This window comes from Perognathus longimembris, chromosome 1, assembly GCF_023159225.1.
Source record: "Perognathus longimembris pacificus isolate PPM17 chromosome 1, ASM2315922v1, whole genome shotgun sequence".
Lineage (NCBI taxonomy): Eukaryota > Metazoa > Chordata > Mammalia > Rodentia > Heteromyidae > Perognathus > Perognathus longimembris.
This window is the reverse complement of record NC_063161.1, coordinates 160,507,043-160,646,659: the sequence shown is the minus strand read 5'-3', so window position 1 is coordinate 160,646,659 and position 139,617 is coordinate 160,507,043. Positions and strand designations below refer to the sequence as shown.

Sequence of the window (139,617 nt, the reverse complement as noted above, 5' to 3'; positions counted from 1 at the left end):
TGCACACACATCAGTAGCAAGACCTAAAACCAAGAGAAAGGAACCCACCCAGACTTCAGGGGAAACTGAGACGGGGAGGCCACGGCTCCGCCCGGGCCCACAGCTGCAAGGCGGAGGTGGCGTTGGTGGGGGTGCTAGGGGGGGCCCCACCCTCTGTCCAACCTGCAGCTTCGGATGCCTCCGCCGCACCTCCCCAAGGTCCCGGGGCTGTCACCCCGCACAGAGGGCCAGGCCACACCCGGAGCCTCGTCCCCAAAGCCGGGACAGCCGTCTTTAATTCCTCGCCCGGGGAAGGCGGCTTGGGCCCAGAGGACTTGCCGTCGCGGCCCGCCTTGGTGTGTGTAACTACTTGCACACGCGTTGCAAGGCCGACGACTGTCCTGGTCCGCGAGGGCGGTTAGGATTCCCGGCACGCCAGCTAGCGACGGAGAAAGGCGAAGCTGCGCGTGCGATTCCGGCCTGCGGTTCTCAGGACGGCCTGAGATGGACTTGGATTCCTCGAGGAAAACATCCGAGACCCTGCCGCAAGCCATGGAGAGTCACTCCACGCACACGCTCTGGACACGCCCTGAGCTGGGGTAACTCTCCTGCGGGGAGCCGGGCCTGCCTGGATTCAGACAGCCGGAGATGAGCGCACTCAGAGTCAGCTCGGTGGGACGGGAGGCCGGCGCCCCGTGGAAAGAGCAGGGCCTGGTCCTCGCCCCGCTGCTGGCTGGGGCCACCCGGGGTCCAGGGAGGAGCCTCAGGGAATGGGCCCGCCTGGGGGGAGGGGGGGCGCAGGCTCCCCAAAGACCCGGGCAGCCCCCTCTGGCTGTCCCCCCTCCCCCCGACCCGATGTCCGGTGACCACGGGGCCCTGGTGTTCAGGGCGTGCCGGCACACCATCCACCCTCGAACCCGCGTCCTCCGGGGGCCCAGGGCGGCCGGGAACCCAGACGGCGGCTCCCGGGGAGCCACGTGTGGGCCCGGCTCCGCGGCGGCACCGCCGGGGGGGGGGGGGGGGGGAGGGGGCGGGAGCCATGGCAACCCTCCAGCCCTCCGCCGGCCATTCCTCCCGCCGCCGCGCACAATCGCTGTGTTTATAGGAAGAATGCTGAGCGCAGATTCTGGTTTTCCAGGCACAATACTTCACTCGGAAAGAATGCGGAGCCCACCAGAAGGCGCGCACGCTGCAGTGCGCGCCCCGCGCTGGAGCACTTCCTGCCGCTTCCCGGGGAGAGCCTGGCCGCCGTGCAGGAGGGGGCCGAGGGCGGCTGGGGGGGGGCGTCCCCATGAGCACCGGCTCGGCCCCTCCCCGGCCTGGCGTCTGTCCTCGGGCCAAACCACCGCGGCCCTCCTCTGTCAGAGCGAAGCTTCGGGCCAGGCTGGACGGGGGGGGGGGGGGGGGGGGGGGGGGGGGAGGGGGGGAGGCCCTGCCTCTCACGGGGGGGGGGCACCGGCGCGCTCGGGGACTCGGGTTTGGGGGGGAAGGGGGCCGCCGGGGAAGGAGAGCCCCCACATCGGTTTCCTCGCGAAACCCGAAGGTCACGTTCAGGAGAGGGGCGATGCATTTCAGACGCTAAAAATAATCTTCACGCGCTTCTCAGAAGGAAAAGAGATGGTCCCCGTGCCCGGCGGCCTGGGCAGCCATGTTCCCGCCCCGCCCCGCACCCCCTCTGTGCTGGATGTAGCCGAGCTGTGTGCTGCGGTCGGTACCCCAACGCGGCCTGTAATTTCCTGAGACCCAGACGGCCAGATGTTTCCCTGCTGGCAGCTACGAGCCCGAAGGATGCCGTTCAGTAAAACACACACGGAACATTCAGGAAATCTTTACCGAGCAGGGGAAGCAAGCAATCCAACGAGACACCGCCGCGTGAAGACCCGGGCGCGTGCCCGCCACCCCAGCCCACGGGGGACGGTGGCCGCCCCACTCCGGTCCCCTCGGCCCCCTCCGCCAGCGTCCCTGGGCTCATCTCCTGGGAGGCCACGGCCATCTTTGGGGAGGGAAAGCCAAGGACTGAGCTGGACCAGAGGTAGCACTGGGGGACGGGAAACAAGCAGGACCGGCCCCTCCTGAGGACTGGGCTCCCCCAGACTCTGGGCTCTGCCCGTCGGGCCCCTCAGGGACGCCGCCTCCCGGCTCAGCCGCCCCCAGGCAGAGGGCCCGGCCACCTCGAGGGACCAAGGCCTCCTTTCGCTGTCCCCTCCCCGTGAATGGCGCCGTGTGTGATTCACCGCACCGATATTTTTAGGCTGACGGCAATGTGCCGTGGAGGAATCTTCGTTATTACAGGCCGTGCTAATTACACGCCGCCGCCTTCTTCCGGCTGGACCAGGCCGGAGCACCGGGTGGGAGGGGCAGAGCACCCCGCCCTCTGCCCCAGGCCCCCTTTGGGCATGTCTCCTGATAATCCAGAGACAACGCTGGTGGAAGAAGCGGAGTCGGAGCCCAACCCCGCTTCAAGCTCTGTCCTTGGTGTCAGCACCCCCCCACCCCACAAGTCCCTTCTCACTGGGACGGAGCCTGCCCCCCCCCCACACACACCCAGGGTCCTGCCTCAGATTCAACATACACCAGTCATCTGCTCTGCAGCAATGAGAGCATGGGGAGGAAGGCTAGAGCCCATTTGTAAGACGCCAAGAGCACCAAACAGCGAGCAGGAAGTGGGCCTGATCTACAGTTGAAACCACGTGACGAAGCACAAGGCCCAACCAAAGCAGCTCTTCGCGGGGAGGAGCGAGCGCGAGGGTAAAGCTCACCTCCTCTTCACGTGACCTGCTAAACTCAACCACATCCTGCTGATGACAATTCCAAGCGTGCTCTCCGTGGCAGCGGACGGGGCTGGAAAAGATTTCCGTCATCTTTCTTCTACTTTTTTGTTCCTCTAGAAACGGCCAGACAGGCCTGGGGGCTCATTCCAAGCTCTCCCGGAAGATGAGATCGGAATCTCAAGGTCTGAAGCCAGACGGTGCAGACAAATCCTCACGGCTTTTTTTTTTTTATCTCCAGTCAACCAGCAAAGAGCCAGAAGGGGAGGCGTGGCTCAAGTAGTCAAGTGCCAGCCTTGATTGAAAAAGCCAAGCGAAAGCCCTGCCTGGAGTTCAAGCCTTAGCACACATACACACACACACACACACACACACACACACACGTGTGCATTTTTAATTCAGCCTCAGAGTAAGAAAAACTATTCTCAGAAAGTTAGACCAGTGGGAAGGCTCTGCACAGCCTACCTTCACACACGTGTGTCTGCGTGTGTGCGTGAGTGTGCGTTCACACACGGGCTGTGTGGGGGCACATGGACCTTCACCGCCATGTAATCTGGTCATGAGACCCGCTTTTAAAACACTCGGACCAGCTATGGACGCCCGATTGGCTCACTCCCGTCATCCTAGCTATTCAGGGGGCAGAGATCTGAAGATTGTGGTTCAAAGCCAGCCTGGGCCGATACATTCTTAACTCCAAGTGAGCAGCCAAAGACTGGAAGTGGAGCTATTGGCCAAGTGGCAGAGCACTAGGCTTGAGCAAGAAAGCCACCTGAGTTCAAGGGCCAGTACCATTGATCTCTTTCTCTCTCACACACACACACACACATACATACACACACATGCACACAAACACAGACACACACACAGAGACAGACACACATACACACAGACACAGACACACACACGCACACATATACACAGAGACACAGACACACATACACACAGAGACACACATGCACACAAACACAGACACACAGAGACAGACACACATACACACAGACACAGACACACACACGCATACATATACACAGAGACACAGACACACATACACACAGAGACACACACACACACACACACATACACGCACGCACGCACACACACCCCTCACTCAAAGAGAGCTGAGGCCCTGAATTTACCCATTTCCCTGGAAGGACCACCACACCCGAGAAGAGGTTCGGTCACTGGGAGGAAATGGCTGCAAACCCCGTGATGCTCTGCGGGGACTCGGTGCTAGCAATGAACCCACTCCCACCGGTCTCAGGACACCGAGCAGCAACAGAGGCACACAAAGGCTGGGTGACCGCCCGCTGTCACACAGCAGGAGCTGGCCGAGCGCGGTCACCACGTCGGGAAGTGGGCGACCCAGCGTGGGGCTGGAGCGCCGGGCCCCGCAGCTGGCACTGGGACCCTCGCGGCCGGCCCGAGGCGCCCTGGTTAGCAGTCTACCTCTTGAAGCGGCCAGCGCCACCCTCCCGGCCGTCCGAGGCTGGCTAGGCTGGGCCTGGAGCTGGCCCCTGCTGTCTGGAGGCTGCTCGGGGGGCCGGGGCTCGGCTGGCTTTCCCGGGCCTTTCCCGCCCCTTCGACGCCCGAGTCCTCCTGCCCGGAGCAGCGGCGGCCTTCCGTACGGGGCTTCCTCGCCTTGGTGCCACCTGCCCTCTCCCAACCTTGGTTTCCTCTTCGGGAAACAGTGGACCCCGCTTCACAGGTGCTTGCAAGCCCGGAAGAAAACAACGGAGCATTCCTGGAACGCTCCACCCGCCGCCCGGCAGCTCCCGCGGAGCCTGCCGTCCGCCCTCCGAGGCTCACCGGGGCCCAGCCCGCCGGGGGGGTGGGTTTCCCCCCAGCGCCGGACGCAGCAGGGGCCCCTCCCACCTCTGCCGGAACAGAGGCCCCTTGGGCCCCTCTTCCTGAGGGGGATCCACCCAAGCGACTCGGGCCCGTCCCGGGCCCTGCTTGAAGCTGCGCTTTTGACCGCCGCCGAGGGGCTCTGCGCTCTCTCTGGACCCTCCGGTGCGTCAGGAACATTCGCGTCCCGGAACGGCTGCCTCATAAACGCTATCCGTATCGATTTCCATAGGATTGGCCATGGGGGCTGGGGAAGGGCCCGGGGTGCAGAACTGGCCCCGAAGCCCCCTGCTTCCATAGATTCCCAGGCTCCCCGTTGGCCTCCAGCCTCACCCTCTGGCCCCCAGGAGAACGGGAGTGGGCCAGTGGCCGTGTCCAATCCGCTCCTGGAACATCTGCAGCTCTTCATTCTCCCACGAGATCCTCCAGGACCCTCCAACTCGCAGAAACCACGGCCCATCTCCAAACCCCACCCTCTCCTGAACGTCCAGCCCCAAAGGGAGGCGTGCAGTCCAGAGGCTAACATAGCGAGAGGGGTCTCTGTGTGTGTATGCGTGCACATGCATGTGCATACACACACACACACACACGTCTTGGAATTTGAACTCAGAGCCTGGGCGCTGTCGCTGAACATTTTTACTCAAGGCTGACACTCTACGTCTTGAGCCACAGCTCCCCTTCTGACTTTTTGTGGCTAATTGGAGATAAGAGTCTCACAGACTTTCGTACCTGGGCAGACTTTGAGCTACCATCCTCAGATCTCAGCCTCTTGAGTAGCTAGGGTTACAGGCGTGAGCCACCGGCGCCTGGCTTCAAAGGAAGAATCTCTTTTGTGTGTGTGGTTGTGGGACTTGAACTCAGGGCCTGGGCTCTATCTCTGAGCTCTTCTGCTCAAGGCTAGCACTCTACCATTTTAAGCCGCAGCTCCACTTCCAGTTTTTGAGTAGTTAATTGGAAATAAGGGGCTCATGGGAAATTTTCTGCCTGGGTTTGATCTGGCTAAGATCTGACCTTAGCCTCCCGAGCTAGGATTACAGGCTAGCCACTAGCATCCATCCGGCTAAGAATCTTCAACTCTGCGGCAATCGTGCTGTTTGGTTGGAGACTAATTGTATCCATTTCTCAATGTTAATAGCTTTCCTTTTCCTCGGGCTTCCACAAAACTCCTTGTCAATGATGGGACAGTCCAGGTACTTTCAGGGCAAGGCCAGGGCACGGATGGAATCAAGCCATGCGTCCTGGGTGGCTGGGACTTCTGCACACACACTTCAATCCTCAGATCTCAGCCTTCAGAGTCGCTAGGGCTACCCTGGCCCCCGGCAGGCCACCCCTTAAGGGCATCGCCATTCGGGCAGCTGAGTTCCAGCAGAAAGCTGCACCCAGGCCACAGGAGTGCGCACAGTGGGGAGGAGGCTAGTCAGCCAGGGAGCGGGAACCGACCAGAGGAGAGACTGCGGCGTGAGGGTGAGGGACGGGACCACGGGCCGAGGAGGGCAGCTGCCTCCAGGAGCCGGGAAAGGGAGGGACACCAGAGCAGCCGTGGCACCACCGCCTCCGGCCCCAGGGGAAGAGGAGGCTGCAGAGAGCCTCCCCATCTCCCAGACGCACGGCCAGCCCGAGGCACCCTCTTCCCCCGCCAGGGGCTCCCCGAGAAGCTAACGGTAGAGCCGGGTGCAGGCTGTAAGCGCGGTGGGTCCTTGAAGGCCATTGGTTGAGGGTTTGATTGGCAGCCTGTGGCATTAGGAGGTGGGGCCTAGGGGGAGGAAGTGACCTCACAGGAGGCGTGCCTTTGAAGGTAACGCTGAGACCCTCGCCTGCGTCTTCATCTCTCTCCACTCTACCCCGAGCCACGGGCTACCGGCCACGGGGCTGAGGGAAGGGCGAGGGAACCAAGGGCTGAACCAGCGCACGCGTGGGCCAAGATGCCAAGAGCACGGCGATGGCTGGCAGAGCTTTCGTAGGGGCGGAGTTGCGGAGTCACCGCCTCTCACGCGCGTGTTCGCGGGGCACACGCGGCCCGCGGCCCGCGGGGTGGCTCGTCTGGGCGTCGGCCGCGCCTCGTGGCTGGGGTGTCGGTCGTCGCTGGCTTGAGATTTCCTTGTGTGACCCCTCACGTGAGCCCCTCAGACGGGGCTGAATCCGGTCCCGCGGCACCGCTCGAGGGGCGGCGGGGCTCCCCACTTCCCCCCCCCCACCCCCAGGGACCGCCCCGGCCCTGCCAAGCGGATGTGAGCGTCGCCCGGCCGACGGGCCGCGGGTAGAGCTGGCGGCCATCGGGGGAGAGCTCCGGCGATGGGGAAGCGTGGGCTCCGCTCCGCCCCCTTCCTCTCCGCCCGCTGGGGGCTTCTCCTTGGCTCTTGGGAGGCACTGACGTTCCGTGTCCACGTGCCACGGGCTGGTGACCCCCAGCCTGCCCTGCTCAGCGTGGCCCCTCCCCCGGCACGGTGCCCGGATCCGGGCTGACCCCGCCCACCCAGCTTCTGCCTCTCCCCTCTTGACCCCCGTCCCAGAGTCCAGCCGGGCCCTGCCGGTCGGAGCCATTGTGCTGGGGCCACTGTCAGACTTGAGTCCCCAGTGCAGGCCCAGTTCACACAGTCCGTCCGTCCGTCCGTGGCTGGCCTCCCCCCTCCCCCTCCCCCCGCGGTGCGCATGGGGGAACAGCCTTCCCTTCCTCCTTCTCCGGGCCTCCCGGCCTGGGCGGGGTCCCTTGCGGCTGCTGTTTCCTCTCTCCTTTTAACTGTAGTAAAATGCATATGTCTTTTTACCGTTTTCACCACTTTAAAGTGTTCCAGTGCAGAGCCGGCTGCAGGTGGCTCACACCTGCAACCTTAGCTGCTCAGAAAACTCAAATCTGAGGCTCAGAGTTCAAAACCAGCCTGGGAAGAACAGCTGGTAAGACTCGCATCTCCCGTTCACCACCCCAAAGACAGGAAGTGGAGGTGTGGCGCAAGTGGTAGAGCACCAGCCTTGTGCAAAAAGCCGAGCAAGGATGCAAGGCCCTGAGTTCAAGTCCCAGCATAGTACACACCAACAATAAAGATGAAGTGTGCCATGTGGGGTGTTGAACAAATGCCAGGTGCCGGGCGACCGTCACAGAGCCGCCGCCGCCCTGTAGCCTTCTCAGAACACCCGGCCCACTTTCTGTGTGGTTTATCCTCTGGGATCTGGCTGTAGTTCTCGGAGCTGCGAGCTGTCTCGGAGCCACAGGGACCGAAGCCAGCGCATACCTGAGTCTGAATGATTCAATGTGAACATCAAGGATTGACTCTGGCTGCTGAACATGGAATAAACGGAGAACATGGGGCTGATGTTGGGGGGCGCGGAGCGGAGGCTCTTTGGCAGCCTCGGCCCACAGTCCTCCCCCGGGTCTGGATCCTGGCAACCGGGCCTCTCTTTCCATCCACGCCCGGACCTTCCAGGCTCCTGTTCTTGGCCCCCTGTGGCGGCCACGGGCTGCAGATGCTCCGTTTCCCTGGGTTACGCGCTAAACTTTGTCCCCTTGGCTCTGCAGACAGGCGCTGTGTAACACAGACCGGCCCCGGCCAAAAGAGCAGGCCAGGAGCCCGGAGCCAGCGGTGGGGAGAGGTCTGAGGGTCACTCCGAGCCCAGGGCCCGGCCCTGTCCAGCGTGCCACAGGCTGAGGACAGGCCGGGGGGGGGGAAGTGCCCGGACCCCCCCCCCCCCACCTCTCCAGGCTAGGGGGTGCGGCCAGTAGCCCTCGGCCAGTGCCTCCGGCTGCCGATTCCTGGGAGACTGTGGATCCATGGAGAAGACCAGCGTGGCCACAGCCCATGGACCAAACGTGGAGGAGGGGCGGGGGGTGGAGCTGTCCGAAGGGTAAAGAGGAAGCCACCTCTGGGCTCCGAAGAGGACAGCTCTTCCTCCACGAACCACCAAACCAGTCCTCCCCGGGAGGGAGGCAGAACAAGCCTGCTGAACCCTCTGTCGAATCGAGACGGCGGCTGAGTGGGTGGCCCTGTTTTGTTTTGTTTTTCCTCACCTTTCGTATGAAATGGTGAAGCTGGACACCGTGGCTCACACCTGTCGTCCTGGCTATTCAGGATGCTGAGATCCGGAGGACTGGGGTTCGAAGCCAACCCAGACCGACAGAAAAGCCCAGAAGACTCCATCTCCAAAATAGCTAACAGAAGACAGAGTCGAGGCACGGCGCAGGGGGCGGGCAGAGGGCCGGCCGAGCAAGCCGAGCAAGGGCCGGGCCCCGAGCTCAAACCCTGACGAAGGACGAGCACCGAAGGCAGGCGGAGACCGTGAGCGCCGACCCGCGCTGCCCCTCCGAGGAAGGCCCCGCGCGGGGCAGCCACGCAGGCCGGCGCCCGCAGCTCCGAGGACAGCGAGGGAAATCAGAGGCCGGGAGCACAGGCTGTGCAGACGCGGCACCCGGGCTGCAGCCCCGCGAGACCCGAGGCTGTCACCCAACCACGAGGGGGCGGGCGGGCGGGCGGGCACGCACGGCGGCAGGGCGTGGCCGAGCAGAGCTGCTTACCTCGTGGCAGCCGGGGAGCAGAGAGAGAGACGGGAAGGGGGCGGGCGGCCGCGGACCTTACATCGGGAAGGCCGAAAGCAGAAGGTGATATTTGCCACCACATGCCCCGGTGTGGGGGGGTGGGGGGGCCGACCCTGGGGCCAGAGTGGGGGATCCCGTCCTGCTCGGGTTTCTCTAGGCCACGGACCCCTCTCCGGGGCTCTGACGGCTCTGACCACCAGGTCCCTGTGGGTCTCAGGCTGTGTGCAGGACACAAGCCCCTCAGCTGTGCATATATATATATATATATATATATATATATATATATATATACCTGGCACTAAACAAAAGCGTGTCCCCTAGCCAGGCAGGCGGCAAGAGGGTGACGGACGGGGCGCAGGGCCGGGCCACTGGGGCCCAGGCAAAGACCTCGCCTTTCGCAAGGACAGCAGTGCGGCCTGGAGGCCCGTCAAAGCCCCTGGCGCTTACGCGAGCTTTCCTCCCTGGACTGGGTAAAGAAGCAGCCCCTGGGCCTTCTGAGCGTCCTCCGCCTCCCTCCCCGGCAGGGGCCGCGTCCCCTCCACCCTCTGGGCCAGAGCGGCTCCCCCTGCAGGTCAGCCTGGGACTCGGGGCCCCGGGCCCCTGCTCTGGGATGAGGCTACAGGCCCCTCCTCGTGAGCCCTGCGTTCTTGGTGGAGCCGGTGGCCCAGTGCCAGCGCCCGCCGGGCCCGCGCTGCGGTGACATCATCCTGGCCCCGGAGGCCGCTAAGTAGAAACAGACGGCGGCCTCCGTCCAGGGCCAAGGTCCCTCCGGAGGCTGCGTGAGCACAGCCCGCCACCGGGGTCCAAAGTGACCGGAGGCACAAGAGCAGCTACCCCGCCCCGCCCTCCCGCCCTGACGCCCGCCCCACCTCTCTCACCAGCTCCGGCAAAGGCTCGGCTCGTGCACCGGCGTTTCCCGGCCCAGGTCTGGCACCTGGCGTCTCCTGGGCGTCCAGTGAGTGCCAAGCCAGAGGCCGCCAGGCTGTCCCCAAGGACTTGGTAGGATTCTGTGGTCCCCTCCCCCGGGAGTCCTCCCCGGCAGGAGCCCTGCTGCCTGTCCCCGGCTCCCCGAAGCCCCCACTGGGCGCCAACTCCAGGGAGAAAAGCCCGCGGAACTCTTATCTCCAATGAACCAGCAAAAAGCCAGACATGAAGCTGTGGATCAAATAGCAGAGAACCAGCCAAGCGAGAGCTCAAGGTCCTGAGTTCCAGCCCCAGTACACACACACACACACACGCACACGCACACACACATGCACGCACACACGCACGCACACACACGCACACACACATGCACACACACACACACACACACACAATGCGAAACAAGCCAGGTCGTCAAAGCCCTCCAGATCCCATCTCCAAATAGCCAGCAGGAAGCCAGGTGGAGCGCCAGCCTAGAAAGTGCCAGGAGAGGAAGGAACGAAGGCTCCCCGAGAATGGCCAGGAGTTTCTCTCGGTGTCCATGGCTCTCATCTCCGCCTGACACGCGGGGCCGTGGGTGGTCACGACTGCTGATGCAGGAAGTGACTACGAAGTCAAGTAATGTCCTGTGGACCACAAGTGGAGAAAGGGGATAAACTGAAGAATGACTCAGATCCCACCCGCTGTGAGGAGCCGGGGGTGGGGGGAGGGGGGAGGGGGGCGGTCCTTCGGGAGGGTCGCAGCATCAGGGGCATCTGTGAGCCGCCCATGGGATACCGACCGGCTGATTCGCATGCAGGCTGAGGCTGGGGGTGGCTTAAGTTTGGGGGGCAGGGGGGCTTCTGCTTCCCCACCCCAGGTAGGGCGGCCGGAAGGCTGCTGGCCGCTGGCCGGCTAAGCGACACCTGCCCGGTCCCCAGGACCCAGCCCCGGTCTGAGTGGGCAGCGCAGGCCGGACGCGGGGAGCCGCCCCACATTGCCTTTCCCAGGCTCGCCAGGCCGGAGCGCTGCCTCCGGTACCTTCCACCCCACGGCTCTGTTTACAATAAGCCAGGGGCCTCCCCCCCCCGCCCTCCCCCCGCTCCAAACAGCTGGGCCCTTCTGTTCACCTCTGGGCTCCCAGCTCTGCGTGAGTCAGCCGGTCGGGCCTCCCACGGGTGAGGCCGGCCCCGCCACGTTCCCACCTCAGCCTGCCCCTCCCCCGCCCCGACAGGCCCAGAGGTCCCCAGTGACATCAGGAGCCAGGCTGGGCGCAGAGCCACGTGGCCACGTCCACAGACGGCAGCCCCCACCCTTGTGTGCACACGTCCCTCACCCCACGTGAGACCGGGCACCGCGGGCCGCCCTCACCCCGGCCGCCGTGTCTGCTCTCCCCTCGGAGGAGACCCCCCAGTCGTGGAGAGAGGGGACACACTCACGGCAGGCCCAGAGTAATCATCCTCCCGTCCCCTACAACCCGCAACTCCTCCTCCGTCGTCTCCAGAGCCGAGGTGGAAGGCGGGCGAAGGGCAGAGATGGAGTCGCGCCAGAGAGCGGGGGACCACGGCCCAGGGAGCCTGCCTGGTGTTCAGGCAGACGGGAGGCTGTGCTGGTCCCGGGTCCGGGAGACCTGGCCTGCGTGTGGACGGACATGGGCGCCGTGCCCAAGACCCTTGGCTACAGGCCAGACTTTAAGACCCTGCTTGGCCCTGGGCCTTGACAGAGCCTTCCGATACCCTCAGAACGGCGCAGGGGCCCGCCGCGGGGTGGTTCTGCAGAGCAGTAGCGGGGAGGCTATGATGCCCAGGTGCCCAGCTGGAGGGGACGGAGCTGGGAGTGTGGAAGAACCCACAAGTCACTCCTGCACGAGGCCGCCCTCCTCGGGAGGCTCGGGCAGGTGACGGAGAGAGAAGCATGCGAGGACCCTCAGCGAGAACCCAGACCCCTCGCCCAGCTTCCTCCTAAAGACAAGAAGCCAAGGACACAGCCCCCCCGACCCCAACACCCCAACTCCGCCATCTCTGGCACCAAGTTCTTTTTCTTTTTTAATTTAATGTATTTATTAATTGAACACAAAATTTTTTGACAAGGTGTTGTGCAAAAAGGGTACAGTTACATAGTAGGGCAGTGTGTACATTTCTTGTGATATCTTACGCCCTGTTTTTCTTTCCCTTCTCTAGGTCAGGTAGACATATATACAATATACAATTTATCAAGAACATATACAGTAGCCACATAGCCACGCCCAAGAAAGTTTGCCTAGGGCTTTAAATGTAATGTCGATATTAGACCATATGTCGACAGTAGTCTTATATGAACGTATATACATAGCTTTTGAACTATTGTGAGAGGTCAATTTTTGACCTTTATATGTTGAGTAATTGTTTGGTTTTAGTTACATACTGTTGGGTCGCTGCCCCAATCCTGTGGGGAATACTATTTGACAAGCAGTTTTTGGTTTCACACACTTGGTCTCTACTGTCTCTCCGTCTCCCTTTCTTAACAGTCATATATCAGGGAGATCATGCCCCTTTGTTTTCTGTGTTCTAGGCTTGTCTCGCTCAACATTATTTGTTCGAGTTCTGACCATTTCCCTGTGAATAACAATATTTCACCATTCCTAATCGCTATGTAGTATTCCATTGTGTACAGGTACCATATTTTTTGGATCCATTCGTCTGTGGAGGGGCATCTGGGTTGTTTCCATATTTTGGCTATCTGGCACCAAGTTCTATCTCCCCGTGCCCAGCCCCTTGCCATCGCCTTGGTGTGGGGAGAAGGGCAGGAAGTCGAAGCTGGAGAGGAGAGAGGGGGGGAGCGCTCAAAGTTTTAGTTTAGGTTAGACCTGGCTTCTAAATGCTTGGCAGCAGGTGTGCCTAGGTGCCTCCCATGTGCCCAAAGGCTCATGGGATCGGATCACACGCTCCCAGGGGCAGGAAGGTGAACCAGCAGGTGGTCCAGGGGGATGGGGGGGGCGACAAGGGCCGTCTCTGTACAGGATTGGGGTAAATGGCCAACTCCATTCCAGCCACTCAGCATAAAAACACCGACAGTCCGTTCTTTCAAGGGAAGGACAAGTTGGCCCAGCAGCCTGTCTATGAATGCCCTTCCGCTCGCATTTGCCCCGCCCCGCCCTCCTGCTGCTGCGGTAGGGGTGGGCTTCGCTCCCTGGAGGCACCTGCACAAGCTGTATCCCAAGGGTCAAAGTAAAAGCGAGTCAAAAACCCCTAGGGCTCTGCCATGGCTGGGCCAGGGGGTTGAATTCAAATGATCTGCCCTTTAAATGACTCATTTTCACGCATGTGTCATCCCATTGTAGAGCAGGTGTGCAGCGTTACAATCCTGCAAGGAGCTCTGACCCGGGACACAGAAGAAAGGCACCTGCTTCCTCCCCGGCTCAAGGCCTCCTCCTTCCACTCACCCATCACAGCCTCAGCAAATTGGGTAGACCAGTTACCCCATGAGCATGCAGAAATAACTGTACCTTCCCTTTCTATTGGTCAACATCGAGCCTGTTTCAATGCAATGGGGAGTTTTAATCTACCACCCTTCCCAATACTCATTCTGGGCTTCCGAATTTGATCCAAAAACCAAACACCATAGGGTATTTTTTTCTTTCTGCCCTGATGTCAGATCCTCTCAATTTTGTCTCTCTTATCACAATCCAAACAAGCAAAGATTCAGCGCTGACATTTCCTTATTGAGTTTGCAGCCCTAAAGGAATTTCTCTACGCTCTGCTGTTTCCTGTAGCCTTATGGGCATGAGCATCTCCCACATTCTTGGAGACCTGTTATCTGATTCCTGCTTGTTACCCCTGACACCTGCCAATCAAGCAAGGGTCGCAGATTGGCTTACAGAGGTCATCTGATACTCAGGCACTGGAAGACCCCGGATAGGAAGCAAGTGACACTAATCTACACGAAGAAACATTTAATGCAGACAAAAGCAGAGTCTGTCCAGAGTCCCCAGGAAGCCTTCTTGAAGTGGATGGCTGGGATCACAAGGGCGCTTCACCCCTCAGGATCTTCGACACTGAGATAGTCACTGTTGCAGGGCTGGGTGACTAACTAAGGTCAGCATCTGGTGTTAACTAATCCTCACCAACTTTCTCAGACTTAAAAATTCAATGTTGCTACACTGTGTGGGTTGTGAGAGATGGAGGAGGATGACCAAGATTCACTGTTCCCACAAAACGACATATTGAATTGAAATCACTTTGTACAACTCCTTGTGGATAATAGAAAAGAAAGAGGAGGAGACTGGGATAGAATGAGAGAACAGAAGACCCTAGGTGGAAGGAAGTGTACTCATTGCTTGACTCATATGGTCATAATTCCTCTGTACATCCCTTCTATAAAAATAATAAATAGGGCTGGGGATATAGCCTAGTGGCAAGAGTGCCTGCCTCGGATACATGAGGCCCTAGGTTCGATTCCCCAGCACCACATATACAGAAAATGGCCAGAAGCGGCGCTGTGGCTCAAGTGGCAGAGTGCTAGCCTTGAGCGGGAAGAAGCCAGGGACAGTGCTCAGGCCCTGAGTCCAAGGCCCAGGACTGGCCAAAAAATAAATAAATAAATAATAATAATAATAAATAAAATGAATGAATAAAAATTCCCAAAGGGTAACAAAATTTAAAAAAAAAAGAAATTTGCTTGGTGAGCTAGAAAGAAAGAGAAAGAGAGGGAGAGAGAAAGAAAGGAAGGAAGGAAGAAGAAAGGAAGAAGGAAAGAAGAAAGGAAGAAGGAAGGAAAGAAGGAAGGAAGGAAGGAAGGAAGAAGAAAGGAAGGAAAGAAGAAAGGAAGAAGAAAGGAAAGAAGGAAAGAAGAAAGGAAGAAGGAAGGAAGGAAGGAAGAAAGAAAGAAAGAAGAAAGGAAGAAGGAAAGAAGAAAGGAAGAAGGAAGGAAGGAAGGAAGAAAGAAAGAAGAAAGGAAGAAGGAAAGAAGAAAGGAAGAAGGAAGGAAGGAAGGAAGGAAGGAAGGAAGGAAGGAAGGAAGGAAGCAGGCAGGCAGGCAAGCAGGCAAGGAGGCAGGCTTTTTCCCCCCTGCTGTTACTACTAAATGGGTTTATTGCAAAATGTAAGAAGCCTTACCAAGCACAAAAATAGCTGTGGGTTTACACCATTCGAGAAATGACAAAGCCACAGACTGCCCTGCGCTCCCGACTCCATTTCCCAAAGCCTTCCCTGTTCCCTGGCAGTGTGCACCCCGGCTGCCCGGCCCAGCGTCTCCTCGGTGGGTCAGAGGCCCCTTCACGGCCCAGCGCCACCCGCCCTGCTGGCCCAGGCCCCAAGGGACGGAGCTCTGGACAGGGCGCTGGCCAGAAACCCCAGTGCGCCAGGGCCACCGGAGCTGTCCCGGCGCTGGAAGGGTGAGAAGGGATTTCAGGGACTCAGATGTGCAGGGTTGAAAAGTGAGAGACGGGAGGACTGAGGAGAAAGTGAGAGACGGGAGGACTGAGGAGAAAGTGAGAGATGGGAGGACTGAGGAGAAAGTGAGAGACGGGAGGACTGAGGAGCAAGAGACGGGAGGCCTGAGGAGGAAGAGATGGGAGGACTGAGGAGGAGGAGGCGGGAGGACTGAGGAGGAGGAGGCGGGAGGACTGAGGAGGAGGCGAGAGGACTGAGGAGGAGGAGGCGGGAGGCCTGAGGAGGAGGAGGCGGGAGGAGGCGGGAGGACTGAGGAGGAGGAGGCGGGAGGCCTGAGGAGGACGGGCTGAGGGTCCTGCGCTGGGATCCGTGTCGGGGCCTCCAGGGAGCACTCACTCAGGTGGAAGTGGCCGGGAAGCAGAGCGCTGGGCCCCAGCGGGCGGCAGCCTCCCTCCCCTGCCCCGAGCGTCCCCGGGGGGGGGTGCGGGGGGGCGGGCCGCTCTGGGGCTCTGCCCCCAGCAGGGAGCCCTTCCTCCGCACCCAGAGTCGGCTTCTCGGAGGTGGAGGGCATCGGGTCCACCCCGGCCTGGCCGCCCTGGGGACCGGCCCTCTTGCCCCGGCTGCCCTCCCTGTCCACAGCCTTCGCCCCTCACGCCCCGGGGGCTCCCAGAGCCTCCCGTTTCCCGACACCAGCTCCCCAGTCGTGGGGCCCCGGGCCGAGGGGCCCCGGGGGGACGGGGGGCTGTGCCACCGTGGCCTCGCCCTACGCCCCGTCACCCGAAGCACAGCGGGCACCGGGACCGGCCCCACGCTGCTCAGCGGAGCCCACGTTCCGACGCAGAGCGCAAGCTGCGCGCCCCGCTTCCGTGAACAGACGAGGCCGAGGCCTGGGGGAGCCCCGGCGGGACGGCTGTGTAGCCCCCCAGTGCTCCTCGGGGGGGAGGGGCTGGAGCCAGAGGGAGGGGCGGGCACACTCGGTGCCGGGGTTGCACGTCTGGAGGTGGACGGATGCGTGTTTCATTTCACGGTGCTCCCAGCTGGGCGCGGGCGGCTCTCACCTGAGACTTTCAGACCTCAGTTCAAAGCCGGGGCAGGAAAGTCCCTGAGACGCTCATCTCCAAGTGGACACCAAAAAGCCAGAAGCAGAGCTGCGGCTCAAGCGGTAGAGGGCCAGCCTCGAGTAAAGAAGCCGGAAGGTAACCCCCAGGCCCTGAGTGCAAGCTCTAGCACTGAACAAAGCAAAAAAGCGAGGCACCCGTGGCTCACGCTTATAATCCCAGCTACTCGGGAGGCTGAGATCTGAGGATCGCGGTTCAAAGCCAGCCTGGACAGGAAAGCCTGTGAGACTGTCATCTCCAATGAACCACCAGAAAACCGCAAGTGGCGCTGTGGCTCAAGCGGTAGAGCGCCAGCCTTGAGCACAAAGGCTCTGAGACAGCGCCCGGGCCCTGAGTTCAAGCCCCACGGCCGACAGAAAAAAAGAAAAAAGAAAAAGAAAGAGAGGAAGAAGAAAAGAAGGGAGAGAGGGAGGGAGGGAGGGAGGGAGGGAGGGAGGGAGGGAGGGAGGGAAGGAGGGAGGGAGGGATCTCATGAGAGGGAGCATACACAACATATATTCTGATCCATTGTTCCTTGAGTCAGTGCTCAGTGCTCAGTGCTCAGTGCTGAGTACTGAGTCCTTAGTCCCAGGAGCCAAGGGTGAGGGCTCCTCTCATCACTCGGGAGTGACCCCGAAGCATGTGGGCGTCTCCCCCCGCTGTACCACCTTCCACCAGGCAGGACGGGGCCGGTCTCCCGGCAGGCCGTGTCCCCAGGGCTTAGGGACCTGCCTGACCCCCCGCGGGGCCTCGCAGCCGATCGCCCGCCAGGAGGTGGCGCTCTCCCCTGCCCCGCTCCGGCCCCGCCCGGCCAGGCCGCGGCCCTGCGGGACTCCCTCAGCGGGCGCCCCGTCCCCTGGCACTCGGTCCTGCAGCCCGGCAAGCGCGCGGAAGGACCCCGAGCCCTGGGGGGAGACGTCTCCGTGACTCCTGGGGAAGGCCTGGTGCCCGCCGGCACCCTGCTAACCCCCCACCCTCCCTCCCAGACCCTCGAGGAAGGGGCCCCGCCCCCGCCACGCCGTCAGCACCTCCAGGGCCCTTCTGCCGCCCGACTGCTCCTGCGGGTGCCGGGTGCCCTCGCGTCTGCGACCCCCTCCCGTGCCCGCTCGGCGACCACGATTCTACCCCCGCCCCGTGGGTGCCCGGCGACCACGCTTCTCCCCTCCCCCATGCCTGCTCTGTGACCACGCTTCTCCCCTCCCCCCTGCATGCTGGGTGACCATGCTTCTCCCCTCCCCCATGCGTGCTGGGTGACCGCGCTTCTCCCCTCCCCCATGCGGTTTGGGTGACCACGCTTCTCCCCTCCCCCATGCGGTTTGGGTGACCACGCTTCTCCCCTCCCCCATGCGGTTTGGGTGGCCACGCTTCTCCCCTCCCCCATGCGGTTTGGGTGGCCACGCTTCTCCCCTCCCCCATGTGTGCTCCGTGGCCACGCTTCTCCCCTCCCCCCATGCGGTTTGGGTGGCCACGCTTCTCCCCTCCCCCATGCGGTTTGGGTGACCACGCTTCTCCCCTCCCCCATGTGGTTTGGGTGACCACGCTTCTCCCGCGTGCTCAGTGGCCAGGCTTCTCCCCATGCGTGCCCGGTGCCCACATTTGAGGCCCGGGTCCTCTGGCTCCCGCCTGCTGCGCCCACTCGGGGTGACTCGTGTCACTGTCCTTTCCCGCTCCATCTGCTCAGCACTGCACCGGTGCCCAGGGCGGGGCCTAGGAGCTGTGGGCCAGGCAGGTGAGTGAGTGAGTGAATGAGTGAATGAATGAATGCTGTGCCGCCTGGTACCGGCTCCTTGGTGGGCCGACCCCCCCCCCCCGAGGCAGGACAAGCAGCTGCCAGCCGCGCAGCTCTGGACTCGGGAATGCCCACATCCTGCTCACCCCGCGCAGGGCTGCGGATCAGAGAGGATTGCGCAAACCCTGCCTGGCCGCTGCAGAATTCACGCACGCCAGAGACTGGGGCCGGGGCGGGGCGGGGACCCCTCCCCCCTCCCGGTGGGTACCCCTCCCTCGCCACCGGGCGCCGGGAACCGCCGAGCCGGCTTTCCTGAGCCCGACAGCACCCAGAGAAGGCCCCAGAAGCCCCGCAGAGCTGGCTGGCCTCAGAGACCGCCCGGGGGAGCCCCTCCGTCGGGGGGCCGGGGCTCCTCTCCTCTTGGGCCTCTGCCTCACTGATGGGGGTCCCGGAGAGGAGAGCGGAGGCGGTGCTCCCCGGGTGGGCTGGCTGAGGGGCAGCTCCATCAGCTCCGCGGCTCCAGCACCTTTGGTGACAGGCACCCAACGCGGCCCGTTTTCCCAACTCAGGATGACCTCGCGTGGCTTGATACAATTCAGCACGATTGTGTACAACTTAGCGTGGCTTTTACACCACCACTTAGCACAATTTTACGCAACTTAGCATCCTTGTACGCAGCTTAGCACGGTTTTATTCAGCTTAGCACGGTTTTATGCAACTTAGCATGGTTTTATACAGCAACCTAGCACGGTTGTTCTCCAACAGGACGACTGGCGGGGGCTGACGCGGCTCTGCCGGGGCAGGAGAGGCAAGGGGAGGTACGGGGGTGGCCTCACTGTCTCGGAGGGGTCGTGATGGCCCTGGAGAAAGAAGGGGGTGCAAACCGTAGCCCCTCCCTTAGGCCCTCGTGGCCTTCCATTTACTGTTGTCTGATCCCTGCATCCCGGCTTCCTGGTCTCCAGATCGGGGCAGAGCCAACTCGGCATGGCCGTCCACGGAGGCCCTCGAGATTCCCAGATGGCTTCATCTGCATGATGAAGGGAAATCCTCACACCTGCCAAAGTGTCAAAACTTGGCACCATGTCTTTAGTAGGAATTGGACAGTATTGCCGGAGAAAGGCCACGCTCGGGTGTGTGTGTGTGTGTGTGCGCACGCGTGCTCACGCGTGTGCGTGGAGGGGCTGTAGCCCAGAGGCTGCGGCCGGAGCCTCGTTGGAGGTGGCGAGGTGGCCGGGCGTGGCCCCGGAGTCCCGGTCTTGCTGTAGAGGGGGGGTCCTCCGGGGCAAGACAGGGGTGTCACCGCGAACGCCTGCCGCGGCCCGGCGCCCCCCTCCACGCCCACACCGGGCCCCCCCAACCCCAGCACGTGGCTGCCACGCGCGCTCTCCCGGCCCCGCGGCCCCGCGGAGGGGGCAGGAGGCCCGGGGCGAGGCCTCGGTGGCGGCGGCCGCTGGGGCGGCTCCGTGTGGGGGCGCGCCCTCCCCTCCCCGCCACCGTCTCCACCGCTGCCCAGCGGGGCCCCGCCCAGCCCCAGGAATCCGCTGACTTCACGAGCTGGGGTTATTATCCCTGAATCAACTCTCCAGCCCCCGGCTCCACCACCAAGAGGTGACTTCCAGAACCCAGGAGGTCCGCGGAGACGGGGTGCACACACCCCCCGTGCCGGCCGGGCCGGCCCGGGCGGAGGCCATGCGGGACCCATTAGGCTCTGAGCTCGGGGTCTGAGCGGCGTGGTGAAGCCTGAGGCAGCTCGTTTATTCCCGAAGCCATGGCAGGGCTCCCGGCTGTGAGGAGCAAGGCCCCGGCCCGCGTGGTTGAAATGTCTCTGTCTGGGACGCCAGGCCCTCCCTGCTCCTTGTGACCAGCCCAGGCTCCCCCCGCCCCCCCGGACCGGCAGGACCCCACCGAGGCCAGCAAACGCAGACATGCTCTGTGGAGCCGGAGCTGGCCAGCCCAGAATCACCCCAGTCACCTCTCCCTGCGAGCACAGCCGGGCACCCGCAAGCTCCACGGGCCTCGGGGTCCTGCCGGGGGTAGGCGGCTGTCTGCCCCTTGGCCCCGACTGTTCCGGGGGCCTAGGGTGGGTTCCCTCCTCACGCTGCTCCAGGCAGAGTCAAGCCCGCCCTGCCATTCAGAGAAAGCCGGAAGATCCGAGCAGCCAGGAGCAGCCTGCGGCCAGGGGAGCAGAACGGGGGGAAACACCCCAGCTCCCTCTCCCGTGGACAGACACCCCCAAGGGTTTGCCATCGCCATCCACCTGCTTGTCAGGATGCCCTCTCCCCCCACCCCAAGGACTTCCCAGCCAGCCCCAGGCGAGCCACGCAACCTCGTGGCCCCACCACGGCGCCAAGCGAACCACGCATCCTCGTGGCCCCGCCACGGCGCCAAGTGAACCACGCAACCTCGTGGCCCCGCCACGGCACCAAGCGAACCACGCATCCTCGTGGCCCCGCCACGGCGCCAAGTGAACCACGCATCCAGGCCCCTCAGGACACACGGCACGGGTTCAAGCGCACCCCTCCCCGAGCTCAAATGGCACGGGAACGGGCGCAGGGCAGCTGCAGCTCCTGGGCCGCCACGTGGCAGCCTCCGCTGTCCGGTGCGAAGCCGCAGCTCAGTGGGCGCAGAAATGAAACGTTCGCGTGGGGGCTGGGAGGATGGGATCCGAACCGGGTTCAGAGGTTCCCACGTGGGGTTCCCGAGGCCACCCTGAGCACCCAGGCCTGCCCAGCCCGCCCTGGCGGTGTCAGCGGGGCAGGTGTGGCGCTGTGGGCGGGGGCCCCGTGGGGCGTGCGTGGCTGGGGTGCCACTGGCGGTGACTTGGGGGGCCAGGAGAGGCTAGCTAGGATGAGGGGCGCGAGCCCCGGCGCCAGCTCGTCTGAGTGTCGGTGTTAACGTGCATTTGCGACGGCCTTGGAGCCTCCACGCCGCTAGCTCCGTCCTCCCGCTTTCTCCATCGTCCACAGAAGTCTCCCCGAGGGCCTGGGACGTGTTTCCCGTCCCGAGCGGGCTCCAGTGCGCACGGGCGAGGGCGGGGCGAGCCCGGCGGGCGGGGGGGAGGGGCAGTGCGGCAGAGCGCGCGAGCACGCGCCCACTTCCCCCGGAGGACAGAGCCAGCGCTCCGGCCGATTCCATCGGCTGCGCCGCCCCCACCTCCCCCTCCAGGGCACCCCAGCCCTGCCGGGAGCGTGGAGGCGCAGCCCCCTCCCCGGGCTCCCTCCACTGAGTCGGCCGAGGCGGAAGCCACGGCGGGGCCCACAGCCGGTCTCCCGCGACACCCGAGACGCCGCGTGGGCACCTGCGGGGTGTGGGGAGGTGGGGGAGGTGGCCCTGTCCTTCCCCCACTCGGGAAGCGTCGTCTAGAACCCCGCAGACAGGCCCCGCAGGGCTGGACGACGCGGCCGCGCCCCAGCCCTCGAGGCTGGGCTGACGCCGGCTCTCACCCTCCCGTGGGGCCGGCCGGGAGGCGGGCGGGCGGCGGGGCCGCGGGTTCAAGGCTAGGAGCCGCAGGGGTGTGCACCACCGGACCGCCGGCCACGCAGCCCGGGAGGGTGCGCGGGGGGCCGGGGGCCCCGCAGACATGGGGCGTGTGGGCTGAAGGGGGCTCTTCTCTTCCTTCACACACGCTAGCCCGCAGGGGCAGCACGGGGGGGGGGGGCATCTGCGCAGGCTGGAGTCTGGGGATAAGACAACGAGGGCAGATGGAGACAGGGGTGCAAGGAGGGCTCCCCACTCTGCCCGGGACCCAAGACAGGAGACCCAGGGCCCCGCAGCTCCCCCCCCACCTCCTGCAGCTGGCCGGGGCTGGCCTCCGCCCAGGCGAGGAGGAGGAGGGAGGCTCGCTTCCTGGACGCTCAGAGACAGAGGGAACGCGCGGCCGGGCCACGTGGCAGTGTGGGCAGGGGAGCCCCACGGTCCCCCCCCCTCCCCCTAGGGCCCTGCCCCCCCATCAGGACCCCGGAGATCGCACACACACACACACACACTGCCCTGGAGGGACCCAGAGATCACACACACACACGCACACACACACACTGCCCTGGAGATCTCACACACACACACACACACACTGCCCTGGAGATCACACACACACACACACACACACACTGCCCTGGAGATCACACACACACACACACACACACACTGCCCTGGAGGGACCCGGAGATCTCACACACACACACACACACACACACACTGCCCTGGAGATCTCACACACACGCACATACACACACACTGCCCTGGAGATCACACACACACACACACTGCCCTGGAGGGACCCGGAGATCACACACACACACACACACACTGCCCTGGAGATCTCACACACACGCACATACACACACACTGCCCTGGAGATCACACACACACACTGCCCTGGAGGGACCCGGAGATCTCACACACACACACACACACACACTGCCCTGGAGATCTCACACACACGCACACATACACACACTGCCCGGAGATCACACACACACACACACACACTGCCCTGGAGATCTCACACACACGCACACATACACACACTGCCCGGAGATCACACACACACACATACACACACTGCCCTGGAGATCACACACACACACACACTGCCCTGGAGATCTCACACACACGCACACACACACTGCCCTGGAGATCACACACACACATACACACTGCCCTGGAGATCTCACACACACGCACATACACACACACTGCCCTGGAGATCACACACACACATACACACACACACTGCCCTGGAGATCACACACACACATACCCACACACACTGCCCTGGAGATCACACACACACATACACACTGCCCTGGAGATCACACACACACACATACACACACTGCCCGGAGATCACACACACACACACACTGCCCTGGAGATCTCACACACACACACACACACAGCCCTGGAGGGACCCGGAGATCACACACAGACACACAGACACACAGACACACACACACACACACACACTGCCCGGAGATCTCACACACACACACACACCGCCCTTGAGTGACTCAGAGATCACACTCACACACACACACACATACACAGCCCTGGAGCAATCCTGGAGATCACACACACACACACATAGACACAGACACACACACACACACACACACACACACACACACACACACACACCTCGGAGCGGAACAAGAGGCTACCCGGCCCCTCTACAGGGAAAACACCCCGCGCCCTGGCAGCCGAGGTCCACACCCTGCCTGGACTCCCCATGTGCTCTGCACTCGCCAGGAGCAAAGCCCGACAGGGCTGCTTTGGAGCATCTGCTGGTGAGAGCGAGGAGTGGAGTGGTCACCCCATCCCAAGGGGTCCTGGGAGAGGCAGGCCGCAGGTGGAGCCGGGGCCCCCGTCTCCAGAGGCTCCCAAGCCCGGCAGGGGCGGGGGATGAGGTTTTGGAGAAAGGAGGCCTGCCCGCGGTCGTCCGGGCAGCGTGGACGCGGCCGACCTGCCGAGGTGCACACTGACGGTCAGGGGGAGGGCAGGGGACGCCCTCGGGGGGGACCTCAGAGCCTGGGAACCTCCCGGGGCCCGAAGGAGGCGGGACCAGAGCCAGACCCAAACCTGCCGTGGGACGGGCGCCGTCCTCGAACCCTCCGCCTGTCCCGTGAGGACAAAGATGCTCACGCACGGGGACCGGGCTGGGGTGGCGGGCGCAGGTCACCCTCCCTGAACACACAGTGAGCGCAGCTGCGTGGCTCGAGCTGGGGCTGGCGCGCCACAGGCCCAAGGTCCCCGGGGGGACGGATGGGCCTCCCCCAAGGGCGCCTCGTCGGGGGGTGGGGGGGCAGGGGTCACCAGATTCTTGAAGAGCCTGCAGGTCAGCAGAGACCAAAGATCTGGCCTCTGAGTCCTGCTGTTAGAACTGTGGAAGATCTCCCTAACCAGGGTGGTACCCCAGGAACGAGCACCCATGATGGAGCCGGGGAGGCGGCTCTAGGAGGGGCTGGCATGATGGAGCCGGGGAGGCAGCTCTGGGGGGGGCTAGTATGATGGAGCCGGGGAGGCGGCTCTGGGGGGGCTAGTATGATGGAGCCGGGGAGGCGGCTCTAGCAGGGGCTAGTATGATGGAGCCGGGGAGGCAGCTCTAGGAGAGGCTGGCATGATGGAGCTGGGGAGGCGGCTCTAGCAGGGGCTGGCATCGGGGAGGTGGCTCTAGGAGGGGCTGGCATGATGGAGCCGGGGAGGCGGCTCTAGGGGGGCTAGTATGATGGAGCCGGGGAGGTGGCTCTAGGAGAGGCTGGCATGATGGAGCCGGGGAGGCGGCTCTAGCAGGGGCTGGCATCTGGGAGGTGGCTCTAGGAGGGGCTGGCCTGATGGAGCCGGGGAGGCGGCTCTAGGGGGGCTAGTATGATGGAGCCGGGGAGGTGGCTCTAGGAGAGGCTGGCATGATGGAGCCGGGGAGGCGGCTCTAGCAGGGGCTGGCATCTGGGAGGTGGCTCTAGGAGGGGCTGGCCTGATGGAGCCGGGGAGGTGGCTCTAGGAGGGGCTGGCCTGATGGAGCCGGGGAGGCGGCTCTAGGAGAGGCTGGCATGATGGAGCCGGGGAGGCGGCTCTAGCAGGGGCTGGCATCTGGGAGGTGGCTCTAGGAGGGGCTGGCCTGATGGAGCCGGGGAGGCGGCTCTAGGGGGGCTAGTATGATGGAGCCGGGGAGGTGGCTCTAGGAGAGGCTGGCATGATGGAGCCGGGGAGGCGGCTCTAGCAGGGGCTGGCATCTGGGAGGTGGCTCTAGGAGGGGCTGGCCTGATGGAGCCGGGGAGGTGGCTCTAGGAGGGGCTGGCATCGGGGAGGTGGCTCTAGGAGGGGCTGGCATCGGGGAGGTGGCTCTAGGAGGGGCTGGCATGATGGAGCCGGGGAGGCGGCTCTAGCAGGGGCTGGCATCGGGGAGGCGGCTCTAGCAGGGGCTGGCATCGGGGAGGCGGCTCTAGCAGGGGCTGGCATCGGGGAGGCGGCTCTAGCAGGGGCTGGCATCGGGGAGGTGGCTCTAGGAGGGCTGGCATGATGGAGCCGGGGAGGCGGCTCTAGCAGGGGCTGGCATGATTGCCGGAAGCCTGGCCCAGTGTGTGCAGATGTCTCCATGCGAGGTGAACCGTCAGGGTTCCCGTGTTCAGGACCGGGACACGGTGGACACGGTGTGTGGGGAGCAGAGCCCACTGGGTCCTCAGGACCCCTGGGGACAGCAGGGGCTCCGGTGCCCAGTGCTCATCAACGGGACCCAGAGGTCCCCACTGCCCCCTCCCTGTGGCTCACCGACGTGACAGCAGCCACCGTGGCGGGGCTGGCGTGGGCACCGGTCGCGTCCCGGCCCCCGCCGGTGCCTCCGCTTCTGGTGCCTGAGCCAGCTTCTCCCAAAGCCAGCCCGGCTCCCCAAGCCTGTGGCTCCCCAAGGCAGAGTGCGAAGCGGGGGGGGGGGGCTCCTGGTCCCCACCCGCCCAGCTGGTCCTCCGGTGCCCGCCCATCCCGCAGCGTCTCAGCCAGAACAGTGGGGTCAGGGCGGCTCGGGGCCGGGCCATGGGTGGAGCCCCCAGTCCACGCCAGCAGCTCTGAGCAGAGGCCCAGAGCACGTGGGTTCCTGGGGACACGACGGCTCCTGTCTGCACTTGACTGGGGAGGCGCCCGGTACCCCGGCGTGGGGGAGGGGGACACAGAGGCCACCGGAGGCCGGGTCACGGGTTTGCTCCTCCCGCTCCCCTCTCCAGAGGAGCCTGAGACCCCGGATCTGCCCACTCTGGCCCACGGGGGGGCGGGGGGGAGCGGCTGGGGTGGGCGGGGCGTGTCTGACCCGCACGGCCTGGGTGTCGGAGTGGGCGGAGCCAGGAGCCACACGGAGCCCCCCTCCCCCCCCCAGGCTCGGTGCAGCCGGAGGATCCGCAGCCCCTGCCCCGTGCGCTCTGCCCGGCTCTGCAATGGGTTTGGGGGCCGGTCCCTGGGGGAAGCAGATGGAGCCGGAGCCCTGGAGTCCTGGGGTGTGGGGGGAGGGCGGGGAGCCGGTGAGGAGGGGCCCCGTCCCCCAGGGGGCTCTGGCTCTTCTGGGAGCTTCCTCTCCCCCACCCTCACCCTGGGATTTTCTGGGATGTTCGAAGCCTTGCGTTGGCAACCTGAGTGGGCCCGACAGCCACGCGGGACCCGGCGTCCTGTGGGCCTCTGGACGGGGGGGGGGGGGGGGGGCTTCCTCAGCGCGCTGGGACACCCAGGGGGAGGAATCCCAACACCACGGACAGCGGCCCCACGCAGCCACGCCGCAGGGAAAGCCGCAGCCGCCCAGGGAGTCGCAGACCGTGTGTGTCGCCGGGGGGATGCAAGCTGGAACATTCTGGAAGGATGGGCAGCAAGGAGACCCCGGAAGGGCCAGCTGAGGGGACACTGCCGTCCTGGCCTCTGACACCACACGTGTGTCGTGTAAAGCCAGCGGCCGGCTCTGGGCGAGCTCAGACGCCCTTGCTGGGCACCCCCCACCCAGGAACCAACTGTACCCCAAGCCGCCGTGCTGGGCCGGGTCGGGACTCGGCCACTAACAAGCTGTGTGGCCCTCAGTCCCATCCGTGGCCAGCCAGCCCCTCAAGGGGGGACCCTGGGGGTCCCGCATGCACCCCGCTCCGCCCAGGCTTGCGTGCAGGGCCGTGGACGGGCTGCGGGCCGCTGGGGGCACAGACGGGCCCGTGGGGTCCCGTCCCGCAGTCGGCAGGGGCCAGGCTGGGATCTGCACGCCCTCCAAGGTGGACCACGTCCCACCAGTGCTGGTGGCGGGGGCGGGCAGCGCCGCACACAACCTCCAGACCCCACGCCACGGAGGACGCCAGCCAGGCCCCCGGCACGCGAGGGCAGAGCCGGCCCACGGGCACCGCGGCGGCCAGAGAGCCCGCCAAGCCCCGAGGACCCGCCCGCGGGACGAGAGCAGCACCCCGCAAAGCAGGCCGCCCCCCCCAGCCGGCCGGGGGGGGGGCCTGGGTGACGCCCTGGAAGAGGGGTCACGGGGGGGGGAGGGGTGGCTTTCTCACCGGACACCGCCCGGCCAGCACCAGTTCGAACCTCACGGCTCAGCCGCGGGGTGCGCGGGGCCGCGGGGTCCGTGCCAAGCCCCCCCCCCCCCCCCGTGAACCTCGACCGCCGCTCACCCCCACTGCTGGCTCAGACCCAGCCCTCTGGTCTGGGGGGCCAGCGCTGGCTCCCCGGGATGCGGGTAGCCTTCCAAGCCCCCCGAGGGGCATCCGGGCTCACCCGGGGAAGCCCCGCAGAGGCGGGGGGGGGGGGGCACCGCAGGAGGCGTGGCCGCACCGTGACCGTCGGGACACCCCACGCTCGGGGCGACCTTCTACACCCTGAGGACGGCACGCACCCCACACCGAGCCCCCGGCCCAGCCCTTCCGGGGCAGGCAGCACCCCCAGGGGTCCAAGCCCTGCCATCGCCCCCCCTGCACCCCGCCTGCTGCCCCGCCCCCAGCCCAGGCCAGCGGAAAGGCCTGCAAAGAGAAGAGGCCCCCGGAACGGCCCGAGCCCCCCAGCCAAGGCCCCTGCCGGCCACGGGGGGCGGGGGGCGCTGGGCTCCCGGGTAAGCTTCCCACGGAGAAAGTGCTTCCAGGCCCCCCGAGGAGGCCCCGCCGCCCAGGGCTGCCCCGTCCCCCGCCCGCGCTCTGCCCAGGGCCCCGGGGCCGCTGCCTGACCTCCGCCCTCCCCCTCCCCGCGGCTGGAGCCACCGGGGCCCCAGGAACCCAGCCCCCCGCCCACGGCGTGGGAACGTCGCCTCTGGGTGGCCCCGTGTTCACTGGAGGACGGGGGGGGGGGGGGCTTAGGTCCTGAGCCCCCCAAGAGACTGGGCCCCCAGGGCAGACAGAGCCCGACGTCAGGGCTGAGCAGCAGCCGGTGCGCGCGCACGTCGGGCCCCGAGCTGGGCTGCGTTGGGGTTCTCTCTGGGGACACGTGGGTGACGCGGGCCGGGCCGCCCACCGCGGAGGCGGCCACGTCGGTGCCCGGCGCGGCCCGGCACGTGGCAGGGACGGCCGGAGCCGGGACCTAGGGAGCGCGAGCCCCCCACGTCGCCCCCACAGGCAGACGCGGGGGGGGGGGGGGCCGCTCCCCGGCTCTAGGAAGCGCAGGAAGCCGGGGCGATGCTGTCTGCGGAGCCCTCGGCCCGGCCTCCCACGCGGTGGGGGGGGCGGGCTCGGGGGCCCGGCCTCGCTCTGCCTTCTGGCCTCGGGGGGAAGCCCCCCGTGCCCCCCGTGCCCCCCGGCGGGAGTCCGCGCGCCGGGCCGCATAGCTTCCCGCTGACGTGGGCGGCCTGGGCGGCCTCCTGGCAGCCGTCCCTGCAAAGTGGAGTCAGATGGTTTCTCCGCGCCCCCCCCCGTCCCCCCCCCCGGCCGCTCCTCTTTATTATGTTCCTTGGCCCCCGGCCAGCTGTTCCCTCCACCACGAGCCGCCCGAGCTCCGCGGACAGGGAGCGCGCGGCTTCCTGCCTGGCGGGGGAAGCGGCGACGTGGCGGGGCGGGGGCGGGGGCGGCCACGCCGAGGGCGCAGCCACGTCCCCGGGCCCGCGCGCTCCCGCGCCCTCGGGCCGCGCCCCCCGCCCGGCCCCGCCCCCCCCGCGGCCGGACGCCACGCGCACAGGGCCACGCCCCCCGCCCCGCCCGGCCCCGCCCCCCCCGCGGCCCCGCCCCCCGCGGCCGGACGCCGCGCGCACGGGGCCACGCCCCCCGCCCCGCCCGGCCCCGCCCCCCCCGCGGCCGGACGCCACGCGCACGGGGCCACGCCCCCCGCCCCGCCCGGCCCCGCTCCCCCCCAGCCCGGGGAGGGCTCCGCGGAGACCAGGCCTACACGCGGCCCCCGAGGGCCCCGCGTGCGCGCGAGGGCCGCGGGGACGGGAGGGCGGCCGCGGAGGAGCGGGCGGGCGCTGCTCACCGGGGGGCGGGCGTGCTCCCGACACGGGACGGGGATGGAGAGCCCCCGCCCGGCGCCCCACGGTGACCTCCGCGGCCCCCCGGGAGCGGGAGGGAAGCGGGGAGGCCGAGCGCAGCCTTGGTCCCGGGGTGTGCGGGATGCTGGGGTGGGGGGGGGGCAGGTCAGCACGTGTGGCCACCTCACCATCCTGAGAGGGGGCGCCGGGGCGGCGAGGCCCAAGCCCCGCCATAAATCCCGCCGGCACGGACGGCGGGGCCAAGCCCCCCAGCACACATGCACACACGCGCACACACGCACACACGCACGCACGCGCACACACACGCACACACGCACGCACGCGCACGCACACAGGCACACACATGCACACACGCGCACGCACGCGCACACGCACGCACGCGCACACATGCACACACAGGCACACACATGCACACGCGCGCACACACGCACACACATGCACACCCGCGTGCACACACACGTGCACACACATGCACACACGCGCACACACACATGCACACACACGCACACACGCGCGCACACGCGCGCACACATGCACACACACGCACACACGTGCACACCACGCGCGCACACACACACACCAGGCCAGATGCTGCGTGGGTGGAGGTCAGAGGTCACCTCCCAGAAGCTGGGCCGGGGCGGGCCGAGGCAGGGAGCGGCCGGGTTAACCCCCGGCTGCCCAGGCCGGCGGGAAGCAGTGGGTGGGCAGGATCGTCAGGACGGGGCAGGAGGAGGGGGCAGAGGCGCGGCCAGGCCCCCACGCGTCCACCCCAGGGCGGGGCTGCCTCGACCTCCCGGCCCGGGGGCCTGGTGGGCATTCTGGGAAGGAGACCGGAGCCAATGGCTCCCCCGCCCCACCTCTTCCACCCCACCCACCCCGCCGCTGAGGCCCTGGAGCCGTGGGACCTGCACCCAGGCCTGGACGGCCTACCGCCCCCGCACGGCCCCTCCCGGGAGAGTGGACGGCTCTGCCTCGCTCACGGGGCCGGCAGGGCCGTGACCTTGAGCGGCAAGTGCCCCCCAACGCTGAACCGCGCCGGGAAGGACAGCGGAGCCGGCGGTGCGGAGGAGGACACTGCTCACAGGGGCACCGAACCCTGGAGGCCCAGCCACATCCCGGAGTCAGACTGCCCCGCTGTCCCCACAAGCACGCCACGGGGACCCACAGTCACCCCCTCTTCCACGGGGGCCAGGCCACGCCTCCGGCCACAGCCTCTGCCACGGGCTGCCCTGGGCCAGTGGCGCTCTGCCCACCTGCCCCGGTCGAAGCAACCCCCCAGACCAGCCTGGGGACACGGATCTGGGCGTGGGGGACCCCGCCCCTGGACCCCACCATGGGGAGAAGAAGGGTACGTGGTCAGCAGCGAGAGGGGTTTCCGTTAGACCCAAGGAAGTCTGCCTGAGCCGCAGCCACGTGGTCCTATTCCGTCACGGACGAGTTTCAGGAATCCCCACTGCGCCTCCTCCCCAGAACACATGGGGGAAGCTTCCAGAACAATCTCTGGCCTCACAGGCCCCAGAACATGGAAAGGAAGGGCAGGACTCTCCTACCTGCCACTGGAGAAACCGGCCCCAAGGGGTCTTCAGGGCGCCACCTGCTGGAGAAGGCGGGGGTGTGCAGGAGTGGCATGAACTGCACCTCACGGTGTGCCCTGCCCCACGGTGTGCGTGTGCGTGGGCAGATCCTGCTTGTGGCGTGTGCGCATGTGCATGTGCAAGTGTGTTTGAACTCAGCAGCTCCCAAACAGCGTCTGTGAGAAGCCGGGGTGCAGCCCCCCCCCCCCGCCTGCCGCGGCCGTGTGGACAGCACTGGTGCTGTAGAAGCTGGGGTGCAGCCCCCCCTCCCCCGTGTGGACAGCACTGGTGCTGTAGAAGCTGGGGTGCAGCCCCCCTCCCCCATGTGGACAGCACTGGTGCTGTAGAAGCTGGGGTGCAGCCCCCCCCGTGTGGACAGCACTGGTGCTGTAGAAGCTGGGGTGCAGCCCGCCCCGTGTGGACAGCACTGGTGCTGTAGAAGCTGGGGTGCAGCCCGCCCCGTGTGGACAGCACTGGTGCTGTAGAAGCTGGGGTGCAGCCCGCCCCGTGTGGACAGCACTGGTGCTGTAGAAGCTGGGGTGCAGCCCGCCCCGTGTGGACAGCACTGGTGCTGTAGAAGCTGGGGTGCAGCCCGCCCCGTGTGGACAGCACTGGTGCTGTAGAAGCTGGGGTGCAGCCCCCCTCCCCGTGTGGACAGCACTGGTGCCGCCCCAGGGCACAGGGAAGATGAACCGACACTGGCGGCTCCCGGCTCCTCCCATCCCTGAAGAGAAGGCTCTGGACTCCTCCGCTGACCGAGACCGCGCCGGGAGCCCTCGTCTGCCCTCGCTGTCTGAAGAACTCCTTCCTGCTCACCCCGAGGTGTCCCGCGCCGACGCGCCTCCTCTGGAAAGCCCGGTCCGGCCTCCTCCCTCACGGGCCGCTTCGTCCTCTGTGCTCCACAGCGCCTGGAGATGTCTCCTCCTCCCGGTTCCATCTGTCCCCACGCAGCCCCCAGACAGGCCCCACGCAGTCCAGGAGAAAGTTCCAGACCAGCAGCCACCTGCCATATGGAGTTTTTCAACAGCTTAAAACATGGCTGGAATGATGGGGGTGAGTTCCACGTGGCCTGGTGCATGGAGATGTTCCACGTGGCCTGGATGGAGATGTTCCACGTGGCCTGGTGCATGGAGATGTTCCACGTGGCCCGGATGGAGATGTTCCATGTGGCCTGGTGCATGGAGATGTTCCACGTGGCCCGGATGGAGATGTTCCACGTGGCCTGGTGCATGGAGATGTTCCACGTGGCCCGGATGGAGATGTTCCACGTGGCCTGGTGCATGGAGATGTTCCACGTGGCCCGGATGGAGATGTTCCACGTGGCCTGGTGCATGGAGATGTTCCACGTGGCCCGGATGGAGATGTTCCACGTGGCCTGGTGCATGGAGATGTTCCACGTGGCCTGAATAAACAGCGATGAGTTCAAAGGGCAAACACACCAGCTTTCAACGACTCGCTACCTAGCTATGAGTGCACACCCCTCACTGGCGACTTACACTGGCTGCATGTGGAAACAGCTTTACACGTTGGGTTATGTGAAATAGTAAACGATTTCGTCTGCTTCCAGTGTGGCTACCCGGATTTTAAACTTGTAGTTGTCAGGTGTCCACTGGACAGATTTGGTAATAACGCTCTTCTTCCCTGGAGCCCAGCACTGGGCCTGGCTCCTGGGCCATGTTTGCTGAATGACTAAATGAGTGGATGGATGGATGGAGGGAGGGAGGGTGGGTGGGTGGGTGGATGATGGTGGGTGGGTGGATGATGGAGGGTGGGTGGGTGGGTGGGTGGATGATGGAGGGTGGGTGGGCGGATGGGTGGGCGGGCGGATGGACGGATGCACGCACGCACGCACACGAGTGGATGCATGGCTGAATGCGTGATGGACGCATGAGTGGCTCGGCAGGTGGGTGGCTGACCGGGGGGTGACACGGGAGTGGATGCGTGTCTGCCCGGGCAGATGGCGGGCGGGCTGACCACGCAGGTGGATGAATGGACGTGCCAGTGGGTGCCTGGGACCAGATGCTTCCCTGTGCTGACTCCTGGCCGCCCCGCTGTGACCTCACGGCCCACGGGCAGCCCATCGAGCCATCCCCCGCCCCGCCCCCACGCAGCCAGCCCATCGAGCCATCCCCCGCCCCATCCCCCGCCCCGTCCCCCACCCCGCGTTGAGAGCAGCCCCACCGGGCCCGAAGGAAGGAGTGGGAGCTCCCGACAGAGCGGAGCCACTGAGGTTTGCGATCCCCTCTCACCAAACCTGGAGGCCTGGTGCTGGGGGACGGAGCCGTGCTGGTGCTGTGGTGCCGTCCCGCCCTCCTCCCGCCCTCCCCCCCCCCCCCCCCGCTGCACCCTGCGAAGCCACGCCACCACGTGTGCAAGGAGCTCAGAGGGAGGAATGGCGGGAAGTCCGCCACAGTCCACCCACGGCCAGCACCTCGGCCCCTAGGCCGACAGACGGAGAGCACGCCGGCAAGTCCCGGGACCCAGCCAAGGTGGGGGGGGGAGGGGGGGCGCGGCGGCCACACGGAGCCCCCGGCAGGGACCTGGGCCTGGGTGGACGCGGTACGTTCGGCAGAACGACACTGCCCCCCGGCGGCCGATGCGGATGCCGACAGCCCGGCTCAGACGGCTGCGTCCCGATAGGACGGCGCCCATCTCCAACCCCGTCTGCCCGGGCAGCAGGGGTCGGAAGGCTCCGCGTTTGAGGCCGACCCAGGCACCGCGAGGGAGGCCTCATCTCAATTGGAAGCCCGGGGTGAGGGCGCCCCCTGGCCCCCTGATGGGCAGGAGGCAGAAGTCTGAGGAAGAAAACAACAGCACCAGGCCCTATCTAAGGCAACCCAGTCAGAAAGGCCAGCGGCGGGGCTCGGGGTACATGGTGACCGGAGCCGAGCACCCCCGAGGGCCGCCCCGGCGCAGCCCGCCCCGCCCCGCCCAGGCCGGAGGCTGGACGGCGCGGTCCCTCCTCCCCCGGCATTGTCGGGCTGGGTGTAGTCGCCCCCGGCTGTCACCCTCAGAGCCAAGGAGGCAGAGGTGCACCCTGCCAGGGAAAGGGGCTCCCCAACTGCCTTTTCCCTTGCGCCGACCTGACTCGGGGGGGTCCCAGCAAACGCGGGCTATCTGCGCTTTGAGCCTGGACTAAGTGGAGAGCGCCCCCCACTGCTGGCCCTGCGCATTGCACCCCCGCACGATGGGGCTGTCCTTCTCCAGAGGCCAGGTCTCCGTGCTGGGGGGGGCGGGGGGACCCCTCAGGGACTGGCGGGGTTCCCGGGGCCTTTCAAGGCGTGTCAGAGGCGAGGCTGCGGGCCTCGAGGTTCAGGACGTGTGCCCGGTCCCCTCCGCCGCCCCCCCCCACGGCGTCTTCCGCCGGGACCCCATCCTCACCCCGTGCTCTGGGGTCCTGCGGCCCCCGCGCTCGGCACCTCCGCGGGGCGGACCCCACCCTCCGCGCCCGGGCCCCCCGCAGCCCCGGGGCCCCCGACCTTCCGCTTCCTTCTCCTGCCCTCTGCCCCCGGCGCTCTGGAAGGGCTAAGGCCCGGCGCCCCTTCGCCAGCGCCGCGCCCTGCGGTCTCCCGGCCACCCTCGGCCACCCTCGGGGACTCCGCGACGCGCGCGGCATGGACGTTCCTCACGAGAGCCGGGGTGCCCGGAGCAGCCGTCGACAGCCCCGCGTCCTGAACCCTGGGCCCGCCTCCCACCAGCCTCTCACCTGTACCCGGCACAACCCGGACCTGGTGACCGGGGCCCCGCTCGCATTGGCTGCCACGCCCCCGTGAGGGGAGGCGTCTCGGGCTTCGATGGCTTCTACGGCAACTGAGGAGTTGTGGCTCTGTCTCGTGTCTTCTCGTGATCAGATAGGGTGACGGGGTCTGAGAGCCTTTTTCTTTTTTTTTTTAACCAGTCGTGAGGCTTGAACTCAGGGCCAGGACACTGTCCCTGGGTGTTTTCACTCAAGGCTAGTGCTCAACCGCGTTGAACCACAACACCCCTTCCGGTTTTCTGGTGCTCATTGGGAATGAGAGTCTCACGGACTTTCCTACCTGGCTGGCTTCGAATCACCATCCTCAGATCTCAGCCTGCTGAGCAGCTAGGAGGACAGGCCTGAGCCACCAGTGCTGGGCCATTTATTATCTCTTTTGATTTTACAGGGCCTTACAGTTAAGCCTTTACCTTGAATCCCTATGTCTGAGAGACTTAGACGTGTGTATGTGTGTGTGCGTGTGCACGCGCACGCATGTGTGTTTATGTGTGTATCCTGAGGCTTGAGCTCAGGGTCTGGATGCTGTCCCTGGGTTGTTTGTTCAAGGCTAGTGCCGTAGTGGTACTTGAACCACGGCTCCATCTCTGGCCTTTTCTTTTTTAATGACGGCTAATCAGAGATGAGAATCTCATGGACTTTCCTGCCCAGGCTGGCCTTGAACCGTGATCCTCAGATCTCAGCCTCCTGAGTGGCTAGGATGACAGGCGTGAGCCGCCGCCCATGATGCCGGTCTTGAACTTTGGGGCCCCCCCACACCGCAGAAAGCTCCTCCGCTGAAGGCTTGGTCCTGAGCCCGAGGGGCTCTGGAGAGGTGGCGGGCTGGCGAGGGCGCCGGCCCACCATCCGTCCGTCCGTCCGTCCGTCCAGCGAGGAGGTCACAGCGTGCGCTGATGGGAGGTGTTAGAATCCAGTTACACCTTTATTTGGCTCCAGATCGGACTGGGTCTGTTTTGCACCCCGGGGAGGCTCCCGGTGGGCTCCCGTGTGGTTCCCGCCTGTCCCCGGGGATCCCTGGGTACCGGTGGGGGATTCTGGGAGCACAGACAGAACGAGCAGCCGGGCTCCGGGCCCCAAGCGCTCGGAGCCAGCAAATGCCCCTTGCTGTGTCTCTGAGGGTGACGGTGAGGTGGCCCCAGGCCCCCAGCCCGCGCACACGCGCGTGCGCACACAGATCTGTCCCCGCGTGACCATCGTGACACCTCCCAGCTCCGCTCTGCCTCTGCCTCCCGCCCCGCCAGGGGCTCGCCTGACGTCTCCGTGTTCGGATCCCGCCGGTGGCGGGCCGGGCCGCCCCCTGCGCGGGCCAGCGCCTCCATCCGGCGTCCGTGACGGGCGCCTCGCAGGCCGCTGCCACGGGCTCACTGGCTGTACAGTGAAGCGCGCGTGCGCACGCGCGTGTGTTTCTGGAGGTTGGGCTCGGGGCTTTGCGCGCGCTAGGCAGGCACGCCAGCACTCAGCCACGCCCCCCACAGCCCTCCTGGCTTTTATTTCAGGGTCCTCCAACCTGTACCCCCTGAATAACCGGGTGACAGGTGTAAACCATCACTCTTGGCTTGTTGTTTTGTTGTTGTTTGGTGCCGGTCCGGGGCTTGAACTCAGGGCCTGAACACGGTCCTTGGACTTTTTTTTTCTCAAGGCTCGTGCTTTACTTGAGCCACACGTCCACCGGCAGCTTTTCAGCTGTTACGGATGGGCGTTGCCGCCTCCTGCCCGGGCAGGCTTCACACCGCGCCCTCAGACCTTCCCGGGTAGTTGGGTGTGCCGCGGCGAGTCCCGCACCTCACCGCCTCGGCTTGTGTTTGGAGACGGAAGCTCCACTGTTTGCCCAGCTGCCCTTGAATGGAGATCCTCCTGCTTTCCGCCTCCCGGTCGCCGGGATTACAGACGTGAGCCACCGCGCCCAGCCTGAGGTCTGCAGTTATGGCAACTCCTCCCCCTCCCAACCCCGGAGCGCACAGAACCGCTGCACTGGCTTCAAAGAACACTTCGGCCCCCGGGGTTCATCTACTCCGCCTTCCTTCCGACGGGTCCTGGCAGCCATGCCAGCCGGCCCCCTGCTCAGGACCCTCCGGCCTTCCCAAGCTCGGCAGCCTGCGCCTCGTTCCGTGGTACAGCACTCGGTGATGTGCACGGTCCATCGATGGGACCTCCTCGGCCACCCACTCCTGAGCCACCTGTCACCCCCAGACCTCCTCGGTCACCCCCAGACCTCCTCGGTCACCCCCGGACCTCCTCGGCCACCCACTCCTGAGCCACCTGTCACCCCCAGACCTCCTCGGTCACCCCCGGACCTCCTCGGTCACCCCCGGACCTCCTCGGCCACCCACTCCTGAGCCACCTGTCACCCCCAGACCTCCTCGGTCACCCCCCAGACCTCCTTGGTCACCCTGGTCCTCCTCGGTCACCCCCGGACCTCCTCAGTCACCCCCAGACCTCCTCGGTCACCCCCAGATCTCCTCAATCACCCTCAGACCTCCTCTGTCACCCCCAGACCTCCTAGGTCACCCCCAGACCTCCTCGGTCACCCCCAGACCTCCTTGGTCACCCTCAGACCTCCTCTGTCACCCCCAGACCTCCTAGGTCACCCTTAGACCTCCTCGGTCACCCCCAGACCTCCTCAGTCACCCCCAGACCTTCTCGGTCACCCCAGTCCTCCTAGGTCACTCCCAGACCTCCTCGGTCACCCCCAGACCTCGTTCACCCTGGAGCTCCTCGGTCACCCCCAGACCTCGGTCACCCTGGAGCTCCTCGGTCACACCCCCAAGCCCGGGCACTTAGGGATGGAGTTGCTACCGGCCTTGGCGTGCAGGTTCTGCGTGGACGAGGCCTCCCCCCGGCCGGTGGGGCACCACGATGGACGATGCCTGGCGTCCCACCCCCACGGAGCTGCCCTCCCCCCAGCCCTGGCTTCGTGGCGGCGTGGGCAAGCCTCGGGCTGCAGCAACCTCCTGCTCCCGACCCGGGGGGGGGGGGTCTAGAGTTTGGGCCTCCCGCTGCCCCACCCCCGGGCTCTGACAGCACAGGGCAGGGGAGACCCCCGGGCCGGGAGAGGGCCCACCACGCGGGGTGCCCACGGCCCCCACCCATGCCCCTCACCCGGCCTGAGCCCTCTGCCGCCTCGCCCAGGAGCTGCGGGGCCTGGGGCGGGGCTGCTGCCCAGGCGGCTCCGCTGGCGACCACCGTGCTGGTCTGGGCGGTGGGGCAGCGCCCGGGTGAGGCCCTCAGCCCTCAGGGCACGAGGCTCGCCGAGGCCGGGGTGCCTTCCCCACCCGCCCTGGGAGGGGCGTCCAGACCGTGCCTCCTCTCACACCGGGGCTGGAGAGGGGCGGGCTGTCCCACCGACGGCAGGGTCGGGCGGCGAAGGACGAGGATCCCAGGTCCTGCTGCAGCCGGCGGCTCCCGAGCAGAACACGGCGCTCCCCTTCCCGGCATCCAGCCGGGGCCCGTCGGGGGGGCTTCCCGGCGCGGCTCTCCGTGGCAAAGCAGCCCCTCTCCCGGGAGAACACAACCAGGAAGGAGGACCCGGACCATCAGAGATCCGGGAAGCGGTGCCCAGGATTTCAGCCCCGTCGTGTCTTCCTGCCCTGCTGCGACGGGTTGTCCCCGCTTGGGGAAGGGCCTGGCCCACGGGCGATGGGGAGAGGATGGGTGGGGGATGGATGGACGGATGCACAGGTAGATGGGTGGATGGACAAATGGATAGATGGATAATGGATGGGTAAGGATGGTTAAATGGGTGGATGGATACGGGGGTGACGGACGGATGCCTATAGGTAGGTGGATAGATGGGTGACGGATGGGTGGATGAAGACTAGAAGGAACCACCGTCACCTCTTTCCACACTTCCCAAAGCCTCTCCCAGTTTCACTCCTTCAGACAGCTCTGGCCTGACCTTGGCCCTCAAGGGCCCATGTTCAAGGACACGCTGGTGTCTTCTTCATCGTCACAGCTCTCTCCAATAGGCAAAAGCCACGCTCCCCTCCTAGGACCAGAAACCCCGTCCCTGGCTCTCCAAGTCTAAACCTGGAAGGTTTCTGCTCCAGGGAACATGCGGGCATCCTGCCTCCCCCCCGCCCCCCCCCCGCCACGTCCAGGTAGCAGATGCTGCATGGACAGCATGGCACCGCTGAGCAGACCTTTGTCACAGGCTCCGGTGTGTGCACTCTGTCCTCAGAAACACAGGGAATGGAGCCGGGTGGGGTGGGTGGGGGGCTCCTGCCGGGCAAGTACACCAGGGGTCCCCAGCCCCCCCTGGGGTCCAGCAGCTCCCAGCCCTGCGCCCAGCCCCCCCCTGGGGTCCAGCAGCTCCTAGCCCTGCGCCCAGCCCCCGACCCCCGCCGGCGTCTTGGTAAACACCAAGGGGAAGCTGCAGCTCCTGCCCAAACCTGACATCACCCACCACAAGTCAGAACCCCGGGAGGGCCCAGCTGACTCCGGGGTACAGAAAGTGTGGAGCCCAAGGCCCACAGAAGGAACCAGAAGACCCTGAAGAGAATCTGTGTTGTGCCCACACTTCCAGCAGAGGGCGGTGCTGTCTCACAACTGGAGTCCTGCCATGGAGCCCTGCAATGTCCTGGGGGACTCAGACCCCTCCGTAGCCTCAAACTTCTAAGCAGGCTCCCTTGGTCCCCTTGGCAACCCCGCCCTGAGTGTCCCCTGCCAGCCCCAGGCCTCTGCGGGAGCCTGGGCCCCTTGCTGTCCTTCCATCACCCCCCCCCAGCCACCAGTGCCCCCCCCCGAAGCTGGGCGCCCAGCCGTGCTCAGCAGTGCCTCGCTGCCCCGCTGTCCTCCCGTCCTGCACCCCTGCTCCCCCCCCCCCGCCCTGCCTTTCAGGCCCGCAGCCCCGAGCTGCCCACGGCCACCCTTCCCCATACCACTGATGATGACAAATAGACCAAACCTGTATCTCTGGTCCAGAGGGGCCGCCCTGGGCAGGCGTTGCTATGGCAACCAGAGGCGGCAGGGAGGCCAGGTGGCCGCGCGCTGGGCGGAGCGGCCTGGGGTTCTGCTGTTGGCGGGACACTGGGCGCGCCCTACCCTCCCCCCCCCCCCCAGCCCCACCTGAGGCCCGAGCCCCACCCCGCCCGGCCTGGACTCGGCTGTCTCTTGGCCTCTGGCCCCTCTACTCCCGGGCCACCAACCAGCACCCCGTGTGGTCCTTTTGAAAATACCCAAGGACCATACACCATACTTTCACACGTCACAGGACACAGGACATGAACGCGTGCTCTCCAATTCTGTCCGGCAGTGACTGCCAGCGATAGTGTTGTCTGTATCGTTCCTGGGGGGTTCTTTCTGAAGGGGGGGTAGGGGTAGGAGTATTTAATAAAACGAAACTCTACTGTAAAACAAAACCCAGCACCACAGAGACCCAGGGGCTCCTGGCCTCTGCCTGCTACCCCGGTTGTCACCGCTGGCACCTGCACCCTCCGAGTCCTTCCTGGGTGCGGAGCCCCTGTGGAGCCGTGCTATGTCGCGGGGGGCCGGGGCCGGGCCTGCTTCCCCCAGAGGCGGCCAGTGCGGGCAGCCCCCCGGCGGGTGGGACCCGGTGGGGTCAGCCACGCCCTCTCCCGGCCAGGGGACAGCCCCGTGAGGCTCTGTGACGGAGCGAGTGGGCCGGGCCCCGCAGACCCGGAGGCCGGCAGAGGGGCAGCACTGGCCAGGGACGGTGAGGGCTGCCCTCACTCTTGGAACCCTCAAAAGCCCAGGGGATGACGGCACCGGCCCTGACCAGGCAGCAGGGGCACTCGGAGTGGGCAGCTGAGGTTGGCAGTCCTGAGAGGTCACCGGGGTCACACTGGCACGCATCATCCAGCCGGGGCAGGGCCCAGGAAAGGCTCAGCTCAGGTCACGCCGCCCCCCCAGCAAGGAGGACAGCATCCGTGGGGGAGGGGGGGGTCCTAACCCCACCCCAGGAGCCTGAGCCTTGCCTGCCACTTCCCTACTGTGCTTAGTCCTCTGGGACTGAGTGTGTGGTGTTTACGAGTGTGCAGAAGGGTGTGTGTGCATGAATGTGTTCCCGGGCCTTGACAGCAGGGAGCTTCTGCTTTTGGGTCCTTCCGCCCGGCTCTGCCCACATGCCCAGGACTGGGGCCTGCATACTGCTCCCGGGCTCCGCCCACATGCCCAGGGACCCCGACTCTGCCCCCCGGCTCCGCCCACCTGCGCAGGGACCCCGGCTCTGCCCCCCGGCTCCGCCCACCTGCCCAGGGACCCCAGCTTCTCCCCCGGCTCCGCCCACATGCCCAGGGACCCTGGCTCCGCCCCCCAGCTCCACCCACATGCCCAGGGACCCCGGCTCCGCCCACATGCCCAGGGACCCTGGCTCTGCTCCCCAGGCTCCACCCACATGCCCAGGGACTCCAGCTCCACCCATATGCCCAGGGACCCTGGCTCCACCCACATGCCCAGGGACCCCGGCTCTGCTCCCCAGGCTCCACCCACATGCCCAGGGACCCCGACTCTGCCCCCCGGCTCCACCCACCTGCCCAGGGACCCCAGCTTCTCCCCCGGCTCCGCCCACATGCCCAGGGACCCTGGCTCCGCCCCCCAGCTCCACCCACATGCCCAGGGACCCCAGCTCCACCCATATGCCCAGGGACCCCGGCTCCGCCCACATGCCCAGGGACCCCGGCTCCACCCACATGCCCAGGGACCCCGGCTCCACCCACATGCCCAGGGACCCCGGCTCCGCCCACATGCCCAGGGACCCCGGCTCCACCCACATGCCCAGGGACCCCGGCTCCGCCCACATGCCCAGGGACCTTGGCTCCGCCCGCAGGCTCCACCCACATGCCCAGGGACCCCGGCTCTGCCCACATGCCCAGGACCTGCCCCCCAGTGCTTCTCAAGAGCGTGGCTGGACAGCAGGCGTGAGGGGGCAAGGCACCGACAGCCCAGCCCTCAGACAGCATGGAGACAAAGGGCGTTTATCACACGAGATGGCACAGACAGAGCGCCATTAACCTGCTATTAATCGGGCGGTTAGATGACATCATTTATTTGTGGCCCCCCGTGTGAACTTTCTGCCCACTAAGGCCGGCATGGACACGGGGGGGGGGGGCTGGGCTGTGCAAGTGTCCACACGGCCGGCGCCCGTGAGCGCCCCACAGGGCCAAGGACCCCAGAGAGCCCTGAGGCAGGGCAGACAGTGCAAGAAGCTGACGTCCAGAGCCCAGCTGGGACCCCCCCAACCACACAGACGGAGAGGGGAAGACAAACGGGGCAGAGCAGCCCCTCCCCTCCCGGGCACCCAGCTCCCCCCCCCCACGCTGGTGTCGCCGGGAGGGAGGGCTGACCACGGCCCCCACGCCCAAACAGAAACAGAGGAGAACGGAACGGAAATATATTTTCAAACTCTCATCTTTGTTTCTCCTCTCACGTTTTCTCTTTATCTCTTTCCCACAGTTCCAAGCCCACTGTTCATCGCACCCTGGCGTCTGCCCCACATCTCGGAGGATAATCGCGTGGGGAAGTAATTTCACAGTCACGAGAGTCGCAGGAAGGCCGGCGGGCGGACGAGGACACGGCGAGGTTGTACAACTTGCTCGAAAGGGGAAGAGAACCCTGAAAGCCTCCGGCTGCCCTTCCGCCACCGGGAACGGCGTCCGTGCGCAGCGGCTGGGTCCGGAGGGGCCTCGGCCCCCGGCGCCCCCACGACCGGCGGGGCCTCGGCCACCGGAAGCAGAATCAAAACAGGTCCCGGCCCGCCAGAGCATCCAGTATACACGAGGGATAAAATTACATTTGTACAAAAATAGATTCTTTTACCTTTCCCGACGCGCTAGACATTTTCTCTCAGCTTGACCCTCCGCGGGCGCGGCCACCGCCCCCCGCGCCCCGCGCGCCCCCCGCGCCCCGGCCACAGCCCCGCGCGCGCGGCCGGGCCGGACGCGGCTGGTCCTCGCATCTGAAAATAGATGCAGCTCCTCGGCCCCCGCGGGGCCCTCGGGAAGCGCGTTCCCGGGGGAAAGTCTCCGTGACGAACACGCTCGGAACGTGGGCCGCGGCGACTCCTGCCGGCCGCTGGCGTGGCGCCCCGCACTGTCTCTGCCCGGCACGTGGGTGCACGGCGGCCGACTGCACGCTGGCCGTTGGGGCCGAGGCGCCCCCGGCACTGTCACCAGCCTGGCACCCGGGGGACCGCGACGTGGAGGATCCGGGGCGCGGAGCTGCGTTTCCGCAGGGGCGAGGCGCGCGGCTCTGCGGTCATCTCTGCCTCCCTGCCACGGCGTCCGCCGTGCCGGGCCCGAGCCGGTGGGGAGGCCGGTCCTCGCGGGCAGCCCCTGCGCCCGGCCGGGCCCACGGCAAGGAAGGACGCGAGGCGGCTAACGAGCTGATGTTAGTGCCATCTTTAGAAAATTAAAGATTGTCCCACCAAAATAATATTACAAAAAAAAAAATCACCTTAATTGAGCCAGATTGGTAACACTATTGAAGTCGTGGTTAAATAAACAAGCACCCTACCTCCTCCCCGGGCAATGTGGCGTGCCCCGAGCCAGCACTGCACGACAGCGGTGACGACGGACCGAGGACCGGGGACGGGAAGCCCGTGCGGGCCGGAGGGGCCGGGGACCTGGTCCCAGGGGGCCTCGAGGCCCCGTAACCAGGCAGAGCCAGTTCCTCCAGAGCCGGCCCGGACGCCAGGCGGGGCCGGGGCTGGTGAGGGGCACAGGGCACCGCGGAAGGCACAGGCTGGGTGTGGAACAGAGCCCCTCTGCCGGGCGTAGCCGGAGGCCATGCGGCGTTCTGGGAGAATCTGGCAGGGGCCGGGGTGGGGGGAGGGAGAACAGACACTGGCCCTGGCACTGCAAAGCCCCTGTGCACATCTCCAGAGCCACTGTGTTGACAGGAGGAGCAGGTGGTAGGAAGATGTTTCTGGAATCCTTCACAGCCTCTAGCACCAACTGTCTCCACCCAGGTGCCTCTGCTGGTGGCAGGCGGGGCTCTCAGAAGGAAACGAATGGACCAGTCCTGCCCACCGAGCACTGGGAACCAGTCCCTCCCGAGACCCACCCACACCCGGCTGCAGCCATGGCAGGGAGGGCACCAGCTCCCCCCCCCCGCCCGTGCGGCCGAGAGAGAGCCGCGGCCCTTCCCTGGACCCCCCAGCCCGCCCACCCGGGCCCTCCACTCAGGCGCCTGCTCTGACACCCCTGGGCCCCGGGATCTGAGACACGAGCGTGACGCGTACTGGGGCCAGCGTGAGGCCTACAGTGCAAAAGAGGCTGTTCAACCTGAGAGGGCCCTGCGCGGGGCGGGGCAGGGCGGGGCGGGGCGGCAGGAGGGGCTGAGGCCCAGCCCAGAGCACGGAGATGGAACCCTAGTTCAGGCTCTGGGCAAACGTCACCCGGAGACACCCAAGGCCACTCTGGGGACCCCACGGGCCAGAGAAGAGGCTCACGCAGGACCCCACAGTGCCGGTGGCCACTGGCACCAGGACAGAGCACCTCGACCCCCGCGCGTGTGGTTCATCTACAAGTCCCCGCAAACTGCCCGCGGGCCGGCAGCCTTCTTCCCCTCCCGCGGCCTTCTGGGGGGCCGACATCCACACAGAAGAGGTGAGCAGAGTCTGCAGTGACCGCCGTGTGCTCCTCCCAAGGCCATCTGAGACCGGGCTAGCTCATGCCCACCACACCGGCCACGGGAGGAGACACGGGGTGGGGGGGAGGCCGGGCACTGCTGTCTCACTGCCCTGGGTGGATGGGAAGGTGGGGTGGGGAGAAGCTAAAACCCAGACAATGCTGCAGAGAGGAAACAGAGGCAAAGCGACCGGGTGGCCCCGGCCCCTGAAGCCTACACGGGCCCCAAACCCACGGCCCACTGGGAGCCCCTGTTCTCAGCTCCAGGGGCAAAGTCCCAAATCATCTTTGGAAAAGAGGCGTGTGGCCCTGAACTCTGCGGTGGGTGGTGGGTGGCCCGGTCCCTGCCGGACTGACTCCCAGGGCGAGGTGGCTCTGCGGTGCCTCGCAGCCTTGTCCCCGTCCACCCCTCCTGTCCCCGCGCGGGTGAAGAGCACCAGCCGCAGCAGACGGAGGCGGACGAGCCCCTTCCCAGCTCCCGCGGCCCTGGGCCCCGGAGCCGCCCGGGGGCCTGCTGGGACGCTCTCGCACCAGTCCCAGGAGAGCCCCGACCTGGGCCAGGCACAAGCAGGAATCAAGGTGAACGAGAATGGAAACATCTCTCGGAGCTGCAGTGACAGGCTGCCCCCGAAGGTCCACACGGGCCAGGCGGGGCCGGGCGCGGGGCTCCAGCCCGGCGGGGCGCTAGACGGGGTGGCGCGAGGGCCGGCCCGCGGGCCTAGGTCATCTGGTGCGGGGCCTCTAGCATCTCCATGAGGAAGGTGTCGATGGGCGTGTCCCCGATGAGCTTGAAGAAGAACAGGTGCTCCAGGCACTTGAGCCCGATGGAGCGCAGAGCCGGCAGGCGGAGCAGGAGCTTAGCGAACCTGCGGGAGGGCAGGCCGGTGAGGGGCAGCAGGGGCCGCGCAAGGCCGCCTGCTCCGCCCCGTGCAGAGCCCAGGGAGCCCCGTCTGCAGGAAGAAGGGGGGGGGGGTGCCTCGGAAGAGGAGGAGGGCACGGGGGCGCCCAGACCCCAGGGCGGGCAGAGGCCAGCAGGCGGCGTCTCGGGGACGCCCACCCTGGAGGAGGCGGGGGCGCGAGTGGACCAGCAGGGCGCCCGGTGTGTGACCGGGAAGCCACGGGCTTCGGGGGGGGGGGGTTCCCCGCCTGAGGTGAGCCGGGGGTCCTGCGGCGTCCCGGCCTCCCGGTCTCTCTCAGGAAGAGCTCCGCTGGGCTGGCAGGAAGGCAGGGGGTCCCACGGGGCCCCGCGGGGTAGCGGGGGAGGGAGGAGGAGGGGGCCTGGGGCTCCCGGGGGAGCCACCGCAGACGGGAGGGAGGACGGTGCGGCGTGGACAGAGCGGCCCCCCCTGAGCCCCTTGTCGGCCCCAGGCCTCCTCTGCGCCCTGCCCACCGCTCTCCACACGGGACCCTGGGGCGGGGGGTGGGGGGGCTTTGGGGTACATTAATTATTAACAGCCTCTTTTATTTCCAGGGGAGGAAGTCCTGCGGTTGGCTGCCTCTTAATCCCATCTGAAAGGCCCCAAAGTCCAAAACTGGAAGGCTGGAGCGAGGCCAGAGGACGGGCTGTTTTCTGCTGAGCTGGTGAAATGGGCTGAGGCAGGAAGCCAGGAAAAACAAGCCAGCCCCCCCCCCCACCCCCCATCCCCCCACCCGCCGCCCAAGTTTTACTTTAAACCAAACCAGATGAGGGCTGAGCGGCGGCGCGGACGGTTAACCGTGTGCGCGCCAGGCAGCGCGCGGTGCTGTCCCCCGCCCAGCCTCCCCGGCTCCCCCGCTCCTCGTCTGCAGACCTCCAACGAGGGGGTGCTCTGAGGAGGGGGGAAATGACGGGGAAAACGGGGCCAGGAGTGTGTGTGTGTGTGCGTGCGTGCGTGCGTGCGTGCGTGTGTGTGTGTACCGGGCACCCTGGGCTTCCGAGCGGAACGTGTGTGTGTGTGTGTGTGTGTGCGTGCGTGTACCCGGCACCCTGGGCTTCCGAGCGGAACGTGTGTCTGTGTGTGTGTGTGTGTGCGTGCGTGCGTGTGTGTGTGTGTGTACCCGGCACCCTGGGCTTCCGAGCGGAACGTGTGTGTGCATGTGTGCGTGCGTGCGTGCGTGCGTGTGTGTGTACCCAGCACCCTGGGCTTCCGAGCGGAACGTGTGTGTGCGTGCGTGCGTGCGTGTGTGTGTACCCAGCACCCTGGGCTTCCGAGCAGAACGTGTGTGTGCGTGTGTGCGTGCGTGCGTGCGTGTGTGTGTGTGTACCCGGCACCCTGGGCTTCCGAGCGGAACGTGTGTGTGCGTGTGTGCGTGCGTGCGTGCGTGTGTGTGTACCCGGCACCCTGGGCTTCCGAGCGGAACGTGTGTGTGCGTGTGTGCGTGCGTGCGTGCGTGTGTACCCGGCACCCTGGGCTTCCGAGCGGAACGTGTGTGTGTGTGTGCGTGCGTGCGTGCGTGCGTGTGTACCCGGCACCCTGGGCTTCCGAGCGGAACGTGTGTGTGTGTGTGTGCGTGCGTGCGTGCGTGTGTGCGTGCGTGTGTACCCGGCACCCTGGGCTTCCGAGCGGAACCCCGGCTGGCTGGGCAGCAGGGCGTAGGACGGCCAACCTGCGCTCCAGCCACGACCAAGCACCTCGTAGGCAGGCGCTGGGGTCACGGGGCCTCGCACGGGCCTGCCTCAAGGCGGGGGAGGGTGTGGCTGCACCCCTACGGGCCTGCGCTGGAGGGGCTGCGGCGGGAGGTGCAGGGGGTGGGCGGCGGCGGGCCGCGCCCGCGGGAGCGCCCACCGCGCCCAGGGGCCGTGCCCGGGGCGCACACGCGGGGCAGGGGCCCCCCCAGCAAGCCCTCACCTGCCCGGCTGCTCCGGGTATTTGTGTTTGCAGTAAGCCTCCAGCGACGCGTACACCTTCTCCCTCAGAGCCTCCACCTCGGCCGGGTTCGAGAGCCCCTTGGAGTCTGTGGGCAGAGAAGCCGCAGTCAGAACCCCGGCCCTGGGCCATCCCTGGACCCGCCCTGGGGGACTCGAGCCTGCGGGGAGGTCTCCAGCCCCGCGCTGGGCGGTCAGAGCTGCCGCAGGTGCGGTCTTGCAGGCAGACTGCTCTGGATTCGAGCCTGGGGGTCTGCCGCACAAAAGCCACACCACCTGAGCCGCTTCCTTCATCTCCAGGGACCCAGGGCCACTACCCATAAAGTTTCAGGAACCTGCCTCCGTTGTCATGGTAACCACACAAGGCTACTGCGTCAGAACCGAAGTTGCATGCGCTCCCCCTGGAAATCCCAAGCTCGTGCAGTGCAGAGAGACCCGGAAGCCCCCCCGGGGAGCCCGGGACCTCCATCCACAGCCCAGCACCTCTGCCCAAAGCTCAGGACCCTGGGCCAAAGCTCATTCTGCAGAGCCGCCGTGACCACGGTCAGCAAAACCTCCAGGACACACACACGGTGACCAGTGTGATCACCAGGGGTGGCCTGGGCTTTCTGGAATGTGCCAGGCTCCTCAGGCGGATGCAACTTCTGCCAGTTCCCACCCTCCACCTCCCGTGTACATCCCTGTGCCTGGCCTGGGCCCAGGTCAGCCAACACCTACAGCCCAGCCACGCAGGACGCCGTGGGTCAGAGCCGGGAACAGCTCAAGAGGCCTTCTGGCTGCTCTCCAAGGGCCCCTCCCCCCCAGCAGCCTCCCCCTCCCCCCCACCCGCCCCGACAGACAGCACAACGGGTGTCCACACCGCACCTCTCCTGCTCTGCGCCCCACGGGAGCAGCCCCCCCCCCCCCGCCTCGGCAGCCCCCCGGGGCCCTGCCCAGGCCGTGGCCCTCCCTACCAGGGTTGAAGAGGACGATGGCACGCAGGCAGCCCAGCTCCGTCTTGTCCATCTGCATGTCCCGCATTTTGGACACCAGCTCTGTCAGCACCCTGCGGGGGGAGGAGGCGGTGGTAGGACTCAGATCCAAGTCAGACAGGCTCTCACCAGAGCCCCGCCACACCGGACGGCGAGGGCAGCTGGACGGGCCGGGCGGGCGGGGCTGGAAGAGGACGAGGCAGGCTTCGCCTCCAGGAGGTCACGGGGAGCCTGGGCACGAGGCCGGCCAGGGAGCCCGGGGTGGGACCGCGGCCTCGGGGACCTGTCTGGACCCGCACCAGTCCTGCTCGCTGTGGACCGAGTCCCGGCCACGCTGCTCCCGTTACCCTTGGGGGAAGGCCTTTCCCGGGGCCTGGCCTCCCTGCGTGGGGGCCACGGTGGGAGGGGCCCCTTCTCAGCCTTCACACTGCCTCCTCCCCACAGAGGGCGCCTCCGCGGAGCCCTCTGGGCATCTTCTGCCTCCGTCCACCACGCCCCTTGAGCCCAGAGCAGGCTCCTGTCTCGGCTGGGCTGAGCTGGGGGCGGGGGGGGGTCTCAGATCGCATCAGCCCGGCCCCAGCCCCCTGAACCCCGCCCCCGGCTCCAGAATGGGAGCAGCGAGTCCAAGAAGTGAAAGTGGCCGGCCAGGCCAGGGCGATGGGACCCGGATGGTCCCCCCAGGAACCAGAGCTCTCCCACAGACCATGGGAGGGGGGCTGGGGAGGCCCCGGGGCTCCCTACAGGAACACGAGGGACCTGGGGCTGAGGGGAGAGAGCAGCAGCTCAGGGGCCCGGGCAGGCTCAGGACCGGCGCCCCCCCGAGCAGGGCACAGGGCCGCAGAGGCCGGCGCGGGGCTGGGCACGCAGCCCACTGTGGTCCCACTCTCGCCGCGGGTGGGGAGCAGCTGAGACCCGTCCAGCAGCCACTCCGCGGACCCAGGGAACGGGAGTGCAAGCCGGAGGCCTCGGTCGCTGTCACAGGGCGGGGAGCATGGCCGGCACGTTCCTCACAGGCAGGTCTCAGGAGGGCCGGGCCCTCTCCGATGGCTCCTCCAGCCTGCTCCTCCCCACTCCCCACGCCTCCCTTGCTGCCCAGCCCAGCCCCCCGCCCCTCCTGGCTACAGCTCTGGAGGCGCGGGGGCCGCTGGGTTGCAGGCGGGGCAGGAAGCCGCCGCCCGCTGCCTGGAGTGTAAGCAGGCTGGCGTTCCAAGAGCGCGGCGTGCAGAGCCCGAAGGCCCGGGCCGCGGGCTGCCCCCCGGAGGGCATCCGAGAGGCACACGTCCGTGCCCAACGTGGGCCGAGGCGTGGCGGGCGTGTCTGCCCGCCACGGGGTGCCAGTCGGGGCAGAGGCCCACGAGGGCTGTGACGGCACCCCGGCCGCGCCGCCGGAGACCGCCGCGTGCCAGACCCGTGGGTCCATCTGCCCGCGTGCTGAGAACAGCACGGCCGGGCACTCGCGGGTGAAACGCGCGGGACGCCGGCCGAGAGGCCAGCCCCGGCGGCGCCGCACCGCGCCGGCTCAACGGGGAGACGGGCCGCGGCCCCCCACGCCCGCCCACCTGTCGAAGATGGCGCCCACCCCTGCGCTGTGGGCGCTGCTGCGGTGGACGTGCAGCCCGGTGGCCAGGAGGATCCCGTCCTTCACGGCGATGGACCGGTGCGAGAAGGAGGCGATGAGCAGCTCGTTCCAGCCTGGGAGGAGGAGGGCGGGGTCACTCGGCGGCTTCCACCCCGCCTCCCCCCCCCCCCCAGAAAAAGCAGGTGTCCCAGATCCACCCACCCGGGCCAGAGTTCCCACAGCAGGCTCCACGGAGCCCCGCCCCCTCCCAAAGAGGTCACGCCCGTCCTCCTAGCTGTCAAGAGGCTGAGATCTGAAGCCCCCGGTTCAGAGCCAGCCCGCACGGAAAGGCCCGTGAGCCTCTCCTCTCCAATTAACCACCGAAAAGCCAGGAGCAGAGCTGAGGCTGGAGTAGTAGAGCACCGGCCTCAGGCCCCGGGTTCGGCCCGAGTACAGACACGGCGTTCCTGTGCAGCCCAGGCTGGGGAAGCTCCCCCGCCGACCCGGCAGAGGCGCCCACAAACCCCACCCGGAGCCCCTCCCGCAGCCGGCCCAGGCGCCCGCCGACGGCTCCGCCACAACATGCGGCACGCGGGCCTCGGGAGACGGGAGAACTCGGTGACCCGAGAACGCCGGCGGCCCTGGGGACGCGGGCCCCGTTCCACGTGGAAACCGGACAGCTCGGCACCAGAGGCCCCCGGGGGACATTCTCGGGGGATCGTACTGGTCTTGTTTTGCGCATTTTTGGGGTTTTGGGGGTCTAATATCAGGGCTTGAACTCGGTATCTGAGCCTTGGCTCACTGGCTGGCACGTGACCGCCTGAGCCACGCCCCCACCCTCGGGCTAGCCTCTCAGTGTCGAGTCTGGTCCAGAGTGACAGCGGGCCTCCCAGGGCTGAGAAGGGGTCTGGGAGAGACCTGGGGAAAAGGACTCTGCACAAGCGTTGGGACGGCTCGTGGAGACTGGACGGGCCCAAGCCATCGTTCATGCTAGCGATCACGGTCCCCACAGCTGGCTCTCACGGGAGCCCCACGGCTCCCCGTGAGTGGATCAACCCCCCGGTCCTCCTCCTCGCTGCGATCGCCCGTGGCTCGTGCCGGCCTGCCCGGAGGGGCGCAGGTGACCAGCACAGGGAGCGGGCCTACGTGTCAGGGCTCGCCACCGGTGTACGACCACGCAGCCCGGGCCCTGCCTGCGCTCAACCCCGCACAATCACCGAGAGACATGGCTCCAGAGCCCGGCGCCGGTGGCTCACGCCTGTAATCGCCGTTCAAAGCCAGCCCGGGCAAGGAAGTCCATGAGACTCTGATCTCCATGAGCCACCAGAAAACCCGAAGTGGTGCTGTGGTTCGAGGGGTAGCGCGCCAGCCTTGAGCTGAAGAGCTGAGGGACAGCGCCCAGGCCCAGAGGTCAAGCCCCACGACCCACCAAAGAGCAAAGAAAAGAACCACGGCTCCAGGGACCCCGCGCAGAAGCCAGGAAGCAAGCCTCGCCCCATGCTGGCCGGGCTGCCCACTTCAGATGTGCGGACACGCCCCGTGTCACGTGGACCCCGGAACGCCAGCACGACCCCAGGTGGACTGCCGTCGCTGCCGGGAGGCTGAGCTGCGGCCACCGTGGGGAGGGTGGAGGGAGGAGCTGCATGGCCAGTGCGGGGGACAGCAGCTCGGACGCTGGGCTGGCCCCTCCTCACCGTCCACTGGTCCCCATTCCCGGGTGGGGGCAGGGAGCCCGTTTGAAGGGGGAGTAAAAAGCTAGGGTGCCATAGTCTGGTGAGGCTGGGGAACATGTGTGAAGACTAGAGTTAAGGGCTGCTACCTGAGGGGCTTGCGGCCGTGACCTAGGCTGTCCCCGAGTGGGGACAGAGACAGGACGAGGCAAAGCAGCGGGGGGTGGGGATGGGGGGTCCTGGTGTGCCGCTGACCGGTGGGCCTGGCTGGAGGGGCAAGCGGGGCCTCACGATGCGGCAGCACGTGGTCGTGAGAGGAGGAGGCGGGAGAGCCAGGAGTGGCCCTGGCGCTGCCTTCGTCTATCTGTCCGGCAAACAGAAGACCCGAGGCGCTCCGGTCTGCTACAGAAGAGGCCGGAACCACTGAACACCTCGTCTCTGAGGGCCCCCGGATACCTGCGGTAGGACCTCCCTCGAGGACGGGGCCCTTCTCCGCACAGAGGAGTCCAAGAGGCCCCCCCAAGATGGGCTGAAAGCTCTGCTTGCTGATCACAGCCGGCGGGGCTGCGTGCGGGACCCAGCCTGAAGCCGGGCTGACCGGAGGCCCTCAGGGTGGCGGAACTGACTACAGGGGATACAAGAGGGGACCCCGGCCTCACCGGCACCGGCCACCAGACTTGGGCACGGCACGAACATCTGGACTCGGGCTACCTGGAGCGGAGCCCTAAAAGCCAGGGCAGAGCTGGGCAGACACGCCCCTGGCGGGCCCAACACCCACAGATCCAGTCCAGGCAGTGCAGGCAGTGGAGGCCCACCGGAACCCCAGGAGGGGCAGGCATGGCGGGACCTACGAAGGGCGAAAGGGCGAGCACCCCGACTCACGCGGGCAGCCTGACCCGATCACAAAGCTCCTTCAACGGAGAGGAGGGAGGGGTGGGCCTGTGGGACCCTGGCCCTGGGCAAGCAGCTTCCAGAACGTTCTGTGCCACACAGACAGCTGTCTTTGGCTATTTTCCTCCACCCTCTACCAGGGAACTGCCTTGTACTAGCCGAGGCCCAGGAGGCTGGGCGGAGGCAGGGGACCTGGCGTAAGACAGGCAACCCCGGCGGTGGGGGGCTCAGGCCCCAAGGCTGCGTTGGCTACTGGCCCGTGGTGAGACAGGGCCCAGCACTGCACCCAGGCCGTGAGAGAGACCCCGGGCACACTGTCCCCGTTCCCAAGGGAGGAACTGGATCCCGGCTCACCCACCGGCCGCCTTGTCAGGCAGGACCCAGCCGGCAACGCGCCAGGGCTCCCGCTACAGACCAGATGGCCCAGGGTGGCCAGCCACATCTGCGCGTGCTTACCCCGACCCCTAAACGCTCCTACCACCCGCCTGCCGCATCTGCGCGTGCTTAGCCAGCTCACCCCGACCCCTAAACGCTCCTACCACCCGCCTGCCGCATCTGCGCGTGCTTAGCCAGCTCACCCCGCTCCCCAGAGGCAGCGTTCCTACCCACCGCGCCCCACTCCGAGCCTGCGCACCCCGGCGCTGGCAAGCAGCCCCGCACCTGTCTGCAGGCCAGGGACCCCCCCCCACGCCCACCCCCCGGCTTTCCCCACCGCCCGCCGCGGCCCCAGCCCCCGGCCGCTCACCTGCCCGCAGCAGGATGACCTGGTCGTCCAGCGGAAGCTCAGAGAAGTGCGGGACCCTCTTGGCCCACTCCACGAGGGTGAAGAGCTGCTTGTCTGCGGCTTGGCAGATGTTGGTGACGGGGTCGTTGGGCTGTGGAAGAGGAAGGGGACACTGATGGGGACCGCACCACCGAGGCACCCACAGGAAATGGCTCCAGGCCAGGCCCCGTCCACGTGGAGAACCCCGGAGAGTCCTGCGCCCCGACCTCTGAGGCCAGGCTGTGGCGCTGAGGGGCCCAGAGACTTGGCAGCTGTGGCCACAGGAGGACCCTGGGGATGGGAAATGGTTCTGCATCAGGGGGCCGACAGCACGGTGAGTCCTGGAGGAGGCGTGGCTGAGAGCAGAGGGGCGGGGCACAGGAGCAGAGGCCAGAGCGGGGGAGACGCGGCTGGCTTCGAGACACATGGAGCAGGACCCTCGGGCCACGGAACGTGGCCTCCAGACACGGAGGAGGATGGAAAACGGGTCCTCCCCAGAGCTGCGGGAGGAGCAGGCCTGCAGAGACCCTGGCGACGACCACCGAGACCCAGTCGCGCCGTCTCACCTCCAGATCACGGAGTCAGCTTGTGAGGACCGGCCTGGGAGGCCACAGGAAACCCCCAGAGACCCGGCATGCACTCGGGTCCCGGCCCTGGGGGGCGGGGCCGAGGAACCGAGCCAGGGAGGCCACACAACAGGCAGCCCCTCAACATGGATGCTCACGTCAAGGCGGCTCCCCTGGGGGACGGCACAGGGCGGGAAAACGGTGACATACCAAGGCCCTGGGCAGAGGTGGGAAGCCTTCCAGAAAATTCAGTTAGCGAGGAGACTAGCCAGCCACGCTCATGGAAGGGAAAACAAGGCAGGCTTCTCGGCATGGCAGGAGGGGCCTCCCAACTCCTGCAGGCGGCTGGGCTGGGGAATCGGGGTGTGGGATCCCTCAGGCCCTCGGGGGGCTGGGGAATCGGGGTGTGGGATCCCTCAGGCCCTCGGGGGGCTGGGGAATCGGGGTGTGGGATCCCTCAGGCCCTCGGGGGGCTGGGGAATCGGGGTGTGGGATCCCTCAGGCCCTCGGGGGGCTGGGGAATCGGGGTGTGGGATCCCTCAGGCCCTCGGGAACAGCCGCGGCCAGGGAAGCAGAGCAGAAGAAAGAGCCGCCCGCCAAAGCATCCCGCGGACAGAAACGGCCTGCCCGGCGGTGCCACACCGTCCAGACATCAGCCAGCGAAGGAATCAGGGAGAAGGCTCCGTGACAGAGGGACCCAGGCCTCCTGGCTGGAGGGAAGGAACAGGGGGGCCTGAGCCTCGGGGAGGAAACTGAGTCACGAGGATGGGCAGTCAGTGGATGTCCTTCAGCCCAATGCCCCATACTTGGCTCCTCACTCAATCCTCCACCTGAACTCCTCCCAAGAGCCCAGCCCTGCCCGGGCTGGCCACACCCCTCCACCACCCCACCCCCTACCCCCCACCCCCGACAAAGCAGCCCTGCTCGGGCTGGCCACACCCCTCCATACCCCCCCCACAAAGCAGCCCTGCCCGGGCTGGCCACACCCCTCCACACCCCCGACAGAGCAGCCCCAGCCCCCCACACCCCTCCACACACCCCCGACAGAGCAGCCCCAGCCCCCCACACCCCTCCACACACCCCGACAGAGCAGCCCCAGCCCCCCACACCCCTCCACACACCCCTGACAGAGCAGCCCCAGCCCCCCACACCCCTCCACACACCCCTGACAGAGCAGCCCCAGCCCCCCACACCCCTCCACACACCCCTGACAGAGCAGCCCCAGCCCCCCACACCCCTCCACACCCCCTGACAGAGCAGTCCCAGCCCTGCCCAGGCTGGCCACACACACACACACACACACACACACACACACACACACACACACCTCATTCCTCCATCACGTAGCTCAATCAGTAGCCTCCTAGTTTGCCCATCTGCCTCAGAGAAGCCCTGGAAAGCAAGAGCCCAGGACAGCCGTGGGGACTGAGGGGTGAGGGGCCAGGGCCCGGGACCACAATGGGGACTGAGGGGCGAGGGGCCAGGGCAGCCGTGGGGACTGAGGGGCGAGGGGAAATTCAGCCGTGTCTGGCACCTGAGCAATGGCAGTGGTCTCTCTGGTCACTGGCCGGCTGCCCCTAGGGCGTCCCATGGAGCCTGGACTGTCTCTAGGAGTGGGAAGAGCCCTGAGGACCGTGGGCTGGCCAGGCCCCAGCAGGCGGAAGCACCTGGGTTACCATCCACGACAGACAGGGTCGGGAAGAAGAGGAGCACAGCAGGTGCGAGGCTCAGGCTCCGGGCCGGCAGACTGGGCCTGGAGGGGCCTCCGGGAGAGGAAGGGCTACGCGGGCTTCTGCCTCAGGCAAGGGCTTCACTCTCTGAGCTCATCTACCGGCAGGCATCTAACGAGCTGCCAGCTCCTGCCAAGGAGGCGTGTCAGCAGGACCACCCAGGCGGGGCCCAGGCCCCACCCGGGAGCCCAGGGGGCCAGGCCCAGCCTGGGAGGGGCTGGGGGAAAGGGGCCCCGAGGCCGACACGGGCTGTCGTTCAGCTGCAAGCTGGGCACTGCCAAGCAGGGGCAAGTGGCCCTGGGGGGCACAGCTTCCTCCCCGGGCGCAGGGCCCCGCACCCAGTCCCGAAAGCCCCCACTTTCCGGGAACAGTGGCAAAAGCAAAGGGCGGAGGATTTCCCCAGGTGATGTTCTTACTGACGGCAAGGAGCGCCTGGCCTCCCTCCACCCTCTGCAGATTCTGCTCACCCCCTTCCAGGGCTGGCGGGTGTGGGGTGCGGGACCCCTCCCCTAGGGTCACAGCAGGCAGGGTTTGCGGGGGGCCCTTCGGGGTCCCCGCGGCCTCTCCCCAGCCCCCGATCGGATGCAAGCACGGAGCTCCACAGGAGGAGAGGGTGGGGTGGGAGGGGGGTGACCTGGGCGGGCCTCATGAGCACAGAGGGCGTGCACGCGAGCTGGGGGAGGGGCGGGGGAAGGCTGCTGTCCCTGACAGAGCTGGGCAGGGGGGCCTCGCCCACAGCCACGTGGGAAGACACTAGTCCCGCACGCGATCACCAACGAAGGAAACCAACCAACGGGGCAGGCGGCCCGGCGGCAGCCAGCCACGGGGCCCGCGACCACCCCAGGGCACCCCGGCGCCCCGGACTCTCGAGGAGGAGGAGAGGGAGGAAAGGGGAGAAACGGAGGCAGGTGGGGTTCTCACACCTACCAAGTCTGGGACTCACCGAGCTGGGGTTCAGACCCATATTGGCCTCCACATAGGTCTCGGTCTTGGGCTCGACTGCCAGCTCAGCTTCTAGAATCTTCTCCACGGGCATGTCCTCGTTGGCGCTGCTCGTGGACTCGACCTCGTTCTCATTCCGGTCCTTGCCGCGCTGCCGCTCCTCCTGCACGGCTGCACACGGGAGGCGCCGTCACGGGGGGGAGGGGGCCCCCAGCACCCCCAGGGCCCACCCCCAGGCCTGTGCTCTCCCCGCGAAGCCGCCCGGGGCCAGGGCGAGGCCCCCCACCACGGTCCCTTCACAGGGGCCCCGTGCGCCCACCGGCCCGCCTGCGTTAGAGAAACCCGGGAGGCCTCCCGAAAGGGAGGGGGGGGGGAGGCCACGGCGCTGCAGCGAAGGCCCAGAGCCAGAGCACAACCGCCTTCCGACCAGGAGCGAGCCCGACGGCCCCCGACGGCCGTGCCCATGGCCACACGCCGGGGCGCGTGTGCGTGGGCTCAGAGCCACGCCCGGGGGCACGCGCGGGCGCGAGCCCTGCCCCTGCCCCCCGCAGGCTGGGCTGTGATGGAGGGAGGGACGGGACCACCCCCTCCCCTCCGCCACCCCGACTCTCCCCTCCCGAGGGAAGGCTCCTCTGGCCACCCCCCCTGTAAGCCCCTAATCTTCCCCATCAGTGCCCGGACGCTGACAGAGCTCCGGTCCCCCCTCCGTCGCTCCCCGCCCCGGGCTGGGTGCGGTGACAGGCCCCCCTCCGTCCCGGCCCAGACGCCCCGGTAGCCCTCACGAGCCGCTGTCCACAGCGCTCACTTGGACCGGCACGGGGCCTCCATGGCACCCACAGCAGCGGCTCTGCGACCGCCGGCCATGATGGCCACCTCCCCGCCACAGGAGCTGCCCACCCAGGTCTCCCGGCCCCCGGAGTCCCCAGGGGATGGGCTGGCGTAGATGCCAGGGGTGGCAGGAGGGAGGCGGGCAGGAGGTAAGGACAGGACACGGCGGCAGCCCCCCGGCCCATCCAGGGTGGGCGGCCGCCACCCCTGGGAGCAGCCTTCGCTCTTGGCCGTCCCCCCACTTCTCGCCTCAGGAGGCCAGGCACATGACACTGTCCCCCGGGGCCTCACACCAGGCCCACCAAGCCGGCCGCGGTTCAGCCCGGGCTGGTGAGGGGGCGCTCCCGTCCCGGGCTCCCCTGCCTCCCTCCCGCCCCGGGCTGGGGCCTCTGCCAGAGCAAGGGGCTTCGCAGCCCGGCGAGCCCTGACCGAGGCAGCCCAGCGCCTCCACGGCACACAGCCGGCCGGGCCACGCGGCCCAGGCCCACGGCCAGCATTCCGCAAGCCTCGTTCTTCTGGAAAAACTGACAGCAGGTGGCAGGGGGGGGGGGGAGGAGGGGGGCGAGGGCGGCAGTGGGGGGGGGGGAGGGGGGCCGAGGGCTGCAGGCAGACGGTGCCCAGCACACAGGGGCGGCCGAGGTTGCCAGGCCCCGGCCCTCGCCCGCCGGGCTGCCACGGCTCCACGCGTGTGGGCACTCACGCCGGGCGGAGGCTCCTCGACCCCAGCCGACCACCGTGGGGTGCGGAGAGCCGGGCTGGCTCCCCCACGGGGGGCCCCAGAGGACGCCGCCAGGCAGAACGTGGGAATCTCGGGACCGGGGCACGGCTGGCGAGCGCGGGTGAGCGCCACAGCCCTCTCCAGGGAGGAGACCGCGCTCCCAGAGCCAAGGAGAAGCCGGCCGCCCTTCCGACGGCCGTGCGGCTGCAGGCGGGACGCTCCGCCGCTCTGAGCCTTCGCCTCCTCGCCCGTGGAATGCCAAGGGTGGCCTCTGCCTTCCCGGGGTCCCTAGGGGGGACATCTGCGTGGGACCGGAGGCCTCCCCCACCACACCCCGCCCCGGCCACACCAGCCCAGCCCCAAGGATTTCTCTCCCGCCTCGCGGCAGTCCCGGGCCGGGGAGCTGGGAGGGAGCAAGCGCTAAGCACGGGCCTCCTCCGGCGTCGGGGCCGGGCCGGCGAGGGGGCCCTCGGCACCTGCCCCCCTCTGCGGGGGCAGCGGAGAACTCGTTAGCAGACGTTTGGTGAAGCGCTTTGAAGCTGCGAAGGGCCCCAGCCGCTGCGAGCGGCGTCGTTGTAAATAGTATCGTTTTATTTATAGACGGCGCAGGGGCAGGAGAGAGCCTGCGGATTTATGTTTTGCCAGCTCAATCACCTTTTAGACGCAGTCATGTTTGACTTACGTTCCACTGGCGCCGGGAAGCCTCAGGCGGGAGGCGTCTGTAAATACAGGGCCTCGTTATCCTCCCCGGCCGGCCGGCCTGGGAGCGAGGCGGAGGAGGCCGAGGAGGTGGAGGAGGCGGAGGAGGCCGAGGAGGCGGAGGAGGCCGAGGAGGCCAGAGTCTGAGCCGCTGCCTGACCCGCAGTCCAGGCTTCGCCCCCCACACACACCCAGGGGGAGACCCAGGGTGCTGAGCAGAGTGGCCAGGCCCCTTCCCAGCTCCCGACCAGGGTCGGGAAGCAGGGGAGACCCTCCATCAGAGGGGGGCGCTGTGCAGCAGCTCCCCGGCTCAGGGTGGGGTGGCCGGGCCCAGCAGCGGATGTCCACGCACACACACGGGCACCCAGACCCCGAGGCCTCCGTTCTGGGCTCTGCCAGAGGGGCTGTCCGTGTCCGTGTGCCTGTGTGTATGTAACACACACACACACACACACACACACACACACACAGCAGACACGCCCTGTCCTCAGAAGCCAGGTAAGGCATTGAGAGGAGGAGCCCAGAAAAGAGAGTATATGGGGTGCCCCTCCAGCCCTCCTAGGCCCACGTGCAGGCCCCCCCCCCACAGCCCTGCCCCTGCCTGCCCCGCCAACAGGCCCAGGCCCATCCTGGCAAGGGGCCAGGGCCCCACGGGGGGGGGGGCACTACCCACCCCCTGCCGGGGAATGCGGCTGAACGAGCCCCGGCGGCCTGCAGGGACAGGCCCTGCTACCCAGATGCTATCGCTGCAGCATCCCTCATCAGCCAGCGAGGCGGGGCCCCACCTGCCTGGAGCCAGAGGGCCCCGCCCAGCAGGGCGGCCTCAGCTGTGGTCAGCCAAGCCAAGCTCCACCCTCCCGGCTCTGGGGTGCAGGACGAGGCCAGTGCGGGAGCCTCGGTTTCCAGGGCCACCATCGAGCCCTGCTACCCACGGCAAGGCAGCACTCGGCAGGGCTGCAGGCCTGGGGCTTCTCAGGAGGGCTAGAACCGGCACACTGGGGCCAAGGCCACTGGCCCCACAACTTCTCCAGACTTCCTGACGGATGCAGCCCACAACCGGCTCCCTGCCCCAGGAGCCTTCCTTGCAGGGCTGGCCTGAGAACAGAGGGGAGGAGCTGGGCTCCAGACACAGGTCCAGGCCCTCGTCCAGGGTGCCCAGCTCCCAATGCAGACAGGAGCAGGGCCGTGCTCCCCTCCCCACCCACCTGTCCTGCTGCACTGGGGCTGCGTACCGCTCACTGCAGGCCTCGGGGAATGTGACAGGACCCAGTTGGGCAGGCATGAGGCCAGGCACTAGGGGCAGGGCCCCCTGGACACAGGGACCCCTCTTTCTCCACCCACACTGACGGTCCTCCAGTCCACGGGCTGAGTTTTGGGCCTGTGCTGGATAAGAGGGCATTTACTACACGTCCAGGGCTCATAAACCCTTGACGGGCTCGGGTGTTTATCTAATTGTCCATCCGTCAGGCGGGTCTGGAGGGCTGCATGCTGCCAGGAGACGGGCCCACGCAAAGAGACAGGCCCACGCCAGGGGATGGGCCCACGCAAAGAGACAGGCCCACGCCAGGAGACAGTCCCACGCAAAGAGACAGGCCCACGCCAGGGGACAGGCCCACGCAAAGAGACAGGCCCACGCCAGGAGACAGTCCCACGCAAAGAGACGGGCCCACGCCAGGGGACGGGCCCACACAAAGAGACAGGCCACACCAGGAGACGGGCCCGCGCAAGGAGACGAGCCCATGCAAGGAGACAGATCCACACAAGGAGACAGACCCACACCAGGAGACAGACCCACGCCAGGAGATGGGCCCACGCTGGGAGACGGGCCCACACCGGGGAGACGGGCCCACGCCAGGAGACGGGCTCACACAAGAAAACAGATCCACGCAAGGAGACGGGCCCACACCGGGAGACAGATGCACGCAAGGAGACAGACCCACACAAGGAGACGAGCCCATGCAAGGGGACGGGCCCAGGCAAGGAGACAGGCCCACGCAGCAGGGCCACACGGCCAGTGCAGCTCTGGACCAGGCACATGGGTAGAGCCCGGCCCCAGTCCTTCCCCTGCACCCTGCTCTACCTGTGGAGTGTGGCAGCACCAGGGCGCTGGCACAGCAGGGTAAGCAGAGCGCCCAGGAACCAGATGGGGGGCAGGGGCAGTGGCCCCGCAGAGCAAGTGTGCGACAGCCACTGGGGGGCACGGTGGGGGTGGGGGGCCACGCTGGGCCCCCAGCCCTGAGCTTGCCGCGCTCCACTGGGATGCACGAGGGGGGCACCCACACTCAGGGCAGGGCGGCCGGGGTCTCAGAGCACCAGGCACCCAGCGCGGCCGGGGCGGACTTGCAGACTAGCGAGCTCGAGGGTCCTCTGGGCTCAGAACTGCAAGCTCAGCCGCTCCAGGCACTCCCCTTAGCCGGCACGCCGTGTCAAGCGGGAACCCCTCTACCGCAGCCGTGCCCACCACATCAAGGGCCAGCGCCCACACACTGACCGTGGCCGGGACCGCCCGGCTCTCCGGTGGTCACTTCCGGGGACAGGAGCTCAGGCCCCAGGCAGTGCTCAGTCCCACGCCAGCACCGACAGCAAGCTGACGGAGGGCAGGCTCAGGGTGGAAGCCAAGCTCCTGAGACCTCTGTCCACGCGCCCTGTCCCAAGTCCTCCCGGGCCTGAATTCCCGCCCTGTGGGGACTCGGCGGTACTTGCCCGCCCTGGGGACGTGGGAGCCCTGGAGGGTTGGGTGGCATGCTCTCCCTGCGGGGTCACTCCCTCCATCAACCCCCCTGATGCCAAGAAGAACGGGAGCCAGGGGCCAGGGTCCGAGCCCAGCGTTTGACCTCAGACAAGGCCTGGATCCCTCGAAACCTCAGTTACCCCACCTGCACCGTCAACTGCAGGCCTGCACCCAAACCAAGCGCTCAGCAAAACACATGCGGGGTCAGCAAGGCCTGGCTGCAGCACTGCACCCAGCACGCAGCCCGCCGGCTCAGATCCGCGCCACGGGCCTGCCGAGAGCGGAGCCCGGCCACTGCCCAGACCACCCCACGGGAGCACGGGCCTGCCACGGGGGAGCACGGGCCTGCCACGGGGGAGCACGGGCCTGCCACGGGGGAGCACGGGCCTGCCACGGGGGAGCACGGGCCTGCCACGGGGGAGCACGGGCCTGCCACGGGGGAGCACGGGCCTGCCACGGGGGAGCACGGGCCTGCCACAGGGGAGCACGGGCCTGCCACACGGGAGCTCCGGCTGCCTGCACGCCCGGCCACTGCCCAGACCACCCCACGGGAGCACGGGCCTGCCACGGGGGAGCACGGCCCTGCCACGGGGGAGCACGGGCCTGCCACAGGGGAGCACGGGCCTGCCACACGGGAGCACGGGCCTGCCGAGAGTGGAGCCCGGCTGCCTGCACGCCCGGCCACTGCCCAGACCACCCCACGGGAGCACGGGCCTGCCATGCGGGAAGGGACTGGGATGAACACGCAGGGAGCTGCGGCACCCAGCCTGCTCTCAAGCCGCCCTCTAGGGGAGGCGGCGGCCGGAGGCCCAGCCGCGGTGGGTGGGGGGCGGCAGGACGCGCACTAGAACACAGGGGTCATCCTGTGCGTGGCCACCGCACGGGTCCCGCAGCCCAACGCGCACACACCCGACGCAGAGGCATCGCGCAGGGCGAGGTGCAGCCTGCAGACGGGAACCCCGAGTTCCACCTGGACAACCCGACACGCTTCTGTGACCGCAGGCCAGTGACCCCACGTGAGCGCTGGGCACGGAGCAGTACCACAGCCTCCGGCCACCATGCAGCCCGTGGCCGGCAGGGGCCAGCACGGCCTGGGAAGGTGGCGGAGCCCAGGTGACTCCGGGCATCTGCTCAGCAACCCCTCCCGTGTCCGAAGGTCCACCCGTCACTCCAGCAACAAGGAGCCACCCGGCCAAGGCCCCTGTGGCCTCCCGCTGGGCGGCCCTCCTCCCCCGCCTCGCCACTCCACGCCCTTTCCTTCCCTGCCCCCACCCCCGGGAGCTGCCGCGCCTCAGGAGAGGCGGCTTCGTTCCTGGCGCTCGGCCTGCTGGGGCCCAGGGACAACGCCAGGGGCACCGCCAAGGCACTGACCGCCGGGCCTTCGCGGTGCCTCTGCCCCGAGTGCTTGCTCACCACTGGCCACACCCACAGGCTGGACCCTGGCCTGGCCACTCCCCAGCTCCTGACCACCAGGAAAGAGGCCGCTCTGCTTGGTGCAGAGGCCTGTCCCACAGCAGGCGCTGGGGGAAGATCTGGGAGGGAGGGAGGGAGGGAGGGAGGGAGGGAGGGGAATGGGCCGGCGCTGAGCCAGGCCGTCACACAGCAAGAGGCAAGCTCGTGGGCAGCCGATGTGTGGGGCAGGCCTTGGGGGACCCCCCTGGAGGAAGGGAGGGAGAGAGGGAGGGAGGGAAGGAGGGAGGGCGGCCATGGAGGGGGCCAAGCTGTACCCAAGCCCACACGGAGAGTGCCTGGGAGGGGGGCGCGCGGCAGGCGGGCGGGCCTACCTTCCCGCTTCATGCCCATGGCCAGGCACTTCTGGTAGCGGCAGTACTGGCAGCGGTTCCGCTGGCGCTTGTCGATCAGGCAGTCCTTGTTGTCCCGGCAGGTGTAGGTCAGGTCCTTGCGCACCGTCCTCTTGAAGAAGCCTTTGCAGCCCTCGCAGCTGTACACCCCATAGTGCTTGCCTAGGGGGCGCGCGCAGGGTGAGTGAGCGTCCCGAGGGGCGGGGGGGGGGGTGGCCCAAGGGCCTCCTACTCTCAAGACGCCCAGCCGGGACCCAGACGTGCCCCGGCCCCGCCCTCCCTGCTCCCACAGGACGACGGGTCAGCGCCCGGCTCCACCCACGACGGCTGCAGGTCTCAGCCCACCTGCGCCCCGGAAGAGGGCACGCGCCCTCCTCGCCTGCTGAGCTTCAGGGGCGACGTCGGGGGCCCTGCGCTCAGGCCGGAGGCGCCATCCGCAGAGGCCTCCTCTCCGGAAGTCTCCGGTCCACCCTACGCGCCCTGCCGACCCCGGCCCGGCAGCCCGGTGGCCCCACCTGAGGAGCGGTCTCCACAGATGGCGCAGATGTGCTTAGTGAAGGACGCCATGTTTCCTGAGGGGTGGGCAGGGACCTTGAGGACGCCATTGAGGCCCAGGGGGGGCTTGATGTCCTCGCTGCTGCTGACGGGGTTCATGGGCGAGTTGAGCTGTGGAGAGAGGACAGGGCCGAGTCAGCGTGGGTCGGTGGCGAGGGGGACAGACGCGCGCCGGGCACCCGGGCACAGGTCCCAGCACCCGCCAGGCACCCCTGTGGCGGGGGAGGTACGGCCAAGCCCCCCTTCACAGAGCTTCCTCTGGGGCACGTGGCCAAGGGGCAGCAGGGCCCCTGCCCTCGGGGCGCCCGAGACACCGGAGACACGCCACTACCACATCCACGGCCATCGCCACCCCTGCCCAATCACCCACGGGAGTCAGGCCTGCCGACGGACGGGGGCTGCGGCCCCCAAGCCCACAGAAGAGAGCAGCAGGCCGGGGGGGGGGGGGCGGGGGCTGGGGCGGAGGCTCCCAGTGTCACGCGCGTCCCCACCGCCCTGCGGGACAGTGGTCTCCGGTGCCGGCCTCGGCGGCCGAGGTTCGCTGTGCGCCCCGGCCCCGCCCACCCGCAGCCAGGGCAAGCGTGGGAAACTCACCCGGTCGCCCTGGCAACCGCTGCAGCGTGCAATGACACAGCAGTTTTGGTTCCGCAGCCTCCAGCCCAGCTCTGCAGTCAGCACGGGAGCCGTGCCGGCGGCAGCAGCCCATCTGCTAGGGCGCGGGGGCCCCAGCTGAGCGGTGCCCCCCCCACTTCTGCAAACCCCTGACCCGGGCACGGGACAGGCCGTGCCGCCATCCAGGCTGCACGGCGCCCTGGAGTAGCCCGGGGGGGGGGGGGAGAGGAGCCCGGCAAGGGGAACCTCACTCCCTCCTTCCTCACGGTGGGTCCCCAGCCCCAGAGCCCCTCCTCACGCGACAGGAAGGGGAGAGCTCAAAGCCCAACACAAAGCAGCCAGGCCCCAAGCCCCGTTCACGAGGCCTGGGCCTCCGGGGCTGCAGGATGTGAGAGGCTGCTTCACGTCTCGGGGTGCCTAGGCGGGCTGCAGGGAGCCCACAGGCCTTTTCCAAGTGTTGGGTGCACAGGGTGAAAGGCCCGGGAGTGGGGGGGGGGGGGCAAACATCAGAGAGGGATGAGAACTGGAGTGGGCAGCGCATGGGGAGAGGGGAGGGAGCCGGGGTGGGAGGGGCATCGGGAAAGGGGAGGGAGCAGGGGTGGGCGGGGCATCAGGGGAGGGGAGGTAACTGGGGTGGGTTGGGCATTGGGGGAGGGGAGGGAACTGGGGTGGGCGGAGTGTCGGGGGAGGGGAGGGAATCAGAGTGGGTTGGGTACAGGGGAGGGGAGGGAACTGGGGGCGGGGCATTGGGAGAGGGGAGGGAACTGGGGTGGGCGGGGCATCAGGGGAGGGGAAGGAGCCTGGGTGGGCAGGGCGTTGGGGGAGGGAGGGAGCTAGGGTGGGGCGTCGGGGAAGGGAGGAAGCTGGGGTGGGCGGGCATCAGTGGAGGGGAGAGAACTGGGGGGGGGGTTGGGGCGTCGGGGGAGGGGAGGGAACTGGGGTGGGTGAGGTGTTGGAAGAGGGGAGGGAGACAGGGTGGGCGGGTAGTCTGGGAAGGAGGGAGCTGGGGTGGGCGGGGCATCAGGGGAGGGGAGGGAGCTGGGGTGGGCGGGCATCAGTGGAGGGGAGAGAACTGGGGGGGGGGTTGGGGCGTCGGGGGAGGGGAGGGAACTGGGGTGGGTGAGGTGTTGGAAGAGGGGAGGGAGACAGGGTGGGCGGGTAGTCTGGGAAGGAGGAAGCTGGGGTGGGCGGGACGTGGGGGGGGGAGCCGGGGTGGGCGGGGTGTCGGAGGGGGAGGGAGCAGGGGTGGGCGGGGCGTCGGGAGGGGGCGGGAGCCGGGGTGGGCGGGGCGTCGGGAGGGGGGCGGGAGCTGGGGTGGGCGGGGCGTCGGGAGGGGGCGGGAGCCGGGTGGGCGGGGCGTCGGGAGGGGGGCGGGAGCCGGGGTGGGCGGGGCGTCGGGAGGGGGCGGGAGCCGGGGTGGGCGGGGCGTCGGGAGGGGGCGGGAGCCGGGGTGGGCGGGGCGTCGGGAGGGGGCGGGAGCCGGGATGGGCGTGGCGTCGGGAGGGATCGGGAGCAGGGGTGGGCGGGGCGTCGGGAGGGGGCGGGAGCCGGGGTGGGCGGGGGCGTCGGGAGGGGGCGGGAGCCGGGGTGGGCGGGGCGTCGGGAGGGGGCGGGAGCCGGGGTGGGCGGGGCGTCGGGAGGGGGCGGGAGCCGGGGTGGGCGGGGCGTCGGGAGGGGGAGGGAGCAGGGGTGGGCGGGGCGTCGGGAGGGGGCGGGAGCCGGGATGGGCGGGGCGTCGGGAGGGGGCGGGAGCCGGGGTGGGCGGGGCGTCGGGAGGGGGAGGCAGCCGGGGTGGGCGGGGCGTCGGGAGGGGGCGGCCTGGTGTAACTGGGTGAGCATGCGCAGCAGCCTTGCTGGTGGAAAGGTGTGCAGATGTCCCGCATCCTGGGCTCTGCCGCGAGTCCTAGCCAGCACCACCTCCCCCTTTCCCAGACCAGCACCCCAAGGCTCCAGCAGGGCGCCGGGATCACAAGAAGCGAGCAGCAGGGCGGAGTGACTCTAGGCAGGGAGTCCCTGGGCGGGAGGAAGCCGCGCAAGGCGGAGGCTGGGGTGCAGACTCTTCACGGGGTGCTGTGCGGGCTGGGAGCCCTCGGGAGCGGACCTGCGGCCCCAGCGCGGAAGGGAAGCGCGGGTCACCCTGACACTGAGAATGGCGAGAAGCACACAGGCCCTGGAGGGCACGGACGCGACGCCCCGGGTCGGAATGCTGCCCCCCCCTCCGTCTCCGTGTGGCTCTGGAAGTCACCGAGCGTGCCACGGGTCCTGTGGGTGAACACACACCCACACGATCGCCTTCTAGGGGCTGCTGCACCGAGCACAGTGCGCACGCCAGGTCCCTAGGATGCTGACTCGGCGTGGAAAACAAACCCCAGCTGCAGCCGTCACGGGGCCCCCGAGAGGTGGCCGCTGGAGCTGGCTTCCTGGAGGAAGGGGCACCGGGCAGGGCACGGCCCTCACTGCCCCCCACTGCCCAAAGTGGGGTCCAAGGGCCTCGGGGAGAGAAGAAGCCATGGGCTGCGGCCAGAGCCAGGGGCAGACACTGCCGGGCGCCGGCTCCCTGCATCCTAGCAGACCCCTGGGGCTGGAGCCGGGCCAGAGAATGGCATCAAGACGGAACCAAGGCGGGGCCCAGGGCCACCACGCACCCCTTCGGGCTCCAGCAGAGGCCACCGTGTCACCCTCTGACAGACAGCAGGCGGCAGGGCGCGGAGGCGGGCCGGGAGGAGAGCGTGCCGGGCTGCGAGCTGACCGCGCAGGGCTGGGACTCCAGGAAGCACAGGGAAGCCCGTCCCCCGTGGAACCCGCAGCCCCATCCACCTGGAATTTCTGCACAACCTGTCTCCCAGGAGCCCCAGACGGTGCCCGCCCTTCCCTGGAGCCCGAAGCGTTCGTGCAAGCCAGGGTGAGGGTCGCCCCCTTCCGGGCTGCTGGCATGGGCTTCGGTCCCGACATCATCAGTGCCGGCTCAGGTCCTCTGCTCCTCACCCGCCATGGCCTCTCCCTTCCAGGCCCCAGCACCACAGGGCGTCCAGACCCAGCACACGACAGCAGGGCCTCTTCCTGCCTTAGCCCCACGCCACCCCGTGTGCAGCCAGCTTCGTCTTCCCACAGTGCTATGCCAGCTTCCGTGCCCAGTGCCTCACACCGCAGCCCCGGGGGCCCAGAGGGCTCTGCTGGGTCACGGCACCCCCCCCCCCCCGGCAGCGCTTCCTAGCTGCAGCCAGCCTGACTCCATGGGGCTCACAGGGGGAGACACGGGGAGTGGAGGCCATGGTCTCGCCTGCCCTCTGGGCGCAGAGTGCCACAGACAGCAGGAGCGGACGGGGCGGTGATGCTAAACATAACACCGACAGGCCAAGGGAGGTGGCCGGGCCTCCCTGGTGCCAGCACCTCGGGCCTTCCACCCGTTTCCGGAAGACCAGGCGACACCCAAGGGGACCGAGAAGCTCGTGTTCGTGGGCAGGGCCCCCAGCTCCTCCACACGCTGGGTCCCCAGGGAGCTGGCGTGGGAAACGCCACCGAGCTCGGGCACAAGCTGCGCGGGGCCCTCGGGGGCAGGGCGGGCGGTGTGGCTCGCCGGGCGTCACACGGAAGGGGCTGGCAGCTGAGCAGCCCGGGGCAGGGGCCACCGTGCGGTCCCTCACGGGCATGCCACGACGGGAAGGCTGGCACGCCCGCGTGTCCACCCTAGAGCCGCAGCCCAGACTTAGAAAGTCACAGCAAGGGGCCTGGGAGCGTGGCCTAGGCGCAGGGCTCGCCTAGCACCCATGAAGCCCTGCGTTCCATTCCTCAGCACCACAGACACAGAAAAACCCAGAAGTGACGCCGTGGCTCAAGTGGTAGAGCGCTAGCCTTGAGCAAAAAGCTCAGGGACAGCGCTCAGGCCCTGAGTTCAAGCCCCAGGACTGGCGGGGGAAAAAAAGAAAAGTCAAAGCAAGAAGGAAGGGGGCGGGCAGATGGAGGTCCCGAGGGTGGGCCTGCCACACAGAGGCCACTGGCAGCTACGGGAGCAGGCACCTGGCTCACCCAGGCTCTGACAAGAGGCACTCAGGGCCTGGGGGCGGGGGGGGAACGGGAGATGAGGTCCCCTCAGCCCCTCCGCCCCCCGCAAGGGCTGGGCCCAGCCCCTCCTGCCAGACAACGGCTTCTCAGTCCACGACACCCCCCGAGTCCATCCAGGCCGGAGGACCATCCGTGAGCCCAACGGTGGAAATGGTTTCCACGTCCTGCGGAGGACCAGCAGCCACAGAGCTGCCGGAAGCCCAGGCCGCCACCAGGAGCCTGTGCGGGGCCAAGGCCAGCCGCCTGCACCGAGCCCAGGCACCGCGACCGCCGGGCTAAGCATGGGCGATGCGGGAGGACCCGGCCCACGTGATCAGGGGGCTGCCAGGGAGGCCGCCGAAACCTGAGGAAAAGAAGCAGAGCCCCCCAGAGCGCCCAGGGCAGAGGCAGGGCCGGGCCGGCCTGAGCACCGCAGGGCAGAGAGAGGCAGGGCCGGGCCGGCCTGAGCACCGCAGGGCAGAGAGAGGCAGGGCCGGGCCGGCCTGAGCACCGCAGGGCAGAGAGAGGCAGAGCCGGGCCGGCCGCAGGACCTCTGCAAGGAAGCCGCGCTGATGGGAACCTTCCAGGTAAGGGTTCGGGTCAGTCAGCACTGAGGTCAGCCCGGCGGGCCCAGAGCCTCCTCTGCGGACAAGCGGGAGCGATGGCAGCTCCCTCACCTGGGAAAGCAGCGCCGCCCCAGCCCCATCCTCCCCGAGACCCCACCCGGCACTCACCTGGGGGCTGCCCGTGCCGAAGCCAGGTTGGGCGTGGTGGGCACCGACATGGAGTGCGGGCCCATGGGGAGCTGATGACGGAGAAGGGCGGGCCCATGCCGTTGATGGGCGAGCTGAGGGTGCTGATGGGAGAGTGCAGCTGCCCCGGAGAGCCCAGGGGGGAGCCCAGGCCGGGCCCCAGGGACGGGTGCAGCGAAGGGGCAGCCATGGAGCCTCGGCCCGTCGGGGAGTTGAGGGATGAGGAGTTCACCTGGGTGGAGAAGTCTGTAAGACAGGAACCAGCAGGAGGTTAGGTCAGAGGGGGCCCCCGGGGTCCCGGCCCGCTCACTCGGGGGACCCCCGCCCCCGGCGGTGCCGCCCACTCGAGTCCACTCCGCGGGAGGCCAGAGCTCCCCGCCCAGGCACCGGCCCTCCCGGCGGGCGTGGGGCCCACGCAAGGCAGGAGAAGCGCGAGGACAGCTGCCCGTAGGGGCTCCGCGCAGCTGAGCCGCGGTCCCCGGGCCAGCACCCCGGTCTGCCTACTGGAGAGCGCGGGGCCTCCGGAGCGTCCCCTCCCCCGGGGGCCGGAGGCGAATGCGGGGAGAGCCTGCCGTCCCCCGGGGGCCAGCCATGGCGGGCAGGTCACAGAGGACAGCGGTGCCTTCCGGATGAGGAGGCACTGCACGCGCCGGCCCCTCCACGGCCCGAGTCTCCCAGGGCGGCAGGAACCGGGCCGCTGGGGTCCCCCGCCAGGGGCAGCTCAAACGCCAGGCCCCAGGGGCCCCGGACTCCAGACTCGTCCGGGTCTCACAGGCACCGGGAGCACGAGCAGACCAGAGGAGGAGGGAGCACCAACTCTACCCACCGGGAAGCTCCAGGGCTCCGGGGCGTGAACCCACCGCCCAGAGAGCAGGGAGGCGGGGAGAAGCCCACGCACACCGAGCCCCGGAACCCGGCAGCACGGGTCATGAGCTCTGCCGACAGGCGAGGCGCTCTGGGAAGGTCACTCGCCCTTCTGGACCTCAGTCTTCCTAAGCTGAGAAGAATCGCGGTCCTTCCTACTGCCTCACCACCCTGCACCCGGCTCCGGCGGCGGGAAGCGGCCCCCAGCAGTCGGTCCGGGGACGTGTCACCAGCCTTAGCATGCCACTGTCACCATGGACCTGACACTCGGGGCAGCACAGCCACGGTGTCCCTGGTGACCGCAGCAGTTAGGAAGTCGTGACCCCAGGACCGGCCACTCCGGAGAGCCCGGCCCATCCTATCCTGCAGCCTCCTGACACTTCTTCCTGCTTCTCCCTGCAGGAAAGGGAGCCGGGGCTCCAATTCAGAAGGGACCAGGGCAGTGGGGAAGGAGGGCAGCCCGGCTGCCGCAAGTATCTGGGAGGGAGAGCTCACTGGAAACCTCTTGAACTTCAAAACGTCAACTTAATGAACGTGGAAACAATGGCGGCGGCACCTACTGGCTAAGATGGGTACTGCAGACCAGCCCTATTAGCCATTACACTCTGGGACAAGGAGGTGGACTATACGTATACCAACAACTGTGAACCCGTTAGGCCCGCGTATACAGGGAAGGGGGGGGGGAGCGAGGAAATGAGAGAGGACAGGCAGGAGAGTGGACTCAAGAGGAACACACACAAGCTCAGCAGCTTGTAAGAATCTGAAATTCTTGTACCTGCCAGAGAAGCCATTACTACCACCACCCGTGGCAGATGTGCAAACTGAGGGACCAACAAGACAGAACACGAAAAGGGCCCCAAAGCCTACTTCCTTCCATCGGCAGCCAACCCAAGCAACACTGCCAGATCCGCTAGCACTGGAGAATCACCAAGCCTCCCACCTCACCTGGATGAGGAAACCCAGGCCAGCTATTCAGTTCCCAAGCCTCTGTGTCCCCATCCGTGAAATGCAGACAGGTGTGTAGCTCTGTGGGACAGTTCTGACCACCGAAGAAGGAAAGTGCACCGGAAGGAAAAGCCAGGGCATACCCGTGGGTCAAGGCGAAGGTCAGGGAAACTTGCCGCCCTCCAAGCTGAGCCCTGGCCGGGCTGGGTCCCCTCTCAGTGCAACCAAGAGATGCTCCCCGGTGACTTGGGGCTCAAGTTTGCTCCTGCCCACCTCAGCTCTACAGACTTTCCAGGGACGGGCAGGGCAACCCCATGGGCACGCAGGACAGGACGGAATGGGCAAGCCAGACAGGCCTAGAAAGGCCCAGCTGCACCCACTTTTTTTGTGGCCCTTGAAAACAACACGAGGGCCGGTGGCCAAGGAGGACATTTCTTCCAGTTTCTCCATGCCCCCTGCTCTGTGCCGTATGAGGTGACATGGGACAGTAGACATGGAACTGGAGGAGTGCCAGGGCCCTGGGCCAGCCTACCACAAAACCCGGGGAGCTTCTTCCTAGCGAGCTGTCCCCAGACACCAGGCTGCCCTGCCCGCCGCAAGAGAGAGGGGAGGGGAAGGGACCGGTGCCACCCAGAGGACCGGGACTGGGAGGAGGCCTCTTCAGCAGGGCCTCGTGGCCTGAGCTGCCAGGCTGGTTGTGGGCTTGCTGGCTCCCCCACCCCACCCTAGGCAGGAAGAGGAGGGTGTGGCCACAGAAAGCTTCAGGGGGAGGGAGAGGGAGGGATGGAGGGAGCCAGGCTACTCGACTGCCAGCTACCAGGCTGCACCCTAGGTTTCCCTGCCCCCCTTCCCCCAAGACACCGCCATACCTAGTCCATTTGAAACCACTGAGGAGGGGCACCAATCAGATGGAATAACACACTGGCCAAGAGGAGTGCGGAGACCTCAGGAGGAAGGGGAGGCCACAAGGAGGCAAGCCCGAACCATTTCCTCCACCCCAGACCACCCCCAAGGGCCTACTGCTGCAAGCCCAAGGGTCCCATAATTGTTCCCACCAGGCTGACTGCTCAAGGAGCCCCCGGGGCTCCAGACCCACAAGGGCTGCCACTAGAGCGAGCAGCCGTGGCCTCCTCAGGCCTGCCCGGCCCCCAGGCCCCCACCCCAGGCCTTCCTGTTTACACAGAATGTCCACCGCAGACACCTTCCCGGAGCCAGGGTGACAATGGGCTGGGTGTGTTTTCTGGAGCCTTTCGGAGAGAGACGCTTTCTGGCCAGGAAGGGAACAGGCAAAAAAAATGTCTAAACATCCTCTAGCTGCAGAGCGAGGCCCCCCCCCCCCGGCCATGTGCCTCGTGTGTGCTTGCCCGGCTGCCGCAGCTCCAAAGCCACGCTGCGCCCTAGAAGGGACCTTGGCTGGTGGGACACAGGCCCGGGACTGCAGGGAGCCCCTCGGGAGCCGGTCCAGGAGCGGGCAGTCAGCCCTCCCCACGGGGCCCTCCCGGGGATGGGGCAGGAGAGACAACGCTCACCGCCGGCCCCCACACCCCAGAACCTCACACCCCTGACCACCTCCCTGCAGGACCACCAACCAGCCATGACCCTGGGCAGGAGGGGGTGGCCGGGGAGCCGACCGGAAGCTGGGGACCGAGGGGACCGAGGGGAGAGGAAAGCCAGCCCTGGCCCTGGCTCTGGAGAGAGGCCCCAGCCTCCGAGGCCGCGAGGCCGCGGTCCAGAAAGGTAAGCAAGAGACAATGAAGAATTCCTCCCCCCAAACGTGAGCGCCAAGAGGCAGGGCGAGGCAGAGGAGGACGGGCGGTCCCCGCCAGGACAGCGTGTGATCGCGGCAACCTGGGCAGCTCCGGCTGCCCCCCGCCCCCCACCCCCGTGCGAGCCGGAGTTACCCCCCTCAGGAAGGGGCACCACCCCCAGGGCTCCCGAGCCCTTCCCGAGCCCTTTCCTCGTGGATCTCCACCCGTAGGAGGACCCAGCAGGAATTCCCTTCCGGCCTCGGCCTGGCAGCCAGGGCCAGCACAGCCCCCGGCCCCCCGGCCCCCAGCCCCTCCCGAGGGGGCCCGAAGGCCACCCCCACCGTCGCAAGCACAGCAGGGGCAGCGCAGGCCCAGCGCCCGCGGGACAGAAAGGCGCAGGGCACCCCGGCCCCCTCTGCAGCGGAGCGGGGCGGAGGGCCTGCTCCGGACCCAAAGGAGGCACACGGGAAGGGGAAACCGAGGGCCCCGGGGGGGGGGGGGGGGGGGAGGAGTGCCCGGCGCACACAGCAGGCCAGGAGGCACGCGGTGAGCCCGCACCCAGACAGGAACTGGGTCCTGAGCAGCGTCCCCCCCACCCCTGCCTGGGGACCCCCCCGGAACTGAAACCCCGAGGCAGGCGGTTAGGAGGCCCTCGGAGCTTACTGGGCCCCCAACTTCCGGAAGTACCGCTTCCCTTGCCACGGAGGAGGGAGAAGCGGCCGCCCTGGTAGGGAGTGACGGACACGTGGCAGGGACCGCGGCGACAGGCAAGCCCTTAGCCCTCCGGAGCCTCCTCTTCTGCAGAGGCGGTGGGGACCCTCCCAGCCCTGCAGCAGCCGGCGGAGGGGCGCAGGGTCACCCCCCGCTGCCTCCTGGCCGAGTGTCGGCTTACAGCTCACGTGGCCCGCGCTGAAATTTCAGCTCTCCTGGGGTCAACCTGACCTCTCCCCACCAAGGGGCCCAACTCCCAAATCTCCTGTGAGGCCTCGGGTCAGCTGGATGGTCAAGAGAAGCCTGGACCTGCTCCTCATCCAACCCTGCCCGCCAGAGCTGGGAGGCCCCAAAGCACAGGGCGCGCCACGCCAGGAGGCCCCCGGCGAGAAGCCTCGACGGGCCGGAGGAATTCCCTCCACCACCACCCCACCTCCCGCCCAGGCCCTAGAGCTTGGCCCTGCCCTGGGTCTGCAGGGGTGATGGACGCAGGAGGGCAGGGCCAAGGTCAGACAGGACCCTCCTGAGAAGCAGAGATGTATCTCCGTGCTGGACACCAACCAAGGGAAGTTATTTCTACAATAAAGCTGGAGGCAGGGTAGGGCCCGTGGGGTATGCAGCAAGCACTCGGCAACTAACAGTGCTTACCCCTGTGCTGTCACCCCTCCCAGTCACCACCACCCGCTTTCACACCAGCACCATCGCTACCACCGTAATCACCACACCACCACCGCACTGGCATCACCACTATTACCGTGAGCTCCCTCAACGTGAGTGCCATCATCACCACCGACAAAATTGCCACTACCACCATCACTATCACGAGCACCACCAACTTTAATGTCATCACCACCATTGATATTCCTACCACCACCATCGTGAACACCATCACCACCATCAGAATCACCAGTATCACCACCATCGTGAACACCGTCACCGCCATCAGCATCGCCAGTATCACCATCGTGAACATCATCACCACCATCCGCATCATCAGTATCACCACCACCATCGTGAACACCGTCACCGCCATCAGCTTCACCAGTATCATCACCGTCATGGTGAACACCGTCACCGCCATCAGAATCACCAGTATCACCACCACCATCGTGAACACCGTCACCGCCATCAGCATCACCAGTATCACCACCATCGCGAACACCGTCACCGCCATCAGCATCACCAGTATCATCACCGTCATGGTGAACACCGTCACCACCATCAGAATCACCAGTATCACCACCACCATCGTGAACACCGTCACCGCCATCAGCATCACCAGTATCACCACCATCGTGAACACCGTCACCGCCATCAGCATCACCAGTATCACCACCACCATCATGAACACCGTCACCACCATCAGCATCACCAGTATCATCACCACCGTGAACACTGTCACCACCATCAGCGTCACCAGTATCACCACCATCGTGAACACCGTCACCACCATCAGCATCACCAGTATCACCACCACCATCGTGAACACCGTCACCACCATCAGCATCACCAGTATCACCACCATCGTGAACATCGTCACCGCCATCAGCATCACCACTATCACCACCACCATCACGAACACCGTCACCACCATCAGCATCACCAGTATCATCACCACCGTGAACACCGTCACCACCATCAGCATCACCAGTATCACCACCACCACCATCATGAACACCGTCAACACCATCGTGAACATCTTCACTGTCATCGTGAACATCATCATCTCCATCTCACTATCACCACCGCGTCTCCCTCCCCACTACCATCGTCCCAGCACTCCAATCATTACCCATCACCATTCACCAGCCATCCCTCCCCCTGCACCACTGTGTCGATGGGAAACTACGGCCCACAGAGGCTGATGGGTTTGCAAGTAGCAAAGGGACTGTTTTGGGTTCCCTTGGCCCTACTTGGTGAGTCTGGGGCTGGCCCGGGAGGGAGGGGAAGGGGAACAGGAAGTGGTGTCCAGGCTGGCGGGCCCCTGGCACACAGCCTTGGGGGTACTAGGTTGGCTTCGTGGGGACAGGCTTGGTGGGAGCCCAGCCACGGTGAGGGAAGTGGGCAGTAGAGGCAGGAGGAAGAAGGCGGGAGGAGGGTCTCCCCGTGAGTGGGCGGTGCCGGTGCCCAGGCAGCCTTAGGCAAGGAGCAGAGTGAAGGTGGCACAGACCTGAGCGCCGGGCCCAAGGTCTTTGCACGAAGTTGCCCCTCTGTGCTCCCTCCACCCAAGCCCACAGCCCTGAAGCCCAGGCCCCTAGGGAGACCGCCCAGCAGGTCCAGCCGGGCTCTTGCTGCTCACTGCCGCCACGCCCCCGGGCTGTGAGGTGCTGACAGATGCCCACAGCGGTCACCGTGTGCGGTGCTCAGCTGCCTGCGCCATCGCAACACAGACGGGGAAACCGGGCCTCGGGGCTGCGCTCCCTGTGAAATCCCTCACCGCTTAGACGTGCTGGGAGAGCAGCGTGGGGGTGCAGGGGTGTGTGTGTGTGTGTGTGTGTGTGTGTGTGTGTGTGTGTGTGTGTGTGTGTGTGTGTGTGTGTGTGTGTGTGTCACAGACAGTTCTGGCTTCACCCGAGCAGCATGGGGGTGCACCCTGGCCTCCTCCCTCAGGTGTTTCTCCTCTGCCCCCCCGGGTGGGGGAGGGAGATGGCCTCAGCCGATTGCCACCCCTCGGATGCAGGCTCGTGGCCAGTACCTGGGGTACTGCAGAATGGAATCCTGAACCTCAAATATGAGGTTGGTCCTTTCAGGAGCGCTCCGAGGTGCTGCTCCCGCCGGCCCAGAGATGACCAGAGGGCAACGGGCGCTGAGGTGACCTCGCCGGTCGGCCAGCCTGGCCGGGCCAGCTCCGAAGGCACAGCCAGCCAGCCCAGGGGGCCATGGTGCTCCACCGGTACCCAGCCCCGGCCGGGGGTGCCGGTGGGGTCCCCGCACGGCCTCCCCTCTCCTCGCACTGTCTCGTCGGTGCTATCTGAGCCGCGCCCTGCACCCTGCCAGCGGCGGTCAGAGGCAGGACACAGAGAGCAGCTGGAGTCCCCGTCACAGAGCAGTGTGACCCACCGGCAGTGTCCTCCCAACCCGTGCCCCGCACGAGACCCACGCCGGGCCGGTGACTGTCACCATCCTCGGAAACAGGCTCTGCAGGGTGACAAAGACACATGTCCACGGCAGACCCTGTGGCTCGGCCACCGGCAGGGCTGGCACCGAACGCCGGGAACTCCTGCAAGTGCCCACCGGGGCGGCACAGCTACGCGTCCCACCGAGGGGAGACGAAGGCAGGAACGCCAGCCAGGCCCGAGCCGGGCCCCACCACAGCCACCCTCCCACGCCCTTGGCCACGGGGGTCGGCGGGGCTCGACACACAGCCCTGGCTGCTGGGAGTCGCACGCGCGCACCTAGGGGCGGATGCCCGCTGGCCACCCAGACGGAGGCGCACCTGAGGCCAGGGACGACGGCCTCCCTCCCCAGTCTGTCCCCCACCCTCTGCGGTGCCCGCCCAGGCCTTCGAGGAGGCGGGGCGGGAGGAAAAGAGGGGAACTCTCGGGGAAACCTCAACCGCCCGCTGCTGTCGGGGGGCGCGGGGGCCCTGTGGACGCGCGGGCTGTTTTTCTTCAACAGGAAAAGAAATGATTGTTTCGCTTTGAGCCATGGGGCTCCTGGAGGCTCCGGAGCCCCGCCACCCACCCACGGCTCTGTCGCGGAACCCGCAGGGCCCAGCTCAGCGCTCTGCACTGCCCCAGCCCCCCCTCCCCCGCCCCCCGCCTTCCCGAGCCACCCACTAGGCCCCTCGAAGGCCTGCAGGGCCCTCCCCGGGCCGCGTCCCGCCCACGGGCGTGGAGAGACACGGGACTGTCGGGGCAGACACTGCCCCGGGCCCCCTGCGGGGCTGGCCTCTCCCAGGGACATCCCCAAGCCCGCCCACCGCACGCTCGGCACCACGGATTTCCAGGGGCGGGCAGTGCCGGCAGGGAGGCTGCCGGGGGCCGGGGGGGGGGCTTGGAGGGTAGAGCACTGCCCGCCGGCCCCGCAGTCAGAAGCCAGGCCCTCCGGGGTCTGTCCCCACCACCTCGCCCCTCCTGGCCCGTCCAGCACGAGGCACCTCCCCTTGGCAGGGGCGCCCACACCCTCCTGACTTAGCGGCAGCCACCGTGGGTGCCCATCCTGAGCAGGAGCCTGGCGGGCGGTCTTCCGCAGAGGCAGACTGAGGATGGGACTTCCCCCGTCACCGCCCACAGCCTGGTGCCCTCCCCGCTCCCTGGGGGGTGGGGGGGACAGGGCCCCCCCTGCAGCTAACCACCACCAGAAAACCCCACGTCCCAGCCCACCAGCTGACAGCCCCACCCCCTCCCGCAGCCCTGGAGCCCCAGGCCGGGCTCGGACGCCTCCCCGGTGGCTCGGGTCCCAGCCGTGCCCAGGAGGCCCGTAGGCTCTACTCCCCGGGTGAGGGAGAATCAGCACCCCCCCCCCAAGTCGCCACACGCAGGCCTGGTTGGTCGGTCAGGCTCTGCCACCCTTTCCTCTCCAGGACCCGGGCATTGTGGGAGGGGGGTCCACTCAGTCCCAGGGAGCCGGGCAGGCGGCCACAGCCTCTCTCCAAGGCCTCCATCCTCACGGACGCCCCCGAGAATGGCCCCCGGCCCCTCGGTGTAGATGGGCACACCGTCCACGCCACCGCCCCCTCGCTGGCCACCTGACAGGACGGCCACCGCCGCGCCATCCCCAAGCCCGCCTCCCCACCCCCGCCCCGGCCGGCCCCGCAGGGGTGCAGCGCCCACCGCCCCTGACCTCACCAAGCGCCGGGGGGGGGGGGGCGAGGGCTGGGGACGCAGCCCAGAATGCCCTCCCCTGGCCAGCCTCTGCAAACGGGGCGCGCTCCGGAGCTGCCGGGGGTGGGCTGCGGCCGGCCGGGAGCGCAGCACGGCCCCCCGGGGCTGAGCGGGCTGAGGCGCGCGGGGGACCTGCCCCTCCCCCGGGGGCGGGAGCCCAGTGAGGGGGCCCAGGACGGGGGAGGCCCCGCGCACACTCCAGGGGCCAACATGCACCCCGACCCGGACCGGGTGAAGGACGTGCCCTGGTGCCTAGCAGCGGGGGAGAGGACCCCAGAAACGTGCTCCCCAAGGCCACCTCTGCCCCAACACGGCAGCTCGGCTGCAGCAGGCCCCCTGAGCTCGCAGCCGGGGCACCTGGGGAGCCCCCGGGGGTTCACGCCAACACAGCAGACAGAGGACGGCGAGGGGCCCCGCCAGGTCAGAGGTTAGGGGCACAGGCGCAACCCCCTCACCTACCCAGATGCACAAGGGCAACAGGAGCGGAGAAAGCCTGACACACTTGTCACCCCGTCCACCCGCGTCGCCTCCTTGGGATGCCCTTGCTCAGCGCCCAGTGACTCAACTCTGAGCGCGGTGCCAGAAGACGCCTCATCGGTTTCTCAGAGAGCCGAACGATCAGAAAGGGGTCAACGTGGTGGCAAGAAACAACTGAGCGCAGACGGCGGGCACGACCCGCCACCGAGGAAGGAGCCCAGGCACTGCGGCTCACCTCACCCGAGTGGGGCCGCGGGCAAGGAGACCGGGGCCCGCGGGACACTGAGGACACCTGGCCCGGCCACCCAAGGCCCACAAGAACCCCTGCCCCACGGTTCCCGCGGAAAGCACGCCTCGGCCTCTGCTTCCCGGGACAGGGCCGGGGCCGGGCGGCCAGCGTGCGGCTTTATCCACGCCGTCGTGGAGATGCGAGCACACGGGGACGGGAGCGACCCTGCAACCGTTTTCTGCCTGCATGTGTTTTACAAAGCAGCAAACCAAAGTCTGTCCGCAGCCAGCGGGGACGAAGCCCTGTATGCACATCTTGCCCCCCCTCCCCTCCGCCAGAATCTGCTAGAAGGCTGTGCCCCCAAGTCCTCCGCCCCTCCAAAGCAGGCCCGAGCCCCTCCGCCGGGGGCCCCGGGCGGCACACAGCTAGGCCCCCAGGAAGGCCCCGAGCCCCTCCGCCGGGGGCCCCCAGGACGGCACACAGCTAGGCCCCCAGGAAGGCCCCGAGCCCCTCCGCCGGGGGCCCCCAGGACGGCACACAGCTAGGCCCCCAGGAAGGCCCCGAGCCCCTCCGCCGGGGGCCCCGGACGGCACACAGCTAGGCCCCCAGGAAGGCCCCGAGCCCCTCCGCCGGGGGCCCCGGGCGGCACACAGCTAGGCCCCCAGGACGGCACACAGCTAGGCCCCCAGGAAGGCCCGGCGCGAGGCTTCCCCACCACCGCAAGCTCAGGCGTGGGGCGGGGCGCTGGGCCACAGATACCCGGGACGGGAACGGTGGAAAACAAGTCAGGGCTGCTCCAGGGCGGGCGCGCTCGGCAGGGCACCCGTGCCCAGCACACACCAACCCAGTGAGTGGCCCCTTAGAGGCCCCCGCCCCTCTCGAGACGAGCACCGTTGCCCCCCCCACACACACACACACGTGGCACTCATTTCCAGTGGCTGGTACTGAGGGAGGTGGACTGAGCACCTATTTAAGACCTGGGCGAGCACCCTGGCGGTCCACACCGGGGCTGTCAGCACTCGGGAGGCGTGGGCAGAGGCAGGAGGAGGGTGCGTTCTCTATCCGCCTCTCAGAAAGAAGAAGCGGGGGAGGGGAAGGGCAGACGCGGGTGGCGTGCGCCTCAAGTCCCCGTGACGTGGGAGGCAGAAATCGGGGGGATCAGTCTGAGGCCAGGTAGGACGGGGGGGTTCACAACCCCATCTCAGTCAACGCATCCGTCCGTCCCCTCTCTAGAACCAATACACGAAAGCCTACAGGGAGAAGGGAGGTGAAAAACGGGAGGCCCTGTCCGAAAAACGGCTGACGTACGAGAAGGGCTGGGGGCGTAGCCCAGTGGCGGGGTGCCGCCCCGCAGCAAGGCCCCGGCTCCAAACCCCAGCGCCGCCAGAGCGAGCGAATTCGAGCGCCAGGTCCTGAAGGCTGCAAGGCCTCTGGCTGGCGCCCACAGCTGCGTCCGGAGGGGCTCCTGCCCGCGCCACACGGCGGCCTGGGAGAAGCCACAGCCCTGAGCCTCCGCCTCCCCCAGAGCGTGAGCACCGACGCGTGCGCCCACAGACGTGCAGGGGGGGCGCGCGAGCGCCCGTGGGCCTGGCAGGGAGCGGCGTCCTCTCCCCCCCGGGGCATCCCGACGCCAGGCCCGGAAGGCGGACCCCACGCACTCCATCCCAACACGCCCTCCCCTGTCAAACAGGCCAGCCCCAGCCCCCGGGTCCCACCCAGGGGTCCTCCTCAAGGCAAGGAGACGCTCTCCTGACCGCACCCAGGGTCTGGATCTTCTGGAAGCTTCTCGTCTGAGGGAGGCGGTCTCTGGCTCCGACACACAGGGGGCCAAGGTCCTGGCTCAGGCTGATGGGCCTGGCAGACCCAGGACAACGGGGCAGCCCGCCCGGGAAGCAGAGGCCACGCTCCACGGAGGGTCTCTACCCCCTGCGCCCCACCAGACCCCCTCCCCCGGTCTCCGGGTCTCCTCCCTCCCCCCAGACCTGCAGCCAGACCCTCCCCGGCCGCGCAGCCTGCGCCGGACCTCACCTGCCCGCTGCCCGCGGGCCCCCGCGCGCCAGGCCAGGGCCCCTTGGGAGACGGAGGTGAGCAGGTGCAGCCTCGCGGTCAGGGCGGGGGGGAGGCCCCACCAGGGCAGCAGTCCCCCGGGCCCCCAGCCTGCCGGCTCGGGGCCCCGCGCTCTCCCGCGACGCAGCGTGGCGGCCGGCCGGGCCTCACCGCGGGAGCCAGAGGGGCGGGCAGGGGCAGCACCGGCCTCCGGGCCGCCGGGGCCGCTCGCTCGCTCGCTGGGAGCAAGGGGTACTGGCTCTGCCCTGCAGCCCAGTTCCCCTTTCCCGGGGCCGGCCCGGCCCACCACCCGCACCCAGACACCTGTGGCCACAGGCGGCTCCCCATGGCCGAAACCAAGAGCTTCCTGGGAAAGGACGAGGGCCCTGCCTCGTTTCCTCAAAGCGACACACAACTGTGCAGCCCGCACGTGATGTGGACTGACCCCCCCGCCCCCCCGCCAGGGCCTGGGCACGGGCACACTCAAGTCCAAGCCCAGCCGCACCTCCCGCCGCACGGCTGCAGGGGCCGGGGACGTGGTTCCTGGATGCGTTCCCCCTCTACAGCTGCGTCCTGGCAGCCAGGCCGGCCCCACGCTCTGAAAGCAGGTGCCCGGCCCGCCCGGCCCACGGTCTGCCGTCGGGAGGGCCCTGGGCCCTACCTGCTTCTCAGCAAGGAGGGGGGGCGCAGCGGTGAGCCCGGAGAGCGACGGCGAGTCCTGCCACGGGCGCGCCAGGCCAGAGCCGAGACCAGGGGCCGCCAAGCCCAGGAGGGAGGGGGGGCCTGGGGAAGAGCCCCAGGCAGGGACGGCCCGGCCTCCGGGCAGCGAGGGCACGGCCCCCGCCCGGGAGGAAGCAAGCCTCCCAGCCACACTCTTCCAGGACACAGGCTTCCCTTTTGTGGCCCGCCAGCCAAGGGCCAAGCCCAGGCTGGCGGGAGAAACGAGAAGGCGGAGGGTGCAGCTCGAGCCTTGAACCCCAGGGCCCCGGGCACTCGGGTCAGGATCCCCAATCCCTGCCCCCCCAGGAGGTCCAGGCCGACTACCCCGGCCCCACCAGGCCTCCCTGCGCAGGCCGCCCAGCCACAGGAGCGGGCACTCACCGACAGCCCAGGGTCGGTGCCTACCCCAGGCAGGGCACTCCCGCCGTCCCAGCCGCTGGGGACACGACGGGCCGGGCACGGGCCGCGGAGACGTCCCCAGGGTCCCCGGGAGTCGGGAGCCTCCTGCTTCGGGGAGCGCCCACGGACCTCCCCCTGGGACTCGGGGCGGGGGCCGGGCCGGCCCGACGCAGGAGGTGAGCCTGCCGGGCTGAGCAGGTGGACGCCCCGCGGGTCCCGCAGCCGGGGCCGGGGGAGGCGGGCAGAGCCCTTCTTGCTGGAAGACCGCCATGGAAAAGCGCCAGGGAAGAAGCCTCACACCCCGGCTGACTGGGCCGACGGCCAGCGGCGGCCCGGCCCGGCCCCCCGCATGCCCGGCTCGGCCACGGGCTTCCACTGGCAACGCGGCCGCCCCGCGGGGCCCCACTCCCACAGACGGCCGAGCTCCACGAGCGCCCCCACCCCGCATCGGCACCCGGGGCTCGGGCAGACAGAGCCGCCCCGGCCCCTGGGGGCGGAGCCCATCCCCAGGGTGAGAAGACACAACGTTCCGTGCTGTCACTTGGCTCGAGTTTGTCCCACACGTGTGACTGAGAAATAGCGACCCGACCGCCTCACGGCCTTATCGTAACAAGACGCGGGCCAGACCGGCCCAGACTGCTACCGCCCCTCCAGGCCTCCCCCCCCCCCCACTTTGCCACAGCTCCTCCCTCCTCTGGGTCACAGCCAGAACTGCCTCTCAACGGGCCTGAGAAGACAGGGCAGGGCGGTCCTGCCCGGGGTGAGGATCGCAGCCTAGCACACCTCCCGCCTGTCCAGCCCGGCCAACGGCTTCACTTCCCACCGACGAGCCGTGCCCCACCCCCGGCGGGGGGTGGTCAGCCATGACCCCGGGGCCTCCCAGCTGCCTGCAGGCCAGGCCAGAAGGCCAGAGGCAGGGCTCCTGGGGGGCGGGGGGGGGGTTATGGGCCGGCCCTGCAAGGTCCTCTTGGCCTGGGCCCAGTGCACGGGCCATTTGTACCCAATGAGGCTCATCCTGTCATCTCAGCAGCCAAGGAGGCGTCGGTGCCCGGTGTCACCCTTTCCACCTGCTCCCCGAAGGCTCAACCCCAGCCCAGCTGACAGGCGAGGTCCAGGACTGAGGCACCGCCTCCCTGCCTCAGCAGACCCAGGCCCGGCCCCGGGCGCCCGCGCACGGCTCGTGCCCCTCCCCCACCCCTGCCAGGGCTCCGGAAGGATGAGAGGAGTCAGCCTCCCACAGAGAGCCCTCCCCGCCGGCGGGAGCCCAGGTGTGGCCCTCTCCACGGCCCGCCTGTATGCACCAGCGCGGGGAAGGCGACGGGCAGCACCCAGGTGCGCCCACCTCCCGGGTCTGGCCTTTGTATAGGCACACCCGAGATTCCGTACCACCACGCATCTCCTAGCCAGTGTGGCCCTTCCCGGGGCAGCCCAGACAGACTCGCGCCAACATCTAGCAGGCTCCGAGACGTGATCGGCGCCCAGCTCAGGACGGAGGCAGAGTGGAGCACGGCAGCGGTGGAGGGCGGGCAGAGCAGCAGGGAACCGCCCTCTCGGGGACCAAGCCTCTGCCACCTTCCCAACCCAGTGACAGCAAACTCACAGCAGCAGCTCGGTGTCGGCCAAGCTCGGGGACTGGACGCCGCCACCCACCTCCCTACCCAGTCACCGGAAGGGTCGACCTCACCAGCGCACCGTCCCCCGCGAAACGCAGGGGCCAAGTTCCTGCTTCTGTCTGCCCACAGAGCCAACAGCCAGGACCAGGACCCCCCCCCCGCCCCCGAGCTCCCTCCCAAGCCTGTGGGCCTGGCTGGACGTCCGGGGCCTCCCAGCACCTGGGCACAGCCCCCCCTGCACTCCAGCACCCACCCCTCCCAGACGGACGGCCGAAGACCCGCGGAGCCTCTGAGCCCCAAGCAAACTCCCGCCCGCCACCCAGACCTCAGCCTCCTTCCTACTGGCACCCAGCGCACAGAGAGCACCAGTGAGGGGGCGGAAGGGACGGGGGCAGACAAAGCCCCCTGGAGGTCAACTTCAGCCCCCCGTGGCCACAGCCGTGAGCCCCCCTTCCTCCGCCCCACGTCTCGTATACTTGCTGAAACAGAAGATCGCCAGAGGGTGGGAGAGGCCCAGGGAGGCCCGCTGCCCACCACACCCAATACCACACCCTCCCCCCTCCCCCCGCCGACCAGCACGGGCCAGGTCTCATCACCACCTGAGCAGCACCCTCAGGACATTCAGCTCCTCCTGAAACCCCCCCATCCCAGAAGCCCCCATCCCAGAGATACCCCTATCCCAGAGGGCCCCATCCCAGAGGGCCCCCATCCCAGAGGGCCCCATCCCAGAGGGCCCCCATCCCAGAGGGCCCCATCACAGAGGGCCCCCATCCCAGAGTCCCCCCATCTCAGAGGGCCCCCATCCAGAGTCCCCCCATCCCAAAAGCCCCCATCCCAGAGTCCCCTTATCCCAGAGACCCCCCATCACAGAGGGCCCCCATCCGAGAGTTCCCCCACTCCAGAGGCCCCTCACCCCAGAGGGCTCCCATCCCAGAGTCCGCCCATCCCAGAGTCCCCCTCTTCCCAGAGGCCCCTCACCCCAGAGGCCCCTCATCCCAGAGGGCCCCATCCCAGAGTCCCCCCATCCCACAGGGCCCCATCCCAGAGTCCCCCCATCCCAGAGTCCCCCCACCCCAGAGGCCCCCCACCCCAGATGCTTCCCAGAGCACCTACTGTGGAGGAACCCCCCCACAGAGGATCTAAGGTCAGGACTGATGCAGACCGAGGCCACCCTGGATCCAGGGTGCGAAGGGGTCTCAGGGGGTCAGAGCCCGGCTGGGTCTTCAGACTGAGAGGGGCCGAGAGGGCTTTCCTTGGAGGGGCCCACTCCACACACTCGGGACCAGGCCTGGTGCTGAGAGGGCGTGATGGCAGGCCCACTGGACAGGGCCCACGGCACCCCCACCATGGCCACAGGTCCTCCTGGGCTAGGCACGGACAAATGAGCAAGACCTCGGGGGAGTTTGCAAGGGGCTCCCGGCTCCACCAGCACTCCTCAGCTACCCTGGTCAGGGTTTTCGGGGTGGCATCAGTGTGTACCCCACGACCATTCTGACGCCGCCCGGCTGGGCTGGGCCGCCCCCGGGCCCTGGGAAGCCAACAGCAGGCCCCAGCAGGTAACTTGGGCAGGCCCTGCCCCCTCCAGATCAGCGTGATTCCTGGGCGAGCCAGCAGGCATACCTCCCCTCGTCTGCGCAAACACTTGCCTGCCCGGGCGCCTGCCTGGGCTTGATGCTGGCAGGCGGTGGCAGTGCCAAGGCCAAGCCGGGCAGAGAGATGGGCCCTGGGAACCAGGTGTCCTGAACGCTGTGGGGCTTGCCATGCACCGCGCCATGGAGACTCGAGAGGGCTCTGGAGAGCATGGTCCGGCAGCTGGCCCGGGAAAGACAGTCCTGCGGGGCTGGCCCCCAACCCCAATGGATCGAGGGGCCAGGCAGCCTTCCGACCACCAGGAGAAACAGCTAGAAGGCCAGACCGACCCAGCCTTGGAAGCTGTGGGGCTCGAGGCACAAAGCCAGGTCCCCAACCCCTGCCTGCAGGTTTAGAGCCCTGGGAAGGCAGGCCTTCCTGCTGGGGTGAGTGACCCCCAAAGACTACCAAGCAGGAAGGCCCCGGGCAAGGGCCTCCACGCTCCTCACCCGTAACAAGGGCGTCCAGGCTCTTCTATGAAGAGGAAAGCCAAGGACAGAGGCCATCAGAAAAATAGGACCTCTGGGGACAGCTACAACTGGGCTCAAATCCTGGGGTGCCTCTTCCCCAGAGTCAGGCACCACGTCTCTGGCCACTGGGGCTGGACATCCTGCCCCCCTCCTATAGCCTCTCCCTGTCCCCAGCTCCTCACCTTCACTCTCCCAACCCCCCACAGAGTCCACCTGTCCCCGCCTACATGGACCACCTGGAGATGCCCGGGTAGGGTGGACGGGGCGGGCCGGGCCCCACCCTCAGGGAGGGCCTCTCTGGAGCTGGCAGCCCTCACGTAGGGCCAGTGGAAGGGGACGAGGCAAGACCTGAAAAGGGGTCCGGAGGGTCACATCTGGGGAGGGACAAGCGGGTGTGACGGAGAACGTGTCAGCCTGGCTGCAGAGGCGCGGTGGCGATGGCTGGAGGGACCAGACACGTCCCTGGCTGGCCTTAGCAGCCGGGCCCGGGCCCAGACCAAGAGGGACCGCGTGGAGGCTCTGCTAACGGAGCCACAGACGAGGCAGAGGCTAGCCGGGCACTCTGCTCCCACCCGAGGAGGGAGCGGGGCAAGGACGGAGCGGACGCCCTGATCCAAGTCACCGCCAAGGACGCTGGCCCCCACCCTGCAGCCGGGAAAAGCCTGCTCGGGGGCAGGGGGCGGGAGTCTGTGCGGGCCGCCTCCCCAGGGGGCTCAGCTCCGGCAGCCGGTAGGCGTGGCCAGCCCCGCAAGCGCTATGTGGGGTCAAAGGCCCCGGTGCCACCCTCCCCTCGTCGCTCTGAGCCGCGTCAGGGCCCGAGAGCCACCGTCGTAAGGCGGGCAGGGGTGGCCGGGGCTGCAGCCTAGGCTCTGTGCCCGGAAGGCCCCCCAGGAACAGACGCAGGAAGGGCACGGCCCCCTGGGGGTGGCCGCAGGACAGCCGGACCCCAGTAGAGGGCAGGGCTAGCAGCCCAGGGCCGGGCTCCTGGACGTGCCATACCGCAAGGCTGACCCCCCCCCCCCCCCGGCACGAGTGCGGTGACGCAGAGCACGCCTCCCCTCCCGGGAGGAACGCTACCCAGAGCGGCCGCCACCTCCAGCTCGGCCCGGCTCCGGGCACATCCGCTAAGCCCGCGGGCTCCCGGTCCCCGCGAGGCGGCTGGAGCGGGGCAGCCCTCCTCAGCGCCTGCCCGGCTCCGGGTGGGTACGACAGTCTCCTAGGGACGGGAGAAGGCACGGCTGGCACCCGAGGCCTGCAGAGCATCTGCACCGGGCATCTAAGGTCTCGGTCCTGCGCTGGCCAGTCCAGAGCTCAGTGACCCTGCGGGGACCGGGCGCCCCGCAGGTGTGGCTCACACGGCGTGACCCAGACACCTCCCCCGACGCTGGACACGCGCCTGCGTGGTGACCGCTACCAGGGAGCAGGTGCTCAGAGAGCAGTCACCGCGACGTTAGTCCTAACGGTCCACGGCCAGGAGAAGCTAGAGGGACCAACTGGATACTTCCATGTGAGAGGCCTAAGACCCCAGGCCAGCGAAGCAGCCATCCCCCCTCGGGCCTCAGCCAGGACGCTCGCCTGCGCCTCTGTCCAGCTCTCCACCATGCACGGCAGACCTGATCCCCAAGTCTCACTACCGTTTTGAGGAAGACATCATCATCGGGGTCCCGGCTCTTCTCTGGGCCCAGACCCGAGGCCCGCGGCCACAGGACTGAACTGCCAGGAGGTCCTGGCCTGCGGGGTGGGACACAGCATTGTAGGCTATGCTCAAAGCAGAAGGCTGGGGCCAGGCCGGGCCGACCCATCTCCAGGGGACACCCGCACGGCAGCCAGCGGCCGCGGGGCGGGGACGCCCCCCCCCCATACACACACCTGCATTCCTCTCCTCCCTCCGGAGACCTGCAGCTCACCAGGCCACGCTGCCACTGCGCACCCGTGCTAGGACCCTCCCCACCAACCGGCCGGGCTGCAGCGGCTCGCGCCTGTCGCCCTAGCTCCTCGGGAGGCTGAGACCTGAGGATCGCGGCTCACCCAGGCGGGAACGTCCAGGAGACCCTCACTCCAAGGAGCCACCAGAAGACCGGAAGCGGCTCGCGTGGTAGAGCGCTAGCCTGGAGCCCGAGAGCTCAGGGACAGCGTCCAGGCCCAGAGCTCAAGTCCCATGACCCACAAAAATAAAAAAACCCCAACACCACCTACCAGCCGCTTTCTACACGGGGGCCAAGGATGCTCAGACTCAGTGCAGCCTGCCCGAGGCGCTGGTGGGATCAGGTGCGGATGGGGGGGCTGTGTAAGGGGCAGCAGGCGGGCCAGCTCTGACCGGCAGGGTGCCAGCGGGACTGAGGTCAGGAGCTGGCCCGGGGGACTGGAGACGAGGGTGGGGACAGGACAGACTGAGGGAGGCGGACACGGGCCCCCTGGGGGGCCAGAAGCTCCTAGAACCTCCCCCCCAGAGGGGTCCACCCACCACGCCAGCGGAGACTGCCTTCTACTGAAGCCCCCGCGGTGCAGCCCCCACACCGGAGTGGCGTCTCTGTTCGGATCGCAGGGAGCCGGGGGGGGGGGGGGGGACGGGGAGAGGGCGCTGCCCTCCACGGGGAGGGGTGCGGGGGCCTGGCTGGCCGCTGCTCCGCGGTGTCGGACAGGGCTACGGGAGGCTGGGCTCTGCGGTGTCCCTTTTGTTGTTCACTCCGCAGGGGCGTCCACCACCACCCACCCCGCCCACCGTCAGGGCTTTTCCAGCCCCCCATCTGAGCAGCCTTGCTCCGGGCCAGGGCCTGCCTGCCTGGAACCAGCCTTCCCCAGCCACCCCAGGGGACCAACCCCCGGAAGCGCCGAGGCCCGTCGTGGGCCCCGTCCACCAAGGCCCGGAGGCCGCTGTGGCTCTGGAGCAGGAGGGCGCCCCGGCACCCCACCAGCGTGGCCACGGCCCATCCCCCCACCCCACCCGCATGGACTCCGCGCCCTGCGTCTGCCCTCTCCACCCATCCAGGGCCACCCCTGCGCGCTGCTCCGGACAAACAGCAAGCTCTGGCCCCCACCGCGCGGCCAGCTCCCCACCGGCCTCCCGCACGAAGCCTCCCCGGGCCTCCCTGGCCCCGCAGAGCGTCCTCCACACAGGCAGCCGGCCTGCTCACCCTCAGCCCAGGACAGAGGCAGGAGCAGGGGCTCATCCCCGCGGGGCCCACGGCACGGGCCCGATGCAGACTCACTGAGCAACCAGACAGGCGCGGCCTGAGGAGCCAGGCAGGGCTGGCTCAACCGCTTCACTGAGGACCAGCCCCGCACGCACACGGAGCGACCCCGGACGGTCGTCTAAGCACTGGCCAGCTCTGCCGCCCAAGGGGCCTAAGAACGCTCTCTGAGCCTGCACTTGCTCCTCTGCAAAGAGCTGTCAGCGAAGGAGCAGCCAGGCGGCAGAGTTCTGGGTTCCAAGGCAGCCTCAACTCCGGCGCTCACTTGCCACACCTCCTGGGCAGCTGCTCCCCCCCTCCACCCCCCCCCCTCAGCTCTGCGATGTCCTAGCCCCGCTAGGGGCTGGTGTGCTCCACTCTGGCTGGGGCCAGCCCAGCCCTTCACGGGGTGGCCTGAAGTTCATTTCCTCTGTGGGTCAGGGGCCTGAGCCGCCCTCCCACAGACAGCGCGGCACCAGAAAGTTGGGGAAGTGGACACGTGGACACGAGGCTGCCTTCCTCACCCACCCACAAGAGGGGAACACCCAACGCGGGCCTGGCTCTGCCACAGAGGCCCACGGGCCGGAGATCTGGGTTCAAGTCCTGGCTGTCCCATGCTTCTCTGGGTGGGGCCACGGGTACCTGACTGGGCCTCACCGGGTCCATGGGGCCTTTGGAAAGGCCCTGGCGCCCCTGGCTGTGGCCCCCAGAGGCTGTGAGGAATGACTAAGGCCGTGGACAGCACTCCGTGGTCATTCACTAAGGGACACCTGCTTTCCCCACCACTAGTGCCAGAAACAGGCAGGTCGGAAGCCCAGGTCCTGCCACGGAACCCCATCCAGACGGGTAGATGGGCAGGAAGGCAGGCTAGCAGGCCTGCAGGCAGAGCGACGGACGGGCGGATGGACGGACAGGCAGCCTTGCCTAGCACTCAGTGGCCGCCCAGTGGATGGAGAAGGATCCCTCTCAATCTGGCGCAGCACAGCAGGCCCTCAAGCCCACCCCAGGCCCTCTGCCCACCCCAGGCCCTCAAGCCCACCCCAGGCCCTCTGCCCACCCCAGGCCCTCAAGCCCACCCCAGGCCCTCTGCCCACCCCAGGTCCTCTGCCCACCCCAGGCCCTCTGCCCGTCGGCGGAGCAGGGCAGACCCACAAGCCACGGCCACGAGAGCAGTCGCCCTCGCAGGGCCCGAAAGGCGGCAGACAGATGCGTTCTCACCTGGAGGGCGCCAGGCAGGCCTTGGACCCGGGGGCCCTGGGGACGCCGAGCAGCTGGCGGCCACCTCGAGTGGAGGCCGTCTGGTTCCGCACGCGGCTCCCGGCACGCGGCAGTGCTCCTTCACGGGGGCCCCCTCCATGTTACCGCTCCTCCTACGCCGTCCCCCCACACTGTCTGAGCCCATACCACCCTCCTCTACAGAACCTCGACTCGCCAGAGCGGGCGCCCGATGCCCCTCCTCCTCCCCTTCCCCCTCCCCCTCTCCCCCCCACGGGGGCCATGATGCATGTGGGCCAGGCCCCCACCCTCTCTGGTGCCTGCTTCCTCATCAGCAAGCCTGCTCTCTGGGCCCCTCCCTGACGACGAGCAAGGGGCAGACACTCGGCCTGCTGAGGCTCAGACTCCCGGTTCCTGGAGCCCCGGGCCCGCCGGCGGGAGGTACGGCCGGGTCACAGTGTCGGGCGAGGGGGGGGGTGGGGTCCTCAGGGCCAGACTCCAGGGGGTCCTACGCTGTGGCTGGTCAGAGAGCGGGGCCGCCCGCCTCACACACGCAGCTCGGTGCGCAGAGCTGGCCCCTCACCCAGTGCCCACACTCCGGACCCCAGAAAAGGCCGGGCCTGTAAGCTCCCGGCCCAGGGTACTGGCTCCCCGTCTAGGTGCTAGGCCTAGGTGCTTCGTGGCCTCGCGTGCCCCGTCCGCAGCATGGGCTGGCAGTGAGGGGCCCAGGCCCCGTCCACGTTGCCCTCAGGACTCAGGGCGCCTGGCCTTCGGCCCCTCCGCTCACCCCCGGTAACAGCGGTGAGCACTGCGGGCCTCAGCCCCTGCCTTCCCCTGGTCCACGCCTTCCTGCTCAACAACGCAGAGCCCGCCACGCAAGGGCCTGGGTTCCAAGTCTCCACTCTGTGAAATGGGGAAGTCTTACGGGGGACCCCGGCCTGGAATCACATCCCAGGCCCGGCTAGCACCCGTGGCAGCAGTAGAGGAGGAAACTGAGGCCCGGGCACCCAGGAGGGAGGCCTGGCACCCAGGCGCCTGACACCCGGTCCTGTGATGGGCTGGCAGGATGTTGGGAAACTCAGAAGCACTCATTTCAACATCGCCAGCCGCGTCAGAGACAGGTTTCAACACGCAGCAGGGCCCGGGAAGGAGGGCGGCCAGCTCCGCTCAGCTGCCTGCCCTCCACACGAAGGGTAGGGAAAGCTGGGCCGGACCTGTGCTCCCACAGTGAGCCTCTGTCACCTCCGACCTGGGGACAGTCCTCATCCTCGGGGGCCGACGAGAGAGAGCCACCTCAAGGCGCAAAGACCCAAGGCCTGGTCTCCCTGCACCCCGCTGCAGACCCTGCGGCTTTGAGCCTCCAGCGTGTGCCCATACAAGAGCAGATCCTTTGGAGTCCACGCCCAGGCTGAGGGAGGCGCTATTCTAGGAACAGGCAGCGCCCTCCAGGCCTGGCTCCTCAGCGCCCAGCACCGGGGGCACCCACCCCGCACCAAGGACAGAACAGCCCTTTTCTGGTAGCCTCAGTCCCAGCCCACAGCTAGGGCTGCCCAGGCCCCAGGGTGCCCTGCGGGCCTTGGATGAACTCTAAGAAATGTGAACAGCAGAGCCAGGGACGGCAGCAGTCACTCTTCTAGGGGAGACGTCCCTGAGCCCGTAGGGCAGCTCCACCAGCTAAGGGAAACTGAGGCATGCCGGAGCTGAGAAACGTGTCTCAGTCCACACTACAGAGAAGCAAGGCAGTGAAGACCCCCTCACCCCAGGGCCCAGCAGGGGACAGGGCTCTTCATTGGTGGGGGTGTGACAGGCAGGCAGCGATGTCACTTGCCAAGGAACTTCCTGCCAGCCACATGTCCCCATCCGCCTGCCAGCCGGGATCTAAGCATGCGCTGACCGCCCCACACCGTCCACCTTCAGCTCCAGACCTCAGGTTCCACGACCTCCTCCCCAGGCCCCTAGCTCTAGCCGCGCTCCGGCTCTGCCCCTCAGGTAGACCCAAGCAGAGGGGCTGGGGTCTCTCCCTCCTGACCACCATCCACAGGTTAGGGATGAGTCTCCAGCTCCTGGCAATATCCTGTCCCTAACAAGGGTGCCCAGGATCACTGTGGACACACTGCTGTCCACCAAACCTGAGCTCAGCTACTTGTAAGGCCCATCAGCTGGGGCCCTGCCCACCAGCTAGGGCCCCGCCCACCAGCTAGGGCCCCGCCCACCAGCTAGGGCCCCGCCCACCAGCTAGGGCCCCGCCTACCAACTAGGGCCACACCCACCAGCTAGGGCCACACCCACCAGCTAGGGCCCCGCCCACCAGCTAGGGCCCTGCCCACCAGCTAGGGCCACACCCACCAGCTAGGGACCCGCCCACCAGCTAGGGCCCTGACTACCAGCTAGGGCCCTGCCCACCAGCTAGGGCCACACCCACCAGCTAGGGACCTGCCCATCAGCTAAGGCCCTGCCACAGAACAGGACAAGCCTTTCTGTCCATCACCCAACACCATGCCCCTCTGCACAGGGTTGACTCTCGGGGGCAGCCTGAGGGTAGTGAGGAAGAGTGACCAAGAGGCCACCTCTAACGAGCTCTCTGAAGCCCTGAAAGGCTCCTGTACGGCCAGGCTGCACCAACGGCCACTGAATGAGAGGGTGACCCGAGTCCTCTGAAGCCTGGCCCTGAGAGGTGCAGTCCAGTGGGGAGACCATGTGGGAGCCAGCACTCAGACTACAAGGTGGTCCTGGGCCACACGACAGGGAGAGGGGGCCTCACCCCTGAGGCCAGGACTGTGAAGGCAGAGGATCTCCCAGGGCAGAGAGCCTGTGCCTGCCTCACAAAGCACTGCTGAGGGCCCCCAAGGGTACCCCACCGGCTGCAGGTGGCTCAGGGCACCATCAATGCCCAGGCTCCTCAGGGGCCAGGCCACACGCCCCCCCCCCAGGTCCCTCAAAGACCCTCTGTATCCCCAGGAACCAGGCAGTGGGCTCTGTGTCTGTCCTGGGCCTGCCCCCCAACACCTCCTGGGACTCCGGACCCGAGGAAGTGCAGCTCTTTCCTTTCTCCTGGCTCGTGAGGGAGGAGGCCAGCAAGCTCCCTGCTCAGGAACCTGAGCTCTGCGATGAGCTCACACGTGTGCGTCTGGACACACGTCACTCTGGGTAAACACATCTATAGACATTTAGGTAAGAGTAGAGCAGAGCTAGGAGGGGCGGCACCTCCATCCGGCCACACCCGCCGCGCGCGGGGAAGGGCTGCACCAGGCAGCTAGAGGGCATCTGTCCCTCCCCGAGAAGCCCAGGGAGTAGCCACAGGTAAGGAACCAGCGGCTCAGAACGGAACGAAACTCGAACCCAGGCCCAGGACTCCCACAGGCAGAGGGCCCTGGAGGGGCAGAGGGGCAGGGAGTTCACAAGGACCCGACAGACCCAGCGGCCATCATCCTTCACACACACTGTGCACACACGCACACCTTCGCCATCTCGCACACCTGGAAGCACCGCCTCGCTTCTTTCTCAGAGAGGGGCAGTTGGCTCTCGGGAGCCCATGGACCCGCCCCCGGAGCGCGGGCGCGCCCATCAAGGTGCCGGGCTCAGCCCACTCGGGAGCAGGTGGGGCCGTCTCTTCTCGCTGGACAGGATGTGGGGCAGCCCTTGTGCAGGGCAGCTGAGCAGAGCCCAGGGCCCCGACCACCACAGCCCGGCTTCCTGCATCTGGAAGCCACACCTCCTTTCTGAGCAGCCCAGACCGCAGCCCCCGCCGTGCACGCCGGCACCTCCAGAAGGGGAGCGCAGTGCTTGTTTAATAACCACGTGTCTTATCGGCGATGTCTCCAGCGAGGCCGATGCCACCGGGGACTGCCGGGAAGAGCTCTGGGAGCCATTAGCTTAATGAGTAGCTTGGGCAGGGTCGGCACAATCCTGTTGGCTGAGCCAGGCTGAGAGCCGGGGTGGGAGAGGCGGGGGTGGGCAAGGATCCCAGGGGGCCAGGGAGGCCCCGCCGGCCACAGAGCTGAAGGTGTCGGGGGTCGCCACACCTGGCGGCGGGCACCCGTCTCTCACACCCAGGGGCAGGGGGAGGAGTCAAAGTCTGGAAGGTGAAAGGATGCAAAAGCCAGGAGGACTAGAAGGCCACCATACTTGGTGCCAGGGCCACCAGCACGGAAACAAGGGCCCCCACACTCAGTGGTAAGTCCTGAATGCTCTACGCCCAGTTTCTCCGTCTATACAAAGGGGTCAGGACACTGCCCGACGTAAAGCAGCCCCCCCGTGCGCCAGAAGAAACAACATGGAAGGGGGCGCCCCCGGCCCTCGGGACGCTTCGAAGCAGGCGGAGACGCATCGTCCTGCCCCGCGCGGCTGAGAGAGAAGAGCAGGCAGCTTCATAATGTGTGGTGGGCCCACGGCGCAGCACACCAAGAGGGCCGGGCACCAGACGGCCACGGGGGCCAGGCCCGGGCTTCCTTTGGAGACTACCTGGAAATGGTCCAGACTTCTGAGACTGGTTGTGCAGGCGGCTGTGGGAGCCACAGGACAGTGAAGGCCCCACGCTGGACGCGGAGCGGTGACTTGTACGGCACGAGACTCGGGGCTCCACCAACCAGTCCAGCATGGAATGGAGCCTGGCCCTCAGCGAAGGCTTTAAGCACAACGGGGACCCAGCTGGTGCTGGAGGACACAGGGGCGGGCCACGAGGAGGAGGGGGGGCCCCAGGGATCAAATCTGTCCCCTGCACCAGCTCCTGCTGGGAGCTCTCGACACTAACCGCTTCCAACCCCAAAACGTCGGTGACTTTGAGGTGAGACGCACGCCGCTTTGCGGGGTCCACTTGGCCCGGCGGGGCGGGTGGGGAAGGAAGGTGTCGGTGAACAGCCCCCGGGAACTTCCCAGAGCACACAGTCCCCAGACAGGCCGGGCCCTGCCCGGCCCACAGGACACAGCCCGGGGCAGGGACGGCTGCGGGTGGGGCTGCGCAGGGGGCCCTTCCGCCCCCCGCCCGGAGGCACGCCGGGGCCACTGGGCCGCTGACACTGGACGCGATGCGTTCCCGATGTGGCTGGGAGGACAGAAAGGCCGGCCGGGGCCCCACTGAGGAGCTGAGAACTGCCATCATCGCCGATCACGTGCCACTCCCCCGCTGCTGCCAAGGCCCGCTGGACCCAGGAGGGGGCAGCCAGCAGCAGCAGAGAAAGAGGCTGCCCTCTCCCCCTCGGGGGGAGGAGGACCACCCACGGCACCCTCACGAGCCCACCGCACACAAGCCCAGATAAGCCCTGCAGCGCCACGCAACACGGGAGCTTCCTTCCCCAAGGCCCGCGGCAGCAGGCAACGGGCACCCTGCGCTTTACACCCCGACGAGCACCTCCCATCTCCAGCCTCCGTTTCCTCAATACGGAAGTGCGAGGGCTTTAAGACCTTCATCGACGGTGTCCACCACAGGCAGGCGGAGAGGCCGACCCCGCCCTCGCCCCGCTCCTCTCCAGCGCCCACACCAAGGGGCCTGCTGGCCGCCCCCCGGCAGCGGGGCGAGGCCAAGCACAGCCCCACCGCTGGTGGCACCCCAACTCCTGCGTGCCTCCCCTCCCTGGCCAGGGCTGGCCCGAGAGAAGAGGACCACCTGCGTCTTCACCTCCAGCAGGAAGGCGCCACGGCTCCTTGCGCCTTTCCTTAAGACCAGACTGCGGCCCGGTGCGGAACACCCCGACCCGCTCGCGTGGACAGGAAGAAGTCGTAACTCAGCGGGAGATTGGCAGCACCCTTGCTGTGGAAGGGTCTGGAAAAACAGGCAGGAGGATGGCTGCAAAAAGCTCCCGACCACCACGCTGAGCATAAACATCCTTTCCATCTTTTGGTTGTCTTTTGCCAGCTGTGCTCTCGGGAGAGGCCAAGAGGTGGGACCCCCAAGTTTCTGCAAGTAGGCCAACTTGGTCCTCCTGAACCCGGGCCTCCTCGAGGGTCCCGGGCTGGGCCTTCCCACCAGGCCCATCCTAGGGACAGAGAATGCACCCTGGTCAATTCCTCAAGCTGCAGGCTTGGGCTGCACCCGGGTGGACAGCACCCACGACCGTCCCAGTCACGGAGAGGCCGGCACCCTGTCCTTGGCGAGGCACAAGCATTTGAGCAGCGTCCTCGCCACACCGTGCTCGCCAGCCCTCGGCCACGGGCACCAAGGTGCCCGCCCACTGCCACAGAGCACACGTGGCCCAACCGCCAAGAGCACGGGCTGGGGGGTCCCCGCAGGGCCCAGGAGGCCTGCATGCGTGGATAGGGACCAGCCAGAGATAAGTCGGCTAATTCTCCAGCTGGAGAACCAATGGGGGGCAGACAGGCCGTGCCCTGCACTCAGGGCTCCTTCGGGGGGCACCGCAGACGCTCTGCACGTCCCCGCAGAGCGAGCGGGCGACGAGGACCCGGCCACCGCCTCGCCGGCGGCCACCGCTCAGGCTCTGGAAGGGAGGAGACGGCGCGGAACAGGACGGTGCCCTGCCAGGCTGGACTTACACCCCTGAGCTCACCAAGCTTCAAGAGAGTCCCACGCACGGTGAGGAGGCAGGGCCGGAGGAGAGGCCCAGCCCCACGGGCGCGCCACGGCGACACCGGGAACGCACCCAGCATGGGGCTCGGAGCTCAGGATGGACCCAGGAGGCTGCCCGGAGTGGGTGCTTAGGGAACATGGCAGACTCAGGCCTGGGGCCTCTGCCTAAGAAGCACCCTTCCTCTGCGCCCCCTCCGGGCCTGGTCCGACAGGCATCTATCTGCCCCCCCAGCCTGGTCCGACAGGCATCTATCTGCCCCAGCCAGGAGCAGGCTGTGGAACGTGAAGGTGAGCACTGGGGTGCGGCACAGACCTCAGGCCTCACTCCCTGAGGCCCCAAGTGGTGTGACCTCCTGAGAGGCAGGGAGACCCTGGCTGGCGCCTGCAGCTCCTGCCGCGGTCAGGCACCGTCGGAACGCCTCGCGGAGGGGCCGCGGGCCTCCCGGAGGGCCTGCTGCCCGGGGAGGGCCCTCCTCTGGCTCCCGACCCCAGAGCTCACAGATGGGTTGTGTGGGGAGGCAGAACGTGGAAACACCCGAGGGGCCGACTCCGAGGGAGACCCCCAGCCATCCCTGGGTGGGTGGCCCACGTGGGACGAGCCCAGACGCGCAGGAGGGGCCGGTGGCCGCTGGGGGCCGGGCGGGGGCGGGGCAGCACCCGGGGCGGCCTAGGGACCCACCGAGGCTGCAGGCGGGCAGACAGCAGCGCCGAGCTGAAGACCACCAGCCGCACACTCCCCGCACCTGGCCGCAGCCTTGTCCAGCCCACTGTCCACGCACAGAGCTGACGGAGGGGGCGCACCTCCATGGGCCCCGTTCGACGGATCAGGGCGCTGAAGACAGGCCGGAGCCCCCCACCCACAGCAGACTAGAAAGAAACCAAGGCGCTCACTGAGCTACTCTTCCGGAACCTTCCACCTCCACCTGGTCACTAGGGTAGGCACAAGCGGGCCAGGAAGCCACATTCCTGCTTCCCAACAGATTTTAATCAGAGCCATTAGGCACTTGTTCAGCAATTAGGAGACACAAATTACAGTGTGAAAGGCTCATTACCAGCGAATGGCGGGCGGCACTAAAAGTCCAGAGGAACCGTGAACACCGCCGGCATCGCACTCCCGGTCCCCGCCGCCAGCCAGCCCCCCACCAGGCGGGGCCCCCGGAGCGCAGTGGGGTCCTCTCAGCGGGCCTCCTGGCACGGGGCAGGAGGGCGTGGCAGGAGGGCGGGGCAGGAGGGCGGGGCAGGAGGGCGTGGCAGGAGGGCGTGGCAGGAGGGCGGGGCAGGAGGGCGGGGCAGGAGGGCGGGCCACCCTTGCCCTGGGGGTCCCCGGCAGCGGAGGGGCGGCGGGGCACAGTGGGCTGGATCCACCGGGGAGGATCCATCTCCAAGGGCAGGCGTGCGGCGTGAGGCGAAGGGCTCGCTTACAGAGGCAGGGCCCTGGGCTCCACCTGCAACACTGCTTAAAAAGAAAAAGAGCCCTACCCTTCCACTGACTGTGAGATCCAGCACTGGGTCCGCCCAGAGAACGTTCCAGAAGCAGCGAGTTGATGAATGAGCAGCGAGCAAAGCTGCGGGCAGGGTATGAAGTGGAGGGATGAGTCAGGCGAGGGCACACGGGAAACTGCAGGCTGCCTTCAGTGAAAGGCTGGGCCTTCTCCCTCCCATCAGATAAAGCCCAGCAGGGCTAGGGGTGGGTGGGGTGGCCACATCCGGAGGGGCCCGGCCCAGCAGGCGGAGGGGGAGGGTGCTGCCCCGCCGGGAGGCCCCTCGGGACCCCAGGCCAGAGGTCACGGGAGCACGGGCCCAGAGGGGGCGCTGCCAGGCCCCTCACCCCGCACCCTGCCCTCCAAGCCCGCACCAGCGGGCGGGGGGGGGGGGGGGAGCCGTCTGCGTGGGGAGCCTGGATGAGAGGGGGCTGGGGCAGCTGGCATTGGCCACCTACCCCCTAACACTCGCCTCCCCCCAAAAAGGGGACTGAGGCGGTGGGGGGAGGGCATGGGGGGGGAGCAGGCCTTGCCAAAGCCAACCAGCCAGGAAGAACGGAAGCAGAATTCACTCTCGGGACTCGCGCCCCCCGGGTGGCTCTGGCAGTGCCGTCCCGTGACGGGCAGGGCCGGGGACAGGGAGGGTGGCCACTTCCTCGTGCTCGGCCCCGCCCGCTCGCCAGCCACAACCACGGCCCGTCACCGGCTCAGGAAGCGCGGGCTTCCACGGCCAGACCCGGCCCGGCTTCCCACACGCCCGGCTGGGAGGTCCCCGAGTTCCTCCCAGGGGCCCTGGCCACCCCAGCGTGCCCGTCTCTACCAGGACAGGGCCACGCGGGGCAGGAACCGCACGGTATCCGCCTTGAGCTCACCACCTCGCCTCCACCACCCCAGCCTAGGGACTCCAGGCAGCTCCAGAACCTTCCGATGGCTCCCAGGGCTGCACAGCCCAGGCAAACCCAGCCAGTGCCCACCTGGGATGAGGCCTTGGGATGGGACAGGGTCGGGAGAGCCCGGCACGGGCCGTGTCCCCGCCTTCTAGAACCAGGCGCGGGCCAGGCCCACACTGCACTGGGCGGATTCAAGGCCCCACCAGGCAGAAGCAGCGAAGGGTGGGCGGGGAGGGAGACGGGAGAGGAAGGAGAAGAGGAGGGGAGAGGAAAGGGGGAGAGAGGAGGGGAGGGACGGGGAAGGAGGGCTTAGCGATCCATTCACTTCTTCCGGCCGAGTAATTGTCACTCGAGACCTACCTGCAGGGATGTGTGTGTACCACTTTTCCTGGCCGGCTTGCGCCGCAGTGCACGCACGTATACACACACACGCGCGTGTGCACGCAACTCTCAGATTCCAGCGGGCACCAGGCACCGGGGGCTCCCCAACTCCTTCCCCACGCTTGCTCAGGGGACTCGCCGGCACCGCCAACCCCACTCAGAAACAAACTGCTGACGACAGTCCCGGGACAGCTGGCACACTTCACACACACACACACACACACACACACACACACACGAGCCAGCCTCAGGCCCACCACGCGCCAACTCTGCCAGCCTTGGGCAAAGCCCTGCCCCGGGTTCCGGACACCTGGGCTAGGAGGCAGCCCATCGGAAGCCTGGACCTGGGGAGGGGACGGGAGCGTCTCCAGAAGGGGGCCTGTCCACTCCGTGAGCACTCGACAGCACACCAGTGCCCCGGGGTCCAGCCCAGAGCCGCACCGGGCCTCGGAGAACAGCCAGGCATCCGCACTGGACCCGCGTGTCCCTCCCACCTCGGCCTTCGCCTGTGCGGCTCCCATCGTCCTGCTCGTCCGGGCTCCCCAGCGCGGCCCCTCCTCCAGGAAACCCTCCACCTAGCTCCACCCTTCCAGGCTGAGCAAGGCTCTTGGCCCTGGACGGTCCCTGCCCACATCCTACCTCTCACCCTCGCTGCACCCTGGGGCGCTTCACCCACTCCCCGCGCGCAGTGGCTGGCAACAGCCTGCCTGGCCCGGCGCCCGGCCCGGCGCCGCGCGGAACCCGGGGCAGGTGGAACTCCCCGTTTCGGTTCTGACCTGAACAGGTGCGAGCTTGTGGCTCTGCCTGGCCGCTGGCCTGGAACACGGCTCTGGGAAGTGGGTCTCGGGCAGGAAGGCCCGAGTGTGTGAGAATACACCCTCCGGGCACACCCCCGAAGAGGCTGGTCGCCACGCACAACCTGATCCCGCCACCTCCTTGTCTTCCCTGGGTGTCCCCTGCCCGGCGTGGAGGCTCCAGGCCGGCCTCTGCCCTGCCTCCCTACCCACTGTCCACTCGGGGAGGACCACACTCGGCCCTGCCCCGGCCTCTTCGGAGGACTGGAAGGGCCCCCTGCCAGTGCACAGGCACACCAGTTCTGGGAACAGGGGAAATGCCCCAGGGGGCCCTTTCTGCTAACTCACGGTTCACATTTATGTTCCAGAAGGTTCTGGCTAACAGAACCTGACTCCTGGCTAGGAAGGACCTTCCGCTCAGGACTTCGCAGCACAGGTAGGCCTGACTGCCCCTGGCCCCCACTCGCTAGTCATGCCCGCGTTTGCAGTGTGAGCTGTACGGCAGACAGAGGCCCTGTGACAGGGCCACCCCTGCTGCCCAGGCTGGGCAGAGGGGAAAGCAGAGGCGCCAGGGAAGGCCTGGCTAGCCGCTCTACGCAGCCCCCGCTGCCCCGAGCCCCAGGGAAGGCCTGGCTAGCCGCTCCACGCAGCCCCAGGGAAGGCCTGGCTAGCCGCTCCACGCAGCCCCCGCTGCCCCGAGCCCCAGGGAAGGCCTGGCTAGCCGCTCCACGCAGCCCCAGGGAAGGCCTGGCTAGCCGCTCCACGCAGCCCCGGCCGCCCCGAGCCCCCTTCCCCAGGACCTCCTGTGCTGCACCCGGGCGGCAGGCAGAGACTGTGCCACCTGCTCTCTGGGCAGTGAACTCTGGCCAGGTTTCTCTGCCGGTGCTGGAAGGGCCCGCCCCGCAGGCAGGAACCAAACCTGTCTAACAGCCCAGACGCCCCGCGCCTGGCGGCTATCTGCTCATCGCGTTTCTCAACCACACGGAATAGGCGATTGCCACAGACCTGCAGACACTGATAAGAGGGAAAAGGAGCTCAGCGTGGGCTGGGGGCTGGGTGGGGGGGGGGGCTCGGCTGGCCTTCGCTTTGTTCCTCCCCCCTCCCCCCGCTGTGCCTTTGTCTCCCACTGCTCAGGACCGCCACAGTGCTGGGGCTGGGGTGCTGTGCCTGGGTGCTTGGGCCCTAGTCTCGGGGGCAGGGGGAAGGCAGGCTGAGAAGGCCCCGAGGAGACACCCCTGTGGGAGTCACCAGGGCTGATGCTGAGCCGCCCCCAGGCAAGGGAAGGCTTGCCAGGGGGCCCCACCTGGGGAAACCACCAGACTTAGGAGAGCACCAGGCTGCCAGTCAAGCTGGTCCCATTCCCATGCTACCCTTGCCAATCTGGGGTCCTTGCCCCCAATCCAGACTCCTCCCTCCCAATCCAGACTCCTCCCTCCCGATCCAGAGTCCTTGTCCCAATCCAGGGTCCCCACTCCCAATCCAGACTCCTTCCTCCCAATCCAAGATGCCTCCCTCCCAATCCAAGATGCCTCCCTCCCAATCCAGGGTCCCTACTCCCAATCCAGACTCCTCCCTCCCAATCCAAGATGCCTCCCTCCCAATCCAGGGTCCCTACTCCCAATCCAGACTCCTCCCTCCCAATCCAGACTCCTCCTTCCCAATCCAGACTCCTCCCTCCCAATCCAAGATGCCTCCCTCCCAAGCCAAGGTCCCTGCTCCCAATCCAGACTCCTCCCTCCCAATCCGGACTCCTCCCTCCCAAACCAGGGTCCCCCCTTCCAACCCAGGGTCCTTGTCATGTCTGCCACACCATCAGCACTCTTGAGCAGTATACTCATGGACAAGGCACCAGCTCCCCCAACCTGTCGGCCGGCAGAGCCCTTGGGATGCAGAGCAGAGCCCACTGGGTTCCAGAGGTGAGCTGGTCTGGTCTGTGATTTTCTATCCCCCACCCCCACAAGCAAAGGCAATGGTAGGCCCAGTTTCCTGGTCAGAAACTTGAGACCCAGATGGGTGAAGTCACCGATCCAAGGCCCCAGAGCTCCCCAGGGAGGGTCAGGTCTAAGAGCTGTCCTCTACCCCCAGGTTAAGGTGGGGCTGGAGAAAGCAGGGCTCTGGCTTCTTGCTTTTCCAGGTCAGCAGGGCAAGGTCGGGCTGACCCGGGTTCCCACAGGGACCGCCCTGGAGCACGGCCCAGAGCTCCAAGGAGAGGACAGGTCCCAGCCCTCATCTCAAGGCACCACCTGTAGCTGCGAGTAGAAGTCCCAGGCCTGCAGCGGCCCCTCCTCAAGCTTCTCCGACACCTGGGAGCAGCCCCAGCCCCTCCCAGACAGCTTTCCGAAGAAAAGACCCCGGGGCAGGGCCGGGCCGGGCCGGGCCTGGGAGGAGCTCCCAGCCCAGCCACCGCGGCCCCGTGGCCAGTCCCTACATGCCTGAGTGGGCAGCCCGCGAGGGAGGGGCCCACAGGCCAGGGTCCCCCACCCCAGCACCAGGGGCCTGCCTCATCCCAGCCTCGGAGGGCAGCTTTGAGCGTCTGTGCGTGGACAGCCACGTTAGATCCGGCTGTCCTCGGAATTCCAGGCCTGAGACGGCTCTCCACAGGCCCCTCCCTCCTCCCCCACGCTGTCCCCGGGCTCCCGGGGAGGGGCCCGTGAGCAGGTGTCGGGAGGGACTCAGGGCTCTGGCCTGCGGGGCTGGGGGGGCCCGGCCCTATCCTGAACTCCTCGGAGGCCTAAAGGAGGGGGGAGGGCCCTGTGGGCTGGAACCTCGGCCCTGGGCTTTTCTAGACTGACGTCCCCTGGGCCCCTCTGGTGATCGTGACGGTCCCCCGGGAGAGCCCCACCCCCGGGGCCCCACACCCCCCACCCCGGTGCTCGCCCCGGCCCTCCCACAGGCTGCGGCTGGCCAGGGGGGTGGGTCACAGGGCAGCAGCCGGAAGTCCCGCAGGCTCTGCCAGGGTGGAAGACCCCCGAGGTCAGGGGTCAGCTGCAGCCCCCCACCTGCCCAGCTCTTCTCCCCTGGAAGACATCCCCAATCCACCCCAGGCCCTCTGAACACAACCCCGGCCACGCCGCTGCCTGTGCCCACCGCCCCGCTGCGGGTGGTTCTTCCCCTCCCCCGCCTGACCCCCCCCCGCCCGTGCGTCCTGCACCTGGGACCCCCCCCCCAGCCTGTGGCCCTTCCCCAGGGCCTGAGACGCCCCACCCCCCACAGACTAGGCCACAGCCATCCACTACACACAGCACCTCTGGGCCCCTCCAGTCCGGACACTCCTCCAGCACCCCAGGGGCCCGGGCCCACCCCGGGGACACTCACTCAGAAAGACTCCGAGGTCAGGAGCCTCGGGTGAGAGGATGGGACACGCCACGGCCGCCACGGCCGCCCGGGCGGATGAACCCACAGGCCGCGCCGCCCTGCGTTCCAGAGGCCTCCAGAGGCTCGGTGACCCTGCCCCGGGACACCCTGGGCCTCCAGCCCGGCGGGGGCAGACACCTGCGGGGGGGGGGGGCAAGCACAGACCGTCCCTTCCGGGGGCCCACACCACCCCAGGCGGGCAGCGGGGGCTCGTCCCGCCATGCTGCACAAAGCCGCGGGGGGCTGAAGAGGGAGGCGGGGCCACAGCCCGGCCGCCCGGGGACCCACACGCAGCGCCGGTGGTGCCGGCCATGCGGAGGACACACGAGTGGGCCACCCGCTTCCCAGGCCACCACCAAGGACCACCAGGATCCCACCTCGGGCCAGGAGCCGGTGGCTCACGCCTGTAGTTCTGGCTACTCAAGAGGCAGAGGTACGAGGATCAGGGTTCGAAGCCAGCCCAGGCAGGAAAGTCCTTGAGACGCCTATCTCCAGTTCACACCCAAGAGCCAGAAGTGAAGCCAAGACCCTGAATTCGAGCCCCAGGACGGGCCTAACAATAAGTAAACCGATCCACCTTGGAGAGACTCACAGGCAGGACTCTCCCGGCGCTGCAGTCCGTCTAGGAAAACAAGCAAGCCTCCGCCCCAGCTGAGCCCGCTCGGCAAGGGGCTTGCTCGGTTCAACACTCTCATGCTGGCTTCTTCCTCGAGCCCCGGGAGCCCCGGCTCCGGGCCACCCCTCCCTGCCACTCCAGCGGCCCTCTTCCTGGCCCCAGAGGGGGACCCTGAGCCACGGCTCTCCGGCCACCGAGGACCCTGGCCCAGCCGGCACCCCGGGCTGACCCCAACAGGCGTGAGCACCACCAACGCTCTCAAGCAGGGGGCCCAGGAAAACCAAAGTACAACCCACGGCGGCTCCCTTACCCTAGTAGGGTGGGAACAAGAGTGTGCCCCCAAAGCCCCCCCAGCTGACCCAGTCCCTTTGCATCCAGAGAGCACCGCTGAGCCCCGACCGTGGCGGAGGGAATGGGCCACGGGGCCACGGCCACGTTCAGAGAAACACCGTGCGCCCAGCCCCGGGGTGCAGGCAGCCCTGGCCCGCAAGCTGAGCCCCAAGACACACAGGACACGGCCAGGGCCCACCCAGCCCGAGCTGCAGCCCTTCCCGGTCTCCCTCCATCCACCCCGAGTCCCGCACGCTTCCTCCGTCCGACAAAGTCCACTTGGCGTCATTCACCTCTCATTCCGGTGGTTAAAAATTCATTCACAGCAGCAGACTGGTTATTACATCCTGGCCTTAATTAAAGAGGGCCCCAGAATGACATTTTAAACAGCAATGTCATTTTCTAATTGACACGGCTCCATTACCAAGAAAAAATATGCAAACCAGCCTGACACGGAGCTGGTGCCCCGCCCCCTCCCGCCCCCAGGAGAGGGGACCTTCCGCTTCAATTTTTAATACGCTGATGAAATATTCACGGGCCCTGGGAGGGATTGCGTTTCCCGAGGCATAGGATGGCCGCCAGGGAAGAGAAGACGCGGCCCAGGGCAGCAGCGGGACCCGGGACCCGTGGGGGAGGGCCGGCTCACAGCCTGTCTGTCCCCTCCCCCTCCCCCGCCACCTACACGCACCCCTGACAGGACGCTGCGGCCCAGAGGCCCCGCGGCCTTCCACCTCCTGTCCCCAGCACGGCCGCCGTGCCAAGTGCACCCCCACAGGAGAAACAGGCCCCCGACCTACACACTGTCCCCCTGCTGCTGGGGCTGCACTCGCTGGGCCACTAGGGAGAAGACACCGCAAGAGGCCACAGGGCTCGGGGGAGGGGCACGAGGCACCCCAGCAGCCTCTAGGGGCCCGGACCATAGCACCCCATCGGGGTGGCTGTCCCACGGTATGCCAGACTCTGGGCCACCACCCACGAGGTGAAGGCAGCCGTCCTCCGTTCAGAGGTGGGGAAACTGAGGCTCAGAGTGGCCCAAGGCCATGCATGGAAAAGCATAGCAGTGCCCGGGGGGCCAGACACGGCCCCCCGCGGCGCCGGCCCACGGGCTCGCTGAGCCCCCCTCCGCCAGGGGCTGGCTTCCTCGTCTGGTGGCGGGGGGCCCGACGCTGCCCAGCTGCCCGGTCGGCCCCGGACGGGCTGCTCAATCCACGCGCGGCTGGCACGCCATCCCCGGCCGCGGCTGGGCGCTGGGCCCGGGCGGCCGTCTGGCGGGCCGGCTCTGCCTGACCCTGGGCCCCACCCGCCTCTGGGCAGAGGGGCCGGGAAAGGCAACCCCGCGGAGCCCGGGTGGCCACGCAGGCCACCTCCGCGGAGGGCCGGCTGGCCGGCGGGTGCGGCAGGCGGGGGGGGGGCGCTCTCAGCGCCGCTCCCGCCACAGGGCGGCCACCCTCCCCTCCCCGGCGCCCGCCCACAGCCCTCCTCTGCGCCATCCGCCCAGGTGGACGCTTCCCGGCAGGCTGGGCGCCTGGAGGCCGCACAGAGCTCCCGGGGTGGAAGTGTGGGACTCAAGCCCCGACGGTCGAGAGACCAGGCGACGCGGGCACAAGGGCCCCGGCCCCCCGGGCGGTCCGGCATCAGCCGCACGAGGCCCACCGAAGCTAGGCTCTGCGCGCGGCCCCCGCCCCCGTGGCGATCCTCGCCCGCCGGCCTCCGGAGCCGGCCACCTTCCCGCCACGGAGCGCCGCGCCCCGCTCGGTCCCGCGGAAGAAGGACGGCGGCTGCCCCACGGCTGGCCTGCCTCTGGTGGTGCTGATGCTAAGATCTGAACTCAGGGCCTCACGCTTGCTACGCAGACACTCCCATACCGGAGTCATGCTCCGTCCTTTACTCTTCAGCTTTTTTAGACAAGGTACGGAGTTTCGCCTGAGGCCAGTTCCTCCTAACTCTGACTCCCACATAGCTGGGATTACAAGATGCCTTACCATGTCCAGCTTGTTGGTCGAGATGGGAGTCTTGTCAAACTTCTTTCCCAGACTGGCCTAGAACTGTGATCCTCTCAACCTCCACCTCCCAAGTAGCTGACGTTATGGGGGCAGCCACCATGCCTGGCCCTCCGCACTGACCTCTCTCCCTCGCCACCCACTTCCCAGGCCCCTCCGGTTGCTCCTTCTGGACCCCTGTGGAGCGTCTGGAGACACATGCCAGCCAGGCCCACGCCCCCCCGAGACGTGCGGCCAGAGCAGGACGGAGAGGAAGGCCGACACACAGGCCTCGGCCGGGGCCACCCCTCCCCCAGCAAGGGAACCTCGGGCGCCCAGCCCCCACCGCAGAGCTGCCACGCGGGAGCCGCGCGCAGGGCCGGCTCTCCCTCACCCCGTGGCCTAGGCCGGCACCGCCTCAGCACCCAGCCCTGCCCGCCACTCCCACTCCCAGCACGGAGCCCCCGAGCCTGTGCCGGGCACACCCTGGACACCCCGGGCAGGAGCCCATACCCCTCATGGGTGGCGGGTGCGGTAACCGCTCACCGGCCACCGGGACCAGGCCGAGCATCATCGGCGTGTGAGCGCGGAGACGGTGGTGGACTCGGGACCGGGGGCTGGGGCAGGACTGACCTGCGGCGGCCTTCCCACGCTGCCCCAGCTCAGCGCAGCCCTGCCCTCCGCCGGCCCCCTGCACCCCCTGCTCCTCAGCCACCACAGACCCCAAGTTCCGGCCCCTGGAATGTCTCCCCACTCCCGGCCCGGCCCGCCCCGCCCCGCGCCCCCCCAAAGGGCACCCCGGGCGGCCACTCCACGCCAGGGCCAGCGGCCTCGGGTTGGTCCCGGGCTTCCCATCGCCAGGGCGGGCCCAGCACCCCTTCCCGCACCCCACGGGCTCTGCTCCCCGCCAATCCCCACGCCTGCCCCGGGGAGGGCACCGACCCCCCCCCCCCGGGGCTGCCGGCCCCACTTGACGTCTCACCCAACCCGCGCTCCAGGGTCACCCCGCACGTGCCCAGGCCCCGGCCAGCACCGCGCAGGCCCCGGGCAGCCCGCAGCCGCGTCCTCCTCGGCAGGTGCTCCCACACTCCAGCTGCCCCTCCGCGTCGGGCCTCCCGGGCGCAGAGGGACCGGCCCGCTTGGGGAACAGAGACAAAGGCAGGCTGGCCAGCAAGGGCCCGCAATTCATCTCGGTCCACACCGCGGCAGTGCGAGCCGACCACCCAGCCATTTACATTTTTATTAAATCACACAGGAAAATTAGAAACATTATTACTTCCCGGGGCTCTTTAACCCTTTCTCTGCCCAGTCCTCCAAGTGACCACCCCATGCAGTCCAGAGTAGAGACCCCGGGGCCCCCCTCCTGTCCACCTCCTGTCACCTCCAGTGGCCCGGCCCGGCCCAAGAGGCCCAGGGTCTGGCCCAGGCCTGCGGCCAGGGGCAGGCTGCTCACTGCGGGGCCTCCCGTGGCCGGGGTCAGGCAAGGTGCCCTCTCTATGAGCAGAAGGGCCGGGCGGTGGTGGGGTCCTAGGCAGGCCTCCTCCCGCCCTGGCTGGCCCAAACAGCCCCCCGAGCACCACTCCAGTGGGGGCCTCCCCAACCCAGACTTTAGGTCTGGGAGCGAGTACAGCCCCCCACTCAAATGAAGTCAGGGCCCGGCACGCCCCCCCCCCCCATAACATCCAGAAACATTCTCTCTCACAAATGCCTCCGGGAGCAACTCGGGGAGCCCGGGCAGGGCCCGCGGCCCCGAGCACCTGCGGGGCCAGGCCCCAGCCAGGGAGACACGGAGCCACCCCGTAAGCCACTGCCACGCGCAGAAAGAACGTGCCTGGTCCTGGATGGCCTAAGCGGTGCGGGCTGCGTCAGGGTCCTGGGGTCCCTCGTGACGGTGACGCCTGAGAGACACACGGGGTCAGAGGCCTGGGAAAAGCGGGGCCACTGTCGCCACAGACAGCAGACAAGCCCGGCCGGCCGCGGGTGAGCAGGGGTGGGGGGCGGCCAGGGGCCAGGTCCCAGTGACCCCCCCCCAGGCCCCTGAGGCGTGGGAGACTCGGCAGGGGGCGTCTGGAATACATCACCCACATCCTCCATGCCGCCGGAAGCCACCTGCTCCCGACACCAGCCACGCTCGTGAGTCCGCAGGCTCCGGGATCTGGGAGGGGGAACCTGCCCTCCCTCTCTAGTGGGAATCGGGGAGGGCTCCCTGTAGAAGACAGCGTCTCTGCCAAGGCGCCGGCTCAAGGCTGCGTCTCCAGCTGCGCCTGAGGCTGGCCCAGGTCTGGTCTGAACGCCCCCTGCTAGAGGGAGACCTAAATGACATTCCACTGTCCCGCGTGGTGCATTACGCGTTGACAGCGGGGGGGGGGGGGGGGGAGAACAACTTCAGCTTCAACTGTCCTGCACGGCTCAGCCCACCACGGCGGCGCTGAGTTTCACAAACACCTCTGGAGAGCCCAGGAGCGCGGCTGGACCAAGCGGGGAGAGAGGCCGGGCAGTGATGTTGGCGTGAAGGGTGCCCCTATCCACCCTGAGGCTGTGTCCCCCCGTTATGCAGGCTGAGAACCGGGGCCCGCCAGGTCCCCGCTGACCCCACGGGGACCCGAGGGCTGGCACCATCGGAGACTCAGTGACCGCCCCTGGAGAGAACCTACTTCAACCACTGCGGCTGACCTGGCGTGCTAGGCGGCCAGAGACCGGAGCTACGGCAGGTGGAGAGCTCAGCCCGGGGCTCGGGTCCCGACCCGGCTCTCCCCAGGCACTTCCGCACGGCAAGGCCGGGCCCAGGGGGCGGGCGGGGCCCCCTGGTGCGTGCGGCCCCTCCCCTCCCACCGAATCCACGCCCGCTGCCCCGAGCTGCCAAGCCTGCACCTGGAACGGGTCCAGCACTGCCACAGAAGGCGGCGCAGCCCGGGGGGGAGGGGGAGGGCAGCAGGAGAAGGTCCGGGGAGCAGCACCGACACGCCGGGAGAGGGGCGAGCCTGTCGGCACCTGAGCTCCAGCCCCGGCCTCCTCCTGGGACCCCAGAGGCAGGCACCGCCGCCCCGCCCCCCTTTCAGGAGCGGAATCTGGGCCTGGGCGGGTGCCCAGGCTTGGGGTTTTGTCGAGAAAACCTCCATTTCCCCACCCTGTGGCTGCTGAGTCAGGCTCGCAGGGGCGAACCCCAATCACAGCCCCTTCCGGAAGGCTGCCAGGGCAGGAAGCTGAGCCCGAGAACGCCAGCCCGGGCTCTCCAGGCAGGCAGCCTCCGCGTCGGGGCCGGAGGGGCCGGGCAGAGCCGCAGACCTGCACTGTGCTGCCGGGGCTGACCCCCGCCACCCCCACACCGTGACCTCCCGGGGGCAGCAGGAGCCACGTGGGGCTGGGCGGCCTCCAGCAGGGGACACTGGCTCTAAGGATGGACGGGGAGCCCTCCTGGCAGAGGGCGGGGCTGGGCCGGCCCCCTAGGGAAGCGGCTTGGTCCTCCTGGGAGCGCGGAGCCACCTGAGGTCCCCGAGGGCCAGAGCCCAAGCTGCTGCCCGGCGGGCCCAGCCTCCACCCCAGGCAGAGCAGGACGCAGAGTGGCACAGGGGCAGGGGCGGGGGGAGGGGGGTCCACACAGCCCACCTACCCCGGGTCACGCTCTGGGCTGCCGAGTCGGGGAGGGATGGGGCCGGGGATCAGATCGCCTCCTTCCCCAGCCTCGGGCCCCAGCTGGGTCCCCAGAGCCGCCGTCCCGCCCCCCCCCCCCCCGGGCCCAGCCGGCGCCCACCTCCGGCAAGCCGCGGCAAGGGGTCAGGCGCGGTGCACAGGTTCAGAGCAGCCCCCCGCCCCTGCCCATCTCCAAGCCAGAATCGAGGGACGGGCCCCGCCTCAGTTTCCCGTGTGCCTACTGGAAAGCAGGTGGCATCCCCACTTCCCCGGGGAGGAGGGGGAGGCTCCGAGAGGGAGACACGGCTGTGCCGGGCACGCGGCTTAGAGCGGAGGCCCGTGACGGCTTCCCCGGCCAGGGGCAGAGGCGCTTCCCTCCCTCGCGGCACCTCCAGGGGGAGGGGGCTGAGAACCCGTCCTCTGCCAGGAGGAGGCGGCCGCCGCGGAACTCAGGGTCCTGGCCTCTAATCCACGGACTCGCACGCGTCCTGGGCGCCCACGAGCACCCCCGGAGCCCCACGACTTACACCACGAAGGCCACGGCCACCAGGTGCACTGGGCCGAGCCGGCCAGCGCGGGCGGGCCGGGAAGGGAGGCTGGGCGGCGCCACGCTCGAGGGCGGGGCCCGGCCCCTCCCCCCCAGGCCACTCTGGCGCTCCCACCTGCCCACAAGGGCCCTGAGCAAGCCCTCCCCCTTCCCGTGCCGCCCGCCACCCAGGGCGCCCCGGCCCCGCGCCCACAAGCCTCACCTGCCACACACAGGGGAGCGGGGAGGGAGGCTCGACACCGGGCCCGCCGGCCGCCCGCGCTGGAGGCCTTGGGGCTCTGCACCACCTCGCCCAGCCCCGTCCTCCCAACGAGCAGGGCAAGGCCTTTCCCAGGGCTCTGGCTGAGCGCCGGCCGCCCGCCCCCCGCCCTCCGCTCAGGGCGTCAGTCAGCGTGCGGTCCGGCTGGGTGAACGAGGCAGTCAGACAGCGCCTACAGAAAGCCGTCCACATGCTGACTCCCACCCCAGGAGGGTGCGGGGGGGGGGGGGCGCTCTGCACAAGCCACGGCCCAGCCCTGCCTGCATCCGCCCAGCCAGGCCTGAGGCAGAGGCAGGTACGAGGGGGGTCCTCCCACTCAAAGTCAAGCCCCATCCCCCACACGCCGCCAGAAAGAGCTCAGGGAGGGGGAAACTGAGGCAGGCACCGCCTACTGCCCAGAGCTGTTCCCACAAGACAAGGAAGGCCACCTAGCAGAATGTCAGCGAAGGGGACCTCCCGGCCCCTGGTGCCCCCTCCCCGGGGCTCCCGGGGGAAGCTGGGGGGAGACTGGGGGACTGGGGGCCTACCTAACCTAGCATTGCTAAAAGGAGCCAACGGGGAAGTAAAAATAGGAAATAAACACAAAATTTCCCCAGTCAGCCCTGGTTGTTTGTGTAGGAAGCCAGCCGTCTCCAGATGGGCTCAAGCCCGACCCCTCCAGCGGCAGCGCCCCCCCCCCCGCCAGCTGCCGCAGCCCCCACGACGCGGCAGGAGGCATCTCCGAGGGCGCCTGAGAGCCGAGGTTCAAATCCCAACTGTGGGTAACCAGCGCGCAGCCCTCTCTGCGCTCGGGCTCGGGCTCCTTCTGAGGAGTCAGGACCCACCCTCGGGGGCCCAGGCCTCAGCCGGGCTGGTCTCAGGCCGGCCCCCCGCCAGAGCCACCCCACGGGCCCACGGGAGACAGGCGCCGGGCCGGGGCCCCCCGCCCTGCCCCGCGGGCGGCTCTCCCAGACCTCAACTTCCTCAAGTGCACAATGAGAGGAAGCCTTCCTTCCTACCCTTCCCCTGCAGGCCTCTCCAGGATTCACGCCACACCGCGCTGCACGGCCCGGGCTCACGCCGGCTCACGCCGGCTCACACCGGCTCACACCAGCTCACCCGCACCACGCTGCACGTCCCGGGCTCACGCCGGCTCACACCAGCTCACACCAGCTCACACCAGCTCACCCGCGCCGCGCTGCACGACCCGGGCTCACGCCGGCTCACACCAGCTCACACCAGCTCACACCGCTCACCCGCGCCACGCTGCACGACCCAGGCTCACACCAGCTCACACCGCTCACCCGCACTACGCTGCACGTTCCAGGGCTCACGCCAGCTCACACCAGCTCACACCAGCTCACCCGCACCACACTGCACGTTCCGGGCTCACACCAGCTCACACCGCTCACCCCCACCATGCTGCACGTTCTGGGGCTCACACAAGCTCACCTGCACCACGCTGCACGTCCCAGGCTCACACCAGCTCACACCAGCTCACCCGCACCACACTGCATGTTCCAGGGCTCACGCCGGCTCACACCAGCTCACACCGCTCACCCGCACCACGCTGCACGTACCCGGGCTCACACCAGCTCACACCAGCTCACCCGCACCACACTGCACGTCCCAGGGCTCACGCCGGCTCACACTGCTCACCCGCACCACGCTGCACGTCCCAGGGCTCACGCCAGCTCACACTGCTCACCCGCACCACGCTGCACGTCCCGGGCTCACGCCGGCTCACACCAGCTCACACCAGCTCACACCAGCTCACCCGCACCACGCTGCACAACCCGGGCTCACGCCGGCTCACACCAGCTCACCCGCACCACGCTGCACGACCCAGGCTCACGCCGGCTCACACCAGCTCACACCAGCTCACACCGCTCACCCGCGCCACGCTGCACGACCCGGGCTCACGCCGGCTCACACCAGCTCACACCAGCTCACACCAGCTCACCCGCACCACGCTGCACGACCCGGGCTCACGCCGGCTCACACCAGCTCACCCGCGCCACGCTGCACGACCCGGGCTCACACCAGCTCACACCAGCTCACACTGCTCACCCGCACCACGCTGCACGTCCCAGGGCTCACGCCGGCTCACGCCAGCTCACACCGCTCACCCGCGCCACGCTGCACGTCCCAGGGCTCACACCGGCTCACACCAGCTCACACCAGCTCACCCGCGCCACGCTGCACGTCCCAGGGCTCACACCAGCTCACACCGCTCACACCAGCTCACCCGCGCCACGCTGCATGTTCCAGGGCTCACACCGGCTCACACCAGCTCACACCACTCACCCACACCACACTGCACACACTCAGGGCTGAAGCAGCCCCCTCCCCCCCACGTCTCGGATGCACGCAGAAGAGCGGCTCTGACCCCGGAGCTGACACCCGTCCCCAACACCCGTCCCCGGCGAAAGAGCATGGAGGACGGCCTGGACCACAACACCGGCTCTCCCCGACAGAGCGGCCCTTCCCGCCGCCCCACGCGCGGGTGTGCGGTCCGTGCTCGCCGCGTGCGGGTCCGAGGGCTGCAGAGGCCCAGCCCCGCCCGCACAGCCCAGGACTGGACAGGGGGCCCTCACGAGGCCTCCCGCCCCACCAGGCGCCGCCTCAGTGCTCCCGGCACGCAGGAGCCTCTTCGTCCCCACCACGGGTCCCGGGGGCCACGTCACAGGCCAGGCCCTTCCCTGCCCGCCACAGTCGCTCCGGAACATACGTGTGCTCTCTGCCCCCCGGCGGACCTCAGCCCTCCCAATCCCCACCCAGTAGCCGGAGCAGGTGCTCCTGTCCTTCGAGAACACCTCACTCCTGGCCGCCGCTGCCCCCCTGCAGGCCCTGCCCTGCCCTGCGGCCCCCTGCCCTGCCCTGCGGCCCCCTGCCCTGCCCTGCGGCCCCTGCCCCTCCGTGCAGGACCCCTGCCCTGCCCTGCGGCCCCCTGCCCCTCCGTGCAGACCCCTGCCCTGCCCTGCGGCCCCCTGCCCCTCCGTGCAGACCCCTGCCCTGCCCTGCGGCCCCCTGCCCCTCCGTGCAGACCCCTGCCCTGCCCTGCGGCCCCCTGCCCCTCCGTGCAGACCCCTGCCCTGCCCTGCGGCCCCCTGCCCCTCCGTGCAGACCCCTGCCCTGCCCTGCGGCCCCCTGCCCCTCCGTGCAGACCCCTGCCCTGCCCTGCGGCCCCCTGCCCCTCCGTGCAGGCCCTGCCCTGCCCTGCGGCCCCCTGCCCCTCCGTGCAGGCCCTGCCAACCTCCGGCCCCCACGGCCTTCGGCTGGAGCTCACCCATGGACCTGCGGACTGGCCATGGATTGGGGCAAACGGTGTGGAAATGGGCTGCAGACCTGCCTGCTCACCCGCAGATGTAGGGTCACATGCATGCGTGCACGCATGCATGCACACACACGCACACAGAGGCTCAGACATGCGCACTCCAGGTGGGAACCCCAGCTCCAAAGGGGGCCAGGCAGAAGGGGACACCCAGCCCTTGCTTCTCTGACAAGCGGGCTTCAGGCTGAGGACCCCTGAACTAGCCAGAGCAGGATGTGGGGATCCCCGCAGCCAGGCACAACAACGTAAGGGCTGAGGACAAAGGTTTGGGGTTCGAGCCCGGTGCGCCCCATTCCCTGGAGCCAACCCCAGGTGGGGAAGGCTAGCCCTGCTCAGGCGCCAGGCACAAAAGCCAGCGGTCCGATGCCTGGGAGAAGGCGGCAGGTTCTCCCCCACCCCCCACCCCGCAGGGGCTGCCAATGACCAAGTTTGGAGGCCACAGGGGGAGGCAGACAGTGGTGACAATCACAGTGTTGTTCTCAGGAAGGCAGGGGGGAGGGAGGGGAGAAGGGAGGAGGGTGGGAAAGAGGGAGGCAGAGGGAGGGAGGAGGAGGGAGGCAGGCAGGGCAGCCGGCCAAGTTTGGAGGGATCAGCAAGGCCCAGGGCCAGCAGGCTGAGCTCGGGGGCGGGGGAGGGGTCCCAGGAGACCCAGGTCCCATCCATGGCCTGTCCCCTCTCCCGCAAGGCCCTCGGGGCTGAGCAGGTGCAGGGTTAGCCTCAGCACAAGGCTGGAATCGTGGCCAATACCACAGAGGCTGCCGTTCCCTCTGATAATGAACTTCGCAGCTTATCGGCCATGTCCAGGGCCACGTGGGCTCCGGAGAGCCCCTCCCCCCCACGCCAACTGACCATGAGCAGACGCTGCTGTCCAGCTCAGGAGACACAGTAACTGTCACAGGCAGATAAGTCCTGGTCACTCGGTGCAGCGGGACTTCACAGACACCAATCTCCCCACAGCCCCAGGAGTGAGCCAGGGACGCAGGGTGACCTTGCCCGCGCCCCAGGACCTGGGGGACATCACAGTGACCCAGAGTGCCCCCGGGACTGCAACCTGAGGAGGAAAGCAGAAGTGGCCCACAGCCAGGAGGACAACCATGCCCTGCAAACGTGGGACCAAGGAGGCGGCCAGCGAGGTCACATGACGAGCTAGCTGTGGCTGCACCCCCACCACCGCCCCCCCTCCAGGCTGACCGACCGGGGAATGCTTGGCTGCGTGCCAGCCGCGGTGCCGGTGCCCGCTGCCCGTCCCCCGGGGGCCAGGGAGGGCCCCTGTAGATGGTCTGCACAGCCCGGGCACAGAGGCCGGGCCCGGCCAGCCCAGGAAGGCGGCGTGGTGACGGGGCCCACGGCAGGTGAGAGCTGCGTCCAGACCGGGCGGGCGAGCACCTGGGAAGCGGTGTGTCACGGACGTGACACGGGCCTCGGGCCACGCGCATTCCTTGGCAGGCAGATGGCCAATGCAGGCCCCGTGCGGGCCGGGGGGAGGGGGAGGGGGGAGAGGGAGGGGCTCCACCAGAGCCTCAAGAGGCCCAGCACCTGCCCTGCCCTCGCCCTGCTGCCAGCGAGTTCACAAGGCCAGCACTGCCCTTCGCTTCAGACCTGCCACCAGGATGGACCAGGCAGAGCCGCAGTCCCCAGCGAGACAGGCCAGCGAGACGGGGCGGCTCCTGCTCAAGACCTGGCTCCAGAAAGCCCGGGAGGGCCCTCTCCCGGGGTCCCCCATCCCCCCCCGGGCTCCTCAGGTCCCCCCGGGGACATCCTGGAGCCCCTCCCACCCCCGCCCGCCCCAGCCAGTGCCCGCATCTTGTCAGGACCACATGGCTAGCTGCTGACCCACCCGGTCAGGACCCCACGGTCCGGTGGCCACCCCGGCGGCCTACGCTGTACCCCCAGCACCCGCCCTCGGTGTACCCCGCCGCGTGCCGCCCGCTCCCGGCGCCCCACGAGCCGCCCATGCCCTCCGTCCTCCTCACCTGACCACCACTCTGCCCTGCCCATCCCCCCAGCCGCGTGCCCCCCCAGGCCTGCGCCCGAGCACCCGCCCACCCACTGTGCACGAGAGCTGACCCCGCACACCAACCGGCCTCCCCCCGGGCCCCCTCTGGACCCGCCCTCACCGGGCACACCCCGAAGGACCCCGGGCCTTCCCAGCTGCCCGCCCCAGGAGGCCCTGCCTGCCCGTACACCGACCGGGCTGCGGAGGCCAGCCGGCACCCCACAGCGGGCTCTCCTCACCCGCTGCTGGGGCCAGCGACGCCACCATCCCCCGGGGAGGGACCCGCCGTGCACGACAGGACAGCAGCAGCACCAGGGAGCTCGGCACCGGCAAACCCCACAACGCAGAGCGAGCCTTCAGACCCCGGCTTCTCCCTCACCAACTCCTACGCATGGTTCACGACCCCGGCCTCCGCAGACCTGGGGTGCACTTCCCACCACAGACTCACGCCACCCCCGCCACCGGGGAAACAGGATGTCACCGCCGTCGGTCCTGGCCGTAGGTTCAGGGAGGGCCACGGGACCCGACACCCGTCACCCTGCTGCCACCTCAGTGTCCTGTGGGAAGACAGGACAGGGGCACAGAGCAGCCTGGGGAAATGGGGGCCAGTCACCCACGGTGTGACGGCAGCACTGACGGCACCCAGGCCGTCTGACCCGCCGAGGCAGGGCCTGCCTTCGCTCTCTCTTCCTAGCAGCCAGCATGGACTAGATGATTGTGCAGGTGTGCATGCATGGATGGATGGATGGGGAGAAGGACGGATGGACGGACAGCAGGCAAGTGGGCCGCTGTCTCAGCCTTCTTGGCTGGCTAGGACCTCACACGAGGTCAGCAAGCTTCAGTAAGAAGCACTGGGCCAAGGCAAGAGTCGGGTCCCCACTTGGAGAGCATTTGGGACGGAGGGTCCATCCCCCTCCGGGTCTGGAACCTGTGCCCCTGGAAAGCTCAAGCTCTGTCCAGCAGCGGGTGGCAGCTACACACACACACACACACACACACACACACACACGCACACACTGCACTGCTGGGGTGGGGGCTCACCCTGGAGGGAGCAGGCACACACACACACACACCGTGGAGGGAGCGCACACACACACACACACACACACACACACACCGTGAGCCAGGCTGGGGTGGGGGCTCGCTGGGGTGGGGGCTCACTGTGGAGGGAGCATGGGCGCGCACACACACACACACACATGCACACGCACACATACACACCGTGAGCCAGGCTGGGGTGGGGGCTCACTGTGGAGTATGGGCACGCGCACACACAGGCACACACATGCACACGCACACACACACACACCGTGAGCCAGGCTGGGGTGGGGGCTCAGCTACACACACACACACACACACACACACAGTAAGCCAGGCTGGGGTGGGGGCTCACCGTGGAGGGAGCATACACACATACACACACACACACACCGTGGAGGGAGCGCACACACACACACACACACACACACAGTAAGCCAGGCTGGGGTGGGGGCTCACCGTGGAGGGAGCATACACACATACACACACATACACCATGGAGGGAGCGCACGCACACACACACACACACCCGTGGAGGGAGCATGGGTGCACACACACACACACACATACACACACATACACCATGGAGGGAGCGCGCGCACACACATGCACACACACACACGCGCGCACACACACACACCGTGGAGGGAGCAGGCACAGTGCGGCTGCAGCCCGGCTCCGTCCTTGAGCTGCCAGGGCCCCGAGTGCAGGCCTGGGCCACAGAATCTCAAGTGCGAGGTTCCTGCCTTTCCCAGGAAGCCACGCCAGGCTAGACACACAACAGGACTTCCCTCCTGGCCTACGTCCAGGAGGAGGGCGAGTCCAGCAGCCGGTGAGCGAGTTGAGGACCTTCTGTGGGAGGGCTGGCTCCCTCCCGGAACACTGCTGGGCCTGGGAGGCCGCGAGGCCGCATGAACTCAGTCAGCAAACACAAGGCCTGTGCAGCGCCGGCTGCCGCCTTCTCCGCAGCACGCGAGAGCCGGCCTCCCCGGAGGCCCGGAGGCCTGGAGGCCCGGAGGCCCGGGCGCCCGGCGAGGGACGCCAGCCAAGGGCCTGCCGCACACGGCCCAGCTCCACTCGGCTGACATCCTTCCTTCCTGGCGGCCAGGGGCTCCAGCGGGACGGGCTGGGGGGGAGGGGACTGCGGGAGGAGGGGCGCTGCAGGGGAGGACAGGGGGACAACAGCACGACCAGGGGCCTGAGCTGCAGGAGACCACTGCCACTTGGCCTCTGCGGGCGAGGCCCCAGGGTCCCTGCGGCAGACCCCCCTGCCCCCCGAGACAGGGGCCGGTGCCCCGACCTCGGCCGGGGAGCCTGAGAGGGGCAGTCTACCCCCCCCCACCCAGACCCGCCCCAGGCTTCGGGGCACCCAATGACTAAGGCCCCCAGCTCCCCGCCCCTCCTCGACCTTGGTCCTGGGCAGAAAGTCCACACGCAGGAGCACGTGGGGGTGACCCGGCTGCCTCCTGCGGACTCCGGTCCCTCAGAGCTGTGCTCCCCCAGACGGCGGGGAGGGACGGGGCGCCCGGGCCCAGGGGTCTGGAGACGGGCTGGGTGAGGTGGGAGGGGTCTGCATGGGCCCCACCGGGCATGGGGCAGGCAAAGCTGCAGGACTCTGCCACGCCGGGCCAGCACTGTCACCCCCCACGCCCGGGGAGCCCCCACCCACCCGGCCGCTAGGCGCAGCCCCGGCCTCAGCTCCTCACAGGGTTAATTATTCCCAGACCAGCCAACCACACCCCCACCGACCTATGACCCAGCAGGCAAGGGGCAGGCCCAGGGGCCTGTCCAAGCAGCCAGATCTTTCCAAAGGCCTCCAGGAGAGGGGCTGGGAGTATGGCCTAGTGGTAGATGCTCGCCTCCTACACATGAAGCCCTGGGTTCGATTCCTCAGCACACATAGATAGAAAAAGGCCAGAGGGTGCTGTGGCTCACATGGCAAAGTGCTAGCCTTGAGCAAAAAGCAGCCAGGGACAGTGCTCAGGCCCTGAGTTCAAGGCCCAGGACTGGCAAAAACAACAACAACAACAACAAAAAAAGCCTCCTACCTGGGCACCCCCTCCGTGAACCTTTCACCAGTCCTGTCACCCCTAGAAGGGCCATATGTCCATATATTCTCTCTGCCTCAATTCCACAACCTACCCACCGAGCTCCTGCTCACCCTTCAAAACCAATCATGACATCACCTCTACAAAGCTTACAAGTTTCCCCGGATACCTTACAGGTGAGTTTGCCAGCTGGAGGCCGCACCAACCCGACGAGGAGCTGGCGCGGGGTCACCCGGGGCACTGAGCGCAAAACGTGAGGAGGGGCAGGAGGAGGGGGCCTAACAAGGCAAGAGAGCAACGGGATCGTCTGACACTGGGTACTGGGCCCGGCTTCCACGCGGGGGCAATGGGAGCCATGGAAAGTTCCAGAGACGGGGGGCCTAGGAAGAAAAGGCTGCCGTGGCCTAAGAAGGCAGCTGGCTCAGAACTGACCCCACCCGTCTGTGGACCCCACACTGCTGTCCTGACACCTCAATTCTTAAGGGCCACTGTGTCTACCATACACCCCCAAAATGTGTGCCCCCCAAAATGTGTTCCCTGACAGCCTTATCCAAACCCAGAGCCCACGGCTTCCTGGACCCCAAGGCCCCACCCTGCTCTGCTGCGGAGCCCAAGGGCTGAGTCTCAGCCACGGGGCCAACAGAACGCAGCCAGGTCCCAGGCAGGAGCGGGCCTGGCGGGGCCACACGGCCGCCCGGGCCTGGGCAGCACCGCGAGCCTTCGACTGTGCCCTGCTCTGCTCCGACCCTCGAGCAGGCCGGCACGGGGGGCTCCCCAAGCCTGGGGCGGCTGCTGAGGTCTTGGTCACCCCTGGGGGGGGGGGGGGGGTAGAGGGGGAGTGCAGGGGACTCTGCATAGCACCACGGGCTGGGTCCCAAGCGTGCCCACGTGAGTCCGGAGCGGTCCACCCTTTGACCTCTGCGCCTCGCGTCCCCACCCGCTCACGGCAGTCCACGCGGGGAACGGCTCCGCAAGGGCCCCACCAGCAGATCGTGGGGTCGAAGCAGCACACCCTAAGCCCACAGCCGCTAGCACGCACCGGCCCGCCACGGCTGGGGGGGCCGCAGAGACCACCAGGGGTGAGGTCACCCCCAGCCCCATGGAGAAGCGAGCCGGCGGCAGAGAAGAGCTGACGGGGCCGAGGGCCGTCCTGCCCTCCCCCCCCCCCGCAGCGGGTGCCCGGGGGACGTCCGCAGCATTGGGGGGGCACAGCTGGCGAGACCCCAGCAAGCCGCCCACGTTCGCTCTGAGGGCTTGGACGGGAGCTGTGAGAGGCAGGAGCAGCAAGCGCGGCCACCGGGCTGTCACTGGCTGACCTCTGCCCAGGGCCAGCACGGACACTTAAGCTAAATTGGTCAATTATGGGAGACTCAGACCCCTCCCTGGGGCTGCCCGGCCTCCCTGCGCTCCGGGCAGCAGCACCAGGAAGCCAGTTGAATCAGTAACCTCATTACAGCCCCGCTCTGCACCCCGCTGGCTCTGAACTCGGCGGGGTTTGTCCGTGGTGGCCGCGAGACTTACACACGACCTGGCCTGCACCCAGTTTGCTCTTCTTTGGTGCTCGGACCTACCATTCTGCCCCCGCCCACCAAACTCCCGGCACCCCGCTTCCCACAGTCCAACAGTCCAGCCCTGGCCCCAGGAAGCCCGGCCTCCCGGCTTCCCCATCCAGACTGCGCCTGGTGCTCTGGGCGCGTCCCCATCCCGGGGCGGACTCCGCCTCTAGACCACCCACCTGTCCTGGTACCCGCCCACGGCCCCTGAGGCCGCATGTCCCGGGGGGCTTGCAGGTGCAGTTAATGGCGTGGGGATCTCTCTCGGGGCCTACAGGCCAAGAAGAGGCCGAACTGCAGGGCGGGGAGGGGTAAAGGCGGGAGATGGACAGGGTCCCAGTCAGAAGGGTGAAGACCCTCCCAGGCCAGTCAAGGGCCATCCTGTACCTTGCGGAAGCCAGTGGGAGCCCCCAGCCCAGTCCAGACAGGATGAGAGGACCACAGCAGACCTTCAAGGGAACCCCAGGCCTACCTGGCCAGAGAGCCAGAGAGGCCACCCCCCCCACTCCACCTCAGTGCCTGCGCCCACGGCCCGATGCCACCTGGCACACCCACACTGTCTGGTACCCACTGCCTCCCCGCCTTGCCCCCGGCCTCGCCCCTTTAGGCCAGCCTTTGCACCTATGTCTGGCGCCTTCTCCCCCCGCCCCCCCCCCCAGCCCACACCAGCAGCCACACAGAAAGCTTCTCCTCCGCCACCAGGGTCAGGCAGGTGCCGACGCAGGGCCGGGCCCTTCTCGGGAAGGGTCTGTCACCCCGAGGACCCAGTCTTAGGGTGCACGTGTGTTTGCAGGTATACACGTGTGCAAGCTGGGGCCGGAGACCACAGAGATAACCGAGGCCCAGCCCGGCGACCAGCACGGCCGCTGAGTGTCTGCTGTCCTCACTTGGCTTCCTCCCCGGCCCCTCTGGAGCTCGTGCCAGACAGCTCCGCCTTGCCGGGGTACGGCGGCGCCAAGTGTGGGGTCCTCGGGCCGTGCTCTGGCTGCCCACTGCTCCAACGGCTGACCTGTTGGGGGTCTTCATGGCTCAGGGTGACCCTGGAGTGGGGATCGGGGCGGGGGGTGGTCTGGATTTCCCCAGGGGGATCAAGACAACCCGTCAGGAGTCAGAGTAGTCACACTCCCAGGGAAGGGGCAGGGATCTATGTGCCGGGGAGGCTGGCCGGCAGGAAGACGAGAGGCTGAGGGCGCTCGCCCCGAGCCAGAGCCCCCCACCCCCAGCCAGGCCTGGCTTGGCTGCAGCCAGAAGCTGGGCCCGGCTGGAAATCAACATGCTGGCAAAATGCAGGGAGAGCCAGGCCGAGGGGCGGGATCCCCACCACCACGCAGGCCTGCCTCTGGAAGCCTCTGGAAGGCCCGCCGGGGCCACCGGCGTCTTCACAGGGGCAGGGGGCCCTGGATACGTGAGGAGCCATTCTGAAGAGTGGGGGACACCGAACTAGCCGTCCTCCTGCCCATGCAAGGTTCCGGGGACGCAGCGAGGCCCGTCTTGCCCGCCTGTAGCCGGGGACGGGGACCGAGGCACAGGCCAGCAGCTGGGGGGGGCGCGGCGCAGGTGTACATCTGCGTGCTCACCCGGGCCCTGCCCGTGTCCCTCCCCCCCCCCCCCCCGCCATTGCAGCCCGGCCAATCTTCCTTCACCACTCTCTGCTCCTATTCCCGCTCATCCAGCTGCTGAGCTAGACAATTGCTTTGTAACTCTAGGGTGCAATTTCCCTGTCTGTGAGGCGCTGGGGCAGGGCTGCTAGAACATCTCGCACCAGGCTCGGGTGGGCGTCGACACGCGCAGGCCCTGGCCCACCCCACCCCACCGGCCTTGGGGACCGTTACGCGGAGGCCAGGGGCTAGCCCAGGGACCCAGCCGGTTCCGGTGAGGCTCCTGCGGCCTCCCACACCGGAGGCACCGGCGAGCCTGGGCCCACTGGTGTTTGACACTGGGGACCCCACCCCCAGGCAGGCCGGAGGCCCCGGGAGGACCCGGCTGCAGGCCTCATCTTGGAAAAGGAGACACACCCCGCAAACAGCGCTCTGCGAACTCCCGGCCAGCCTGGCGAAGCAGGCTGCCTACCCGGCCCTCGGGAAGAGCAGACGCAGGGTCGGCCGGGCAGGTCCTTCCGGTCCAGGCAGCCCTTCCGTGCTCATGGAGGGGAAGGAGGGAAGACGAGCGGCGGAGGGCCAGCGCGGGAGAGCGATGGGGGAGAATGCTGGAACAGCGCCTTCCCACGAGGAAACGCCGGAGCCCAGGGCCGGGGACCGGCCCTCTCCCGCCTCCCACGGCATCCAGGAAATGGGCCTGCCTGGCGAGACTCGGGACACGGGTTCTGGAAGGCGACCCCTCACCCCAAGCTATCATCAGGACGGCGGGCCCCTGCTGAGCCCGGCACTGCCAGCTCCTATACCAGCCAACCGGCTAATGGAACACCTCAAGGCGGGGACCTACAGACGCCCGGCCAGGGGAGAAGGGAAGGAGGGCAGGTCGCAGCTTGTCCGGGCCTGCATCCGCAGGACAGCCGGGCCAAGCCCAGGGACCGTCCTCACTGCAGCGCCAGACTGGCTCCAGAGACCCCGACCCTGACAAGCTCGGTCTACAGTAAGACTCCGTGCCACCCGAGAAATGAAGCCCCAGGTAACCTCATGGGCTGCTGGCGGGGCCCCCGTCCACCCCCCTCCCCCCCCCCCGCCCTCCAGACCCCAGGCCCGGCACCCGCAGCCAGCTCTGGTGCGCAGGTCGCGGGTCCGAGCGCTCCTTGCCCAAAGCAGTTCCGCGACGTGCTGGGCGCCTTCTCCGGGAGAGGAAATGACTGACCCCCCCTCGCTGCGGTCTCCCCGCCACAGCGGGACGGAGGCAGGGTCCCGGCAGGGCAGGGCGAGCGGAGAAGCCTCCCCGGGGAGGCTGCTCACAGCAGGGCCCTGAAGGACAGGCACAGCTGGAAGAGCCACCGGTGGCGTCGGGAGCCGGCCCACGGCAGCCTCCACACGTGACCACGCCGCTGGCCGGGCCCTGCGCCTCACACGGCCCGAGGCACTGAGCCACGCGGACCCGGCCTTCCATCCACCGGCCTCTCCGCGGGGCCTCGGCGGGCCCGGCCCTCATCGGGCCCGGCCAAGGGTGGAAGCCAGCGAGGCCATGGCCGCAGACCAGCACGCACCGGAGACCATTTTCCTAGCCCTCACACTTCCCCAGTCAATAAACAGGGCTCCCTCTGGAGTTTACCAAAACAAACACCCAAGTCCGCCATGCCTAAGCCTGGCCACAAACTGCCGAGCCGGACTCCAAGCCCGCCCCCCCGGAGTCACGTGACCCTGTTATTTTTGGGAGGCCGGAATGTGCTCTATTTTGGGTTCCGAGGGCTCGGATGTTACCAGAAGCCCCTCACCCAGGCTCCAAGCTCACCGAGCTTCCAAGTGTCCCCAAGGAGGTGGTCAGAGGGTCTAAAGCTGCCCTCTGGCCAACTGCTGACCCACAGGCAAATTACTAGCAAAAAGAGGGTCTGGTGTAGACTGGACCTCGGGACTCTGCAGACGCAGCCTCGGTATCCCGTCGCTCAGTCCAGGCTGAGGCCTTGTCCCCAACGGGTATGGAGCAAAACCAGCCCTGGGCAGCAGGGCCAGGAAGCAGGAGCCGCCTCAGGCGAATTCTCTAGGCTTGCATTTCATCCAGATCTGCCCCACACTAATCGGCTCAGGGTGCAGGGGTGGAGAGCCTCCCGGGCCCACCGAGCCCCATTCACGGTGGGAAGAGGAAGCCCCCTCAGCTCCTAGCCCCCCAAATCGCTCAGCGGTTGAAAAGAGCAGTCGAGCCTCTCCAGCAGCTTCCGGTCTGTCCTGGGCAGCCAGCAGAGCCCTGGACAAGCCAGGTCCTCTGACACTCACCCCCAGGAGGGATTAGACTGTTGACAAAAGGGCTTAGGCAAGTGGCTGCTTAAATGGACCTTCAACTGCACTGGACTTCAGGGCCGGTCACAAGCTTAGGAAAAATAAAATGTAAGCAGAGCCCAGGACTTGCTACTCAGCCCCGAGGCGGGGGCTGTCTGGCAGACCACAAGCTGTGCCCAGAAAGTTGCCACTGTGTGAACACGAGACTCCACGCCTCCTGGGGGACGGTCCACCCAAGTCCAGTGGCTTAGCGGCACAAGCTCTCCTACTCACCAGAATCCCAGCACTGCTACCCTGTAGCCTGGGCACTCTGGTCCCTAGCCCTGCCTACATGTGCCAACTCCCAGCCCGCCCTGTGTCAGGGCACAGACTTGTTCTGTTCCCGGGACTAGCCCAAGCGCAGCCCTGGACACGTTTAGAAGCCAGAGACTGGGCTGAGCCCTTCCTCTTCCAAAAGCAACTCTGCCGAGAACCCAGCTCCACGAGCGCCATGCCAGTGGGAAGGCCTTAATGGGGGTGGGGGGTGGGGTGCTTTCCCCCACAACAGCCCGGCCAGTCCCATACCCGGCCCCACACTGTAAGTCACAGACAACTGGCTTTCTTATCTGCTGCATGCACAGCCCCCCCACCCCCGCAGCCCCAGGCTGGGGGTTCCAAATCCACCACTTGGTAGACCATAAACACGGCCTCACCCCGCCAGCTTCTCATCTACGAGGCCGGCTCAAGTCCTCACGCTGAGGACTGACTTGAGGTTCCTTGAGCGGGACCCCAAAGCTCACCCGAGGACAGCCCTAGCCCCAAAGCCCTCATCTCTGCTACTTTGGAGCCAGTTTTCACAGCTTTCACCAACTTGGAATCCCCTCTTGCAGTCACCCTGCACTGGGCCTGTGCTCAGTCCCTCTCACATCTGGGGCGGCAGGAATGCCCCCCTCCCCCGTCTCCCTGCAGCCATGCTGGGTGCTGAGCACCTTCCAGCATGTCCATACTGAACCCCCAGCTGCAGGGCGACGGGCTGGAAGGAGAAACGCTGGTCCCAGGTTCATCTTAATCAGCTGTCTTCATTTCCATTCAGCACCAATCGTTCAGCACCCTGACAGCCTGGCTGCCGTCCCCACCACCAAATTAATATCTTTCCCCGAGCTCATTTATAAAGCCACCACCGCCCACCCCCCAATCTCTGCTACTCAATAGCTCCCAAGCCCCAGGGCGCACAAGGGCTGGGGGGCCCTGGCCTCGCCCCCTCCACGGCCTGCGCCTGGCAGGCAGGCGGTCCGGGCCCGGAGCCGCTGGCAGGCTGGCCGGCCGGGCAGAAGCCCTGACCCTCCCTCCCTCGGGGCGCTGGGAGAGCCGCGGGGGTGCCGGGGTGCGGGGCTCCGGCTCGGGGCCCCCGGCGCGGCCCTGCCCGCCCGGGCCCGGCGGGGAGGGGGCCGGGACGCCCCGGGGCCGGCGGCCCGCTGGAGACCGCAGCCCGACGGGCAGGCAGGCCGGCGGCGAGGCGGCCACCCGGGCCCGGCGCGCCGCCCGCGTCCCGGTGCCAGGGAGGCCCGGAGCCCGGGGGAGAGCGCGCGCAGAAGTTGCTCCCGCGGCCCGGGGGCGGCGCGGCCCGGGGGGCCGGGAGGGGGGCGGGGAGGGGGGCGCGCGCCGGCGGAGGGGCCTCTGCAGACGCGCCGGGCGCCCCGCGAGCCCCCGCGCCCCCCGCCCGCGCCCGGGAAAAGTTGCCCCGTGCCCAGCCGCCCTCCAGGCCGGCACCCAACTCGCGGGGAGACCGGGGCGCGGGGCCCCCGCCGGCCGGGCCGGACCCCCGCGCACGCCGCGCACGCGCCTCCGCCCCACCGGCCCCGGCCCCGGCCCCGGCCCCGGCCCCGGCCCCGGCGCGGCGGCGGCCGACACTCACCGAGCGGCAGGAAGTGTTTGGTGTCCATGTCTGCGACTAACTCATGCCCGGCCGGCGGCGGAGCAGCGGGGCGGCGGCGCGGCGGCCCCCGGCGCGGCCGGCCCGGGCCCGGGCGGCGGGGAGCCGGCGGCGGCGGCGGCGGCGGCGGCGGCGCGCGGAGGCCGCGGCGCGGCGAGTTGTTGCAAAAGTCGCCCAACAATGTAAACTACTTGTGCCTGCGCGCCCCCGCCGCGCGCGCGCCCGCCGCCCGCGCCCCCGCCGCCGCGCGCGCGCGCGCTCGCGTCCGCCCCGCTCCGGCCCGGCCCGGCCCGCGGCAGGGGGGGGGGCGGCGGGGGGCCCGCGACGGGCGCGGACTCGGCGCAGCGCCGCCGCCGCCGCTCGCCCCGCCCACCCGCCCGCCCGCCCGCCGCCGCCGCCGCCCCGCGCTCGCCGCCCGGCGCCGAGTTGCGAGCGCCCTGCAAACTTGCAAGTTTGCGTCCGCCAGGGGTTCCCGGAGCCGCGCGGCGGCGAGGGCGGCGCGGGGGAGGACGGGGAGGACGGCGAGGGCGGGGAGGGGCGCGCGGAACTCCCTTCCTCCCTCCCCGGCGGCGGCGGCGGGGCCCGAGCCCGGCGGCCCGGCCATTGTCTGCGCGGCCGCACAAAGGGCCCGCGGGGCGGCCGCGGAGGGGCCCGGCCGCGCCGGCGCACGTGGGGGAAACTGAGGCCTCCGCGGGGAGCCCCGGCCCCGCTCGCCGCCGCCGGGCCGGCTGCCCTTCCCCCCCCCCACCCCCACCCCCGGGCGCCCGGCTGGAGGGGCCCCGGGGCCCGGCCCGGGCTATTTTTATTCCCTGGGCAGTTCTCGGCCCTGGCTGTAAAATGCAGGATTTGTTTGTTTAAAAAGAGGAGAGGAAGCCCCTGCCCCTGCCCCAGCTCCTGCCCCTGCCCCTGCCCCTGCCCCTGCCCCAGCTCCTGCCCCTGCCCCTGCCCCAGCTCCTGCCCCTGCCCCTGCCCCAGCTCCTGCCCCTGCCCCTGCCCCAGCTCCTGCCCCTGCCCCTGCTCCTGCTCAGGCCTGGGTGTGAGCAAGCGACTTGCCCTGCAGCCCAGGGAGCCCCCCCCCCACACACACACCTGGGAGCCAGCGCCGCACCGCCCTCCTCGGCCGGGTTAGCTGCCCCCAGCCGAGGGGCACCAATCCGGGGGTCCAGGCCCCCGAGGGCCATGAGCTGCCCAATGGCCACAGCCTGCGGCCAGGAAGAGGCCCCCGCCTCCCCCGGCCCGGGAGGTGGCCTGCGGTGGAATGGTAGAGAGAACTAACTCCCAAAGACAGATCCTCCGGCTTGCTAGGGTCCTGGGGGAGCTGGAAAGGAAAATCCTAGCTGGAGAGTCTCTCCCCTCCTCCACCCCAGCGCAGGCCATGTGGGGGGGGGGGGGGTGCCCCAGGTGGGAAGCCTCCCCTCGGGCCGGGCACAGCACACACACCCTGATCTGCCAGGCAGCTCTTCCCCCCACCCCTTGCCCCCCAGGACCCGCACACACGAGCACGAGGGGCGCAGTAGACCCAGCCCCACACACACCACAGGCCCGCTTCCGCCTGCCGCGTCCGGGACCCGCCACAAGGAGTGGGAAAGAGCAAACAGGCTCTGACGTGTGCTGCGCACGTGTGCGTGTGCGTGTGCGTGTGCACCAGGCCCGTTTCTCAGGCCTGTTCCCTCGCTGTACACCAGGCCCTTGGTGTCCACCACATCACACTGAACAGCTCTGTGTGGCACGCGTGGCCAGGGAGAGAAGCGCCCAGGCCCGGGGCACTGTTCCTTTCATCGCACGGCATCCCCTGCCGGCCTGCGGGCGGTGGGCAGGACTCGCCCTCGTGACCTGGGAGGCCGGCAAAGCCCAGGGAATGGATAGACGCGTGCGTGTCCCCCATAGCTGGCTGGCATCTGCACCAGGGCTTACTTACCCTTAGGACTGCCGAGCCGCCCCGCGTGCTCTGGCGGGGTCTCACGTGGTGGCCTTCCCACCGCAGCCGGCGGACCGGGCCGTCGACAGCCCAGCCCCGGTGGGTCTCAGGACAAAACCATGTGGATGGAAGGGGGTGGGGAAGTAGAGAACCCCCAATGACCCCCGTCTCAGATGTCAGGGGTGGTGAAGTCCGTCAGCAAACATCGACGGGGCCCTGGGTACTCAGCGTGGCGTTGGATAAGGCCAGGGCCACCCCCGGGCTGTGCCTCTGCGGGAAGTCCTCCCCCCACGGGGGTCACCAAGATGAACCCCAGCCCAGCCGCGGGGTGGGGGCTCCACAGGTGGCCGGTCCTTGCTTTATTATTGACAATGCCCAGCCTTCAGGGGACACAGCAGGTCTCGGGAAGCCCCTGGGAGGCGTCGGGGAGGCCAGGCCCGCCCCGCGGGGGCCCCCCGGGCTTCTCCGGGGCTGGTGCTCCAGTGGTTCATCCGGTTGAGGCAGGGCGAGGCGCCTGGGTGGAAGGGCTGGGGCGATGGAGGCCTGGAGGAGGGAAGGAGCACTGGGCAGCCGGCCTGGCAGCAGGTTAGAACACGCCGCGGGATGCCGAAGGGTCCTGGAGGCTGTGGCTGGCGTCTGACCGCTGGGGACACGGGGCTCCTGGCTCCCTGCCCAGCCTCAACATGGGCTGGGGACAAGGTCGGGAACTATGGCGGAGACGCACACAAGCAGGCCTTCCACAGGGGACCCACGGCCCAAGAGCAAGGCCTCCGAGGTCCACAGCCTCGAGTCTCCCTCCCCCTCATGGGGGGGTTGGCGGGGGGCTGGGGGGCAGCCTAGTGGCCATGCTGCTCGTGATTCCGGGGGCCACTCTCTACCCTCGCCTCAGCCGGGGGCTCTGGGGCAGGGCCCCCCCAGACCGGCCAGGGCCGGGGCCGTGGCTGCTGAGTGAGGAGGAGCCAGGGCCAGCCGGGCCGTGGAAAAAGCCAGGCAGCCTCCAACCACGCACCTCTCAGCCAGAACAGCTTTATGGTCGTTCCTCTCTGTTTACTCCCTGTGATCTAAGAGGGTTTTGTGTTTTGCTGTTTGTTTGTCCTGTTTGTTTGGGTATGTTTTATTTTTAATCTCCCTGACAGATAATTTACAAGGTACTTTGGCCTACTTCATGCCCTGCCCTGGCTCCGTCTGGCAGACAGTCTCAGGTGGCTTGTGTGTGTGGCTGTCTGTCTGTCCGTCTGCCCATGTGTTTGGCAGTGCTGGGGCTTGAGTTCAGGGCTTAGGTGCTAGCCCTTACCTTTTGTGCTCCCCTGCTTGAGCCACAGTTCCACGTCCGGCTTTTTGGTGGTTGATTGGAGATTGGCTCTGGATTTCAAATCGCGATCCTTGAGGTTCTCGGGTCTCGGCCTCCTGATTGGCTTGGTGACAGGCGTGAGCCGCTCGCCGGCTGCGGATAGGATTTTTAAAGGCTGCTGTTTGGATGGAGCGGACAGCTGGGCCGTGGCCGGTCCTGGCGTGGAGAGGGCCGGGTTGCCCTGGGAGCCCCACCCCACCTCTCCATCCACACGGGGGAGGGGGAGCTACCTGTCCACACTTCCGCGGGGGGGGGGGGGGGGGAGGGGAGGGCAGGCGAGGGGAAAGGACCTTCTTCCCCCGGGGTCAGGGAGCCTCCGGAGTCACTTTTACCCTTCAGGATCCCCACCCCCACCCCCCGCTAACGGACAGCCCCGATGCAAAAGACCTGCACGCCCAGACCACGCGGGGGCAGGTGGAAAGGAACGAGGCGAGCGCGCAGCGCACCCCCCCCACCCCACCCCCCAGGACACAAGTGCGGCCCGGTGACCCACGCGCCACCCGCGGCCGGGTGCCAGCCGCCCCGGCCCCTCCCCAGCAGCCCGCGGTCCTCTCCGCCACCCCGCGGACGGGCACCGGGAGCGAGGACGGACCCCAGCCCCGGCGGAGGCCCCCCGGGCCGCGGAGATCGGGGCCCCGTCCTCCCGCCGCTCCCCCCACCCGGAGTGCGGGCTCAGCCGGGGCCTGAATCCCGGGGGAGATGGCAGCCCGGAGAGAGGCGCGGTCCCGGGGAGGACTAGGCTCCCCGCCGCCGGGAGGAGAGGGCCACGGACCGGCTCGGCCACCCACGTCCCCACGGTGGCCGCGGCCACGCGCCCCACTCTAGACTCTGGTCTCCTCCCCGGCAGGACGGGAGGGAAGGACGGCCAGCGAGGCGCCCAGGGAGACCACGGCGGCAGCAGGAAATAGACGCCGAGGCGTTGGAGACGCGGGGAAGGGCAGCCCGCCGGGGTGCGGGGTGCGCTTCCGTCTCCGCCCGACTCGGGGGGTCCGGCCTTCCCCCCCCCCCGCCGCAGGCCCGCTCCACACGGCCCATCAGGCGAGAAGATAATGTGCTTTATCGGGGGCATTTATTATCGACAATTGCGCCGTAAATCTCCCTCTATTCACATACATATACATAAGAGGTGAACACGTATGCAGGGGAGACACCGGAGGCCCAAACCCTTCACGCAGTCAACTCGCCCCCATAAAGATAACAGAAAATGATTCATATTTATTTGACAGACATGATATGAACCGTAATAGCCTGTTGGGATTAAAAATATCCTTCCATCTCTGTCATGCGCACCAATGCGGCTTAAATACGATGTGTGTGACCACCAGGGCAGCAAGCCGTTCCTGTGTGCGTGTGTGCGTGTGTGCGTGCGTGCGTGCGCGTGCGCACACACACATCCTGGGGCTTGAACTCGGAGCCTGCACTTTGTTACTGAGCTTTTTCACTCAAGACCGATGCTCTACAGCCCCACGTCTAGTATTTTGGTAGTTATTTGGAGATGAGTCTCCTGGAGTATCCTGTCCAGGCCGGCTTTGAACTGGATCTACTCAAATCTCAGCCCCCCCCCACCCCGCCCCCAAGTAGCTAGGATTACCGGCGTAAGCCCAATGCCCAACTGTTCTGCATGAAGGACTGGGAAAAGAACCAAAGACGCGGGTGCATCTTGATATTTGTGTCAGCAGAAACTCCACTCTCTCACCCCGCACTGGCAGGGAAAGGGTAAAGATGGGACCGGCTCAGGTCTCGGCCTTGGCCGACCCGGCCCAGGTGAGCCTTGGAGCTGGCCATCTTTCCGCAGGCCTTGGGACCCAGGACGGCCTGGCCTCCAGCCAGCCCCTGCCCGGCCCTGCCCAGCGCCGCCACGCCCCTGCCCCCCCCCCCCCCCGCGGCACTCCCAGCTTAAAAACCCTTTCCTGCACCTTTGCCCCGGGGATCAAGTCCAGACCCTGAGCAAAACTCCGGCCAGGCCCTCGGCCCGGCCCCCTCCCCCCTCCCCCTCCCCCCCAGCCACCTTCCGCCAACGCGCTGCCCACGAGCCACACCCCCTGGCTCGCCGGGGGCGGGCGCTGTCCACACCGGCCACGCCGCATTCCACTCCGAGCCCAGCTCCCGTGGGGTGCCCACAGCCGTCTGCCCATCCCCACCCGTACAAGTGTGGCTTGTACACGCGCGTGTGCACACTGACACATGGGGGGAGGGGGGGTATGGGCCAGGGTCTCCTCCTGCGGTATGTAGTGTAGAAGGGAGGGGAGGGCACCCTCCATCCACCTACTTCCCTCCTAGGCCTCAGTTTACCTATCATGGTAACAAACCTGTGGCCCCCCAGAGACCAGGCGACATCTACCCCCAAAGGAAGGCTTTTGGGGTTCGTCTTGGAAAACGCCCAAAGCTCTGGCCTCCATCCAGCGCGCGCCAGGCCCCAGGCCCCAGGCCCCAGGCCCGGCCCTGGCCGGCAAGGCAGCAGCGCTCCCGGGGGAGCCCAGTCCACGGGCTGATGAATGACCAGCTCCCGGTGACAATCGGCCTTTGTTTCTCCCACTAACAAGGGTCCCCTCCCCCCCCCCCAGCTGCTTCTGAGCTGAGACCCAGGGAGGGGACCGCTCTGGAAATGAGGTCACGGCGCTTGCTTCACCAGCAGGCCTGGGGTCTGAGCCCTGGCTTCCGTGCCCCTGCCCCGGGGCAGAGAGGGGCAGATCGCACACGGGCCGTCCTGTGGGCATGGTCCTCATTGCAGGGAGCCCCCCCCCCCCCACCAGGGCCTCCCTCGGCTTGGCTGAGGACGCAGAGAGGCCGCCACGACAGCTCAGGTCTCAGCCCAGGGAACAGGCTGGGAACAGAGGCCGCACCCACCGGGGCTCGGCACCCGGCCCTCTCCTTACGGGTCCATCCATCCTTAAAGGGAGGGATTGGGGTCACACCTAGTAAGCTGCCCGTGGACCCCAGAGCCTAACCAGTAAGCCCCACCCCTGAGATGTCTCCTGGACCACCCCCAAGTCAGACCTCTGGCTCTGGGCAGGCCTGTGGGGATCCTCCCAGCATGCTCTCCTCCCCCCCCCTCCGCCCCCGGCGACCTCAGGGCTGTGGGGAGCAGAGAAGGAAGCCCGAAGCCCGGCTCACCCCACCCTGCCAGCCACAAGAGCCCCCCCCCACACCTCTGTCTGACTCCAGCACCCCCAAGAGTGCGGCAGCCCCGTCTGGCTCTGCGAGGTGGTTGTGCGTGGAACGGGGCTGCCACACCGGGGTGTTCTGCTTCTGAAGACAGCGGTTGTGGCCCGGTGGTTGTGGCCGGCAGGGCTGGGGTTCGAACGCGGAGCCTCCCGCTGGCTAGGCAGGTTCTACCTCCGCGGCACACCTCCAGCCCCGCCGCCTGTATTTCCCGGGCAGGATCTTTGCCTTGTTGCCCGGGGCCGGCCTAGGACCGTGGTCCTCCCGTCTGCGCCTTCGGGGTAGCTAGGGTGGCAAGCCCGCACCGCTGCCGCCTGGCTGGCTCGCCGGCCGAGCTGGACTCGCCCTTACTTGAGGGCTGGGCTGGCCTCAGATGCTGAGCCTCCAACCTCCACCTTCGGAGACGCTGGGGTCACGGGCATGAGCCTCGGGCCTGGCTCGCTGTCGCCTTTCCAAGTTAACCAGTCACGCTCACGCATCCGTGATAAAGCCAGGCCGGGGGGGGGGGGGGCGGGTAGGGGCGAGGGGACCCGCGGTCTGAGGAGTAGCGTGCCGGACTGCTCTGCGTCTGCGCCCCTCCTGTGCCGGGCACCCCTGGCCGCGCGGGCCTCTCCTACACCCGGATAACTGCCCTGCGGCCGAAGGACGGCCCCTCCCCCACCAGGAGCACGCCCGGGGTCTTCTAGAAGGAGCCTTTCTCACCTTTATTATATTCAGGGGGGTGAGGAGAGAGAGAGAGAGAAAAAAAATACCAAACAAGATCACCCACAAAGTCCCGGGTGAAACCCCAAAGAACTGCCCCTCAGCTTGGCCACCACCTCCCCCGATCCTGGGGGGGGGGGGGGGTCCGCGAGGCCCCCACTCCCCATCAGCCCATGAGACAGCCAGAAGCGTAGCCCCGTCTCTGACGCCCTTTCCCCTCTGGCCCAGCTGCCCCCCCCCCCTCCAGTCCGCACCCCTCCCTCCACCAGCCACCCCCGGCGGGGCGCTGTCCAGAAACGGCCCTGCCTACTTTGTACCCCCCCCCCCGCACAACTGGTGGCTTAGCCCAAGGGGGACCTGCCCCCCACCCAGCCCGGGGCCCTCGTGGAAGCCAGGACGCAGCGGCCCCGGTTCAGGAGGGCGGGATGGGGGCCCTGGGGTCTCCTGCCCAGGCCTCAGGGCACAGGCACAGAAAATATGGGAGGGTGGCGGGGTCCCCAGCGGCGAGGGCGGCCAGGCTGCGGCAGCCCCGGGAGGTTCGGAGCCCAGAGGGGGGTCTGCACGGAGTGTCCCCCCCCCCCACCCCCTGCCCTGCCGGGTGCTTCCGGGGCCTTTGTGCTCGAGCCACAGGTCAGTGCCCCGCCGGCTCCGTGCAGCGCAGAGGAAAGTCACACTGGGAGGCGGGGCAGGCCTCATGGCTCGTGCCCATCCCAGCCGCCCCGGTCCCCGGCCCGGGCCGCCGCCACCGGGGCTGGTCCCGGAGGGCCAAGCGGGCCTGGCCTCGGCCACGGAGGAAGCTGGGGGCTGCTGCTGGGTCCCCCTTCGGGGCGAGCCCCGGGCCCCGCCACCCCTCACGGCGGGGGGTGCGCCTCGGAGTCCCCGGGGAGCCGCTGGGTTCCAGTCCCGGGCCGCGCGCCCTGGGAGGAGCCGCAGGGGACTGGCCGGGTTTCTCGGCCCACCTAGGGCTCCCAGGTTGCCCCCTTCAGTGTCTGAGGAGGAATTAGTGGGGCGCCCTCCCCCCAGCCCAACCCCCGGCCCCCAGCCTGCCCCACCTGCACTGGCCTCACCAAAGGGGGCCCCTGGCCAGCAGACACAGGCCCTGGACACGCAGCCGGTCCTCCCGGGGGCCGGCCAGCCCTTGCCCCACCGTGGGGGGCCCAGGTTGGCAGAGGGCAGAAAAGCCTGGGCCTCGCAGACACGCCATACCTGAACCCTTCTCCAGGACGGACCAGCGGCCGAGGCCTGACGGCAGGCTGTCGCCAGCTGCGCGCTTGACACGGGTGTCGGAGAGCACAGGGACCACGCTGGAAGAGAGGGTGGGTGGGTGGGCACTGGTGGGGGGGCGGAGGATGCCCTGTACTGCGGGTAGACCCTCTGGCGCGTGACACTGGGCTCCCCGGACCCCCCCGGGGTGCTGCTCCCGGCGGGGTTCTTGGGCCTTCATCTGGGGCTGCAGAGAAGCCCCGAGCGAGCCGACGAGCCCCCCGTCTTCATCTCGGTGGTGCTGAGGGCGGCCCCGACGGCCCCGGGAGGTCTCGGTGACTCCTGCCCAGGACAGAGCTGAAAACCCGCTGGGGGGGGGGCAGGGAGGGTGGGGGTTGCCGCGTACGGATGAGGGGTCTGTGGCGTGGCCTGCGGGCGCTGGCGGAGGCCCCCGCTCCTGCCTGCACGTCCCGGGGACCCCACTGTAGCTGGGGGCCCCTCGCCCCGCCCTACCCCAATCCCTAACCTGTAAAATGGGAACGCGTGTCACCCCACAGCAGACAAAGCATCCCCGCTTTACAAAGCCAGGAAGGCCTCGCTGGCCACTCAGCAGGCCGGGATCTGAGAATCACCGCTCACCGTCAACCCCGGACCCCCCCAAAATAGCTCCAATTAACTGACCGGCAAAGGCGGGTCACGGAGGTTTGGTTCAAGCGACAGAGCATCAGCCCCGAGTGGAAAAGCTAAGCAAGAACGCGAGGCGTAGGACCCACGTGTGCACACGTGCTCACACCCGCGAAGGAGGCGACTCCTCTCCCACCCGCGGCCCCGGCTGCCTCGCTGGTGGCCACGGGAAGCCACGCTATCCCCTCAGAGGGTGACCCCAGCCCACGCCGGTCACCGAGAGCCTCCCAGGCCACGGGGGAAGGAAGGCCTCTGCGGCCTGCGTGGTCACCAGGCGTGGGGAGGGAGGGGGCCAGGTAAAGACTTCTAAGTGCGTAAGAGAACAAGGAAACGGCGGCCAGGAAGACCAAGATGGCGGCGTACGGCCTGCGGAAGCTGAGGAGGAACAGAGTCCGCCGTGTGCCCGGCCCCGCAGCCCAGAGCAGTGACGAGAGTGCGGCCAGACGGAGCTCCACCCGCCGCCGAGGACGGACGGACGGACACCGGCGTCCAGGCTGCAGAGGGGGGAGGACGGCAGAGGAGCACGGTGAGTTCCAAATAGGTGGGGAGAGTCCGGAGGAAAGAGGGCCCATGTGTAAGCCCATAGGACTCCCACCCTCTCCATGACAACCAACACCCCAACAGTTCACCCAGCGAGGGGTCTATTTCTGCCCTGTGTCTTGATGTGAGATCAATTATGTGGTCCCTGGGTCCCACGTGGCCGCTCCACACACCGGGATTAATAAAGTTGTTAGCTCCAAGTGGTGCTACACAGTAAAAATATGCGGGGTGCAGCCAAAGCAGTATTTAGAGGAAAACGTACAGCCTCAAAACATTCATCTTAAACCAGTGACCCATGCCTGTCATCCCAGCTACAGAAGGAAGTGGAAGATCGTGGAAGGCCACCGTCCAGGCCAAGCCAGGCAAGAATTGAGATCTTATCTCAAAATTAACCACAGCAGGTACCTATGCACAATGCACCTTTACACAGCCCTTAGAAAGAATAATACTCCATCATCTGCAGGGAAAATGGATGGACCTAAAACAAAAATCATGTAAAGTGAGGTAAGCCAAGCTCAGAAAGACAAACAGCACACGTTTCTCTCATATGCAGAAGCTAGGTCTGAAATACACCGGGACATGATAGGAGTTCACTCACAGACCAAAGGAAGATACTCTTAGGAACAAAGGCAGAATGCCTATCTGTATCTGATCACATAAAGTAATATTTAACTAAATGAACTCTAGGAAATGGAGACAGGAGGTTTCTTTTGTTGCTGTTTTTGTTTCTTTTCTTTTTGTCTTGTTTATCTGTCTTTGGGATGGTAAGGGACAGGCACAGAAACGGAGAGACAAAGCGTGAACACATGCAGCAGTGAACACATACAGCTCGTGGGTGGGGACAGGAGAGGAAAACTGGGAGAGAGCGAGGGAAGGGGTGACATTGTCCAAAAAGAAATGCACTTCTTAGCTGACTTACATAACTGTAACCCCTCTGTTCATCACTTCTATAACAACAATTAGCTTTAAAAAAATTCACCACAGCAGAAGTTTAAGTGGTAGAGTACCTGCCTAGCAAGTGTAAAGCCCTGTGTTCAGTACCACGGAAAACAAATGCTCATCTTAGAAAAGAAAAAGCCAGGGCTGGGAATGTGGCTTAGCGGTAGAGCGCTTGCCTAGCATGCATGAAGCCCTGGGTTCGATTCCTCAGCACCACATACACAGGAAAAACCAGAAGTGGCGCTGTGGCTCAAGCGGTAGAGTGCTCACCTTGAGCAAAAAGAAGCCAGGAACAGAGCTCAGACCCCTGAGTTCAGTCCCTAGGACTGGGCGCGGGGGGTGGGGGGGGTGGGGGTGGGGGGAGAAGAGAAATGGCCAGCAGGGCAGCAAAGTCCATGAGACTCTTATTTCCAGCTAACCACCAAAAAGCTGGAAGTGGAAGTATGGCTCAAATAAGAAAGCGCCTTCCTTGAAGGAAAAGGCCAAGTGAGAGCAAGGAGCTCTGAGTTCAAGCCCTACAGACACATCAATAAAGATCAAAGTAAATCTAAAGAAAGTAAGAGAGAAGACGTGATCACGGTAACAAGGAAAGACAGTGAAGTGTGCGTGCCTGCGATCTCAGCTTCCTGGGAGGTAAAGATCTAGGGAATGGCGGTTCACGGCCAACACAGGCAAATCATTAGCAAGACCCCATCGCTACAGCTGAACATGGCGCCCCATGCCTGCAATCCCAGCTACAAAGGAGGATATAAGTAAGATAATGGACCTGCCTCAGACACCCCCCCCCCCTGCAAAAGCTGAGGTAGACGGGGTGTGTGTGTGTGTGTGTGTGTGTGTGTGTGTGTGTGTGTGTGTGATATTCAAGTAGTAGAGTACTTGCCTAGCAAGCTTAAGGCCTTGAGTTCAATCCTTAATACCATCAAGTAAGATAAAATAAAATCAAATACATAGAACACTAGAAACACGTTTTTTTCCCCTACGAATGAGACAATAGAGAACGCTACTCAAAAAAGATAACTTAGCAAAACCGACTTGAAAGAAAGTAAAAAAAAAAAGTCTTCAGCCATTAGAGGTGATGAATTATGTTCGGTTTGGTTCCTGGCTTTTTGTTGTTATTTTCACGTGTGCCGGTACTGGGGCTTCAACTCAGGACCCAGGTCCTCGAGGCTGGCTCTCGACCCCTCGAGCCACACCTCTAGCTCCAGACTTTTCCTGGCTAATTGGAGACAAGAATCTCACGGACTTTCCTGGCTTCGAATCAGGATCCTCAGATCTCATCCTGCTCAGTAGCTACGATGACCGACGTGAGCCACCGGTGCCTGGCTGGGAACGATCCAGGCTGTCCCCCATGAGCTGGGAGGCAGACACAGACCATGCCCAGCTTAGGAGGTTGCATATCAGTACCTGGGCTGGGAATGATCCAGGCTGTCCCCATGAGCTGGGAGGCAGACACAGACGGTGCCCAGCTTAGGAGGTTGCATATCAGTACCTGGGCTGGGAAGGATCCAGGCTGTCCCCATGTCCTGGGAGGCAGACACAGACGGTGCCCAGCTTAGGAGGTTGCATGTCGGTGCCTGGCTGGGAACGATCCAGGCTGGCCCCATGAGCTGGGAGGCAGACACAGACGGTGCCCAACTTAGGAGGTTCCATTCGTCAGGTATTTTCCCAGAAGAAAACTCCAGACCCACATACATTTATTGTTAAATTCTATCAGTCTCTCAAATCTTTTATCAAAGATCTAGAAAAAAAAAATGCCTTTCCAAAGACTTAGAAAAACCATCGAAAGAACTCCCCAGATTAACAGACCGAAGGAGAAAAACCGTACACAAGTGTGATTACTGTATTTCAAAAGGTGCAGGGAAAGCATTTGATAAAACTCGACCTTCATTCATACTCAGACCCCCTAGGAAGTTAAGCAGAACAGAGAACTTCCTCAGACTGATTTTAAAAGATTATAGGACTAGAGGTACAGTGCCTGCCTAGCAAGAAGGAGGCCCCGAATTCAAACTCCAGTACCTCAAAACCAAGCCAACGAACAAAAAAGCAAGGGGGCGGGGGCGGGGGGCTCACACCTGTAATCCTAGCTGACCAAGAGGTTGAGATCTGGGGGTTCCTGGTTTGAAGCCAGCTTGGGCAGGAAACTTCATGAGACTCTGATCCCCAAGCAATCCTGGAAAATCTGGAAGCAGAACTTTGGCTCAAGTGGTAGAGCGCCACCCTTGAGCAGGATTAAAGCTCAGGGACAGCGTCCAAGCCCTCAGTTCAAGCCCCAGGACGAGCACGCATACAGATACACGAAACCCACAACCTTATGGGAAAAAAAAAGCCTGACTTATTTCGCCCTGAGATTGGGAATGAGGCTCCTGCCCGCACACCCGCTATAAACGTGCTCTCCAAGAACTACTGGAGCCGCCACGATAAACAGGGAAATAAAGAATTGGCTGGGCAAGGCCAAATGTACTTGGGCGGAAGGATGGGCGCCCCTAGCTGACAACCGGTCCAGCCAGACACCGCTAGCAGACAGGCCCCTCCCCCGCTTCCCCCAAACACGGCCCCGATTGGTCGCCCTCGGGCCCACAGTCTGCGCGCGATTGGCTTAGCGCGAATAGGGTACGATGTATTTCCATCAGGAAATAAGACGAACGGTTCACAAGTCATCTCAAAATACACCCGTGCATTCTGCTGTTTCTCGCACCGTCTGGGGCCAGTCTTAATTCCATCTTGAAACGAAGCCAGTTTAAGGCTGGAGATTTTGAAAATCCTTTCTTACCCCCAAGCGGTTCCTCTCTTCCTTAGCCAGAGCCAAGCAGGCCAA

The 139,617-nt window shown here is 67.4% G+C and overlaps 1 protein-coding gene and 1 long non-coding RNA gene across 2 annotated transcripts; one reads left to right on the top strand and one right to left on the bottom strand.

The window, feature by feature from the left end:
• Positions 1–21,715: 21,715 nt before the first annotated feature.
• Positions 21,716–42,869, top strand: LOC125351032. The gene is made up of 3 exons (XR_007210908.1): positions 21,716–21,727; positions 22,123–22,129; positions 42,721–42,869. It is a non-coding gene; the product is annotated as an uncharacterized LOC125351032 (long non-coding RNA).
• Positions 42,870–43,538: 669 nt separating this feature from the next.
• Positions 43,539–126,409, bottom strand: Rxra (retinoid X receptor alpha). Its single transcript, XM_048345776.1, is given in 12 exon segments — positions 43,539–44,914; positions 46,877–46,982; positions 47,847–47,938; positions 49,424–49,556; positions 52,729–52,858; positions 55,986–56,155; positions 62,745–62,924; positions 63,278–63,428; positions 68,705–68,730; positions 68,733–68,774; positions 68,777–68,968; positions 126,286–126,409. Coding segments are annotated over 12 exon segments (1,398 nt in total). The 5' UTR covers positions 126,314–126,409; the 3' UTR covers positions 43,539–44,766.
• Positions 126,410–139,617: the final 13,208 nt, after the last annotated feature.